This window comes from Taudactylus pleione, unplaced genomic scaffold (assembly GCF_031769625.1).
Source record: "Taudactylus pleione unplaced genomic scaffold, aTauple2 ptg001351l, whole genome shotgun sequence".
NCBI classification, from domain to species: domain Eukaryota; kingdom Metazoa; phylum Chordata; class Amphibia; order Anura; family Myobatrachidae; genus Taudactylus; species Taudactylus pleione.
Window position 1 is genome coordinate 1733925 of NW_028285751.1, and position 134154 is coordinate 1868078.

A 134154-nucleotide genomic window follows, 5' to 3' on the forward strand; every position below is an offset into this window, starting at 1 on the left:
GCATGGTGGAGAGCGGTACAGTAATGAGGGTCTGCAGGCAACATAGATGCATGGTGGAGAGCGGTACAATAATGAGGGTCTGCAGGCAGCAGTGACACATCGTGGAGGATCCTTGCAGGTTTCGGGCTGCATTTCAGCAAATGAAGTCAGGATTTAGTCAGGATTAATGGTGTCCTCAATGCTGAGAAATACAGGCAGGTACTTATCCATCATATAATACCATCAGGGAGGCGTCTGATTGGCTCCAAATTTATTCTGCAGCAGCACAACAGCCCCAAACATACAGCCAATGTCAGTAAGAGCTATCCTCAGTGTAAGGAAGAACAAGGAGTCCTGGAAGTGACGATATGGTCCCTACAGAGCCCTGATCTCGCCATCATCAGGTCTGTCTGGGATTACATGGAGACAGGAGGATGTGAGCCAGCTACATATACAGAAGATCATTGGTTAGTTGATGCTGTATTGAAGGCAAAGGGTGGTCACATTTCTTTTCTGTCCATTCACTTTGCATTTTGTTAATCGATATAAATAAACACCTCTATTATTAAAGCGTCCTCACTTTGCAGCATGGTTCCTCATAATGTGTTGCAGTGTGTGTACCCGGTATCTCTGCTATGGAAGCATATAATGGTTTCCTTCTGTTACAGGGAGTCCATGTTACCCTGCGCAGGTTTATGGGCGAGACCGAAGGTTTTGGAGGAAGTATCTCCACCTGGATTTTAACAAGATTATAAATCTGTGTAAGGAGGAAATAATTCGCCTGAAATAATTCCTGGATAGCGCGAGGAGGAGAGCACATGACTGGTCCGCGCCTGGGAGGAAGAATCATGGCGGCGGCGGCAGCGTGGGAAGCAGTATTACAAGAAATCAGTACATTTACATTGTTAAAGATTGTGAGATAACACTACATTGTTTTATACACAATATAGAAAATAAACTTTGTTTCAAATAAAAAGAAAGTTATTGTATTAAGAGCATTTTACTTTTCTTATATAAAACCCACCCCCTAGCTCGCACCATTTGTGCAGGGGCTCAATCCTAATTCTTATCTTCATTAATACGGTCCCATGAAATACGCGTGACTCTACAGTATATTGAAAACTCAAAAAAAGGCACAATTTAATGTATTCAATATATAAAGGCTCAAACAGACCAAAGGAAAAAAAATGGGGGGGACACAAGTCGCTGACTGAGGGAGATCACCGGAAACCGTGCAGGGAGAGGATCAAGAGTGTGAGGTGCCCTGCTCGTAAACGCTGACATCCTACGGGGCCTGTACCCTAATAATAATACAATCAACCTGTAATTTAAAAGAAAAGTTTTAATAATGACATTGAAAAAAAATATTTCAATAATACATCAATTTTTGGATAATTTAACTTCCCAAAAGTAAAAAGAAATTATTTCAGTTAAGACTTTGCTGTAAGCTATGATCACTTGTCTATGGAATGTTCTACAGAAAGTTCTCTGGAATAACTGTGTGCGGCTTATAAACCTTTCTCCCATGCGCATTGCCATTGTTGAAGCGTTTAGTGAAAAGCGAGGAACAGTGGCATAACTAGGGTTAGGGTGTTTTCTGGTGTGAGGGTATACTGTCTGGGTGTTTTCTGGTGTGAGGGTATACTGTCTGGGTGTTTTCTGGTGTGTGGGTATACTGTCTGGGTGTTTTCTGGTGTGTGGGTATACTGTCTGGGTGTTTTCTGGTGTGTGGGTATACTGTCTGGGTGTTTTCTGGTGTGAGGGTATACTGTCTGGGTGTTTTCTGGTGTGAGGGTATACTGTCTGGGTGTTTTCTGGTGTGTGGGTATACTGTCTGGGTGTTTTCTGGTGTGTGGGTATACTGTCTGGGTGTTTTCTGGTGTGTGGGTATACTGTCTGGGTGTTTTCTGGTGTGTGGGTATACTGTCTGGGTGTTTTCTGGTGTGTGGGTATACTGTCTGGGTGTTTTCTGGTGTGAGGGTATACTGTCTGGGTGTTTTCTGGTGTGTGGGTATACTGTCTGGGTGTTTTCTGGTGTGTGGGTATACTGTCTGGGTGTTTTCTGGTGTGTGGGTATACTGTCTGGGTGTTTTCTGGTGTGTGGGTATACTGTCTGGGTGTTTTCTGGTGTGAGGGTATACTGTCTGGGTGTTTTCTGGTGTGTGGGTATACTGTCTGGGTGTTTTCTGGTGTGGGTATACTGTCTGGGTGTTTTCTGGTGTGTGGGTATACTGTCTGGGTGTTTTCTGGTGTGAGGGTATACTGTCTGGGTGTTTTATGGTGTGAGGGTATACTGTCTGGGTGTTTTCTGGTGTGTGGGTATACTGTCTGGGTGTTTTCTGGTGTGAGGGTATACTGTCTGGGTGTTTTCTGGTGTGAGGGTATACTGTCTGGGTGTTTTCTGGTGTGAGGGTATACTGTCTGGGTGTTTTCTGGTGTGTGGGTATACTGTCTGGGTGTTTTCTGGTGTGTGGGTATACTGTCTGGGTGTTTTCTGGTGTGTGGGTATACTGTCTGGGTGTTTTCTGGTGTGAGGGTATACTGTCTGGGTGTTTTCTGGTGTGAGGGTATACTGTCTGGGTGTTTTCTGGTGTGTGGGTATACTGTCTGGGTGTTTTCTGGTGTGAGGGTATACTGTCTGGGTGTTTTCTGGTGTGTGGGTATACTGTCTGGGTGTTTTCTGGTGTGAGGGTATACTGTCTGGGTGTTTTCAGGTGTGTGGGTATACTGTCTGGGTGTTTTCTGGTGTGTGGGTATACTGTCTGGGTGTTTTCTGGTGTGTGGGTATACTGTCTGGGTGTTTTCTGGTGTGAGGGTATACTGTCTGGGTGTTTTCTGGTGTGAGGGTATACTGTCTGGGTGTTTTCTGGTGTGTGGGTATACTGTCTGGGTGTTTTCTGGTGTGTGGGTATACTGTCTGGGTGTTTTCTGGTGTGTGGGTATACTGTCTGGGTGTTTTCTGGTGTGAGGGTATACTGTCTGGGTGTTTTCTGGTGTGAGGGTATACTGTCTGGGTGTTTTCTGGTGTGTGGGTATACTGTCTGGGTGTTTTCTGGTGTGTGGGTATACTGTCTGTGTGTTTTCTGGTGTGAGGGTATACTGTCTGGGTGTTTTCTGGTGTGTGGGTATACTGTCTGGGTGTTTTCTGGTGTGAGGGTATACTGTCTGGGTGTTTTCTGGTGTGAGGGTATACTGTCTGGGTGTTTTCTGGTGTGTGGGTATACTGTCTGGGTGTTTTCTGGTGTGTGGGTATACTGTCTGTGTGTTTTCTGGTGTGAGGGTATACTGTCTGGGTGTTTTCTGGTGTGTGGGTATACTGTCTGGGTGTTTTCTGGTGTGAGGGTATACTGTCTGGGTGTTTTCAGGTGTGTGGGTATACTGTCTGGGTGTTTTCTGGTGTGTGGGTATACTGTCTGGGTGTTTTCTGGTGTGTGGGTATACTGTCTGGGTGTTTTCTGGTGTGAGGGTATACTGTCTGGGTGTTTTCTGGTGTGAGGGTATACTGTCTGGGTGTTTTCTGGTGTGTGGGTATACTGTCTGGGTGTTTTCTGGTGTGTGGGTATACTGTCTGGGTGTTTTCTGGTGTGTGGGTATATTGTCAGGAAAAACGCAATCTGGGTGAAAATCTTTGTTTCATTATTAATTTTCCTATTGGCAGAAAAAAATCTCTGACACCTCAACAAAAGTCTATTATAAGAAGATTCTTCATCATTTACATCTTTCTATGACTGATTTGTTATTTTAGTAAGAATCAGATTTTAATAATTGGATGTTATATATTTGATTGTTTTCTATAAACTGTGATTTTTAAAATTAAGAATTGAGAATAGAATAGGTCTATGTATATAAATATATAATATGCAATACTGGGTAAAAGTTTTAGGCAAAGTAAGAATGCTTTCAAAAATAGAAATGCACAAAAAAATGCAAAGTGAATGAACAGAAGATAAATGAAATCCGCATTTGGTGTGACCACTCTTTGCCTTCAGTTAATAGTTATTTTTGGCTTCAGGATGATTTTTATTAATATCTTACACCAACAAGTTGTCACAGCTACCCTCTGTAAGGACATTCTAGACATTATTGGTGTTGGCGCTCAGCACAAAAGTTCTAGACTGGGTTTAGCTGGGGAACTTCTGCCTCTACCAGTGCCACACACACCTTGGGCTCATTTCTCTATTACCGATCTATCTAGCTCTGATGGTTTCACTACTAGTTGGGTAGTAGATAGATATTGTAAAATTGCACATTTCATTCTGCATTGTGGTCTTCCATCCACTTCAGTTCTTGCACAGTTGTTTATCAAAGAGATTTTCAGACTACATGGATGTCCTGAGGATATCGTGTCAGATAGAGGTGTGCAATTCGTGGCCAAATTCTGGCTTTCATTATGTCAAAGTCTTCAAGACGAGCTCAATTTCTCATCTGCATACCACCCACAGTCTAATGGGCGGACAGAATAAATCAGGACCTAGAGACCTTTCTGCAAATATTTATTGCTTCTTCACAGGATGACTGGGTCCAATTGCTACCTTGGGCTGAATTCGCCCATCATCAACACTATCATTAATCTTCATCTTCTGTTTTACACATTTTGGTCTGCATCCCAGAGTGCCATTATTTACACCACTTCCAGCAGATACAATTCCTGCCTCATGACAATTTTTGTTCCATTTTGCGGATAACTGGCGTCGTGTGATAGAGGGTTTGCTCAAGTGTTACAAGATACAAACTAAGAGGCACAGAGTCATTCCCAGCATGAAAGTTGGCGACAGGGTCTGGTTATCTACACATAACCTCTGTCTAAGAGTACCCACTATGACGTTTGCACCTCGACTCATGGGTCCATTTCCCATCATTCAAGCCATCAATTCTGTTTCCTACAAACTACATTTACCTGCATGCCTCAAAATACCAAATTCATTTCATGTCTGTCTACTCAAGCCTTTGATTCTAAATTGATTTTAATCTCTAAGATCGAATTCTCCTGCGGTTCAGACGGAACAAGGTGAAGAGTATAAGGTAAAAGAGATTGTTGATTCTTGTTTCTGGAAAAATAACCTTACTATTTGGTGAACTGGAAAGGATACAGACAGAGGAAAGGTCTTGAATTAAAGCTTCTGACGCTCATGCACCAGATCTCATCAAGTTTCACCTCAGATATCCTGCTAAGACCCGTCCTATGTGTCCGGTGACCACTCATGAAAGGGGGGGGGGGTACTGTCTTGCATCGGGGTCTTAGCATCAGACATTCTTTCATTTCAGTCTCAAGACATCACAGGGACATCTCCATGTGATGATTGCTGCACCTGTTGTGGTCACTTGGTCTGCTAGGCCAATGGTTTGAGACCACTCCCTATTTAAACTAGCTCCATGTGTTCAAACCACTGCCTGAACAATGAGTCTCATTGAATCCAGCAAGTTACCATCCTTCTCTGAATATCGCTCAGCACCACAGCGTTCACACTGATCTGCCGAGTTCCATCTGCCGCTGGATTCCTATTTTGTCAGCGCTGCAGCTTCCACGCTGTACACATATCTAATACTCACCTACCGCTGTTTGTAGTTCCGCCAGCGTTACAGTGTCCACGCTGCTCACCATCTTGGAAACATCCACCACAGTGCTCCGTTACCTGCCAGGCCTGCAGTTCCCAAACTGCATACAAGTCAGCCTTACTATCTGTGACCAGATGACCTCACTTCTCTACCCGATCACTGATTCGGCTTGATCCCCACTGGATTTTGGGGTATCAGGGATTCCTGATTACCGTCAGTACCCACCTGTTGCTGACTCCGCCCACTGCACTGTGGGTGTGTAATGTTGCTGCCACCACCAGATCCTTCCACCGGCCCTGGAACCGCTTGTTGCTGCGTATGCGTCGAGGAGCTGCGGCCACACCTCCTGATTGGTGTCGGCTGATACCCACTGATCCCTCGCAGTGGACCAGGCTCTGCACAGTAGGTGGTAGAGGGATGGAGCTTGTAGACACTGGGCTCAATCTAGAACAGCTGGAGAACGGAATAGCGTTTGGCTCAATTCTGCTGTTGAAGGATTCTTCCCATCAGCTATAAGGGGGTCAGCATACAGGTGTTAAATAGCCGTACAATCCTTGATGTTCAAAAAGACATGCACACAACCAGGCTCACAGACATGATTTTATGCCACTCCAATACATATAATTCTGCCCTGTGGGTTTCACCCAATCAAATTAAGTGCATGTGCCTTGCATGCCCAAGGCATGCTCACCTTTAACACTGCCCCCTATGGACAGTGGGGAGTGGTCACTCCCTGTGCCTGAGCCCACCCGCAGGGCTCAGCGACGCCCCAACTCCGTCACGTCTGGAATTAACAAATTGTTCCCTTCAAAACGTACTTCCAGGAATCTGCTAAGGGGCCAAGCCTGCTACCTCTGGCCTGAATCTGAGCTCCAGAGGTGGGCAAGCCGGGTCCCCGGGCAGGGTTTCCTGGCCACAGAGGGGAAGTTCTTTTGGAGCTCCCTGAAAATAATTAGCTGGCTGCATTGGCCAGCTCCCCATGCATCTCCTCATAGCACTCTCAGGCATGAGGCTGCATAGGAGGACAGCCTGTTTCTCTGGAAGTTGCTGGGTGATCCAGCAACCCACACAGAGCCCTGGATCCCCTGGGACTTCCAGGGAAACAATGGTAAGTGCAATTTTACTTTTAAAAATATAGTTATGATAGACTTACCTAGATAACTGCTTTTCTTCGAGGTCCACAGGGATACCATGGGAATATTATGGTTGGAAGACCAGGCACCAAACAGTTAAAGCTTTAGCTCCCAGAATGCCCCAGGTCCTCCTCCATATATACCCCACCCCTGCCCATAGGACTTCAGTTTAGCTAACAAGCCTAAAGGCAGGAGAAGGAAGAACAACAGAAACTGAACTGAGTGGATATAACCCTCCATCTAGGAAGGATGTATGGGAAGAGGAAACATAGCAGGCTGTAATCACTGTGGGTAATGCAAAGTGGGAGGCAGTGTGGGGGCTGATAAGCGGCACACTAACTGCATCATTACCTGAGATCAGGAGGACATTCATGGTGACCCCTGAACAGGTGCTGGCGAGGTGGACTGTTGTGGTGTATAACAATCAGCACACAGTCCATCCTGTATGAAATCCTGAGAGGCCTACTGCACAGGATTTACAGGAAACCAGCACAGGGACAACAATCTCATGTTTACCCTTGTCCTGAGACACGGGGAATACTTGCAAGTAACCTACAACCAGTGTAGGGTTAAACATGCACTGTTACTCTTTTCACATATAAAAATAAATGTGATGTACTCTCTAACTCCTATACACCAGGTAGTTGGGGGTTAGGGAAAACAAAAACTTTTCAGCAGAGTTAGCATAAGTCATATAAAATGCATAAAATAAATTAGCAAAAAGCCATTAAAATCAACTACCTAAACAGATATTTTGGTAGGATCTACATGCATATAAATATCACGTAAGTATATTTGTAAGCATTGCACTTATATCCCATTTATAAGTCGGCACCGAATCAACTTGTACAAACACAAAAGTTGTTAGGATTCCAGTGCTATATACCTTGTTCCTAGGAGAAAGGTATACTCAGAGAGAGCCCAAATCTCCCCTCAGCAGACATTTTCACGATCAACTGAAGCTGAGCGTCTCCAACTAATTAGGAGAGAGGGGGGATGATAGCTCAGTCTTCACAAGTAAATGTGAAGTACAATTTAACCCATCATGGTAGTTGAGGGTCAAATGGAGCAATAGCAGTGATAAATAAAACCTGCTTCCCTTTACGCTTAGCATATATAGGTAACAATGCAATGTGACAAGATGGCTACAACAGGTAACCTGGATTGGTATGGTGGCACTTTATAACTGTCAACACACAGTTTATTTCCTTTATGTCCTGTGAGGACACACAAGCCTTACATGATTTACATGAAACCAGCACAGGTGGCTCCCCCTCTGCTTTATCTTTTGACATACTCAAAGTAAAAGCAAAATCGCAAAGTTATGTGAAGTACTTTTGAAATAAATTACTGTGATTGTTATAATTGCCAGATTGAAATAAAAAACTAGTATCTGTCAGCAGCTAGAAAATAGTCACATACAATACTCATGTAATATAATTACAATTGGCTCTAAATTACAATTGGCTCGGGAGCGGGGTATATATGGAGGAGGACCCAGGGTATTCTGGGAGCTGAAGCTTTAACTGTTTGGTGCCTGGTCTTCCAACCATAATATCCCTATAGATCCTGAAGAAGAAATATACATTTAAAATACATACATTGAATATATTAATTTAAACATTTTATTTAACATTGTATTTCCTATGTGTGTTTGTGTTTTTATGCACTGTGCCAGCCCTGCAGTGCCGAGCTCCCAGTCCCCAGCATAGGGCACTCAGCTCAGATGCCGTTCCCAGTCCCCCAGAGTTACTGGCTCCCATCACATTGCTGCAGCCTCCGGAGCTCCCGTTACATTGCTGCAGCCTCCGGAGCTCCCGTTACATTGCTGCAGCCTCCGGAGCTCCCGTTACATTGCTGCAGCCTCCGGAGCTCCCATTACATTGCTGCAGCCTCCGGAGCTCCCATTACATTGCTGCAGCCTCCGGAGCTCCCATTACATTGCTGCAGCCTCCGGAGCTCCCATTACATTGCTGCAGCCTCCGGAGCTCCCGTTACATTGCTGCGGCCTCCGGAGCTCCCATCACATTGCTGCAGCCTCCGGAGCTCCCGTCACATTGCTGCAGCCTCCGGAGCTCCCATTACATTGCTGCAGCTCCCATTACATTGCTGCAGCCTCTGGAGCTCCCATTACATTGCTGCAGCCTCTGGAGCTCCCATTACATTGCTGCAGCCTCCGGAGCTCCCATTACATTGCTGCAGCTCCCATTACATTGCTGCAGCTCCCATTTGCTGCAGCCTCCGGAGCTCCCGTTACATTGCTGCAGCCTCCGGAGGTCCCGTTACAGTATACTTGCAGGCTGGAGAGCGATGGTGTGGCTATTTACCTGTGAACTGTATACATCCCTGGTCTATACCATCATATCGCTGGGACATTGCTTGTTCTACTCTATGCTTAGTAGTTAGCAGTATATACTATATACCTGTATAGATGTTATAGGTATCCCTGCACTGTGTGATCAGCGGTTATACAGGTATATAGTATATACTGCTATATAGTATATACTACTATACTACACTGCACTGTGTATGGTGACTTGGGCTGGGTCAAAGAAGGATGCTGGTACCAGGGCTGTAGGTCAGTGTGAGGTATATACAGTCTGTGCACTGTGTGATCAGTGTTATACAGGTATATAGTATATACTGCTATGTGGTATAGGTATCCCTGCACTGTGTATGGTGACTTGGGCTGGGTCAGAGAAGGATGCTGGTACCAGGACTGTAGGTCAGTGTGAGGTATATACAGTCTGTGCACTGTGTGATCAGTGGTTATACAGGTATATGGTATATACTGCTATATAGTATATACTACTATACTACACTGCACTGTGTATGGTGACTTGGGCTGGGTCAGAGAAGGATGCTGGTACCAGGACTGTAGGTCAGTGTGATGTATATACAGTCTATGCACTGTGTGATCAGTGTTATACAGGTATATAGTATATACTGCTATGTGGTATACAGGTTGTGTGAGGTGTTCAGAGACTGTATTACTTTTCCTAACATTCAGTTTCTGAGTTCTGCACTGGTTCCAGGTCTTGCATCAGAGCGGTGCCTGGGTTAAAGTTTTCTCAAGTTGTATCTTGGATACATAGGACTCTAGGCCTGATTCAGACCCGTTCGCGAGCGCTGAGCTCTCGCAAGCGGGTCGATGTTGCCCAAGTGCGCATGCGCGAGACCCGAATAACGACGGCGTGCTGTCGATGGTGAGTGACAGCACGCCCCCTTTGGTGGGCGTGCCGGGGGCGTGGCTGCCCAGATGGAGGCGTTCCCATGGGAACGCCTACCGTCTGGGTCCGGCCCCACTGACATCACTAGTGTCACTAGTGATGTCAGTGGGAGTGCTTTTGGCTCTGATAGAGCCAAAAGCACTCCAAGGCTTGCGGCCAACGAGACCCTACCACAAGGGTCTCGTCGCAAGCCTGATGGTCGCGATGGTCTTGACCATCGCGACCATCTTTTTGGCCGTTCGCATGAGCTGTGGGTGGTGACCCACAGCTATGCGAGCGGCCAGGAGGCCGCTCCAATATGAGGTAGGACGGCCCTGATTCAGAGCGAGCGCTCTTGTCAGAGTGTCAGACCAGGAATCAGAGCCGGAGTTCCTATATCCACCAGTACTATGCTATTCTGAGTTCCTATATCCACCAGTACTGTGCTATTCTGAGTTCCTATATCCACCAGTACTATGCTATTCTGAGTTCCTATATCCACCAGTACTATGCTATTCTGAGTTCCTATATCCACCAGTACTGTGCTATTCTGAGTTCCTATATCCACCAGTACTGTGCTATTCTGAGTTCCTAGATCCACCAGTACTGTGCTATTCTGAGTTCCTAGATCCACCAGTACTGTGCTATTCTGAGTTCCTAGATCCACCAGTACTGTGCTATTCTGAGTTCCTAGATCCACCAGTACTGTGCTATTCTGAGTTCCTAGATCCACCAGTACTGTGCTATTCTGAGTTCCTATATCCACCAGTACTGTGCTATTCTGAGTTCCTAGATCCACCAGTACTGTGCTATTCTGAGTTCCTAGATCCACCAGTACTGTGCTATTCTGAGTTCCTAGATCCACCAGTACTGTGCTATTCTGAGTTCCTAGATCCACCAGTACTGTGCTATTCTGAGTTCCTAGATCCACCAGTACTGTGCTATTCTGAGTTCCTAGATCCACCAGTACTGTGCTATTCTGAGTTCCTAGATCCACCAGTACTGTGCTATTCTGAGTTCTGGGGTCACCCTAGTGGTTGGAGCATATCCCTGGTCTGGTTATCTCCATGGTCACTAGACGAGGAGTTACCTGGGTAATCACCTCTGTTCCAGTTTAATATCAATTGCACATCACTAGTCTGTGGTTCCTACGCTTGTAATAGTGTTTAGCCTCCTGTTTGCTCATGAACTAGAGCTGGACCAAACTCTTATTTCACAAGCACGTCGGCCAGACCCGGGGTCCCCAACCAGATCTACAAAATAATCAGACTGTGACAAATCTGCTGTGGGCTACAGTCCCATCAGATATAAATATTTGCTCATAGGTTTGGATACGGCTGTTTTATCTTATTAGAAGAAAACAAGATCTAAAAATCCTATTATTGTTCCAAAATGTAAAGAATTTTGTGTAATGAAACAATTATACTCATCCTTTTTGACTAATTTGTTTAAGCATCTGCATGTGAAACGTGGATTGTTAGAGAATAGCTGCAGTGACATTGAATGAGCCCGTCATAGAATTCACAAATGTCGCTTCATAAAAAAAACAAAGGATTACTTTTTAAAAAACATTTTTTTATTAAATAGGATTTTCTCTTTTTCATGGAGTAATTTTAGTAAATAGCATTGTGAACATTTTTGTGCATCACTTTGACATGGGAGAGGAGCGATGGGATTAGCCCTGATTATCAGCCTACGCTGTGTGACTGAGCGCTGTAATGCGCAGGTGCGAGGAGATTTAGGTAGCACACAGCTCACCCATATAATCATTTTAGAATCTGTGTTTTTTAAGAAAGGAAATAAAATGTTCTTTATTCCCAACAAATATGATTCCATTGTAACATCTTTGCACAGACTGTGGTTATAATTACTGTCATAGTTCACAAATTATCAGTTTTAAAAAATACATTTATAAACTTCCATAAAAGAAATACATTTCCGTGAATGATCTGTTACATGAAACCATGATACAATACATAGAATAACTATAAGAAAACCAAACACTTTATGAAGGTCATTAACATAAATCTGAGAAGCCACAGTTCCATCTACAATCTTAGGAACATCAATCGAACTTACTTTGTGCTTAAACCTATATCAGTGAAATACATGGAGAATGGTATTATTGATGCACGATCTGTTCTGGCCATTTACATGACTGTTCCTCATCCACCACCTATTAATGCAAAGATCTGGTCATTGTAACATTCGCTTCTTCATTAAAACCTGGATTTTATTTCTGTAAGGGAATGTAGAAAGTGACCCTCACCCCTAATGATTATATAAACGTCTTTTATAGCTATGAATAAAATGAGGGCATTAGCGAGAGATCCAGAAACACTATGTAGATATGCCTCACATGGCGCAGACGGTGCGTTACAGTGTAACGCCGGGTACACGCTATGTGGATATGCCTCACATGGCGCAGACGGTGCGTTACAGTGTAACGCCGGGTACACGCTATGTGGATATGCCTCACATGGCGCAGACGGTGCGTTACAGTGTAACGCCGGGTACACGCTATGTGGATATGCCTCACATGGCGCAGACGGTGCGTTACAGTGTAACGCCGGGTACACGCTATGTGGATATGCCTCACATGGCGCAGACGGTGCGTTACAGTGTAACGCCGGGTACACGCTATGTGGATATGCCTCACATGGCGCAGACGGTGCGTTACAGTGTAACGCCGGGTACACGCTATGTGGATATGCCTCACATGGCGCAGACGGTGCGTTACAGTGTAACGCCGGGTACACGCTATGTGGATATGCCTCACATGGCGCAGACGGTCCGTTACAGTGTAACGCCGGGTACACGCTATGTGGATATGCCTCACATGGCGCAGACGGTGCGTTACAGTGTAACGCCGGGTACACGCTATGTGGATATGCCTCACATGGCGCAGACGGTGCGTTACAGTGTAACGTCGGGTACACGCAATGTGGATATGCCTCACATGGCGCATACGGTGCGTTACAGTGTAACGTCGGGTACACGCTACGTAGATATGCCTCACATGGCGCATACGGTGCGTTACAGTGTAACGCCGGGTACACAATATGAGATATATTGTGTTGGTGTGTCGGCTCGTGTGTACACAATATTTCTGTGAATGTCATTGGTCACAGATACACGGCGTCAGTCGTGCAGTACATGGGATATATATCATGCGCATCTGCAGCGGTGTACGGGCAACTAACCGACCCTTACACTGGCTGCAAGAACCGCCGACAATTAAATGCATTCCCAGTTGTGATGTCTGGCCACACATATCGAGCAGCCAATTGGTGGGTATGCTTCCCAAATCGGTCACTCGGTCTGCGTGCCGGACAGCCGCTGGGTTGTGTACCCAGCATAATACAGAGCAGCCCCCTGTCCTATCCTACTGCATGCAGGAGAACATTACCCAGAATTACTGTCCCCTCACTTCATCATGTGAGGACCAGAACCACGTATCCTGTACTGATGATCTGTACGCTTGTGTCGGAGTCCAGCAGGTGGGGCTGTCATGTGCCATTATCCAGCAGTCTAGGAGGTTATCGAATTCATCTATGTTACTACCGTCTTTATCAAGTTAAATCATTTATTAGAAAGCACTAAGACTTACTGGTCTCTATATGCATCACTTGTCTCTACAAAACCATTGGCTCCTCTTTCCAAACTGTGATGGACGTTTTGATGTATGAGGAGTCTGCTCAGGTCTGGGAAGTCTTTGTCACACTGGAGACATGAAAAGCTTTGCCGTCTATGGTAGCGATGGCCTCTTTGATGTCTAAACAAGTTAGAACTCTGAGTGAAGGTTTTTCCGCACTCACACACATACGGTCTCTCTCGAGTGTGCACTCTATGATGCATAATAAGGTGAGATCTACATTTAAAGCTCTTCTCACATCTCAGACACTCAAAGGGTTTCTTCGCAGACTTGCCCAAATGTGTTTTACCTGCTTCGCTGAGATTCATTATTTTTAAAGTTTGCTCAGTGTTAATGCTCCGTCGCGATACCAAGTGGGTCTTTGTCACTTCTTTTGGTTTAGTGCTGGTGTGTGAAGGATTTTTTGTTGCGTTGGAGGACGTTACTGGTTTCCCACCTGTCGTGCACAAGGTCTGGGCTGTGTGTTGTGTGCAGGAATTCTCAGTGTCCACAGCACAAATTTGTGACTGGCGATTGGTGGGTGAACCTTCCTGCTTGATCTGAATAATGGGCAAGTTTTCTACTGAAACAGAGAAAATCATAAAGAACTGACGGTTTCTGGCTGATAAAAATAACTAAGAAACTTTCATTATTTCTGAAATTGGGATTTTCTGACAATCGGCACAAATTGCAGAACTGTACCTGTCAGCTAAAAGCTTATATTGAGAATATTCAAAGTCAGCATGACCCCTAACTAGACATGAGACCATCTCCTGACGCGCTCTTTGCTATATAACTTACACAATCATAGCGGCTACAAAACATTTCTTTTTTTTTTTCATATGAATGTTTAGCCCTCATAGGGGTGAGTGATTGTGCCTCCAAGGTAACATGTTGCCTACAAATATAAATGAAGGTTATAATCTGTGTATGCTGTAGACATCTTTTTTTTTTTTTTCTCTCATTTTTAATTCTTAATGTTAGTGCAATAAACAGGAAGAATTCAGAGATATAACAAGGAAATGAATAAGTGTTAGCACTGTCCCGAGTGTGGTGACTACTTTGTATCATGGATTAACTCGTAACCATAGGTAAATACTGGTTATAATCTGTAATAAAAGCCTTTACATATCAATATGTAACTATATCTATTTATATATATATATATATATATATATATATATATATATACACACACACACATAATGCCTAACACAGTATTAAAGTTTCACTACTTAGAATATGCCTGATCAGATCAGCTTAATATATTACAGCGATGAAATGAAAATGTTTTGTGTGTAGACATATAGATAATGGTCTGCAGGAAGAGGAAGCCAGTAATACATAGCTATGGCCATATATAGGGGGAACCATTCACAGAACGTGGAACTACAGATACATACACAGACCACACAGGGCCTGAGTGATACCACCCCCCAAATGGCCTGAACATGTCAGACAGCGTTCCAGAAAAGGGGGGGGGGGGGGTGTCTCATTTTCTCAGCGTATTGAAGCTTTAGCTGTATGAAAACACTGAAGGTCCCGCAAAGGGATCCAAAGCCGCTTCCTCTGACACAGCTGCGGATCACATACGCCGGCAGGAAGCGTCTAGTTACACAAGACCTCTCCTGCGGCATTAGCTATTATTGCACAGCGTACATCTCTGTATCAGGCCCACAATTCGCTATTTATGTTGTGAATAGAACGCAGATCTACAACAACCACCAATCTTAAACTGCCATAATACATTGATTTGCATCTATAGGTCTACAGCCATGGCCGAACGTATTGAGAATGACACAAGTATTGGTGGTCACTGCTGCTTCAGTGTTTATGATGGCAATTTGCATATACTCCAGAACGTCATGGAGACTGATCAGATGAATTGCAATTAATTCCAGTCTCCCTCTTTGCCATGACAATTAACTTAATCCCAAAAACAACATTTCCACTGCATTTCATCCCTGCCACAAAAGGACCAGCTGCCATTATGTCAGTGATTCTCTCGTTAGCACAGGTGAGAGTGTTGACGAGGACAAGGCTGGAGATCACTCTGTCATGCTGATTTAGAGTAACAGACTGAGGGGTCTATTTACTAAGCAGTGTTAGGAGACAGGAGTTGATTGGCTGGCACCTTATCACAGACTTATCACTTTTCACTCTGTCTCCTAACACTGCTTAGTAAATAGACCCCTAAAAGCTTTAAAAGGAGGGTGGAGCTTGAAATCATTGTTCTTCCTCTGTTAGCCATGGTTACCTGCAAGGAAACACGTGCAGTCATCATTGCTTTGCAGAAAAAAGGCTTCACAGGCAAGGATATTGCTGTTAGTAAGATTGCACCTAAATCTACCATTTATCGGATCATCAAGAACTTCAAGGAGAGAGGTTCAGTAGTTGTGAAGAAGGCTTCAGGGCACGCAAGAACGTCCAGCAAGCGCCAGGGCCGTCTCCTAAAGTTGATTCAGCTGCAGGATTGGGGCACCACCAGTGCAGAGCTTGCTCAGGAATGGCAGCAGGCAGGTGTGAGTGCATCTTCACGCACAGTGAGGCGAAGACATTTGGAGGATGGCCAAGGAAGGCAGCAAAGAAGCCACCTCTTTTCAGGAAAAACCTCAGGGACAGACTGATATTCTGCAAAAGATACAGGGATTGGACTGCTGAGGACTGAGGTAAAGTTATTTTCTCTGATGAATCCCCTTTCAGATTGTTTGGGGCATCTGGAAAAACGCTTGTCCGGAGAAGGAAAGGTGAGCGCTACCATCAGTCCTGTGTCATGCCAACAGTAATGCATCCTGAGACCATTCATGTGTGGGGTTGCTTCTCAGGCAAAATTGTAAGTGATCCCACTCCCTTGCCTAAGAACACAGCCATGAATAAAGAATGGGACCAAAGCATCCTCCAAGAGCAACTTCTCCCAACCATCCAAGAACAGTTTGGTGAGGAACAATGCCTTTTCCAGCATGATAGTTATCACTTGTGCCTTATGGCAAGGTGCTCCAAGTGGCTCGGGGAACAAAACATCAACATTTTGGGGCCATGGCCAGGAAACTCCCCAGACCTTAATCCCATTGAGAACTTGTGGTCAATCCTCAAGAGGCGGGGGACAAACAAAACCCCACAAATTCTGACAAACTCCAAACATTGATTAGTCAAGTATGTGGCCCAGAAGTTGATTGACAACATGCCAGGGTGAATTGCAGAGGTCTTGAAAAAGAAGGGTCAACACTGCAAATATTGACTCTTTGCATAAACCTAATGTAATTGTCAATAAAATCCTTTGACACCTATGAAATGCTGTAATGTTACCTCAGTATACCATAGTAACATCTGACAAAAAGGTCTAAAAACACTGAGGCAGTAAACTTTGTGAAAACCAATACTTGTGTCATTCTCAAAACTTTTGGCCATGGCTGTACATTTTAAGAGGTATTCCAGGGAATATTATTATATACAATATTTGTAAAGGTATTCAGAACTTTTTTGTTTTCCAGTTGCTCCAGATGTAGACATTTTAATCATGGAGGGTTAATTTTAGGCATTATTTAAATTTTTTGTGTCTGTACAAAAGGTAAAATCTATACAGATTATGATTAGTTTCTATCCACATAAAATTTCAATATGTGCGAGTATATCAGCTGCTATAAATAGGGATTAAACTACAAAAATATGGGGGCCGGTGGGCTGACAAACTTGGAAATGGCAAACTCCTTTCAGAAATTACTACTTCTAATAACAAAATGTCCCATGCAAAATGTTTTATAGGTGCATCTAAAAATACAACATTAGATGTTCTGTGACTTAAGTCTACGATTCACTGGTCCCATTTATACAGGAACCCCTCGTCACAAGCCTCTAGCATTTCTGCTCTTCCCTCCGAGCAGTTGTGAGTCTTCTGATGAGAGAGCAGCCTGGACAATTCTGGAAATTGTCTGTCACACGAGCTGCATGAGTAGGTTTCCTCCCCGAGGTGCAGTCTATGGTGTCGCAGTAGAGAAGAGTTGACCTTGAAGCTTTTGCCACACTGATTACAGGTGAAGGGCCGTTCTTCTGTGTGTGTTTTCTGGTGGATGTGAAGGTAAGAGCTCTGCGTAAAACTCTTTCCACATTTGTTACATATATATGGTTTCTCACCCACATGAACCCTCTGATGTCTAACCAGTGTAGAGTTTACACGAAAACTTTTCCCACAGTCAGTACATGCATAAGGTCTTTCTCCTGTGTGTGTCCGCTGATGAATGATCAGGTATGAGCTCTGAGTGAAGGTTTTCCCACACTCTGTGCAGACATAGGGCCTCTCACCACGATGGCCTCTTTGATGCCTAAACAGATTAGAACTCTGAGTGAAAGTTTTCCCACACTCACACACATAAGGTCTCTCTCGAGTGTGCACTCTCTGATGCATAATAAGGTGAGATCTACAGTTAAAGCTCTTCTCACATCTCAGACACTCAAAGGGTTTCTTTGAAGAAAGTTTCTTTGCAGTCTTGCCCATATATGTTTTATCTTTATCATTGGCACTTACTGGTTTTAACGACTGTTCTGTGTTAATGTTCTCTCGAGCTGTCACCTTAGTCTTTGCTACTTCATTCCGTTTAGTGCTGGTGTGTGAAGAGTTTTTGGTTGCATTAATGGACTTTACTGGTTTTCCACGTTTCGTGCACAAGGTCTGGGCTGTGTGTTCTGTGCAGGAATTCTCAGTGTCCACAGCACAAATTTGTGATTGGAGATTGGAAGGTGAACTTTCCTGCTTGATCTGAATAATGGGCAAGTTTTCTACTGAAACAGAAAATCATAAACAAACAACTGAAGGATCACTAGTTGCTGAAAAATATATATAATACCATAAATTAGTTTTTTCCCTTTCCTTCTTGAAAAGAGCATTTTTTTTTTTTTTTTTTACTTGCGTTAAACTCTTATTTTGAGTCACACTGGGAATACTTCGGGGTATAGATGTGCTTGAGGAGTGCAGACACTTTCTAAAAACACTTGTCCGTAATGCTGCCCTCCTATACCCTATGTTTGCCGGAGCCTTCAGTTATGCTTATCCAAGCTATATACCATATGAAAGAGAGCAAACAACACAAAAGATTAACAGAAGAACCTTCTCCTAAAACATCCATCAAGATTGTAAAGGGAGGGATTCCCATTGTCATCCAATGCACTAAATAAGGAGAGAGTTATGGTAAAACTTACCTTCATTAACGCTCTCTTCCATAGGATCCACAGGGGAGACATTGTGGTGTAGGTGGGATGTGGAGGACCGGACACCAATAGCAAAGCTTTAAAATCCCAGGATGCTCCGGTCCTTCCCGCTATACCCCGCTCACAGCCTGAGGGCACATCAGTTTTGTTAACAAGCCCAAGGCAGGAGCAGGACAGGAGAGAAGGAAGACTGGTACACTGAGGAATCACACTCTCACACAGAGAAGGAAACAAGTGACCAGGAGAAGAACCCATAGAAGCCAGGTGCGTCAGGTCAGGTGCCCTGTAGACCCTATGGACTTCGAAGAAAGACGGTTAACAAGGGTAAGTTTTACCATAACTCTCATTTTCTTCGTCAGGGTCCATAGGGCTCCACAGGAAAACAATGGGGATGTCCCAAAGCAGTTGTTCAAGGGCGGGAATGCTCCTGAGCTGATAGGAGACCCTACGTCCGAAGGAAGCATCCTGAGAGGCAAATGTATCAAAGGCATAAAACCTAAGAAAGGTGTGGACAGAAAACCACGTGGCTGCCTTGCATAGCTGTTCAGCAGAGGTGCCACGTCGGACTGCCCACGAGGGACCCACAGAGCGAGTAGAATAAGCAGTTATTGAAGCTGGTACAGGAAGGCCCGTCTGAGTGTAAGCATGTGAGTCATGCGAAGCCATCTGGCCAAAGTCTGTCTGTTAGCTGACCCTCTTCGTATTATATGGATTCCATAAAAAGGGATGGAGTCCAATTTCCTGATGGAACAAGTACGGTCCACGTAGATCTTCAGAGCACGGACAACATCTAAAGAAGCCTCAACTGCCGAGCGATCTGATTGAAAGGCCTAAACCACAATTTCCTAATTAAGTTGGAAACGAGAAACCACCTGGAAGCCCAGGCGCGGTCTAAGAACAGCCCTGTCCAGATGAAATATTAAAAAGGGGGGAGCGACATGAGTGCCCCTAAAAAAAAAAGAAGTCGTCCCTTGTTTAAATGGGACATCTGTAGCCACCAGGCTAGGGACAGGCAAACCTCCGGGGAGATACCCATCGTCTAAGATCTGAGCAGATGAGGCAGCCCGTTCCACCTGGAGAGAATCAGGTGTTGTAGGGGCCTGGAATGAAACTGAGCGAACTCCACCATGTCGAGGGTGGACACCATGGATCCCAGGGTCTGCATTGCAGAGTGAATTGAGAATCGTGACTGTGTAGTAGTCAGCGCACCCAATGCTGTAATACCGAGACTTTGTCTGCTGTTAGGAAGATTCTCTGAACCTGAGAGTCCAGGAGGGCTCCCAGATCTACCATTCTTTGAGAAGGTGTCAAGGAAGACTTTTTTTCAGTTGATCAGCCAACAGTGTGTTTGTAGAAAGGCAATGGTTACCTGTATATGGTGGTGAAGAATCTCTGATGAGCTTGCTAAAAGCAAGAGATCGTCCAAGTATGGGAGCAGCCTGATCCCTTAATGACGAAGATAGGCTGTCATGATCTTGGTAAAGACCCGAGGAGCCATTGAAAGGCCAAAAGGCAGAGCCTGAAATTGGTAATGTTGCTGTAGTATAGCAAACTGGAGATATTGTTGATGAGAATGCACTATACATACATGTAGGTAGGCGTCCTGAATGTCCAGAGACACCATAAAGTGCCCAGGCTCCATAGCCAGGACAATAGAGCAGAGGGTTTCCATACTAAACCTGGGCATCGATAAACTTGTTCTGAGACTTGAGGTTGAGGATAGGCCTATGAGACCTGTTGGGATTTGGAACTAAGAAAAGGGTAGAATAGTAGCCCTTCCCTCGTCGTGAGGAGGGGACCAGAATTTTTACTCCTGACAGCAGTAAGGACTGAATGGCCTTTTGAAGCACCAGGGCCTTCCTTGGGTCCGATGGAGGTCCTGTGCAAAAGAACTGCTGGAGGGGGGTGGGGGTCGAGGGCATATCCACAGGAGACCACGTTTTGAACCCAGGCATCTGATGTGGTCTGATGCCAGAAATGGGTAAATTTAAGAAGTCGGCCTCCCACCCTGGGAGCTCCCAGGGAGAGGCCTGCCCCATCAGACTGAAGGCTTGTCCTCAGATTTGGTAGGTGGAGTCTAGTAGCCCAGGTCTGTTTGGTCCTAGGCTTGGAGGCCTTAGTTGATGTCTGATGCCTTGGAAAGGATTGACCTTTAGCTTTTCCTTGAGGACGAAAGGATGACATCCGAGGCTTCGCAGAGGGCAGGAATGCAGTCTTGGAAGCTGCCAAGGTAGTCACAATTTTGTCCAAATCTGGGCCAAACAGTATATCCCCAGAATAAGGCAGAGACTTCAATGCCTTTTTAGAGTCCAACTCTGCCTTCCATGAGCAGAGCCAAACAATACAGCGGGTTACTATAGAAGTGCGTCACTCAAATAGGAGGCTGCATCTCTAATGTGAGATATGTAGGACAGCTGTTCCCTCGAAGCATCAGAGGGAAAGGTCTCTTCTAGGGCCTCTGCCCAACTCTCAATGGCTTTTGCCACCCAGGCCTTAGGCCTGGCAGGACGAGTAATACCTCCTGTAAGAGAATATATAGATTTCAGGCAAGCTTAAATCCTTCTATCCATAGTTCTCTTTAAGGAGGTTGCAGTATGGATAGGTAAGGTAGAGTTCTTAGCCAGACGTGTAACGTGGGAATCCACTGCTGGGGGAACTTTCCATTTAGTGCAATCAGCAGCTGGAGGAGGGTAAAAGGAACCTAAACATTTAGGCAGCTGAAACCTTGTACTGGGCATATTCCATGCGTCACTCATATGATCAGATAGCTGGTCTGAGTGAGGAAACTCTGGTAAAACGACTTTTTCCTCAAAAAAGTGTCTGTTTTCCCTTAGGAGCGGGTTTGGTCTCTTCTATTTGCAGAATAGATTTTACAGCTCTTACAAGTGCAGGTATATTCAACTTAGAGGGGGCTCCTCATCTCCCGGGGGTGAGTCAGAGTGAGAGAGGTCTGTGTCTTCTGCCTCCCCAGATGATACATCAGACTCTGATAGCTGGGAGGACTGGGAAGATAACACAGCACGCTTAGTAGGTTACTGGGTAAGGGTCTCTCCTTTTGCAGCATTTGTTGAGAGGCTGTAGGAGGTATCCGCCAGACTCTGTACTGAGGTAGACTATACCCATGGGGGAGGCAAAGGATTGCAGGGAGTACCTGCTGTGGCCATCCCATAGGGGGAGCTACCACGGGGACTGATAGGTGGTACGCAATTTTTACCAGCACCTGTGAAAAAGTAGCCCAGGGTGGGTCTTGAAGAGAGGACACCAGGGGTGATGGGCCCGGGGCAGTATAACAAGATGCACAAAGACCATCCTGGATGAGGTCCCCTGGGGCTAAGCCTGCTGAGCAGGACTTACAGGACACCAGAGTGGGAGCATCAGGCTGCTGGTTATTCTTTCCTCTGCCAGACATAGCTGCAAGAATAATGTAACAATCTGACACAATGTAGTGCGCAACAGCGATATATAGTATGCGATAGCCCTCACAAATATAGGGAGATGTGAGGTACAATGACCTTGGTATGTCAGGGTTATAGTAGAATAAAGGGAAAGGTATAAGCGGACAGTAATAGGAAAACAGACAGCAGCACTAGCACAAGTCACATACACTGCAGGGTATACAGTATAACTGCATTTGTATGTGACTTGTGCTAGTGTTGCTGTCTGTGTAGAGTATATAATATAACTACAGTGGGCACTAACATCAACTACACAGAGCGCAGTGGCTGGCAGGATATAGCGCTGTATAACCTGGCCCATGGGAGAGGTATACAGGGAGACTGGACCCAGCGTTCCTGGAGACATGTTGCAGAAAATGGCTGCCACGCATCTCAGAGGGGGCCGAGGGTGAGGGAGGAGCAGCTCAGGGCACAGCAAGACCGCAGTGGAATGGCGTCCTGAGCTGGGGGAGGGGCCGCAGGGAAAGCGCCTTATTCCCTGTGCTGACATTAACCCTCGGGTCCCCTGGCTATGAATTGCCCTGCGTCAGTGCTTGTAATTCCATGGTGGTCTAGTGGAGTCCTGGGCGAACCGGTGTCCACATCAGCGCCTCCGGTCTGTCTCCTGAGACCTGAGGGAAGACTGCACATAGACGCGGGGATCCGCCTTACCTGTCCCCTTTAGTCCCGGCTGCAGTCTGGGGTCGGGGGAGCATCACTAGCTAAGTCCCCCTCGGGAGTACCTAGCCGAGGGCTGGTGTCACGGTGCCGCGGAGGGGTGATGGCGCAGATGTACAAAGGACTGTCTCACGCTGCTGCTCAGTTAGAATAAATGAAAATAAAGGTAAATGATAAAAATAAGCTGGGGCAGCCCCTCTGTATAACGGTGATCCAGCTCCTGCCAGACACCAACCAAACTGAGGTGCCCTCAAGCTGTGGGCGGGGTATAGGGGGAAGGACCAGAGCATCCTGGGAATGAAAAGCTTTGCTGTTGGTGTCCGGTCCTCCAAGTCCCACCTGCACCCCAATGTCTCCCCTGTGGACCCTGAAGAAGAAAAAAGGATTTATATAAAATTTCTAAATATTCTCTTTACTTATTTGCCTGTTGGGGGCACTGGGAACATGCTGAGGACATCCTGAAGCTGACTCTAAGGATGGGTTTACGCAGTGATAAGCTCTTTCCTTCCAAAACTCGCATCCCTGGATGCAGACACATGAAACCAATAGAATCTGGTGAACAGACAACCAGGTGGAAGCCCTACACAGCTTCTCAATGAAGGCTCCAAGCTGCATCATCCAGGAGACGCTCAATGATCTGTTCGAAGTTTCAACTCCGAATTCAGAACTTCCTTTAAGAACAGTAGGAACCTGGATTACTGAACGGACAAGTAAAAAAAAAAAAACTGTCACTCACCACACACTATGGTAAGTTTCTCTCTGAGGGCGAGATGTACTAACGGAATAATGTGACCAAAACTCAGTTTGACTGCATTTCCCATATGCACAAAGCTAGCTGGCATTGCCTAATACAGCGGTTTTCAACTAGTGTACCGTGGGCAGTTGTGAGGCGTGCAGCAGCGCCGTCAGGAACGGCGGTCAAGGCCACCGGTCACATTGCAGATCTGTGAACCGGGCAGCGCTGCCGCTGAGCTCCTCTGGGAGACTCAGGTGCGCCCGGGCTGTGACCTGCATGGATGCGGCGGCATAACATCACAGGTCACGCACACTGCAATTTCAGCCCGCCCGCCATACCCGATCCGCAAGCCCGCTCAGTCACTGTCTTACCTACCCACCATGCCCGCTCCGCAGGACAGACAGACTGCTCTCCTGCATGCTTGCACGCTCTCGCGCTGCCGACCGCTCTGCACTAACAGGTATGTGGATTATATTTTCTGTGAGGTCAGACAAGGTTTTCATTTATTTGTGTGAATGTGTTTTTGATTTATTCTTTGGGCCCAATCTATGTGATTGTTTTTCCTGAGGAGCAATGTGTGGTTTTTTTTTTTTTGTTGTTTCTGTGGGGGCCAAGGTATGTGCCTTTTATTCCTGTGGAGACCAGTGTAGAGTGTTTCATTCCTGTGGAGGCCAGTGTAGAGCGTTTCATTCCTGTGGAGGCCAGTGTAGAGTGTTTCATTCCTGTGGAGACCAGTGTAGAGCGTTTTATTCCTGTGGAGGCCAGTGTAGAGCGTTTCATTCCTGTGGAGACCAGTGTAGAGCGTTTCATTCCTGTGGAGACCAGTGTAGAGCGTTTTATTCCTGTGGAGGCCAGTGTAGAGCGTTTTATTCCTGTGGAGGCCAGTGTAGAGTGTTTCATTCCTGTGGAGGCCAGTGTAGAGTGTTTTATTCCTGTGGAGGCCAGTGTAGAGTGTTTTATTCCTGTGGAGGCCAGTGTAGTGTGTTTTATTCCTGTGGAGGCCAGTGTAGAGTGTTTTATTCCTGTGGAGGCCAGTGTAGTGTGTGTGTTTTTTTCATGGGTCGCGCACGCTGGATGTGTGCCTTGGCAATTTTTAAATCTTGCGTAGTGTGCCTCGCATTGAAAAAGGTTGAAAATCACTGGCCTAATAGAAGCCTATGGGCTTCTCTCCACATACTTCAGGATCCCTCCCAGGGTTCCACGCGGCTCGCACATGCGCAGAAAGAATCTCGGGCCACCTAAAAGTCCTATGATCGCTGTAGGTGACAGGATGTGTCGCATCCACAATGCGATGCTTGATACATCCTGCCCAGAAAGGGATTTCCTGGCCCTAAACACAGTCTAAATCAAATCCTCAGACAAACTCTTTCCTGTTTAGATCGCTGTTCAAGTCAACCACGGTTAAGCCATGTTGAGAATGCCTGTACCACGCTCATTGTGGCCAATCCCGCACTACCAGGATGACTGGAATGCCCTCCCCCTTTTAAAAAAAAAAATTCCTAAAATTAACAACATATGAAAAAGACAAAACATAGGAAATGACAGAAATAGCCAATTTAAAGACACACAATCTAGCGAAGCAGCGGAGACACCCACGTAGTCCAACATAAAGAGATCAGCCAGAGCTGGGGGGTAAGATATCTGGAGGATTGCCAGAGGGCCCAGGGCCTATCACATTTGAGAGGATATGGTCTGTACATAAATCGCTCATGAGAGATTGCTACATTAACCAGGAAAAGGGGAGAGCATTTATAGCCATCCAAGTCCAGGCAATACAGACTGTAGCTAATACTAAGATTATTAACATACAGTTGTAAATAGGATTTCAAAGAATCAGCTATACCGAGACCAAAAAGACAAATACGAGGGTCAAACTGAGGTATCCTGATCCCATTCTCCCACTAACTCGGGACCAAAATGAAGAGACTTGGGGACAAGTCCAAAGCAGATGCCAGAAACCAGCACAAAAAGCTCCACAACCATCCAAAACCATTAAGCATGATGGGGGTCCAATAAACCCAATGAAGAAGAGGAAATCGGTATGAAATACTGACCGATTTCTCATACAGAAGCCCGAAGGGAGGACATCCCAACATAGGCTCGTAAGTATACTAACCCACCCTCCCCCCCCCCCAATCCTCCCTAACCCTAAGTCCCGCCTGGGGATGCCTAAACCTAAATTAACTGCATCCTGAAAAGGTACACTTGAATCTGCTATCATCTGGCAAATGCCGTGGCCACGCGAGGGGAGCCCAACAAAAAAAAAAACCCAGTCTTTACGTGAAAGAGTACCCAAGTTCACTTCCCACTGAAATCTAAGGGAGCCCAGCCCCCAGCCCGATTGCAAAAGACAGAACGGGGGGACTCTCCCCCACCGTGTAGAGGGCATGCCTGAGCTGCAAGTACCTAAAGAACATGTGAGATTAGAGGCAGAAAATGAAGGGACAGCTAAGAAAAGAATTGTGGAATCCCGTTCTGATATAAATACCCCACAGGATCCACCCTGTTAGGCATACAGAAAGATTTCCCTTTGAGAGTACAAAGGGGTTAATTCGGACCCGGATGCTAAGCTGCGCTCTCTCGCTGCCAAAAGGCGATGGGTACACAAATGCCGCGATCGCACTGTCTGGTGTAAGGACGCCCTCTATGTTTTAGAGAGCGACGGCAGAGTGAGCGCAAAGACGCCCATTTTTCTTTCCTAACACACGTCATCTCCAGGTACTGTATGATTAATCAGAACCATTGAGAACCATCGGAGCTGCACGCACTGCTTGAGGTAGACCCTACTCCACTGCAAGCTGAAATACAACCAAGTGACGTGTACAATGACGCTTCCATGCTAATTATGCACACCCATAAAACTCAGTTTTGACGCCCAGACACGCCTGCGTTCACAGCACCACTCCCGTTCACAAGCACCTTCCCCTGTTACCATCCACAAACGGCGCTGTCACTCAAAGTAGCGCTTAGTCTTTGTGTTAAGAGCGCACGATTCCCGATCGCAGTTATTAGTGCGCGCACTGCGATGCTTGCGCAGATGGGCGACAATCGCTCATAGCGTGCGTCCGTGGCTTAGCCTTCGGGTCTGAATCGGGTCCTAAGTTCTCAGAGCTGCCCCATAGTGGAGAGTAGGGGTCAACTGTAGATTCCACTAGAATCTTGGCTGCTGTCATCCAAACTCTACGTGCCTCTATCAGGAGAGGGGGATATTTTAAGCCCACCCGCACAAGTAGAGCCAAAAGTGCATCCCCCTGCTCCTGAGGATGAACTCAATCTTGAAGGTGCACAAACTGAGCACCTAGACAATAAAGTTGCATGTCAGGCAATGCCAGGCCTTCTTCCTCCTAGCCCGATACAGCGTTCTAGAGGCGGAAAACCACTGGAGAAAATAAATAAATGAGAAGTACTGACATTGCGTATATATGAAATGCACTCAGATGCCTGATCCTGGCAAAATAACTTCTGCACCTAGTAATTCAATCGCAACGCCAACGTGTTGGCATTTGGCTGACCACACAGTTCAAATAGTTGAATAAATAATTCTGGATGAAGCAGCCATTCCTCAGGATGAAGATCCAAATCTGCTTGGAAGTTGTCTTCGCCAGGAATGAACACTGCTGGGATCGCTGGAATGTTTTGCTCACCCACTACAAAATCCACGAGGCGTTGGACTGGATTCTTACATTATTTTTTTTTTTGCACAAGAGATTATGTTCTTTTACCAAAACATAAAGCAACACCCTTAATGCCAGGACCCTGAGTAGAGTATGGGCTCCACCCTCAACAAGTGACTGACATATAACCTGAAAGGAGACAAAATGGGGAGACTTGTATCACTACAAAATTAATTTGACTTGGAAGTCCCTCAAAAAAAACTGTATACTGGACAACCTTCCCAGAATCCTCAAGCAAAATATATAAATGTCTGTTTGGGAGACAACGAGGACTCTACAGACCCGTCACAAGACTCAATGCATATGCCCTGAATTGGAAATCTTGTTCTGAACTGCAAACGGAAAAGGCTCTGCTATACCATGTAAGAACATGGAAATCTGCATCTTTGGGGCTATATTTACAAAGTGGCAGTTTTGTAATCCACCTCTTCTATTGAATCTGTCCACCCTGAGCTGGGTGTTCAAGGACTTGAAGTTCAGAATGAGACAAAAATACCCATCTGGTTTCTGTACCAATAAGTGTTTGGAGTAAAACCCCAACATTTTGTCTATTCACATTAAAAGTGACAACCCCCAAGGGCAACAAAGACTGAATGACTCTGCACACCCCCCCCCCCCCTCCCCTTCAGGATGCCCTTCACTCTTCAATTTGCAACATCTTTAAAGGACAGAATATCAAAGATGGGAATGGTGAAGGGCTTGAAACGCCTGAAAAGACATCCACAAGGAGAGCAGATTCCCAAGATGTTATATTCTCATTAGGAAGAGGATAACTCAATAAAAAACTGAAGGACCTGAAATTTTCAGTCTGGCCTCACTAATCTACGAAAGCATACAGGAAGGAAACAAAACCAGATATTTCAGTGTGCTTAAACCAAGAAGCGTCTGGTACCTCAGAAATTCAAATGTCCTAGATGTCCAGCATCTGACACACTGCCCTAAGACTTCTGTTTCCTGTCAAAGGTCTCATATTCAAACTGTGAAGAAATGGCCAAGTGAATCAGGCACCACTTTGCCCTCCTGATGGGATGAAGTGCCAGAACCTGGTAGAGAGGACATACAAAGACTTTTGCAAGGAGTCAATCAACCCTTGCACTGATGAGGAAAAACATCTAACCCAAGCCAGCCTCTCCAGAGAGACTGCCACAGAACCTATAAGCTCATGGCCAACCAAACATTGGGGACTAAAGACAGACTAGGAAGCCCTATCCCCACCCCGCTGATTTAAGGGAGTCCACCATCTATGATGCAGTGCCCCTAGGCACAGGCTACATTTGACCACCTGACTGACAGGATTCGCAAATGACAGCAGCACTTTATTTTCCCTCTTGCAATTTTGCATGCCAGAAGGGGAAAGGTAACTCTTGATAGTAGTATCCCTCCAAGCCTTTGCTCTCTCATCTAATATGACAGGAAAGCAAACAGTCACAGGTCAACAAAAGAACATGCAAGACAACGTACAGAGCTCTGTAAATCTGAGAGAGCTAACATTCAGAAAAACCACCCCTCAAACAGGTACCTCACAGTTGATGGTACAGAATGGGAGCACTGGACTCCAAAAACTGTATGCAGAAGCCCAACAGAAACGGCAGCAGTGTAGGACTGTCAGGAAGTAGGTGTATGAGGAAAAAATGTGTTATCACCCAGGGTCCAGTTATACAATGGCTGTTATACTTTGTCCCTAGTAGTTAAGTGATGTCTACTGCAGACAGTAAGAACCTCAGTCCCTAGCACCCGGCTCTGGAGCCCACCAAGACACTAAAGATAGACCTCTCCCAGAATGTGGTACCTTCTGGTGCATGGTGGGCAGTCGGTGCACAGGAGTTCAGGTCACTGTCTCCTCAGGAGTGATCCACTCTTCCAGAGGATTCTGCATCAAGAGCTCAACAGCAGTGAAACCCTTTTGGAAGCTCCAATGCCACTGTGCAGAGCTTCAATGCTGCAATGTACTGCTGGAGTCCAAAGCAAATGAAACCATCCTCAGTGAGGGAATTAGGGACGACTTTTTCCATTGACCAACCACCCGTGTGTTTGTAGACAAGCAACTGTTAGTTGCAGGTGGTGGTGAAGCACTTCTGGAGAACTTGCCAACAAGAGGAGGCCGTCCAGATATGGTAGAAGTCGGATACCCCGACTCCGCAGGTCAGCTGCCATGACAGCCATAATTTTGGTAAATACCCTTGGAGCCGTGGATAGGACATAGGGCGCCGCCTGAAACTGAAAGTGCTGTTGCAGCATAGCAAACCGCAGATAACACTAGTGAGAAGGCGTTATGGGAACATGAAGGTATGCATACTGAATGTCCAGCGATACCATGTAATCCCCAGGTTCCATAGCCAGTATGATGGATCATAAGGTTTCCATCCTGAACCTGGGCAACATGAGGAACTTGTTCATAGCTTTGAGGTTGAGGATAGGCCGATGAGACCCATTCGGTTTCTGAACCAGAAAGAAAGTAGAATAGTAACCAGTCCCTCGTTGAGATAGCTGAACTGGTACAATTACCCCTGCCTGCAGCAAGGACTGTTGGTTTTGTCTGAAGGAGGGCCTGTGCAGAAAAGCCGGTGGGCAGGCCATCGAAGGAATGAGTGGGCGTACCCCTTAAAGACCACTTCTCTTACCCAAGCATCTTTGGCGGTTTGACACCAGCACTAGGCGAACTGAAGAAGTCGACCTCCCACTCTGGGGTCCCCAGAGGGAGGTCCGGCCCGTCAGGTTGCGAGTTTATCCTCCTGTTTGAGGTCGAGCGTCTTGTGCTCCATGGTTGTTTCTTAGGCCGGGCAGTCTTCTTGGCAGCGGACTGCCTAGAGAAGGACTGTCCTTTTGGATTTTCCTTGGGTACGAAAGGAGGAGCTTCGAGACTTTGCAGGAGCAGATGCTGAGGGCAGAAATGCAGATTTGGATTTGGCCAACGTGCCAACAATCTTGTCCAGGTCTGGACCAAACAAAATCTCCCCGTTATAGGGTAAGGCCTCCAGGCCTTTCTTAGAATCGGCATCCGCGCTCCAATAGCGTAGCCATAGGGGACGGCGAGCAGACACGGCCGCACCAGAGACTCTAGATGCCAGTAGACTAGTATCCAGAGCGGCCTCACCGGTATATGCAGCCGCATCCGTAATATGGCCGACCAGTGACACCTGATTCTCTGGAATTTCCAAGGAGTCCTCAAGTGTATCAGCCCAACTCTCTATAGCCTTAGCTAACCAGGAGATGGCCACGGACGGTTGGGCAACAGCTCCTGAAAGTATATAAACTTTAAGCAAGTGTCCACCTTCCTATCTTTAAGGAAGAAATGCAAGGCATAGGCAACTTTTGCACTTTTAATTGTGTAACGTGTGAATCCACCGCAGGGGGCGATTACCACTTGAGCCTCAGGAAACGGGTAACATGAGGTCAAACGTTTCTGAGGTTGATACCTCTTACCAGGCCTCAGCCATGTGATCCACCAGCTGTTCTGATAGAAGGAATACTGCCGAAGACACCTTTATTTGTATTTAGGGGCTGGTTCATCATCCTCTATTTACAATGCAGACCTGACGCATCAAGGCAGGCATATTAATTCTGGACTTTGGCCTCCGCCTCTTGCTGAGAGGAGTCGGGGTTAGAGGCATCAGCCACCTCTCCGTCATCAGATGACATCTCAGACAATGACAGCTGTGTGGATTGAGATGACAGAACAGGACGCTTAGCTGGTCGTACAGGTTTCTCACTCTGTAACATGGTCTGAATGGCCATAGAGGTCGTAGCCAGACTCTGTACTGAGGTAGAGAACACATCCACCCATGGTGGAGGACCCCCCTGTAACAATCTCACTGTGGGAATGACCGCCTGCTGTGGTACAGGAGGGGTCTGCACAATCAGTGGAAGTACCTGTGATTGAGGGATGAGCTGTTATGGTACCCCCAGAGGAGGAACCACAGTCGGGACCGCCAGACGGTCCACGTTAGAGGCCAGCATCTGAGAAAAAAACACCCAAGGGGGCTCCTGTACTGATGTCGGGGGGTTCGGGGCATATGACGAGTTATAACATCTCATACATGACCCATCCCGAACCGCATCCTACTCAAAACCGCAGTACATAGTCTGCCAGTTTGCGACAAAAGTACAGGCATGTGTCCATTACCCCTGTCAGACATGTATGCAGGGTAAATGGCGCACAATAGCGCACTGTGTACAAAGCAACCACTAGTATGTATGGATACTAACAGGGAGCAATATACTGGTCCTGTCTTATGCAAGCTGCAGGAATCTATTGCCAAAATATGGCACAGTGCAGCACACAACAGTATGCAACAGACTTCACAAATATTAACTATATATGTAAGGTCAAAGAACCACCCTAACTACACCTGTAGTAGGGCAGATAGTAAAAGAAAGGGATCGATATAAACTGACAGTTGGGGGAAAAAAAAGACACAGACAGTCAGCGCTAGCATACGTCACATACAATTAATATATTATTATTATATATATATACACACACACACACACACTGCAAATTGGCACTACTTTCAACTGCCTAGATTCAGTGTCTGGGAAGGCTATAGTGCTGCATACCCCAACCCAAGGGAGAGGTATGCAGGGGAACTGGACCATGCGCTGGCCTGAGAGATCTGCGAGTGCACCATCCAAGAAAATGGCCGCCGGAGACCTCAGAGGGGGCGTGGCCACAGGAGGAAACAGCTCAGCAAAGCCAGACCGCAGTGGAAAGGCGTGCTGAACAGAGGAGCCGCTAAAACCGGGAAGCCGTCTCGCATGGCTGACGATTAACCCCTGGGATGCTGTTTCCCACACTAATAATGTCCCTGTGGAGCGCAGGGTATGGAGGCCTGCATCCACACTCATACCTCCGGTCTCAGGGGATAGACCGGAGGTGCTGACTGCCAATACATCTTACCTGTCCCCATACGTCCGGCTGTAGTCAGGGCTATCCCATGGGGCCCGGCTAGCACAGACCCAGGGTGCCCACAGAGATCCCCAGATCAGTACTGGCGTCGCGGCAACAACAGGGTGACGGAGTGGACAGTCTGTTGCTGCGCGCTCTGAAGATAGTAAAAACAAAACTATAAAATCATAAAATAAAAGTAACTCCCCCTGCATTAACAGTGACCCAGCTCCAGCCGGGCACCACCTAAAACTGAGATGGCTCGGGGGCGGGGTATAGGGAGAGTGGACCCAGTGCATCCTGGGAGCTAAAGCTTTAACTACGTGGTGCCCAGATTGGTTCCCATCACCTACACCCCAAGGTCTCCCTGTGGAGCCTATGGACCCTGCAGAAAAAAGGAAGTTATTTCTCTCAATGACCTCCACAAGCCAATCACCCTCTGGCATGACTGTGGGTATCCAGTCCGACTTGTCGACATTCATAATATCGACAAGGTCATTAGGTCGACAATCAATATGTAGACATGCATTTAGGTTGATATGGATAAAATATCAACACGTGCAGAGTGTAGAAATGTTTTTTTGGTTGATTTTTTGGCTAATATAACCTAAAAATCATCAGACATTTTTAGTGTTGACAAGCTAAATGTTGACATTCTAAACGTGGCAATATTTGAACCATGTCGACATAAATGCAGACTTAATTACCACGTCGACATTAACTGTTGACATTCAGAATGTCGACTAGTCATACCACACCCAGTCTGTACTAGTCCAGTAATTATTTCGGTCCGTGCCAGGAAACGGAGCATGAGAAATAATCACACAACCTAATTTCCCTCAGAACCACCAGGAAAGTCATTGTACCCTGGACATGCCCTCTACCTACACAACAGGTCTGGTTTTGGCTACTCCCTACCCCCCCCTCCACTGGACATTCTCCACATTCGGCACTCTGTGGCCTCTGCTCTGCCGCCACTACCAATGCCCCTCTGTACAAATCCTCATAGCTTCCTCAGATTTTTGGCTCAACACAGCACCGTTCTCCTGTGCTAATCCAGCCTGTGATTTTGGCCTTGTCGTCCTGGATGCCAATCCACCATCATGGCTGCCTCTGCTCCAGATATAATGCCTACTGATGATATTGACCTGCTCTCCTCATTAGTATCCACATTCATCTGTGACCTGCTTCAACTTCCACTCTCCTCCCCATCCTAGTACCTGCATCATCTATTTCACTTCTCACTGTTGCTCCCTGGCCTCCCCTGGTTCCACCACTGTCTTGCTGGACAGCTGTTGCTCTTTTTCGTCAACCTACTTTACGTCCTGAATTCTACCCTCCCTGCTTCCTCTGCACTTTTACACAAAGATGATGTGGTCATATCCTTCTCTGGACCTGAACTTCCCCACTGCCTTTCCAGCCATAACCTGGACTAAGTCCCGATTTTACCATAACCTGGGCAATGTCCCTACTGAAACCAGATTCTAGACTTTGTCCCTTCTTTAAACTTCGACTACTTCCATTTTTCTACCACCTCGAACTTCTCTCACTGGGATCTGCCTCTTGCTACTTGTGGTAATCTCCTATGTTTAATCTCACAATGTTCCCTGATTATTCTAGCTGTATTTCCCTGATTATCTCAACTGTATCCCGATTTTTTTATTTGGATATACAGGTTGAGTCTCCCATATCCAAAACGCTTGGAACCAGGGGTATTTTGGATATCGTATTTTCCGTATTTTGGAATATGTGCATACCATAATGAGCTATCTTGGGAATGGGACAGAAATCTAAACACAGAATGCATTTATCTTTCCTATACACCTTATACACACAGCTGGCATGTAACTTTATACTATATTTTTTAATATTTTGTGCATCAAACAATGTTTGTGCATATACATGAAATTCATTTATGTTTCATATACACCTTATACACATAATCACAGGTAAATATATACAATATTTTTATAATTTTGTGGCTTAAACAAAATTTGTGTAGATTCAACCATCAGAAAGCAAAGGTTTCATTATCTCAGTCATGCTAAAAACATTCCGTATTTCAGAATATTTGGATATGGGAGTCTCAACCTGTACCAGTTTTTACTAACTGTCATTTGCTTAAATGTAACTGGTTTTCCCTGTTCTAATCAACTGTAATTTACCTGCCAATAAAACTGGTCACTGATTTTAATATTCTATTTGATGATCACATGGATTTTGTGGCTTATAGATTTCTCTCCTTCCCTTCCAGCTCTCACGCCAGTGGCCATAATTTCTGACAATTTCATCAAATGACCCTTTAAACCCTCTCTCCATCACCTCATCCCACTCTCTCACTTCCTTCAACAACTTTCTTAAGACTACCCTCACTTGGGGCAAACTTGATACCCTGGACCACAACTCTTTTTCTTCTTTGCTGGACTCTCTCATGGCGGTGTCTCTCTATAACTTCACTTAACTTCTGCTCTGGAATCTGTTGCCCCAGCTAGTGGTCTAGCTCTCAGACAGTCCCGTCCTCACCCTGGCACTCCAGACTTACCTGCAACCTCATCAAAATATTCCTGAACCGCAGAATGGCATTGGAGAAATCCAGCTCACTCTCCGACTTCCCTCATTTCAATTAATGCTCTCCTCTCTCTCAAAACAATCTCACTTCGAATTCCTTATCTCTTCTCAATCCTCCAACCGTAAAGGCCTCTTTGCCACCTATAATTCCCTCATTTCCTGTAATTCTCCCCTTTCATAACCCCCAATTTTGCTATTTATTTTTCTTCTAAAATTGCAACTATGAGGAAATTTCCTCCAGTAATCCTTCTCTGCCTCCCCTATCCACCATGTAATGGACAACCTACCCTTTCTTCTGTCTCTCTCGCTATTTGCAACTAAATCCATTCTCTCCTGTAGTCATCTACCCCATTCCCTTGCATCTAGTCTGCACTCTCTCTTTCTTAAACACTTGCTCCCACGTCTTTAACTTTTCTCTACCCGCTGGTACTGTCTCCTTCTCCTTCCACTCTAGGGGGTAAATTTACTAAGATGGGAGTTCTATTTAAGAAGTGATGTTGCCCATAGCAACCAATCAGATTCTACTTCTCATTTATCTAGCACCTTCTAGAAGATAATACCTGGAATCTGATTGGTTGCTATGGGCAACATCACTTTTTAATATAAGTCCCATCTTAGTAAATTTACCCCTAGATCTTTACTCCCTCTCAAACTCTCTCTCTTCTCCAGTTTGTTTCCCAAATCTTGATAGCAACTTGTTTTCCCACTGCCCTTCATCTCACTCTGGTTGTCCTCTCTACCGCCATTCCCGTATGAATTATATTCTCAGTACTGCTGTTTGCCTCGTCTTCCGATTACTCCATTATCATTCAGAGTTCACTTCCCTTAAAGAATCCAGTTTAAGCTCTCCATCCTCACCTTCAGAGCACTCACTCCACACCCTCCTACATCTCCATCCTCACCTTCAGGGCACTCACTCCACGCCCTCCTACATCGCCATCCTCACCTTCAAAGCACTCACTCCACGCCCTCCTACATCTCCATCCTCACCTTCAGAGCACTCACTCCATGCCCTCCTACATCTCCATCCTCACCTTCAAAGCACTCACTCCACACCCTCCTACATCTCCATCCTCACCTTCAGAGCACTTACTCCACGCCCTCCTACATCTCCATCCTCACCTTCAGAGCACTCACTCCACACCCTCCTACATCTCCATCCTCACTCCCTATCTGCACTTCAGCTGTGGCTTGAGTCTTCCTCACTATTACTGAAGATATAAGTGTACACAGAAATAGATGCATGTCCCTGGAAGCCATGTGGACTGCGGTTTCCATTTCATTAATAGGATTACTAACATATCGCATCCTTCCTCGCTTACTTACGTCTAGTCAGAGCTATCTCCAGGGTCTCAATACACAGTCACACTCTTATTTGGCACATACTGTTTGCAGCAGAGTCAGATAGTGCTTAACTGGAAATCTTCTAGGCCACTGTCACTTATCCATAAAAACAGGAGATATGGTAAGAACTTACCTTTGTTATCTCTGTTTCTACGAAGTCCATAGGGTCCACAGGGTTGACCTTGGGGTATAGGTTGGGAACCAAATCCGGGCACCACGCAGTTAAAGCTTTTAGCTCCCAGGATGCACTTGGGTCCACTCTCCCTATAACCCCACCCCCAAGCCAGAGGCTCCTCAGTTTGTAAGTAGCCAAAGGCCGGAGGAGGAGAGAAAAAGAGAGAAGGAAGACTGGAACACACAAGAAACCATACTCACAGAAATGGGAGACGGAAAACCGGTGACCAGCCACTCAGCCCATATGAAGCCAGGTGCGTCAGGGCGGGCGCCCTGTGGACCCTATGGACTTCGTAGAAACAGAGATAACAAAGGTAAGTTCTTACCATATCTCCTGTTTTCTACTTCAGGGTCCATAGGGTTGACCTTGGGGATGTCCCAAAGCAGTTCAACCAAGGGTGGGGACGCTCCTGTGCTGAGAGGAGAATCCGCCGCCAAAAAGGAAGCATCCTGAGAGGCAAAGGAAACCAATGCCTAGAACCTTAAAAAGGTGCGGCCAGAAGACCACGTGGTCACCTAGTAAGGCAAAACAGCCAAGGCGCCACAGCGAGCCACTCACGAGGGTTACATGGCCCGAGAAAAAACAAGCATCAACAACAGAAAGGCCTACCCATGGGTAGGCCCCTGAAGAAGACATACGAGGCCATCCAGCCAACATTTGGCTATAGGCCGGCCATCCTTTCCTGTTAAAACCAGAAATCTCAGAGCACCAATAAGGAGTTCGAACCTAAAAATCACTAAGAAGAAACACAGGGTGAGAGCAACTCACACCCTGACATGATGTCCTCCAGAAAAGGGAGCCACATGAGAACGCTCCCAATTCCGACACTGACCTGGTTGATATAAACACCCTGAGAGAAAGAGAGAGAGCCAAAGCAATAGACCATGTAATGGCTATCACAACCAGCGGTTCCATTGACTGTCCCCGGAGGGAACGAAGAACCACTACTAACTCCCAAGGAGTCCCTAGGGAGGACAAATGGAGGCATAATCCAGAAAACACACCAAAGGATGAACTGGATACCAGAGTGGAGCAATTCCATATCTTAGTCATACTGACAGTGTAGAGATCCGCACTGTCAGGAAGGCCAGGCCGAGGGTGAAACCCAAGCCAGCCGGAAGGAATGCCAGAATATCTGGAAATCCTGGACACCGGAGGATCGTATCGACAGGTATAATACCATAAGAATTATGGCTGCCACAGTTTGTGGTAGGTCCCAGCAAAAGCTGATCCATGTGCTCTAATCATTCCAACGATGACAAAGCCAGGGAAGCCGTAAGAGCACTGTAGGGACGCAGTCAAAGACAAACGACCCAGGTCCAAGGCAAACCCCAGGACCCTGAGACAACAGGTCTGGACAGTGAAGCATCAGGAATGGAGCATCTATGGAGAGACTCCGAAAAACCAAGTACCCCTGACATCTGGGGCAATCAGGAGCCACCAGCAGGAAAGCATCTCCGTTTCGATTGAAACACTTCCCACGAGGAAGAAGGGAGACCGGAGAACACAGGTACGCAAATTGGAAGGACCACTTCACCGACAAAGAGTCAGTGAATGTTGCTTCAGAATCCCCAGAGTTGGAGTGTAACACCATAGTGTGATAGAGTCAGAAGGCCATGAGGGTCACCTCAGGAGGGCCCCCCCTGCTCACCAGGAGATGAAACCTCTCTTAGGGAAGAGACTAGTCCCCGGGATGCACGTCGTGACGGCTGAGGACTCCCGCTTCCCAACGGAGAGCACCTGAAATGAACGCTGTCAAGATGGTCGGGAGGAGACCCTCGGACAATGTCCGAATGTATGACATACCTGACATTGCCACCCAACAAACAGTATTGCTAAAAAGGAAGCCACTGTTCTGACCCTGTCGGACTGAACTTTTTCAGGGTCACCGGGAAACAAGGGCTATGCCAGAGTGAAGGCCCAAGACAGGCTAAAGTTCCAACAAGTTAATTGACAGGGTGGAATCGACAGACATCCAACTGCACTGAAATGGATGCGAACCAGACACTGTCCTTAGCAAAGAATACCCTGGACGAGATGGCCATAGTCACCCGAAAAGGGACAGACTTTCCTCCGGGGAGAGCATCATCGTTTGAACAGTGATCAGACAGAAAAAACTTGTTCCATCTGGAGATAAGCCAATTATGGAAAGGCCTGGAATGGAACTGAGCCCATTCAACCCTTCCAAAGGCAGACACTGAATAGTGGACCATGCCTCCCAGAGTGTAAAGACATATGTCGACTGCGTAGACATCCATGTACTCCTAATGGAAGAGTGGAGATACCGTCTTACGCCAGAAGAATTCTCAGATTCTGAGAATCCAGCAGGGCTCCTAGGTGAAGAATACCCAGAGAGGGATGCAGGGAGGACTTTTTCCCCATTGATTAAACGTCTGCACCCTGAAGAAGCCACAGTCAACCTGACCCGGCTGTAAAGTACCCCGGTGATCCTGCTAAGAGCAGGAGCCCATCCAGGTACAGGAGCATTGGGATATACTGAGCAGAAGAACTGTCAGAAAATCCAAAACGCTGGTAAACCCCTGTGGGGCTGAGAACAGTCCCAACAGGCAGAGCCCGAAAAATTGTAAGTGCTGTGGTACAGCAAACCTCAGTCCATGCTGAGGCAAGGTCTCTGCAAGTACCCGTAGGCACGCGTCCTGTATATCCAGTGATACCATAAAGTCCCCAGGTTCCAAACATAGTATGATGGAGCATAGGGATTGCCTCCTGAGCCCAGGTAGCTTTAGGAACTGGTTCAGGGAATTGAGACAGAGAATAGGCCAAAGAGGACCATTCAGCCACCGCACCACGAAAGAAAGCAGAACAACCAGTCCCTCGCTGAGAAAGTGGGGATGGCCCAATTATCTCCGCTTACCGCAACAACTGTATAGGTTTCTGGATTTGTAAGGCCCTGTTTGGGTCCGAATAAGGGCCTGCGTACCATCACATGGAAATAGGCCGCCTGAGCAAAGAGAGGGCGTACCCTCCTACCCACGTAGCCGCGGCAACTTGACACTAGTACCGGGCAAACTGAGAAAATTGCCATCTCCCAGTGGTAGGCCTGTCTCGCCAGGCTGAAGATATCTCCGTAGGTTCAGAAGCAGGATCGGCTGGCAGTCCAGGCCTGCCCGGTACTGGATATGTCGGCCCTTGTAAAGGCAGACAGTCTATGAAAAAACAGACCTTTAGGCTGACCCAGAGGACAAAAAGACTTAATAGACTTAGTCTGAGGCCCTGTAGTGGGCATAGCTGAAGGCGATAAATGTGTACTGCCACTGTCAAGGTCAGGACCCAACAAGATCTACCCTATAGATGGTATCTGCACCTCCGTAATACCCTATGGCTGCGCTCTGGGAATGCAGAGTACAGTCGCAGCCGGAACTCTGAAAGTTAGGAGGCTGGTATCCAATATAGGCATGTCCACCTATGACAACTGCATATATTACGTGAGCGACCAAATACATTTGAACCCCAGACGTGTTGGAGGGGAAAAAACATTACAAATGCATCAGCTCAGTATGCAATAGTATTAACCAACCATGCTATAGCCATGGTAGGATGGGTAACAACCCCTGAAAGCGAGTATACGGATTTCAGGCAGAGTTACCACCTATGGATCCGAAGAATCCGACCACGCAGGCATGGGATGCGTAGTAACGCCGGTAATCCGACGAGTAACACGCCCATCCACCCCAGGAGGGGCTCGTGATGACCCCTAGGGAATTTGGGACAGGAGGCCAAACACTGTTGTAATACCTTGTATCTGGCAACAGCCAGAGTCCCGCCATGCGATCCACCCGCTAGTCAGCAACAGGGACCCAGAAGGCACGTAAGACTGAGGGTGTATGATACAAGTGCAGGTCAACATTCACTCTAACCAGAATGGACCTGCTACCAGCCCCAAAGCAGGGATAATAATACCTGAAATAGGCTTCCCCCCGTGTAAGAGGGAAAGAGCCCAAAACAGTATCCAGTTCACGGCAGACCCAACTGGGAAGTAACCACAGGGTGTCAACCACGCCAATTTGCGTTTCGTAGAAAAGGACATCCACCCACGGTGGCTGTTGTGGTAATCCCTGCAAGGGGAATGATAAACTATTGTGGCACCAGGGGGAATTCATATTCTGCAAAAAACCCCTGCAGGGAGCGGTAGTCTGTGTCACAGGGGAAGAGTGCAAGAAACTGCAAGATACCCTGAGATGAAAAAGGGCAGTATGGTGAAGTAACCCCAAGTGAGGTACAACAATAGGGCCCGCCCGGCGATCCGCAATTGAGAGGATCCCGAGAAAACAAACCGCCCAAGGGGGTCGTGAAAGTGACCGGCACCCGATGACGCCACATAAAGAACCCTTTAAGAGTTAAATCCTCCACACTAACATCTGCAGCACATGGCTTGCAGGATAGTAAAAATGGGTGCAGTATAACGCTCTATCTCCTGGTCAGACATATCTGACCAAGCATTGCGATCAAGCAGCGCTATACTGGTCCTGACTGATACTAAAAATTAGCTGCAGGGACCCATTTTCAGCGTATGCAACACACAGATTCACTCAAAATATGGCAACGTGCAGCACACAACAGTATGTGACAAACCTCACAAATATTAACAAGTATATAAATGTGAGGTCTCAGAACCACCCCAAGTACAGCTGTATTAGGGCAGATAAAGAAAAGGGATAGATATACACTGACAGGTGAGAATAAAGTACAGTCAGCACTAGCATAAGTCACATACAATGCAGAGATATATATATATATATAAATAAACATGTCATATAATATACTGCACTATTACACTGCATGCAACTTACCCAGATTCAGTGTCTGGGAAGGCTACAGCGCTGTGTACACTGACCTGATGGTGAGGTACGCAGGGGGACTGGGCTCACTGCCATCTCAGGAGATCTGCTGCACCACAGAGAAAATGGCCGCTGGAGACCTCAGAAGAAGCGTGGCCCGCGGAGGAAGCAGCTCAGCGACGCCAGACTATGGATACTGAAAGGCGCGCTGAGCTGAGGGGAGGAGCCGCTGTAACAGGGAAGGCTGCCTCCCCTGGCTGGCTATTAACCCCCGGGACGCCGGCTCCCTGCACCGAACACTAAGTCCCTGGTGGTCTAGTGGACACACGGGGTATGGGGGGGCCCGCCGCCACTGCCGGCGCCTCCGGTCTGTTCCCAGAGACCGCAGGCACAGGACTGCATTTCAAATGCGCGGATCACCACTGCACTAAACGGTGACCCGACTCCGGCCGGGCACCAACTTAAACTGAGGTGCCTCTGGCTTGGGGGTGGAGTTATAGGGAGAGTGGACCCAGTGCATCCTGGGAGCTAAAAGCTTTAACTGCGTGGTGCCCGGATTTGGTTCCCAACCTATACCCCAAGGTCATCCCTGTGGACCCCCTATGGACCCTGAAGTAGAAAGACGCAGTTTGTTCACCTACAGGGTGGACTATACAAGCATTATTGATAATAGGGCTAATAACTTCCTACATCTGGTTATCATAGTGCTTTTACCTTGATTGTTTGCTTCACTCAGACCTATTCAACTACTGCATGTTGTTCATGTTAAATTATATTAATGGATGTGTTAATCCTTGTAACCCCCTTCCCCCCTAATGTCCTTCTGTCCCTTCCTTCCTTTTGAATTGCTTGATTTTTTTTAAGTTTGCTAAAATAACAATAATAATAATAATAAACGGTGTCACAAGGCTGCCATGGACATGTAGGTAGCTCCTAGGCCATTCATGTAGCCCCAGCTCTGCTGATCCTTCGGATGCTGCACTCGGTCACACATAGAGGAGCAGATCTAGACCCCATTGGCCCAGACATTCCTGGTATACAGATCAGCCTTAGCATCTTCTCCTTTGGGCTCCTCTTTCGACATGGTCTGGCAGAAATGGCTTAAACATAGATCTACAAGCCATGATTCATAGGGGGGACAGCTTTGCTGACACTACTGATTACAGCCTGCTGCAACCACTATAATGCACATGTCCATTATAGTGTTTGGAAATCCCAACTGCCTTAACGAATGGAGTTTTATGACCAAAGTGTTTCTCATCTCTGGTCTTCTTCCTTCACTGCGGAGCCACATGACTTTGAGTTCCCTAAGTAAACTTTTTGTTTTTTGTTTGTTTCCCGGAGCGATCCATGTTCTCCTTTTTCTCCTGGACCGGCTTCTGAAGTTCCTCTAATGTGCTCCATTTGCAACCATTCATACTATTCTTGTTTTCTCACCTGGGAGGTGACGTTGTTTCGAACAGGAAGGTGTCTCCATTAATTTCGATACTTAGTCATCCATGAAAACAAGATGGTTTTTCATACAGTCCCATCACTACAGACTAAGGCAGTCACATCCTTGTATTGTTGAAAATGAAGTATCAATTCACTCATTGGATATAGTGTCTGTTTGGACACCCAATAAGGGCTATGGGAAAAATTGTGATACCACTTAGTCAATCTCGTTTAAAAATGACTACTGCAGTGTGACGATTCTGTGGCGGTATATGGCTCCCCCATGAGTGCTTTCCGCATTGGCAACCAGGGTGCTCTGTACTACTTGCAGTACATCATGGGGTGTTCCTAGATCAGGTTTGTAAAAAACCCACCTCACCCTTCATTCAAATTATTGATAGTAACTTCCACAACTACTGAGAACCACTTTGGCAGAAAGGTCCTCCATATAGCCGTCGTTCCTTCCTTCTTCATCCTGTGTCTTTGCCTCCACTGCTAATGTACTTACTGTTAAATTCCTTTCTTCAATGATAAAGGTTAAATAGACCAACCTACCCAATGTAGGGTAGTTCCTGTTTACGTCTGCTTTTTCTCATATCCTTGCTGGTTAGATGTAAATTGAGAGGCCTCCTAACGTTCTGATCCATAAGCCACTCTGTGTCTTCCTACAGAAGTGTTTCTTGACTCCAGGGGGTAAATTTACTAAAGTGAGAGTTTTTAGAAGTGGAGACGTTGCCCATAGCAACCAATCAGATTCTAGCTATTATCTCCTAGAAGGTGCTAGTTAAATGTTAAGTACAATCTGATTGGTTGCTATGGGCAACATTTCCACTTTTAAAAACTCTCACTTTAGTAAATATACCCCCTGGTCTCACACGCCTCATGTTCTAGGTTTTGCACGCCTGTAATTTCATCAGGAGACCATTTTACTCATCAGAATGTAGATGTTCTACTAGCTGCCAGGAAGCTTCCTCTAAACAAGCAGAGCAACACATGGGAATATTGTGCCCTTGGATACACCTCTCACCGATTGGAATATTCTGTCTTTATTAATGAAAGGCTACACACTGTCATCTGCGCTAAGGAAGCCTCTGAACATGACCCCAACATACAGGATAAGGTTTTCTATTCTATATATTGCTCACCTGGGAAGTCAGTAGAGGAGTTACTTCGATAGGTCTCTGTGAAGCTGCTCATCACTGCATTCTGGCAAGTGTTTGTGGTATCTGTGAATGTAGTCATGTAGAGATCCCGGCAGGAGTCTGTGAATGTCCTTGGGAAGGGATTGTGATTAGCTGTGGGATGTCCCAAGTACACACCTGTGTTTGTACTTGTATGATTAGAGGAATCACTGAAGGCAGAAAGGCTGCTACTCTTTAGGGGGTCTAAGAAGGTATGTTGGTAGGAATCTGAGGGGGGACTCTTGGAAGCATCCATCTGAGAATCAGCATAAGGGTTTAGGGTGACATTGTGGTCTGCATTTGCCAAGACGTCTGTAGGGTTTTCCTCTATCGGAGTCCCAGGCACAGCCTCTTCTCGCTCACTTCCCAGTGGATTCTCTGTTTTCACATTAAAAGATCCTGGTGAGCAGAAGAAACACAAGTTACTTTCTTGTACCATGTCATAACCACTCACAGGTTACAGAGTAAAGTATGCCAGTCACAGGTTACAGAGTAAAGTATGCCAGTCACAGGCTACAGAGTAAAGTATGCCAGTCACAGGTTACAGAGTAAAGTATGCCAGTCACAGGTTACAGAGTAAAGTATGCCAGTCAGAGGTTACAGAGTAAAGTATGCCAGTCACAGGTTACAGAGTAAAGTATGCCACTCACAGGTTACAGAGTAAAGTATGCCACTCACAGGCTACAGAGTAAAGTATGCCAGTCACAGGTTACAGAGTAAAGTATGCCAGTCACAGGCTACAGAGTAAAGTATGCCAGTCACAGGCTACAGAGTAAAGTATGCCAGTCACAGGTTACAGAGTAAAGTATGCCAGTCAGAGGTTACAGAGTAAAGTATGCCAGTCACAGGTTACAGAGTAAAGTATGCCAGTCACAGGTTACAGAGTAAAGTATGCCAGTCACAGGTTACAGAGTAAAGTATGCCACTCACAGGTTACAGAGTAAAGTATGCCAGTCACAGGCTACAGAGTAAAGTATGCCAGTCACAGGTTACAGAGTAAAGTATGCCAGTCACAGGTTACAGAGTAAAGTATGCCAGTCACAGGCTACAGAGTAAAGTATGCCAGTCACAGGTTACAGAGTAAAGTATGCCAGTCACAGGTTACAGAGTAAAGTATGCCAGTCACAGGCTACAGAGTAAAGTATGCCAGTCACAGGTTACAGAGTAAAGTATGCCAGTCACAGGCTACAGAGTAAAGTATGCCAGTCACAGGCTACAGAGTAAAGTATGCCAGTCACAGGTTACAGAGTAAAGTATGCCAGTCACAGGTTACAGAGTAAAGTATGCCAGTCACAGGTTACAGAGTAAAGTATGCCAGTCACAGGCTACAGAGTAAAGTATGCCAGTCACAGGCTACAGAGTAAAGTATGCCAGTCACAGGTTACAGAGTAAAGTATGCCAGTCACAGGTTACAGAGTAAAGTATGCCAGTCACAGGCTACAGAGTAAAGTATGCCAGTCACAGGTTACAGAGTAAAGTATGCCAGTCACAGGCTACAGAGTAAAGTATGCCAGTCACAGGTTACAGAGTAAAGTATGCCAGTCACAGGCTACAGAGTAAAGTATGCCAGTCAGAGGAGGAAACCAGATCATCCAGCAAAACCCTTATAAAACCCCAACCAGTAAATTGTAGTTTAAGGACATGAAAATATCAATCTAACTGCCCACATTGTGCAACAATAGAAAATAAACTACAGAGCTGTACAATATGGTAAATCTAATACTAACTGTTAAAGACACAGTCACAGATGCCAGACTATCAATTCAATGTGCAGACAGCTGTAAATCTGATTATTAACAAGAAGCTCCCTCCAACATTAGGCAAAGTGGACTTCGGTTAATGCTATATACGGGTAGCATAGACAGAAGACAGGTGCTCTCCCTATACCTAATGTAGTCAGCAGCTATTCACATGCTCACATTTTATAACAACCGGCAATAAACAGAATGAAATATTTCATCTGGCTCATGGAATTGGGAGGGGAGATCGCTGACATCACCACAAGTCTAGAACTGGCCACATAACAGGCCCATCAAGAACTATTGTTCACAGATCTCGCCATTCAGCAACTACTAGCTATTGTCTGACGCCAGTTTGTGTAGTCAAAATAAGACCTGAAAACACCAGAGTGATAGCAGTAATGTGCTGACCACAATGGCCAATAATGAGCCTCTCTACTGCAAGGGATGAGACAAATTGTCCAATACGGACTGCGCTGTGTAATGGCATCTCAGCCGCCACTGCAGAAACTATGGTTTCATATCCTGCACCAAAGAGAATACAAAGTTATTTTTTTTATTTTTATATACAAATCATATATGATTGTGCAATATGCCAATTATGTAGCATTTCTGCGTACTAATAATTTGTACCTAAAACTGCTATTTTTTGGTTCCATGAATATTATGAATTGGAGCCTTTGGTGAAATGTTGCAGCTGAACTAAATTACCAGTTTGATTTTGGTTTTTTTTTTACATAAAATCATTTACAAGGACAGTGTAACAATATATACAGGGTGAGCCTCCCATATCCAGAATGCTTGGGACCAGGGTATTTTGGATATCGGAATATTTACATAAAATAATGAAATAACTTGGGAATGGGCCCCAAATCAAATCACAGAATACATTTATGTGTTATATACACCATACAAACAGCATGCAGTTAATTTTATACAATATTTTCAATAATTTTGTGGCTCAAACAACGTTTGTGTACAGTGTACCATCAAAAAACAAAGATTTCACTATCTCAGTCATGCTAAAAATATTCCGTATTTTGGAATATTTGGATATGGGAGACTCAACCTGTACAAATCACAGTGAAGCAGTGATGGTTTGTTATATCTTCCTGCAGTGTCATACATTCTAAGACAATTTCCCTTATGTATAACTATATCTGACCAAACAGTTTTTCTCAGACATCCAATTGGGGGAAAGTTAATTACCAGGGTGCAGAAGTGCAGTACATAAACTTGGGCACTCCAATCCTAATGTAAAGGCTCAGACGCCTCCATCTCTATAACCCCAGTGGCTGCCTGGGAGTACAGTGTTTATTAGAAGTGCACATCCAAGCTGGACCTATTCTTTAAGATAATTTGACTTTATTAGTTGATGTCTGGAAGCATTTTCTCTCACCGATTGGCGGCAGCTGCGTGATGCTTGGTGTGGGCAATGTAGGTACCGTGGACAGGACCTCCTTTATACTTGGTCACTCTCTTTTGGGCCTACTTTATAATATAGGTCACTGTGTGAGTAAAAGGTTGATTATATTGGTTGAAGCTGAGATAATTATCAGGACAGTTCCAGAACACTGTATAGCTCTCCATCTAGGGGAATAAGGTACAGTCTAGTCCAGTGGTTCTTCAACTCGGTCCCCAGGACCCCACACAGGTCCCATTTCCCAGCAGCAGGTGCACAGGTGAACTCATTACTCACTGACACATTTTAAAAGATCTACAGGTGGAGTTACTTATGTCACTTGTGATTCTGTGAGACCTGGAAAACATGCACTGTATGTGGGTCCTGAGGACCGAGTTTGATAATCTGTGGTCTAGTCACATACGATCTTGGTTATAACCTGATAAAATGTGTCTAAGGATAATTTCATTTTTTTTATGTTGGGTCATTACTGTAACCTGTTTTCTGACATTCAGTCTTTGGATCCTGTGGGGAACCCTATTACAGTCCCAGAAGTGTAGTAGAGATTAGGGGGGTTTTCAGTTCTCTTCTGGTCCTGAAAGTGGATGGACCTAAAATCCCTGCTGCAGGTTCAGGCTCAGAGTGGAGACCTTTATTTCATCTTCTTGGAAATAGACAAGTTCAGGAGGTCCAAGTATGACAGAGACGCATAATTACAGGACCCAATCTGTGATGGATATCAGCGTCTCTTCAGTCTTTGCCCTCATTCACTTGGGCATTATGATCAAGGCGAGCTCCAGGCCTTGCTGCAATTCTTCGCCCCCCCTGAGTCGGCTCAGACTCTCTCACAATTGGCTCATCGGCTGCAAGGACCTCTCTGACTCTTTCCCAGAGGATGATCTTCCGTGCGTTCTATTTGGCATCTGTCATTCGAAGGTGTTATTAGCCGAGAACAAAATCCTCTCTACTGGGACTGGTGATGGTTCTTGGTGTCTGTTCTTCTTTGACTGCCTGTCCTGGGTAACGTACTCCCCTCCCTGAGACAGTGTAGTCTGCATAATCCCATTTCAGGGTATTCCAGATTGAGTTACTTTTACATTAGAATAAGTATTACCATCTCCTGAAAAGCCAAATTTTCAAACTGCCCTCAGGTACATCTCACACAATGCTGGTGGCTGTGGGGGTGACCACTTTAGCGGGGTCATCAGATCTTCATCTGCAGCTGGAAGATAATGACCTTGAAGACTGGAGGTCTGTTGCTCTTCGGTGCAGTTATGTAGTCGATGGAATATAGGTGAAGCAGTAACTGGGAGCAGTTTTCAAAAGACTTTATACGTAACTGTTAATATTTATTATTATTAATACGTATTTAGTGCCAGCATATTCCATTGTGCTTTACAATTAGGAACAAACATTAATAAAACAATAGTGGCCAGATTGCAGAGGGTCTGGAGGGCTGTATAATCCTGTCACTCAGGAATGCTGGCCAAGGGTCAGCAAGATTTGAAAGTGAAGAAAGAGATTAAGTAGATTTATGTCTTGGTTAAATCCTTTTCTTTGAATTCCACAGGGGACACAAGGACAACTCTGGGTATAGGCTGGCAGTAGAGTCTGTGTCCCCTGTGGCAATGATAGAGAAATATGCAAAGTTATGTATGGACTGCATAGAGGGAATGTAATTGGGTAGAATAAACTTATGAATCTGGAATCCGATAAACTTGCCTAAAGAGGTGAATATTTCAGGGAACACTTGAAGGTTTGGAGACTAGAGGAAAGTCTTATTGTGCATGAGACTGGGTGCAGCCCGAAAAAAGTCCTGTAACCATGAATGGGAGCAAGTAATGAGTGCGGATGAGAGACGCAGATCTTGCGCAGAGGGGGTGAGCTGGGACATATGTTGGGTTAATAAAAGAGTTGGTGTAGTTTTGTTAACAGCTTTATGTGTAAGTAAAAGTATTTTATATTGAATTTGGTAGAATACTGGTAACCAATAGAGGGACTGACAAAGCGGAGCAGCAGACAATGAACGTTTAGCGAGCAAGATCAGCCTCACAGCTGCATTTAGAATAGATAGTCACCTTACTGGTCTTACCAAAAACAGACTTTTACCACTACTATTACAATAATCAATTATCAATGAGGGAGATGAGTGCATGGATTAGAGTTTTTGCAGTGTCTTGTATAAGATATTGTGCTGTGTGTTGTTATCAATACTAATAGAGACGTCAGGTTGGTAACTACAATTGGCCGGTGGAATTATTATTAATTTTGTTTTGGAAAGATTAAGTTTGAGGTGATTTGATGGCATCAAAGATGAAATGGCAGAAAGACATTCAGTGACACGGACCAATACAGATGGTGACAAATCTGGAGAGGAGGGGTAGATTTGGGTATCGGCACACAGATGGTGACATATCAGGAGAGGAGGGGTAGATTTGGGTATCGGCACACAGATGGTGACAAATCTGGAGAGGAGGGGTAGATTTGGGTATCATCAGCATAAAGATGGTGACAAATCTGGAGCGGAGGAGTAGATTTGGGTATCAGCATACAGATGGTGACAAATCTGGAGCGGAGGAGTAGATTTGGGTATCAGCATACAGATGGTGACAAATCTGGAGCGGAGGGATAGATTTGGGTATCAATATATACATGGTGACATATCTGGAGCGGAGGGATAGATTTGGGTATCATCAGCATACAGATGGTGACAAATCTGGAGAGGAGGGGTAGATTTGGGTATCAGCATACAGATGGTGACAAATCTGGAGAGGAGGGGTAGATTTGGGTATCATCACACAGATGGTGACATATCTGGAGAGGAGGGGTAGATTTGGGTATCAGCAGCATACAGATGGTGACAAATCTGGAGAGGAGGGGTACATTTGGGTATCAGTATATACATGGTGACAAATCTGGAGAGGAGGGGTACATTTGGGGATCAGTATATACATGGTGACAAATCTGGAGCGGAGGGGTAGATTTGGGTATCAGTATATACATGGTGACAAATCTGGAGAGGAGGGGTAGATTTGGGTATCAGCATACAGATGGTGACAAATCTGGAGCGGAGGGGTAGATTTGGGTATCGGCACACAGATGGTGACAAATCTGGAGGGGAGGGGTAGATTTGGGTATCGGCACACAGATGGTGACATATCTGGAGCGGAGGGGTAGATTTGGGTATCGGCACACAGATGGTGACATATCTGGAGCGGAGGGGTAGATTTGGGTATCGGCATACAGATGGTGACATATCTGGAGCGGAGGGGTAGATTTGGGTATCGGCATACAGATGGTAACAAATCTGGAGCGGAGGGGTAGATTTGGGTATCGGCATACAGATGGTGACAAATCTGGAGAGGAGGGGTAGATTTGGGTATCAGCATACAGATGGTGACAAATCTGGAGAGGAGGGGTAGATTTGGGTATCATCACACAGATGGTGACATATCTGGAGAGGAGGGGTAGATTTGGGTATCAGCAGCATACAGATGGTGACAAATCTGGAGAGGAGGGGTACATTTGGGTATCAGTATATACATGGTGACAAATCTGGAGAGGAGGGGTACATTTGGGGATCAGTATATACATGGTGACAAATCTGGAGCGGAGGGGTAGATTTGGGTATCAGTATATACATGGTGACAAATCTGGAGAGGAGGGGTAGATTTGGGTATCAGCATACAGATGGTGACAAATCTGGAGCGGAGGGGTAGATTTGGGTATCGGCACACAGATGGTGACAAATCTGGAGGGGAGGGGTAGATTTGGGTATCGGCACACAGATGGTGACATATCTGGAGCGGAGGGGTAGATTTGGGTATCGGCACACAGATGGTGACATATCTGGAGCGGAGGGGTAGATTTGGGTATCGGCATACAGATGGTGACAAATCTGGAGCGGAGGGGTAGATTTGGGTATCGGCATACAGATGGTGACAAATCTGGAGCGGAGGGGTAGATTTGGGTATCGGCACACAGATGGTGACAAATCTGGAGGGGAGGGGTAGATTTGGGTATCGGCACACAGATGGTGACATATCTGGAGCGGAGGGGTAGATTTGGGTATCGCACACAGATCGTGACATATCTGGAGCGGAGGGGTAGATTTGGGTATCGGCACACAGATGATACTGAATGAGCTGATAAGTTTGTAGTAGCATGTCTATGAGTGATTCAGCGAAACACAAAGCTTCTCAACTTCAATTACGCCCAAAGACTCTCCAAGACCTCGCACAGCATTGAGGGTACCCCCCCCCCCCCTTTTATTTCTACCCACTGGAGTCCCAAATACTGGAATTTCCATCTTATTCACACCAGCTGTCGCTCATCATTAATCCGCCTTGGCTCCAGCTCCACACGACCATCCGCCATTCCTGATAGTGACCACAAGCTGCAGATAGGAGTCAGCGTTTACTTGTGGGCCCCGCCCAGGAACTATACGGTTCTTAACTGTGTACACAATTTAATGTTTAATGAGATTGTATTGCAATATTATTTTATATTTTAAATATTATATTTTAAACCGAAAAATGGTGATGCGCTAATCAAAAGGGTAATGTTCCCAATATGGCAGAAACAGAAATTCACCACAAAATCTGTTTAAATTAATACATTTTATATGATAAATACGTATACATCAATATCTAAAAACTAAACTTTATAAAGCTTCTCATTAAATATATATAACACTGCTGCCAGAATTTTGCAGAGTAAGAATATGATATGGACAGCCTCAAACACGGAGAGAAAAATATTAATTACAATCAGTAACAGATTGTTTATCTCACCACACAATATAACGTATTACGGAGTCCCGATAATTATGTGCTGGATGGATGAATAAGTCCTCCTATTACGCACATCTTAGGGTTAAAACTGTGTGTGCTAAGGAGGCCTTATGGATATTTAAGTTACAAACTTTACACTCTTTAGGTTTAAATGACAATATCAATTTGTTAATCTTCATTTGTTGTTGGTGTGAGGTACATCATTAGGCTGCCTGTATGTAATCTATACATTTCTCAGTGGGTATTATATACATTTGTTGTTGGTGTGAGGTACATCATTAGGCTGCCTGTATGTAATCTATACATTTCTCAGTGGGTATTATATATATTTGTTGTTGGTGTGAGGTACATCATTAGGCTGCCTGTATGTAATCTATACATTTCTCAGTGGGTATTATATACATTTGTTGTTGGTGTGAGGTACATCATTAGGCTGCCTGTATGTAATCTATACATTTCTCAGTGGGTATTATATACATTTGTTGTTGGTGTGAGGTACATCATTAGGCTGCCTGTATGTAATCTATACATTTCTCAGTGGGTATTATATACATTTGTTGTTGGTGTGAGGTACATCATTAGGCTGCCTGTATGTAATCTATACATTTCTCAGTGGGTATTATATACATTTGTTGTTGGTGTGAGGTACATCATTAGGCTGCCTGTATGTAATCTATACATTTCTCAGTGGGTATTATATACATTTGTTGTTGGTGTGAGGTACATCATTAGGCTGCCTGTATGTAATCTATACATTTCTCAGTGGGTATTATATACATTTGTTGTTGGTGTGAGGTACATCATTAGGCTGCCTGTATGTAATCTATACATTTCTCAGTGGGTATTATATACATTTGTAGTTGGTGTGAGGTACATCATTAGGCTGCCTGTATGTAATCTATACATTTCTCAGTGGGTATTATATACATTTGTAGTTGGTGTGAGGTACATCATTAGGCTGCCTGTATGTAATCTATACATTTCTCAGTGGGTATTATATACATTTGTTGTTGGTGTGAGGTACATCATTAGGCTGCCTGTATGTAATCTATACATTTCTCAGTGGGTATTATATACATTTGTTGTTGGTGTGAGGTACATCATTAGGCTGCCTGTATGTAATCTATACATTTCTCAGTGGGTATTATATACATTTGTTGTTGGTGTGAGGTACATCATTAGGCTGCCTGTATGTAATCTATACATTTCTCAGTGGGTATTATATATATTTGTTAGGTTGGGTGTATTATCGTTGTCTGTCTCTTGTTTGCTTTACGCTTATACAGTGATCCGAGGGCCTGATTCAGAGCCGGACGCTATTTGCGGATGGTCTTTCTGAAAAATGGGCCGGATATTTAAATAGAGCGCTCGCTCTTTGCGGTCTGTTGACGCCTCTATGTCTGAACGAGCGAACGAAACATGCGCTCACTATTTTGTAAAGACGCCCCCTGGCCGCTCGCATCATACATCATCTCCGCTATTTATTAGATTAATCGAGTACATCGAATGGCGTATGAACTGCTCGCTATTCTTGTGGTAGCATTTTCCTACCGCAATCATGCGAGCAGTTCAGGCTAAAAGACAACCAAGTGACGTGGTCGATGACTCTGCTTTGTTAATTATGCACACCCTTAAAACGCCCGTTTTGACCGTTTGGGACGCCTGCGTTCTGATCTCCACTCCCCGTTTTCAAGCACCTTCCCCTGTTATCACCCACAAACGCCTCATCCTGTCACTCAAATTAGCAGGCATTCGCTATTTTGCGAGCATACGATATCCGACCGCACTGACTAGTTGGCACATGCGCATTACAACCCATACGCAGATGTGCGAACATCGCTCGGAGCGGCTCTGAATCAGGCCCTGAGTTCGAATCCAATATTATTTATATTGATGGTAGTGGGCTATTGAGTAGTAAGCAGAAATAGGGCAGTATAGTCTCTCTTCCTTTTATGTATTGTGTTCTATAGTTTAAGACAATATTGTCAACTTTTTATTCACTAATATATCCACTAATTGATCCTGAAGAGCTTTATTATGGATTTTAGAATTTAGTATAGTTTATCCTCCTTGTGATGGAGCAGTGGCAGTTACATCACCTCCCATATAAGGAGACCACAGGTCAATCCCGTTGTTTTTGGGAATTACATTTTTTTTAAATATTTTTTGTATATATAAAAAAAAGATTTTTCAAATCTTCTAAGTTATGTTTTCTGTATTTATATAATATTTTCAGGATACCATGTGATTTTTCTTTTATATATATTTTATCCATTTCTTATGAATATTTGAATACTTATCCATGGATGTAGAGGTTTATAAGCAACGTTAGATACTTGTGAGATATGTGTGCTTGATTTATTGTTACAGGTGTTGTGAATAATTAGGCAATACCTCAATTTAGTTGAAGGAGGTCAGGTATATAAATCAGCTCTTAGTGAGCAGAAGATTCTCTTTAGTTTCGCTCCTTTAATGGGAGTTTTATCAGAGATACAGTATACCTGCCCAGTGCTGACACACTGCAGTGGCATTGCCTTGTTTTCTGGAATCTGTAGCAGTTGCTGCTGTTCTGTATTATACTGAGAATTGAGCCCTGAAAGAACGTTATTGGTCTCCTGTTACAGCTGTTATAGAGACCACGAGCTCCTCTTACCAGCGGTGAGTGACATCATAAAGCCATTCGGAGATTGGAGCCGGAATCCCTTATAAGTGCTGGTCCTGCTTTTGGTCTACCCGGAGGATCATCAGTGACGTCCGGCCTGGGGGGCTGTAGATGTCAGACGCTCCATTTAACAAGAGGAACATTCATATAGGTTCCAATTATCTGAAGGTTCAAACACTTACACCAAACAACTAGGAGTAAAAACCGTAATAGGAGGACTTATTCATCCATCCAGCACATAATTATCGGGACTCCGTAATACGTTATATTGTGTGGTGAGATAAACAATCTGTTACTGATTGTAATTAATATTTTTCTCTCCGTGTTTGAGGCTGTCCATATCATATATATTTTTAGAGTAAGAATAACACTGCTGCCAGAATTTTGCAATGAGAAGCTTTATAAAGTTTAGTTTTTAGATATTGATGTATACGTATTTATAATATAAAATGTATTAAATTTAAACAGATGGTGTGGTGAATTTCTGTTTCTGCCATAATGGGAACATTTTGATTAGCGCATCACCATTTTTCAGTTTAAATTATTGTTGTTGATGTGAGCCCTCACAAGTTCTCTGGGTGTATTAATAATTTAACTACTATTATTAGCGCCAGGTATTGGGGGATAGTGGTTAGTTTAAATGTTATAATTACATAGACATTGTAAAGGTAAAATATATGTTCAATATACACCCCCCATTTATAGTCGTATTATAGAGGAGAACCTATACACAACTCCTTTATATATATATATATATATATATATATATATATATATATACACACACATACACATACACACACGCACGCACGCACGCACGCACGCACGCCATCCTGTATTTCCGTTTCTTTGTTCTAACGCTGCTCAGTTGACTATCACTTTTAGACCTACAGCCACTCTTATGTGACTTCAAAATGCATTAATTTCCATGTACTAATGTTTGTCACCATATTCATAATGATGTTTATAATTAATGAGTATAGGTGATTAAAAATAGCTACTAATAGGAGAAAATATAGGGGGGGGGGGGGCATAGCATAGGGCGTTTGTTACCGCGCTCTCTCCAGCCCCAATATCCTGATCGATATCCTGTGGCCACCTTCAGACTCTCACCTGCTGTGTCCTGGCCTGCCGAGATCTTCCCTGCTCTCCTGGGGGTTGTGTTGTTCTCTCCGCACCCACCGCTACAGTAAATCTCAGGTGGTGCATCTGGCGGCCTCCTGACTCCTACGGCAGAGCCTGCTTTCTCTGGCATTGCAACTCTGCTGGGCTTTGGGCTCTGACACCTCCACTGCCTCCGCGTGTGTAGTGTGGATGGACTACCCCTGCATTTCTGTCTGGTCTTCCTCCGTCTCTGGGACCCTCTTTAGTGGCTGGGAGAGGCGGCATCTTGCAGCCCCAGAGCATCATCTGGCCACCATCGTGCCTGCACATCATCATAGTACTGGAACCTCCATATTGATCTTTATAGTCAATAACTGCAGTAGTGACTACTATACATTGTCTTTTGTATACTGATACTTTGTAATTGTTTTTAATTTGTTATGCTTAGGTCTCATTGGTTGTCTATAACAGGTGTCAACTTGTAGTGAGTAGTAATAAAATGAGAAATATGGTAAGAACTTACCTTTGTTATCTCTCTTTTTTCGAAGTCCATAGGGTCCACAGGGTTGACCTTGGGGTATAGCTGGATCTGGATCCACGGGCACAACACAGTTAAAGCTTTAGCTGCTCCCAGGATGCACTGGATCCATCCTCCTCTATACCCCGAGCCACAGGCACCTCAGTTGGTAAGTAGCCAAGGCCACAGGAGGAAAAACAGAGAGACGGAAGACTGAAACACACAAGAACCATACTCACAGAAAGGGAGACGGAAAAGCGGTGACCAGCAACACAGCCAATATGAAGCCAGCTGCGTCAGGGCGGGCGCCCTGTGGACCCTATGGACGTCGAAGAAAGAGAGATAACAAAGGTAAGTTCTTACCATAGCTCTCATTTTCTTCTTTAGGGTCCATAGGGGGGTCCACAGGGTTGACCTTGGGGATGTCCCAAAGCAGTCCAAATAATGGCAGGGACGCTCTTGTGCTGAAAGGAGAATCCGGTGCCCAAAGGAAGCATCCTCAAGAGGCAAAGGTGCCAAAAGAACCTCAGAAAAGGTCTGGATGGAAGACCACGAGGCCGCCTTACACAGCTGAACAGCCGAGGCGCCACGGCTAGCTGCTCACGAGGGGCCCACAGACCGAGTAGAATGAGCCTTAACCGAGGCTGGAACAGGGAAACCCTCCTGTGTATAAGCCTCACAAATAACTAAACGAAGCCAACAGGCCGAAGTTTGTTTGTTAGCAGGCCAACCCCTCTTGTGAAAACCAAAGAGGACGAACAAGGAATCAGACTTCGAATGGAACTAGTCCAGTCCACATAAACTTTGAGAACACGGACCACATCCAATGAAGCCTCACCAGCCGAGAGATCATTCGACTGAAAGGCCGGAACAACAATTTCCTGATTAATGTGGAACTTAGAAACCACTTTAGGTAGAAAACACGGACGAGTGTGAAGCACAGCCCTGTCCTGGGGAAATATCAGAAATGGAGGACGACAGGAAAGCGCCCCCAATTCTGACACCCTCCTGGCCGAAGCAATCGCCAGGAGAAAAATAGTCTCAACAGTCAACCACTTGAGTTCCACCAACTCTAGCAGTTCGAATGGAGGGCCCAAAGCACAACCGCCAAATCCCACGGAGCCACTGGGGGAACAAAGGGAAGCTGAATCCTAACAACACCTTGGAAAAAGGTGCGGACATCTGGTAGTGGAGCTATCCTTCGCTGGAACCACACAGATAGGCTTACGCCTAGCTTCTTTGAAAATTCATGTGTCTGCACTAAGTCCAAACCGGAATGAAGGAACACCAAAAATCCAAGAAACACGAAACACTTGAGGATCGTAGTTTCTCGTCTCACACCACTGAAAATAAGTATGCCACACTCTGGAAATCCTGGCAGGTTTGCGCGCATGCAGCATCGGGCTGATGACAGAGCTAGAAAAACCCCGGGACCTTAAGATGGATGTCTCAAGAGCCACGCCATCAAAAACAGATGACCCAGATCCGGGTAAAGGCAGGGACCCTGAGAAAACAGGTCCGGACGTTGAGGCAGAAGATCTGAGTACCAAAGACGTCTGGGCCAAACTGGGGCCACCAGCAGAAGCGTGCCGCCATCCTGTTTAAATTTCCGAAGAACCCGAGGCAGTAGGGATATCGAAGGGAATAGATACGTCAGCTGGAAGGTCCATCTCAACCACAGAGCGTCCACCAGGCTTGAGTCGGCATCTCTTGTTCTGAACCCATACACGGGCATCTTGTGATTGTGACGAGATGCCATGAGGTCCACCTCCGGCAGGCCCCACTTGTCCACGAGTAGTTGAAACACCTCTAGGTGAAGCAACCATTCCCCGGGATGCACGTTGTGACGGCTGAGAAAGTCCACCTCCCAACTGAGGACTCCTGGAATGAACACTGCCGAGATGGCTGGAAGGTGGCACTCTGCCCAAGACAGGATGCGTAACACCTCTGTCATTGCTGCTCGACTGCAAATGCCCCCTTGATGGTTGATGTACGCCACCGTGGTGGCATTGTCGGATTGAACCTGCACGGCTTTTCCTTGAAGAGCGTGACCTGACAACTGGAAGACCCTGTACACAGCCTGAAGTTCCAGAATGTTGATCAGGAGAATTGCTTCTTCCGCTGACCAACGGCCCTGAAGTGAAAGTGGACCTGTCACTGCACCCGAACCCCGGAGACTGGCATCTGTTGTGAGAAGAACCCAGTCCAAGATCCAAAAGGGGTGACCCCTGGTGAGATGAGATGTCTGTAGCCACAAAGCTAGAGACAGAAGCTGGTGTTGTCTCCGAAGGTGCGCCTGAGTCCTCATCCGGTGTGGTAACCCATTCCATTTGGATAGAATCAGCCCCTGCAAGAGCCTGGAATGGAATTGGGCATACTCCACCATGTCAAACGCTGACATCATGGACCCAAGAACCCTCATTGCCGAGTGAACAGACACCCGGCAACTTTTCAGGCAACTGCGCACCCGCAGTTGTAGGGAGGAAATCTTTTCTGGGGTCAGAAAGATCCTTTGCTGATGAGAATCCAAAAGGGCTCCCAAATTAACTATCCTTTGATAAATTGGAAAAAGTCCTCCCTGATTCCGTCACAGCCACCTGTGCGCTTGCAGATAAGCAATCGTCAGGTGTAAATGTTGTAGAAGTACCTCCGGAGAGCCTGCCAGCAATAGGAGGTCGCAGAGATACGGCAGAAGCCGTACACCCTGGCTCCGTAAATGGGCAGCCACGACAGCCATAATTTTGGTGAATACCCCTGGAGCTGTGGAGAGGCCAAAGGGCAGTGCCAGAAACTGGAAGTGGTGCTGTCGTATAGCAAACCAGCAGATACCGCTGGTGTGAAGGCGCTATAGGAACATGGAGGTAGGCGTCCTGGATGTCCAGGGAGACCATGTAATCCCCAGGCTTCATAACCAGAATGATGGAATGCAAAGTTTTCATCCTGAATTTGGGCACTCTGAGGAACTTGTTTAGTGACTTTAGACTGAGGATAGGCTGATGAGACCCATTGGGTTTCTGAACCAGAAACAGGAGTAGAGTAGCAACCCGCCCCGCGTTGAGAAAGCGGAGCGAGAACAATGACCCCTGTTTTCAGCAAGGACTCCATGGCTCCCTGAATCTGCCAGGCCTTGGTCTCGTCCGGAGGAGGACTCGTGCAGAAGAACTGGTGGGGAGGTCTGTGACGGAAGAGAGGGCATACCCCCGAGAGACCACTTCTCGTACCCAAGCATCTGTGGTGGTGTTGCACCAGCACTGAGCAAATTGAAGAAGTCGGCCTCCCAATCTGGGATCCCCCAGAGGGAGGCCTGTCCCATCAGGCGGAAGGTTTATCCTCCGGCTTGGAAGTAGGGCGTCTAGCGCTCCAAGCTTGCTTCTTAGGTTTAAGGACGGCCTTGGTTGCCGACTGCCTCGGGAAGGACTGACCCTTGGACTTTCCTTGTGAACGAAAGGACCGAAATGCAGAGGTCCTAGCGAGCTGCCGATGGTAGAAAACCTGCATCCAAAGCCGCCTCACCAATATAGGAAGCGGCCTCTCATCTGTCCCACTAAAGCTCTCTGAACCTCAGGAGCCTCCTCAGGAAAGGTATCTTGCAGCACATTGGCCCACCTCTCAATGGCCTTAGCCACCCAGGAGATAGCCATGGACGGACGGGCTACAGCCCCTGATAGAGAATAGATTGCTTTCAAACAAGTCTCCACTTTCCTGTCCGTGGGGTCCTTTAGGGATGAAATGGACGGCACAGGCAAGGTAGCACTCTTGATTGTGCGAGTAACATGAGAATCCATCGCAGGAGGAGTTTACCACTTTTTGCAATGACTAACAGGAAATGGATAACTAGACGCTAAACGTTTCTGCGGCTGGAACCTCTTACTAGGTGACTGCCAGGCCAGCCATATGATCAGTCAGCTGGTTAGAGGAAAAACTGCTGAAGTCACTTTTGCCTGTTTGAAATTGGGTATTTGGATTTAGGATTTGGATATCAAGAATGGATCGCACCGCCATTACCAATGCCGACACATTAATAGAAGATTTAGTTTCTACATCCCAGAGAGGGGAATCCAAGTTAGAGTCCTCAGGCAATTCCCCATCATCCGAGGACGCATCAGAGTCTGACACCTGCACAGACTGGGATGACGTAACCGGGCGTTTACCTTGTGAGGCTTGTCACTCCGTAGCATAGTTTGAAAGGCTGAAGATGAAGCCGCCAAACTCTGGACTGAACTGGAGAACACATCCACCCAAGGGGGTTGACCCGCCTGAGAGAGTCCCTGAACGGGAATGACAGACTGGTGAGTCACCGGAGGAGACTGAAATATATATATATGTAAGTCCATATATGGACTAAGTCTGAGGCCCAGGGGAAGACTGCAATAATTGCGGTATACCCTGCGACGGGAGGATGGCTGGTTGGGGTACCCTCATATGGGGGAGAACAGCTGGGACCACGAGGTGATCCGCGATGGAGGCCAGCACCTGAGAAAACACCGCCCAAGGAGGGTCCTGTACAGTAGTTGGGGGGTTGGAAGGACCAGGTAACTGATGGCACCTCACACACAGCCCACCCTGTAATAAATCCTCCTTATTGACCCCAGCGACGCAGCGCCTGCAGGAGAACAGAGTGGGAGCAGCAGAGCGCTCAACTTCCTCGTCAGACATGGCTGACTATATTAAGATGTATGGATGTATATATATATAACACACACACACACACACACACACACACACACACACACACACACACACACACACACACACACACACACACACACACACACACACACACACACACACACACACACACACACACACACACACACACACACACACAAAACTCAGGTCCACAGATATGGCACTGGGTAGCACGCAACTATATGTGACAGACCTCACAAATACTTGAATTTATATAAGTGAGATCACACACCTGTCAGGACAGTAGGAGGAGAGGGATAGGTATAGACTGACAGTATTTAGAAATAAAGCACAGACAGTCAGCGCTAGCAAAAGTCACATACAATGCTGAAAGTTAATACTCACTGCACCTTGTCACTACAATCACCCTGCCCAGAGTCAGTGTCTGGGAGGGCTATAGTGCTGTGTACACTGTCCTAGCAGGGGAGAGGTATACAGGGGAGGCTGCCCAGAGTCAGTGTCTGGGAGGGCTATAGCGCTGTGTACACTGTCCTAGCAGGGGAGAGGTACACAGGGGACGCTGCCCAGAGTTAGTGTCTGGGAGGCTATAGCGCTGTATACACTGTCCTAGCAGGGGAGAGGTACAAAGGGGGACCGATCCACGCGATGCCTGACAGATCTGAGCTGCCTGTGAGAAGATGGCCGCCGGAGAACTCAGAGGGGGAGTGGCCGAAGGAGGAGAGCAGCTCAGCGACGCCAGACCCGAACGGAAAGGTGCGCTGAGCTGAGGGGAGGAGCTGCTAAACAGGGAAAGCTGCCTCCCCTGGCCGGCTATTAACCCCCGGGATGCCGGCTCCCGCTTGCCGCATGTAATGCCTGGTGGTCTAGCGGACGCACGGGGTATGCCTCAGGAGAGGGGGGGCCGCCGCCACTGCCAGCGACTCCAGTCTGTCCCCAGAGACCGGAGGCAAGAGACTGCATACACCAGCAAGCGGTGACCCATGTCTTACCTGTTCCCCCGTTGATCCGGCAGCAGTCTAGGGATCCCACAGAGCCCGGCTAGCACAGACTCTGGGGTCCCGCCGCGATACCCAGATCCGTACTGGCGTCGCGGCGCCGGCAGGGTGTAGGAGCGGCAGCTTGGACATCCGATGGACAGACCGACGCTACCGCTCAGAAGAGTTTTAAAAATAAAAGAAAAATGAAAAACTCAGAAAATAAAATGAAGCTTAGGGGCTGCTAATCAGCCCCCCTGCATAAACGGTGACCCGACTCAGGCCGGGTACTAACTTAAACAGGTGTCTGTGGCTCGGAGGCGGGGTATAGAGGAGGATGGACCTAGTGCATCCTGGGAGCTAAAGCTTTAACTGTGTGGTGCCTGTGGATCCAGATCCAGCTCTACCCCAAGGTCAACCCTGTGGACCCCCTATGGACCCTGAAGAAGAAATACTTTCTACTATCATGTCCTTTATTTTGATAATATCTTATATGTGGCTATTTGTAATCACCTATTCCCATTAGTGTAACAGAATTACTTGTTTAGGAGCTGCACTTATTAGTATATCCAATTAGTTGTGATAATCTTGCGTCATGAATTGGTTTTGTTCAATTGCTAATCATTTATTTGCTCCAACACTGACTAAGCAGCGCCCAGGGTTCACTTTTTCCCACCAGTTTAATTCGACTTACCAGTGATCGCAAAATACACGCTGTAGCACGTTTTACACGTTAAAACTGAGCAGGTCCTATAGGACGCACTGTGTGTGCTAAGTGCAGCCAATTGCCGATGTATTCTCAACCAATAGCCGTCGGCGGATTCTCCTCAACCAATCGCTGCTGGCAGCATCTGATCCAATTGCCACCTGACATCACCTCCCTCCCTCCATGCCAGCCAGCACGTTCTCCAGAGAGACAGAAGATCAGGGACAGCAGATGGGACTTGGGTCCGGATTTGCTGGGGGGGGGCTCTGGGCGTATACAGGGGATGTGCTCCCAGGATACCGAGCTCTGACGGCCAGTGACAGAGAGGAGACCTCAAGCTCAAACTGGTCAGTCACTTAAAGCCTACGGTCAACATTGTGCAGAATCCCCCCTTAACTCTGCCTGTGTAACTGTGTGCATCCCTCCCCTCACTCTGCCTGTGTAACTGTGTGCATCCCTCCCCTAACTCTGTGTAACTGTGTGCATCCCTCCCCTCACTCTGCCTGTGTAACTGTGTGCATCCCTCCCCTCACTCTGCCTGTGTAACTGTGTGCATCCCTCCCCTCACTCTGCCTGTGTAACTGTGTGCATCCCTCCCCTCACTCTGCCTGTGTGCATCCCTCCCCTCACTCTGCCTGTGTGCATCCCTCCCCTAACTCTGCCTGTAACTGTGTGCATCCCTCCCCTAACTCTGCCTGTAACTGTGTGCATCCCTCCCCTAACTCTGCCTGTAACTGTGTGCATCCCTCCCCTAACTCTGCCTGTAACTGTGTGCATCCCTCCCCTAACTCTGTGTAACTGTGTGCATCCCTCCCCTCTCTCTGCCTGTGTGCATCCCTCCCCTAACTCTGCCTGTAACTGTGTGCATCCCTCCCCTAACTCTGCCTGTAACTGTGTGCATCCCTCCCCTAACTCTGTGTAACTGTGTGCATCCCTCCCCTCTCTCTGCCTGTGTAACTGTGTGCATCCCTCCCCTAACTCTGCCTGTGTAACTGTGTGCATCCCTCCCCTAACTCTGCCTGTGTAACTGTGTGCATCCCTCCCCTCTCTCTGCCTGTGTGCATCCCTCCCCTAACTCTGCCTGTGTGCATCCCTCCCCTAACTCTGCCTGTAACTGTGTGCATCCCTCCCCTAACTCTGCCTGTAACTGTGTGCATCCCTCCCCTAACTCTGCCTGTAACTGTGTGCATCCCTCCCCTAACTCTGCCTGTAACTGTGTGCATCCCTCCCCTAACTCTGTGTAACTGTGTGCATCCCTCCCCTAACTCTGTGTAACTGTGTGCATCCCTCCCCTCACTCTGCCTGTGTGCATCCCTCCCCTCACTCTGCCTGTGTGCATCCCTCCCCTCACTCTGCCTGTGTGCATCCCTCCCCTCACTCTGCCTGTGTGCATCCCTCCCCTCACTCTGCCTGTGTGCATCCCTCCCCTCACTCTGCCTGTGTGCATCCCTCCCCTCACTCGGGCTGTGTGCATCCCTCCCCTCACTCGGGCTGTGTAACTGTGTGCATCCCTCCCCTCACTCGGGCTGTGTAACTGTGTGCATCCCTCCCCTCACTCGGGCTGTGTAACTGTGTGCATCCCTCCCCTCACTCGGCGTAACTGTGTGCATCCCTCCCCTCACTCGGCGTAACTGTGTGCATCCCTCCCCTCACTCGGCGTAACTGTGTGCATCCCTCCCCTCACTCGGCGTAACTGTGTGCATCCCTCCCCTCACTCGGCGTAACTGTGTGCATCCCTCCCCTCACTCGGCGTAACTGTGTGCATCCCTCCCCTCACTCGGCTTAACTGTGTGCATCCCTCCCCTCACTCGGCGTAACTGTGTGCATCCCTCCCCTCACTCGGCGTAACTGTGTGCATCCCTCCCCTCACTCGGCGTAACTGTGTGCATCCCTCCCCTCACTCGGCGTAACTGTGTGCATCCCTCCCCTCACTCGGCGTAACTGTGTGCATCCCTCCCCTCACTCGGCGTAACTGTGTGCATCCCTCCCCTCACTCGGCGTAACTGTGTGCATCCCTCCCCTCACTCGGCGTAACTGTGTGCATCCCTCCCCTCACTCGGCGTAACTGTGTGCATCCCTCCCCTCACTCGGCGTAACTGTGTGCATCCCTCCCCTCACTCGGCGTAACTGTGTGCATCCCTCCCCTCACTCTGCCTGTGTAACTCCTCTCTCCCTTCTCTCTCTTCGTTCCCTTGGTTCTGTACCTCGGGGCTGTAAACTCTCGGACAGGGAAAGTTCCTGTGCTGCAACTCCATTCCCATGGTATTCCAGTGTCCCCCAAGCGACTGAGAGAATAGGATACAATATAGCATGTACTGTAATTGTATAGTACTAACATCCAATTTAATTTTATTATCCATTTTTGATATACAACTGGAAATAATTTTTTGATACGGAGTAAAACTTATATAGTTTTAATTTTTTGTCATTGTGTGTTGGGCACTTATTATATTGTCTTAATACATAGAATAAATCATCAAATTTACCAATATTTGACTGATTAACACTTAACCCTAGTACAGAAATACAAAATATGTATGGTTAAATGTATAGTCCCAATAGATTATGGTAGCTTTCTTTTTTGAAGTTTTATTGCAAATATACTAAGATAAAGGAGCCGCATGCAGAAGTCTTTAGAGTAGCCATATGTATAATCGTAGGCTTGGGACCAAGAGGGAACCCCATAGATAGGGCAGGTAAGAAGGTCTAAGAAGCTTATGTTCCAAGTTTTATAAATATGGGATTTATTTAGTTCCACAAACTTAGCTTAGGTTTCACTGAAGTGTGAGCCACCATTAGAAACACATTAAACTGAATGAGTCACTTAATTATCTTCTAACACTGTACATGACTGTGGGATTCCCAAGGAGGGCAGCTAAACTATTATGGTCACTGCAGATGTAATAATTACCCAGGGACTGGAGGGTGTGATCATTTTCCGTCATCAGGTCACTATACAGCTCCCGCTGCTCTTTTTCCACATGTACCCATTCTTCAGCAGAGAAAGGAACTATATTGTCAGGTGGCAGAGGGCCCTGAAACACAAAATGAGATCAGTGTCCCACAATCATAGGGAGAAACAGAAGAATAAGGTTATAGCAGCTATTTGCATCTCATAGAGTAGAGAGCAGACTGTTCGCTGTGAGATCACAAACCTGGATGGCACAAAGTTACCTGCAAATCAAAATCCAGCAATTTGCTTTCTATATTGTAAGCCGCACTTATGTTCTTAGGTGTGGGGATAGAAAAATTAAGAGTTATGGTAAGAACGTACCTTTGTTAACTCTGTTTCATCGAAGTCCATAGGGTGCACAGGGACTACCATGGGGTGTAGTCGGTTGGAGAGAGCCGTGCACTAAACAGTTATAGCTTTAGCTCCCAAAATGCTCCGGCCCTCCTCCTCAAATACCCCAGCCAGCCAGTTTTGTAAGCAAACCCAAGGCAGGAGTAGGAGAGAGGAGAAGGAAGAACATTACTCTCAAGAAACACTCTCACAAAAGATAGAGGGAATCAGTGACCGGGAGAAAAACACCCAATGAAGCCAGGTGTGTCAGGGTGGGCACCCTGTGGACTTCGAAGAAATAGAGTTAACTACCGAGGTCGCAGAGGCTTTAGAAGCAAGGAGTCCAATATCCAACGCAGCTTCTTCCAAATAAGAAGCCACCTCCCTAATATGGAAAATGAAGGCCAGTTGCTCCCTGGTAGCGCCTGATGAGATGCTGTCTTCACGTTCATTTGTCCATCCTTCAATAGCCTTAGCGACCCAGGTTGCGGCCCCAGCCGGCCTAGTAATAGCACCAGTAAGAGTAAACAGACTTAAGACAAGTCTCTCGTTTTCTATCTGTAGTATCCAGTAGCGGCTCCAGGCACGGGTAAGCCAGTCCGTCGCGCTACTGTTTCCGGAGGGCGCAGGAAACGCCCACCTCCCTCCCAGTGCTATAGTTCATATTTAAGCTCAGGTGGAGGGAGTGGAGGAGGGAAGGGGCGGAAACACAGGACGGTGCTGGGCGCAGCACAGCCTAGCGCCGGCCCTGGTAGCATCCTTAAGGGAGGATGCGGATGGTATAGGCAATGTAAAGCTCTTCACTAAACATGCCACATGAGAATCCACCATAGGAGGGACTTCCCATTTAGTACACTCATCAGGTGGGAGAGGATAAAAAGACGATAATTTTCTTGGAATCTGGAACCGTTTGTTAGGAATATTCCATGTTTCCCCCATAAGCTCAGTAAGCTGATTGAGGGAACTCAGCCTTAACCACCTGTTGTTATTTAAACACTGGGGCTTTAGGCTTAGGAGTGGGTTCCTCATCCTCTATATTCAAGATTGGTTAAACTGCCCTTACCAGAGAAGGAACATCTAGTATCGAATGACAGTCCTAGTCACCCGAGAGGGACCCTGGAGGAGAACCCTGTGCATCTTGATGAGTGTTTGAAGCTTGATGTATATGATTCTTCCAACCAAGCATTTCCAAACTCTGCATCTGTAACCTACTATTATTGATCTGTTTTAAACGGATGTGAATCCTTTATGACTTGCTAGCAATAGTCCATACCTGTGTTTTGATGGGGGATCACTGAAGCTTAGTTTATAGTGTCATACTGTCTGTTTACTTAAACTCACAGTGCAATGTATATCCATTGATCAATCTGCATTTCAAGCAGAAGACCAATTGGTTCAGATGTAGGCCAGTGTCTTAATCAACTATACTATTTAAGTAACAATCAGTCTTAAAGGCAGCTTTGTGAGTTTCCAGCTTGATGTAGTTATGCACAAAGTGTAGTTATAACGAAGTGTGATTTCTGAACAGTTAGAAAACAGTTGAACAAACATTGAAAACATCTAAAACCAGGTAATTACAATATAATTTTTTTTAAAGTTGTTTGTGTATTATATATCTTTTAATGTTTTGTAAAAACAATGTATCGAAAACTTCTTTTTATTATATCTCACACCATGGATTCATCTCTAAAGCTGGCCACAGATCTAAAGATTATCTGTCCAACCAGCCAACTAGCTGATTGGTTGGAATGAAAATCTGGTAATGTATGATAGTAACTGATGATCAGCAATTTGCTCCCAAACGCTGGAAAATGGACCAAAACTGTTGTTTGTTAAATGTTTGATCTAAACAATTTGTTCAAACTTGTCTGACGTCATTTTCATATGTTTTCTGGCATTTAGGAGCAAATTGCTGATCATCAGTTACTCCCATACATTACCAGATTTTCATTCCAACCAATCAGCTAGTTGGCTGGTTGGACAGATAATCTTTAGATCTGTGGCAGCTCATCCTTCTGTACATATTGCTTCCTCATTAATCTTCTCTCCTCTTACAAACACATATGAGCTTTTACCTTATCTATACACACTGACAATAACATCCACAACCTGTCGTCATAAAAATCTTTCATACAAATCCCACAAATATATTTCTCCTGCTGCTTCTATTAGCTGGTGACATATCACCAAATCTAGGCCCCATCACATGCCACACCAACAACGAACTATAAATCCAGCTAACCTCATAAACATCACATGCCTCCCTTCACCCTCCAAGTCACTAACATGTGCCTTATGGAATGCACGCTGTCTGCAATAAGCTAACATCCATCCATAACCTCTTTATTTCAACTAACCTCAACCTTCTGGCAAGAACAGAAACATGGCTTACACAATCACACTGTCTCCCCTGCTGCACTTTCACTTGGTAACCTACACTTCCCAGTTTTGTTCTATTTGTGTTTCCAATTGTAAAGCGCAATGGAATTTGCTGCGCTATATAAGAAACTTAATAAAATAAATCATCTGCCTCCTCAGATATGTGTCAGAATTTGAATGCTGGGTAGACTGAAATAATACAGGCCGCCTATGTGGTTTGGTGGCTAACAGTCTGTCCGCCTGTAACATATCTTGCTGAAAGACGGCAGACGTATGAGCCATAGCCTGAGCTGGGTGGGCATAAGCATCCATCCAGGAAGGATGTATGGGGCGTACCAACCTAGCAGGCTGTAACTGCTGTGGGTAACCCACAGTGGGAGGAAGCGTGGGGGCTGATAAGCTATCCACTAACTTACCGGTACTGGTAAGGAAAGCTGGTGAGGGGGTACATGACAATTAGCACACTGACCATCCTGCACAATATCCTGAGAGGACAAGGCTGCTGCACCATTACTGGTAAGGTAAGCTGGTGAGGGGGTACATGACAATTAGCACACTGACCGTCCTGCACAATATCCTGAGAGGACAAGCCTGCTGCACCGGTACTGGTAAGGTAAGCTGGAGAGGAGGTACATGACAATTAGCACACTGCCCATCCTGCACAATATCCTGAGAGGACAAGCCTGCTGCACCGGTACTGGTAAGGTAAGCTGGAGAGGAGGTACATGACAATTAGCACACTGCCCATCCTGCACAATATCCTGAGAGGACACGGCTGCTGCACCAGTACTGGTAAGGTAAGCTGGTGAGGGGGTACATGACAATTAGCACACTGACCATCCTGCACAATATCCTGAGAGGACACGGCTGCTGCACCAGTACTGGTAAGGAAAGCTGGTGAGGAGGTACATGACAATTAGCACACTGACCATCCTGCACAATATCCTGAGAGGACACGGCTGCTGCACCAGTACTGATAAGGTAAGCTGGTGAGGAGGTACATGACAATTAGCACACTGACCATCCTGCACAATATCCTGAGAGGACAAGGCTGCTGCACCGGTACTGATAAGGAAAGCTGGTGAGGAGGTACATGACAATTAGCACACTGACCATCCTGCACAATATCCTGAGAGGACCAGGCTGCTGCACCAGTACTGGTAAGGTAAGCTGGTGAGGGGGTACATGACAATTAGCACACTGACCGTCCTGCACAATATCCTGAGAGGACAAGGCTGCTGCACCAGTACTGGTAATGTAAGCTGGAGAGGAGGTACATGACAATTAGCACACTGACCATCCTGCACAATATCCTGAGAGGACAAGCCTGCTGCACCGGTACTGGTAAGGTAAGCTGGTGAGGGGGTACATGACAATTAGCACACTGACCATCCTGCACAATATCCTGAGAGGACAAGCCTGCTGCACCAGTACTGGTAAGGTAAGCTGGAGAGGAGGTACATGACAATTAGCACACTGACCATCCTGCACAATATCCTGAGAGGACAAGCCTGCTGCACCAGTACTGATAAGGAAAGCTGGTGAGGAGGTACATGACAATTAGCACACTGACCATCCTGCACAATATCCTGAGAGGACCAGGCTGCTGCACCAGTACTGGTAAGGTAAGCTGGTGAGGGGGTACATGACAATGACTGGTAATGTAAGCTGGAGAGGAGGTACATGACAATTAGCACACTGACCATCCTGCACAATATCCTGAGAGGACAAGCCTGCTGAACAGGTTATGCATGTAACCAGCACAGGGGCCGCAGCCTCCTGTATACCCTTGCCTTTTGAAGACATAGTAATACCAGTACACAGCACACAATAAAGTGTATAGCTAATAATGCAATGTGACACCCTTCACAAATACAAGTCAATGTGTACAATGAACCCGAATACACCTGGTAGTGATGGGTTAAAGAGAGAGCAGCAGGGAAAGATATAACTGACAGTCAGAAAATTAAAGGCAGTATATCACCACAGTAGAGCTAGCACAAGTCACATACAATGCAAATAAATACAACATATAAATATACTTTCAATGGGCACTGAATCAACTATTGAAGCAACACTAGGTTGGTAGGATGCGAGTGCTGTATAACCTGGCTCCAGGGAGAGGTATACATGGAGACAGGACCCGATCTCCTGAGAGCTACAGCTTCAAAAAAGCCCTGATTACAGGCCCTGAGCGTCTCATTAGGGAGGAGGGTGAGGGGAGGAGCAGCTCAGATGTGGGAAGACTCAACTAAGACATCACACTCTGAGCTGGGGGAGGGGCTGTCAGGGGAGAGCTTACTTCCCCAGGTCTACTGGCTTAATAAAGGCCCCAGACACTAGATTTTACTGCCCTGGTGCTATAGTGGGGGTGTGGGTTATCCGGACACCCCACAACAGCGTCCTGCGGCTGGTCTCCACAGTCGGAGATAAGGACTGCATTCAGACACGACTCCCCGCAAGCGGGGGAATAGCCTTACCGGACATTCCCGTTATCTGGCTGCAGTCCAGGGTCTCCCAGGGAAGTGCTAGCCAAGGTCCACTGGTGCCCGCCGTAATCACAGATGTTGCGGCACCGACAGGGGTAGTAGGAGCAGTCACGCATGCGTCCATTAGGACGCTCAGCGCGACTTACTCAGAAGCAAAGTAAAAACTTTAAAAACATAAAATAAAAGCTTGGGGCTGTCTAACACAGCTCCACTGTTCTCAAAGGTGCGACTGCTTCTGCCAGCACCAAACGAAAAAACTGGCTGCCTGTGGCTGGGGGTGGGGGTATATGTGGAGGAGGGCCGATGCATCCTGGGAGCTAAAGCACAGAACTGCTGCAACAGAAAATGTTCAGCTTTCCAGGCTTTTTAGTCTGCCCGGCACTTCCCCTATGACACGGTGAGCAGACAAGCACCGCTCTTCCATCCTAAGCATGCTTATTTGAAACAGGTCATGACAAAGGGCCTGATTCAGTATGGATCGCAACTGCGATTGCAATAGCGATTACGCATGCAATCTCTCTGCGAAGATATGCTAATCCACTGCGATTGCTATGCAGCCACAGCACAACAACAAGAGATATGGTAAGAACTTACCTTTGTTATCTCTGTTTCTACGAAGTCCATAGGGTCCACAGGGTTGACCTTGGGGTATAGCTGGATCTGGATCCATGGGCACCACGCAGTTAAAGCTTTAGCTGCTCCCAGGATGCACTTGGGTCCGTCCTCCTCTATACCCCGCCCCCGGCCACAGCACCTCAGTTGGTAAGCAGCCAAGGCCGGAGGAGGAGACTAAACAGAGAGAAGGAAGACTGGAACACACAAGAAACCATACTCACAGAAATGGGAGACGGAAAACCGGTGACCAGTCACACAGCCCATTTGAAGCCAGGTGCGTCAGGGCGGGCGCCCTGTGGACCCTATGGACTTCGTAGAAACAGAGATAACAAAGGTAAGTTCTTACCATATCTCTTGTTTTCTACTTCAGGGTCCATAGGGGGTCCACAGGGTTGACCTTGGGGATGTCCCAAAGCAGTACAACTAAGGGCGGGGACGCTCCTGTGCTGAAAGGAGTACCCGGCGCCCAAAGGATGCATCCTGAGAGGCAAAGGTGTCAAATGCATAGAACCTCAAAAACGTTTGAATTGAAGACCAAGTGGCCGCCTTACACAGCTGAACAGCAGAAGCGCCACGTCTAGCAGCCCAAGAGGGACCCACAGAACGAGTGGAATGAGCCTTAACAGAAGCTGGCACAGGTAAGCCCTCCTGTGCATAAGCCTCACAAATAACGGAACGAAGCCAACGGGCTAACGTTTGTTTGTTGGCAGGCCAACCCCTCTTGTGAAAACCAAAAAGAGGATAAACAAGGAATCAGACTTCCTAACCGGAGCCGTCCGGTCTACATAAATTCTAAGCGCCCGGACCACATCTAACGAAGTCTCACCAGCTGAAAGATCAGGGGACTGAAAAGCTGGCACAAGTTCCTGATTAATATAGAACTTCGAGACCACTTTGGGCAAAAACTCAGGACGAGTGCGGAGCACTGCTCTGTCCTGGTGAAAAATCAGGAAAGGAGGGCGACAGGAAAGCGCCCCCAATTCAGACACCCTCCTGGCCGAAGCAATTGCCAGGAGAAAAACCGTCTTAAATGTCAGCCACTTGAGCTCCACCGCCTCAAGAGGCTCAAACGGAGGACCCTGCAGGACCCGTAGCACCACCGCCAAGTCCCAAGGAGCCACAGGAGGCACAAAGGGAGGCTGGATCCTGAGAACACCTTGGAAAAAGGTGTGAACATCTGGTAGTATTGCAATCCGCCGTTGAAACCACACGGACAAGGCGGACACATGAACCTTCAGAGATGCAAGGCGTAAGCCGAGATCCAATCCTGACTGAAGAAATTCCAAGATCCTAGAAACTCGGAACACCTGAGGATCATAATGTCTGGACTCACACCACTGAAAGTAAGTGTGCCACACTCTGTGATAAATCCGTGCTGAAGCAGGCTTGCGTGCCCTGAGCATGGTACCAATAACCGAACTGGAGAAGCACCGAGACCTCAAGACGGCTGTCTCAAGAGCCACGCCGTCAAAGACAGCCGACCCAGATCCGGGTAAAGGCAGGGCCCCTGAGACAACAGGTCCCGACGCTGAGGAAGAAGGTACGGAGCGTCGATGGAGAGACACCTCAGATCGGAGTACCAAGGACGTCTGGGCCACGCCGGAGCTACCAGCACGAGCATGCCACCGTCCTGCTTGAATTTCCGCAGAACCCGAGGAAGCAGGGATATCGGAGGAAACAGATACGCCAGGTGAAACGTCCATTTCACCGACAGCGCGTCCACCAGACTTGCACCTGCGTCTCTTGTCCTTGACCCGTAAACGGGCAACTTGTGATTGTGACGGGAGGCCATCAAGTCCAGCTCCGGCAGTCCCCACCTGTCCACGAGTAGCTGAAACACCTCTGGGTGAAGCGACCATTCCCCGGGATGCACGTCGTGACGGCTGAGGAAGTCCGCCTCCCAATTGAGGACTCCGGGGATGAAGACCGCCGAGATCGCTGGAATGTGACCCTCCGCCCAAGTCAGGATACGAGACACCTCCGACATCGCTGCCTGACTGCGAGTTCCGCCTTGGTGGTTGATATACGCCACCGTGGTGGCGTTGTCGGACTGCACCTGTACCGCCCTTCCGTGAAGAGCGGGGCCGGACGACTGCAGGGCCCTGTATACTGCCCGCAGTTCCAGGATGTTGATGGGGAGAAGTGCTTCTTCCGCTGACCAACGACCCTGAAGCGACAAAGAGCCGGTCACTGCCCCCCAACCCCGGAGACTGGCATCCGTCGTGAGCAGGACCCAGTCCGGGATCCAAAATGGGCGCCCCTCGACCAGATGAGCTGTCTGAAGCCACCAAGCCAAAGATTGCCGAACGTCCGGAGACAACACCAGCACCTGAGAGCGGATCCGGTGAGGTAACCAGTTCCATTCTGATAGAATCAGCCCCTGCAGGGGCCGGGAATGGAACTGGGCAAATTCCACCATGTCGAATGTCGACAACATGGACCCCAGAACTCTCATAGCCGAATGGACCGACAGGCGGCAACGGCTCAGGCAACTGCGTATCCGCAGCTGTAGGGAGGCGACCTTCTCCGGAGTCAGGAAGATCCTTTGCTGACGCGAATCCAGCAGGGCTCCCAAATGAACCATCCGCTGTGATGGAATCAGGGAGGACTTTTTCCAATTTATCAACCACCCGTGTGCTTGCAGGCAAGCGATCGTCAGGTGGAGATGTTGAAGCAGTACCTCCGGGGAGCTCGCCAGCAACAGGAGGTCGTCCAGATACGGCAGCAGCCGTACATTCTGGTTCCGAAGATGTGCGGCCATGACCGCCATAATCTTCGTGAACACCCTCGGTGCCGTGGAGAGACCAAAGGGTAGCGCCCGGAACTGATAGTGGTGTTGAAGGATAGTGAACCTCAGATACCGCTGGTGTGAAGATGCTATCGGAACATGGAGGTAGGCGTCCTGGATGTCCAGGGACACCATGTAATCCCCCGGTTCCATCGCCAGAATGATGGAACGTAACGGTTCCATCCTGAACTTGGGAACTCTGAGGAATTTGTTCAGAGACTTCAAGTTGAGGATAGGGCGATGAGAACCATTGGGTTTCTGCACCAGAAACAGAGACGAATAATACCCCGTCCCTCGTTGTGATAGAGGAACGGGAACAATGACCCCTGCTTTCAGCAAGGACTCTATAGCCTCCTGAACCTGTAACGCCTTGGTCTTGTTCTGAGAAGGACTTGTGCAGAAAAACTGGTGGGGTGGTCTGTGCCGAAAAGACAGGGCGTACCCCTGGGAGACCACTTCTCGAACCCAGGCATCCGTGGTGGTATTGTGCCAGCACTGGGCAAATAGAAGTCGGCCTCCCACTCTGAGGTCCCCCAGAGGGAGGCCCGTCCCATCAGGCCGCAGGTTTATCTTCCTGCTTGGAAGAAGGGCGCCGAGCACTCCAGGCTTGCTTCTTGGGTTTAGAGGCCGTCTTACTCGCAGACTGTCTCGGGAAGGACTGACCTTTCGCCTTACCCTGAACCCGAAAGGAACGAAAAGCCGAACTCCGAACCTTAGCAGGCAGTGCCGCCGAAGGGAGGAAGGCCGACTTGGATTTAGCCAGGGTGTCCACTATTTTGTCCAAGTCCGGACCAAATAGTAATTCCCCATTGAAAGGTAAGGCCTCCAGACCTTTCTTTGAATCAGAGTCCGCTCTCCAGGACCGCAACCATAAGGATCGGCGGGCAGACACCGCTGCAGCCGATACCCGCGAGGTCAGCAGACTAGCATCTAAAGAAGCTTCTCCAATGTAAGAAGCAGCGTCCCTCATTTGTCCCAACAACGCCCGCTGGACATCCGGAGCGTCGTCCGGGAAGGTATCTTCCAATGCATTGGCCCACCCCTCAATGGCCTTGGCCACCCAGGAGATGGCAATGGACGGTCGGGCCACCGCCCCGGAGAAGGAGTAAATAGACTTTAAGCAAGTCTCAACTTTCCTGTCCGTGGGATCCTTCAGCGAGGATATCGACGGTAATGGTAAGGTGGCGCCCCGAGTTAAACGGGTGACATGGGAATCCACCGCCGGTGGAGTTTCCCATTTTTTACAATGTGCCTCAGGGAAGGGGTAATTAGAAGCCAACCGCTTCTGAGGAAGGAATCTCTTACTGGGTGCCTGCCAAGCTACCGCCATATGATCCGTCAACTGATCCGACAGGGGAAACACCGCAGAAGCCACCTTAGTTTTTTTGAAACTAGGAAACTTCGACTTAGGAACCGGTGCCTCATCCTCTATAAGAAGAATAGCTCGCACCGCCCTAACTAGTGCTCGCACAATAATGGACGACTTGGTATCCATTTCCTGGACCGAGGCGTCCGAGTCAGTGTCATCAGGGACCTCCCCATCATCTGAGGAACCCTCTGAGTCCGATACCTGAGCAGCCCGTGTCATGAGTGGGCGTTTTGAAATCCTAGAAGGCATGTCAGTCTTCAACATTGACTGAAAAGCAGAGGAAGCGGCCGCCAAATTTTGCACGGAGTTGGAGAGCACATCCACCCATGGTGGAGGAGTCGCCATAGGGGCCTGAAAAGGTACCACAGGCTGCTGCGGCACAGGGGAAGCCTGTATATACATAGGCAACCCCGCATAGGGACCTACTGATTGAGACCCAGGAGGACTCCGCAATAACTGCGGGACACCCGGGGAATGGGGGATGGTCGGCTGGGGCAACGCCCTAGTAGGGAGAGCAGTCGGGACCGACAGACGGTCCGCAATAGACACCAGCACTTGAGAAAACATCGCCCACGGTGGTTCCTGCGCCAGAGAAGGTCTGGATGGGCCAGGAGCCACCTGGCACCGACTACACAGGCCATCCTGTGACAAATCCTCCCTATCTACTCCTGCAGAACAGCGTCCGCAGGAGGCCAACACCGGAGCCACTGAGCGCTCAACCTCCTCGTCTGACATGACAGAATATATTATATTGTCAAAAAATATATCTGGCAACAGGACAGAAGAAAACGCACTCACCGGTGTGCTAAACAACAGCCCACAATACGGCACTGTGTAGCACACAACTGTATGTGACGGACCTCACAAATACGTGATCTATATAAGTGAGGTCAGTAGAAACGCCCCTCCCCCACACACCTGTAGGGCTTGTAGGAGAAGTAAAGGGATAGGTATAAGCTGACAGTAAGCGGAAAATTAGCACAGACAGGCAGCACTAGCAAAAGTCACATACCATGCAGAAGATATACTCACTGCACCTTTACACTACAATCAACCTGCCCAGATTCAGTGTCTGGGAGGGCTATAGCGCTGTGTACGCTTTCCTTAATCAGGGGAGAGGTACACAGGGGGACCGGTCCGCGTGCTCCCTGAAGATCTGCGCTGCCACTATGAGAAAATGGCCGCTGGAGACCTCAGAGGAGGAGTGGCCGAGGAATCTGCAGCTCAGCGACGCCAGACTCCGTGCTGAAAGGCGCGCTGAGCTGAGGGGAGGAGCCGCTGACAGGGAAGGCTTCCTCCCCTGGCTAGCATATTAACCCCAGGGCTTGCCGGCATCCCGCTTGCCATATATCCCTGGTGGTCTAGTGGTCCCACGGGTTATTCCTCCTCAGAGGGGGAGCCCGCCGCCACCGCTAGCTGCCCCCGGTCTGTCCCCTAGGACCGGGGGCAAAGGACTGCATTTGCAGGCAAAACCCACGAGCCGCCGCTAATCGGCGACTCGCGGCTTACCTTGTCCCCGGCGACTCCGGCAGCAGTCCAGGGAGGGACCCAGAGTCCGGCTAGTATGGACTCTGGCCTCCGGCCGCGATCCCCAGTGCAGTACTGGCGTCGCGGCGCCAGCGGGGAAGGAGAGCGGCAGCGTGGGCGTCTGCATAGACAGCCCGTCGCTGCCACACTGGAGCCTCTGTTGTAAAATAAAAATCTAACAGGCTCTTTTTTTTTTTTTTTAAATAAAAATAGAAAGCTTTTGGGGGCTGCTCCTGCAGTCCCCCTGCGCAGGTGACCCGACTCCGGCCGGGCACCAACTCAAACTGAGGTGCTGTGGCCGGGGGCGGGGTATAGAGGAGGACGGACCCAAGTGCATCCTGGGAGCAGCTAAAGCTTTAACTGCGTGGTGCCCATGGATCCAGATCCAGCTATACCCCAAGGTCAACCCTGTGGACCCCCTATGGACCCTGAAGTAGAAATAAGGACGCCCACTTTACCTTACACACATCCGTAATTCTTAGGAAGACTGCAAAACCATTGCTAGCATCGTACAAAAGTATGGACCGTGAACCAAGTGGCTGCACTGCAAAGCTGAGAGGCGAAGCACCTCTGCGAGCAGCTCAAGAGGTACCAACCTAGCCAGTGAAATGTGACGAAATGGGAATAAGCAATGACCAACCACTGGCCACATATGGCTAGAGTTTGCTTAGAAACAGACCAGACTCGTCTGACAGCATCAGAGCACAAATAGGGAATTTGTGCAGTCGCCGTAAAAGCAACATACATCTGGAGAGCTCGAACCACATCAAGTAATGGGAAGTAATATCATGGGCCGATAACACAGGAACCACAATAGTTTCATTTATGTGGAAGGAGGCTTTGCGCGAAGCTCAGCTCTATTATCATGGATGATGAGATATGGGAAGCAACACGATAAAGCCCAAAGCTCTGACATCCTCCTAGCTGAAGCCAGAGCCAAAAGTAGAAAAGTCTTCCAGGGAGGTCCACCTCCCCCAGGGGTTTAAGCTCAGCTGACTGGAGGAACATCAATACTAGATTGAGATCCCAAAGTGCAGTAGAAGACACAAAAGGTGGCTGGACTCACAGTATGTTCTGGCGATACTCTGAAGATCAACTACTCATGTGGAACATGTAGGACCTAAATAATAAAATAATAACATAAAACAAGTTTCCAACCCAGGACAAACCCCTTTCACACTGCGGCACCACACCGTTCACACCGGGCCCAGGTCTGCAGTGACCCGGGTCTTCTGGCGTTGCAGTGGACGCTTGGAGATTAAGTAATATCCAAGTGCCACTGAAGCCAGCTAATCAGCTACCACGTGGCACGACCCGACGCATCGTGACCCGGAACGCGCTGTCTACAATACAGGGTGACACGGGAACGACCCGTGCCCAACCCAGCAAGCTAGCCATGTTGGATCCCCGGGTTGATCCGTTTACTCTGACAATAATCCAGGGTTGATGCGCGTTCATGTGAACTTACCCTTGTTATCTCTCTTTCTTCGAAGTCCATAGGGTTGACCTTGGGGTATAACTGGATCTGGATCCACGGGCACAACGCAGTTAAAACTTTAGCTCCCTGGATGCACTGGGTCCATCCTCCTCTATACCCCACCCCCGAGCCACAGGCACCTCAGTTGGTAAGTAGCCAAGGCCAGAGGAGGAACAACAGAGAGAAGGAAGACTGGAACACACAAGAACCATACTCACAGAAAGGGAGACGGAAAACCGGTGACCAGCACCACAGCACATATGAAGCCAGGTGCGTAAGGGCGGGTGCCCTGTGGACCCTATGGGACTACAAAGAAAGAGAGATAACAAGGGTAAGTTCTTACCATATCTCATTTTCTTCTTCAGGGTCCATAGGGGGGTCCACAGGGTTGACCTTGGGGATGTCCCAAAGCAATCCAATTCAGGGCAGGGACGCTACTGCGCTGAGAGGAGAATCCGGCGCCCAAAGGAAGCATCCTGAGAGGCGAAGGTGTCAAACACATAGAACCTCAGAAAGGTCTGGATGGAAGACCACGTGGCCGCCTTACACAGCTGAACAGCCGAGGCGCCACGGCGAGCTGCCCACAAGGGGCCCACAGACAGAGTAGAATGAGCCTTAACAGAGGCTGGAACAGGCAGGCCCGCCTGTGTATAAGTCTCCGAAATAGCAAAATCTAGCCAAAGTTTGTTTGTTGACTGGCCATACCCTCTTGTGAAATCCAAAGACGACGAATAAGGAATCTGACTTCCGAAGGGAACTAGTCCGGTCCACATAATTTTTGAGAGCACGGACCTCATCCAAGGAGGCCTCACCATCCGAGAGGTCAGGTGACTGAAAGGCCAGCACAACAATTTCCTGATTAATGTGGAATTTAGAAATCACCTTAGGTAGAAAACCTGGACGAGTGTGAAGCAACGCCCTGTCCTGGTGAAATATCAGAAAGGGAGGACGACAGGACAGCTCCCCAAAGTCTGACACCCTCCTGGCCGAAGTAATCTCCAGGAGAAAAAGTCTTAGTAGTCAACCACTTGAGGTCCACCAACTCCAGTGGTTCGAATGGAACCGCCAAATCCCAAGGAGCCACTGGAGGAACAAAGGGAGGCTGAATTCTGAGAGCACCCTGGAAAAAGGAGCATATATCTGGTAGCGGAGCTATCCTTCGCTGAAACCACACCGATAGTGCAGAAACATGGACTTTGAAGGAGGCCAGACGTAGGCTGAGGTCCAGACCAGACTGAAAGAACGCCGGAATCCTAGAAACACAAAACACTTGAGGATCGTAATTTCTCATGCCACACCACTGAAAATAGGTATGCCACACTGTGGTAAATCCTGGCTGTGGCCAGCTTGTGTGCCCGCAGCATCGTGCTGATGACCGACCTAGAGAAGTCCTTGGACCTTTAGATGGATGTCTCAAGAGCCGCGCCGTCAAAGACAGACGACCCAGATCCGGGTAAAGGACCCTGAGACAACAGGTCCGGACGTTGAGGCAGCAGGAACGGAGTGTCGATGGAGAGACTCCGAAGAGGAGTACCAAGGACGTCTGGGCCAAGCCGGAGCCACCAGCAGAATCGTACCGCCGCCCTGCTTGAATTTCAAAAGAACTTGAAGAAGCAAGGATTTCGGAGGGAATAGATATGCAAACTGGAAGGTCCACCTCACCAACAGAGCGTCCACCAAGCTTGCTTCGGCATCTCTTGTTCTGGAACTGTACACTGGCAACTTGTAATTGTGACGGGAGGCCATGAGGTCCACCTCCGGCAGGCCCCATTTGTCCACAAGGAGTTGAAACACCTCTTGATGAAAAGACCATTCCCCCGGATGCACGTCGTGACGGCTGAGAAAGTTCGCCTCCTGGAATGAACACTGCCAAGATGGCTGGAAGGTGGCAGTCCGCCCAAGGCAGAATGCGTGACACCTCCGTCATCGCTGCTCGACTGCGAGTGCCCCCTTGATGGTTGATGTACACCATCATGGTGGCGTTGTCGGACTGAACCTGCACGGCTCTTCCCTGAAGAACGTGATTTGAGAACTGGAAGGCCCTGTACACGGCCCGAAGTTCCAGAATGTTTATCAGGAGAATTGCTTCTTCCGCTGTCTAACGGCCCTGAAGTGAGAGTGGACCTGTCACTGTACCCCAACCCTGTAGACTGGTGTCTGTTGTGAGAAGAACCCAGTCCGGGATCCAAAAGGGTTGACCCCTGGTGAGATGAATTGTCTGAAGCCACCAAGACAGAGACAGGCGCACCTCCGGACACAACACTAGCATCTGAGTCCTGATCCGGTGTGGTAACCCGTTCCATTTGGATAGAATTAGCCCCTGCAGTGGCCTGGAATGGAACTGGGCATATTCCACCATGTCGAACGCGGACACCATGGACCCTAGAACCCGCATTGCCGAGTGAATAGACACCTGGCAACTGTTCAGGCAACTGTGCATCCGCAGTTGTAGGGACGAGATATTTTCCGGGGTTAGAAAGATCCTCTGCTGATGAGAATCCAGAAGGGCTTCCAAATGAATCATCCTCTGTGAGGGAATTAGGGAGGACTTTTTCCAATTTATCAGCCACCCGTGCGCTTGTAGACAAGCGATCATCAGGTGTAGATGTGGTAGAAGTACCTCCGAAGAGCTCGCCAGCAACAGGAGGTCGTCGAGATACGGCAGAAGTCGTATACCTTGGCTCCGTCGATGGGCAGCCATGACAGCCATAATTTTGGTGAATACCCTTGGAGCTGTAGAGAGGCCAAAGGGCAGTGCCTGAAGCTGGAAGTGGTGCTGCCATATAGCAAACCACAGATACCGCTGGTGTGAAGGCACTATGGGACCATGAAGGAAGGCATCTTGGATGTCCAGGGAGACCATGTAATCCCCAGGTTCCATAGCCAGACTGATGGAATGCAAAGTTTCCATCCTGAATTTGGCCACTCTGAGGAACTTGTTTAGCGACTTTAGATTGAGGATAGGCCGATGAGACCCATTGGGTTTCTAAACCAGAAACATAGTAGAGTAGTAACCTGTCCAGCGTTGAGAAAGCGGAACGGGAACAATGACAAAAACTGGTGGGGAGATCTGTGACAAAAGGATAGGGCGTACCCCTGAGAGACCACTTCTCGGACCCAAGCATCCGTGGTGGTATTGCACCAGCTCTGGGCGAATTGAAGAAGTCGGCCTCCCACTCTGGGATCCCCTAGAGGGAGGCCCGTCCCATCAGACGGAAGGGTTAATCCTCCAGCTTGGAAGTAGGCGTCTAGCACTCCAAGCTTGTTCCTTAGGTTTAGGGGCGGCCTTGGCCGCCGATTGCCTCGGGAAGGACTGACCTTTGGACTTCCCCTGAGAACGAAAGGACAGAAATGCAGAGGTCCTAGCCTTTGCAGGCACAGCTGCTGATGGCAGAAAAGCTGACTTAGACTTTGCCAGGGTGTCTACAATTTTGTCTAGGTCTGGGCCAAACAATATCTCTCCACTGAAGGGCAAGGCCTCCAGGCCCTTCTTGGAATCAGCATCCGCCCTCCACGAGCGTAACCACAGACACAGCTGCGACCGAGACTCTGGAAGTCAGTAGACTGGCATCCAAAGCCGCCTCACAAATATAAGCGGTGTCTCCTCTCATCTGTCCCATTAAAGCTCTCATAACCTCAGGAGCTTCTTCAAGAAAGGTATCCTCCAGCACATTGGCCCAGCTCTCAATGGCCTTAGCCACCCAGGAGATAGCCATGGAGGGACGGCCCACAGCCCCTGAGAGAGAATAGATTGATTTCAAGCAAGTTTCCACCTTCATGTCCGTGGAATCCTTTAGGGAAGAATTGGAAGGCACAGGCACTGTAGCACTCTTGATTAATCAAGTAACGTGAGAATCCACCGCAGGCGGAGATTCCCACTTCTTGCAATGACCTGCAGGAAACGGATAACTAGAAGCTAAACGTTTTTGCGGCTGAAACCTCTTACTAGGCGACTGCCAGGCCTCTGCCATGTGATCTGTCAACTGGTGAGAGAGAGGAAAAACTGATGAATTCACTTTTGCCGGTTTGAAATTCGGCTATTTGGATTTAGGGGCTTGGGACATCATCCTTTATATCATTGAATGGATCGAAGCGCCCTTTCTAATGCTGGCACATTAATAGAAGATTTAGGTTCCACTTCCAAGACAGGGGAATCCGAGTCAGAGCCCTCAGGCATATCCCCATCATCCGAGGACGCATCTGTGTCTGACAGTTGTGTAGACTGGGAAGGCATAACATGGCGTTTAGATGCCTTCTGAGGCTTGTCACTCCGTAGCATAGTCTGAAAGGCCGAAGATGAGGCCGCCAAACTCTGGACTGAACTGGAGAACACATCCACCCAAGGTGGCTGACCAGCTTGCGGAAGTCCCTGGAAGGGAATGACAGACTGTTGAGTCACCGGAGGAGACTGCATATAGAGCGGTAACCCCTGATAGGGAGCAACAGTCTGAGGCCTAGGAGTAGACTGCAATAATTGCAGGATACCCTGAGAGGGGAGGATGGCTTTTTGGGGTAGTCCCATATGGGGGAGAACGGCTGGGACCGCAAGGCGATCTGCGAAGGAGGCCAGCAACTGAGAAAACACCGCCCAAGGAGGGTCCTGTCCCATAGTTGGGGGGTTGGAGGGACCAGGCAACTGCTAGCACCTCACACATACCCCATCTTGAGAGCAATCTTCCTTTCCAACCCCTGCAGCGCAGCGCGTGCAGGAGAGCAGAATGGGAGCAGCGCAGCGCGTGCAGGAGAGCAGAGCGGGAGCAGCGCAGCGCGTGCAGGGGAGCAGCGCAGCGCGTGCAGGGGAGCAGCGCAGCGCGTGCAGGGGAGCAGCGCAGCGCGTGCAGGGGAGCAGCGCGTGCAGGGGAGCAGCGCGTGCAGGGGAGCAGCGCGTGCAGGGGAGCAGCGCGTGCAGGGGAGCAGCGCGTGCAGGGGAGCAGCGCAACGCGTGCAGGGGAGCAGCGCAACGCGTGCAGGGGAGCAGCGCAACGCGTGCAGGGGAGCAGCGCAACGCGTGCAGGGGAGCAGCGCAACGCGTGCAGGGGAGCAGCGCAACGCGTGCAGGGGAGCAGCGCAACGCGTGCAGGGGAGCAGAATGGGAGCAGCGCAGCGCGTGCAGGAGAGCAGAATGGGAGCAGCGCAGCGCGTGCAGGAGAGCAGAATGGGAGCAGCGCAGCGCGTGCAGGAGAGCAGAGTGGGAGCAGCGCAGCGCGTGCAGGAGAGCAGAGTGGGAGCAGCGCAGCGCGTGCAGGAGAGCAGAATGGGAGCAGCGCAGCGCGTGCAGGAGAGCAGAATGGGAGCAGCGCAGCGCGTGCAGGAGAGCAGAATGGGAGCAGCAGAGCGCTCAATTTCCTTATCAGACATGGCTGACTAAATTAAAATATTTTAAATATATTGGGAAGCCCAGTAGCGCACAACTGTTGAACCCACAAGCATGCAACACACAGGTCCACAGATATGGTACCGTGTAGCACGCAACTGTATGTGACAGATCTCACAAATACTTGAATTTATATAAGTGAGATCCCACACACCTGTCAGGACAGTAGGAGGAGAGGGATAGGTATAGACTGACAGTATTTAGAAATAAAGCACAGACAGTCAGCGCTAGCAAAAGTCACATACAATGCTGAAAGTTAATACTCACTGCACCTTGTCACTACAATCACCCTGCCCAGAGTCAGTGTCTGGGAGGGCTATAGTGCTGTGTACACTGTCCTAGCAGGGGAGAGGTACACAGGGGACGCTGCCCAGAGTCAGTGTCTGGGAGGGCTATAGCGCTGTGTACACTGTCCTAGCAGGGGAGAGGTACACAGGGGACGCTGCCCAGAGTCAGTGTCTGGGAGGGCTATAGTGCTGTGTACACTGTCCTAGCAGGGGAGAGGTACACAGGGGACGTTGCCCAGAGTCAGTGTCTGGGAGGGCTATAGTGCTGTGTACACTGTCCTAGCAGGGGAGAGGTACACAGGGGACGTTGCCCAGAGTCAGTGTCTGGGAGGGCTATAGTGCTGTGTACACTGTCCTAGCAGGGGAGAGGTACACAGGGGACGCTGCCCAGAGTCAGTGTCTGGGAGGGCTATAGTGCTGTGTACACTGTCCTAGCAGGGGAGAGGTACACAGGGGACGTTGCCCAGAGTCAGTGTCTGGGAGGGCTATAGTGCTGTGTACACTGTCCTAGCAGGGGAGAGGTACACAGGGGACGTTGCCCAGAGTCAGTGTCTGGGAGGGCTATAGTGCTGTGTACACTGTCCTAGCAGGGGAGAGGTACACAGGGGGACCAGTCCACTCACGCGCCTGGGAGATCTGCGCTGCAACCTATAGACAAAGATGGCCGCCGGAGACCTCAGGAGGAGTGGCCATAGAAGGAGAGCAGCTCAGCGACGCCAGACCCGAGCGGAAAGGGGCGCTGAGGAGAGGAGCCGCTAAAGAGGGAAGGCTGCCTCCCCTGGCTGGCTATTAACCCCCGGGATGCCACTTCCGGCAAAGTTCCCTGGTGGTCTAGTGGACACGCGGGGTATGGGGGAGGCTTGCCGCCACTGCCAGCGTCTCCAGTCTCCAGAGACCGGAGGCAATAGACTGCATAAACACGGCAGCAGTCCGGCAGCAGTCCTGGGAGCCCGCAGAGCCAGTCTAGCACAGACTCTGGGGTCCAGCCATGATCCCCAGATCTGTACTGGCACCGCGGCGCCGGCGAGATGAAGGAGCGCCAGCTTGGGCGTCCGATGCTGCCGCTCTGACGAGTTTAAAAGTAAAAAAAAAAAAAAAAACTAAAAAAAACCTCAGAAAATAAAAAGAAGCTTAGGGGCTGCTAATCAGCCCCCCTGCGCTAACAGGGACCCGACTCCGGCCGGGCACCGACTTAAACTGAGGTGCCTGTGGCTCGGGGCGGGGTATAGAGGAGGATGGACCCAGTGTATCCTGGGAGCCCGTGGATCCAAATCCAGCTATACCCCAAGGTCAACCCTGTGGACCCCCTATGGACCCTGAAAAAGATGGGACAGGAGGAATCAGATACATCAGTGTAACTCAGTAATAGATGGGAGGAATCAGATACATCGGTGTAACTCAGTAATAGATGGGAGGAATCAGATACATCGGTGTAACTCAGTAATAGATGGGACGGGGGAATCAGATACATCAGTGTAACTCAGTAATAGATGGGAGGAATCAGATACATCGGTGTAACTCAGTAATAGATGGGACGGGGGAATCAGATACATCGGTGTAACTCAGTAATAGATGGGAGGAATCAGATACATCGGTGTAACTCAGTAATAGATGGGAGGAATCAGATACATCGGTGTAACTCAGTAATAGATGGGAGGAATCAGATACATCGGTGTAACTCAGTAATAGATGGGAGGAATCAGATACATCGGTGTAACTCAGTAATAGATGGGACGGGGGAATCAGATACATCGGTGTAACTCAGTAATAGATGGGACGGGGGAATCAGATACATCGGTGTAACTCAGTAATAGATGAGACGGGGGAATCGCATACCTCATTCACTAGGTGAAGGATCCCTAGAACTAGCTTCATGATTTGTTCCATCAGATGTTTCTTTTCATTAATTTGTCTATCAAGCGGCAGACACATCGCACTGTCCCCTGCTGTCACCATTTCATCCTGGAAGGAGACATGACATCCAAACCATTACCAGTGTACAAGACATCTACATCCACATAGCACATTAATACAATATAATGATCCCATGTACGCTGGGCCTGCTTCAGACACGCTCGCAAGTGCTTGAGCGCTCGCGAGTGGGTCGATGGTGTGCTCTGCGCACACGCGCAGTGGCCGCACTGCGCGTGCGCAAGCCCAGGAGCGAGAGAGAAATTCTCTCGCTCCGTGGCTCTCAACAAAAGGGGCGGCTGTCGATGTTGATCGACAGCTCGCCCCGTTTTGTAGGCGTGGCGGAGGGGGTGGCTTCACAAACGGAGGCGTTCCCATGCGAACGCCTGCCGTTTGTGGGCGGCCCCACTGACATCACAAGTGATGTCAGTGGGAGAGCTTCTGGCTCTACTAGAGCCAGAAGCTCTCTGGGGCTTGCGGACACGAGACCCTACCACAAGGGTCTCGTCGCAGGCCAAGACCATCGCGACCATCATCCTGGCCGCTTGCAATAGCTGGGGGTGGTCACCCACAGCTATGCGAGCGGCCAGGAGGCCGCACAAAAAAAAACAAATAAACGCCCTGATTCAGAGCGAGCGTCCGGCTCTGAATCAGGTCCTTTGTGCGGCAGAGGAAAGTAACCTTTATTGTATGTAGGGGCCACTATATCAACCTTCAATGTTACATACACAAGAATGAAACTGATCACAACCAGCAGCATCAAAATAATACGTCATCAATGTGAAAATAAAACAATGTTGCAGACAACTTGTAGTATGTGTGACAGTGCACATTGATAAATAGTTTCAAAGAGAACAAACAACCTCTCTAAATATAAAATTAATGATAACTGAAACATGATACGAGGAATCCCAGAGTATGCCAATAGGGAAACATTTCTCCAAAGATGCAGAAACAAAACCTAGAAACATTTACAATGACAGTGAGAGCATGACAGGATCTTTGCCAAAACGTATGGAAAAAATGTCCTGAAAAGCAGAACGTCCTGTTGGAGACAAATGAGGATCACAGGTTTAGATATGTACCATTCACTGTACAGACTACACTATATAATAACAGTTATGGTAGACTTACCTTTGATAACGCTTTCCTTCGAGGTCCATAGAGTTCACAGGTATACTATGGGAATAATGTGGTTGGAGCGATCGAGGCACCAAACAGTTAAGCTTTCAGCTTCCAGGATGCCTCAGGTCCTCCTCCACATATACACCGCCTGGACCCGTACCTGGGGACCTTGTGGTTGTGACGGTATGCCATGAGGTCTATGTCCGGTAGGCCCCATTTGTTCACTAGGAGTTGAAAAAACCCCGGGTGGAGAGACCACTCTCCGGTGTGTATGTCCTGACTACTGAGGATGTCCGTTTCCCAATTGAGGACTCCCGAGATGAATATTGCAGAGACAGCCAGAAGAGAACGTTCTGCCCAAACCAGAATGTTTGTCACTTCCCTCGTGGCTGCATGACTTTGTGTGACTCCCTGATGGTTGAGATATGCTACTGTGGTCGCGTTGTCGGACTGGATCTGGACCGGCCTGCCCTGAAGCAGGTCATGTGTCATGATGACTGCTTTGTATACTGCTCGAAGCTACAGAATGTTTATGGGCAGATGACTTCCCTGATTTCTCCATATTCCCTGAAACGTATGATAACCGGTCACTGACCCCCATCCGTGAAGACTCCCGTCCGTGGTGAGAAGCACCCAAGTTGGGATACAGAATGGGTGACCTTTGTCTAGACGATCCTTTTGTAGCCAACACGAGAGAGAGAGACGAACATCTGGAGTGAGAATGATCCTCTGGAACCTCATTAGATGATACTGTCCGTTCCACCGGGAGAGAATCAATTTTTGAAGAGACCTGGAGTGGAACTGAGCATATTCCACCATGTCGAAGGTGGATACCATTGACCCCAGGATCTGCATCGCCGATAGAATGATAGAGTAGCAGTTTGCGTACTCTCAATGATAAAGCCGCAATCTTGTCCTCTGGTAGAAACACTCTTTGTACCCGAGAATCCAAAAATTCTCCCAGATGTATCATCTGCTGTGTTGGAGAAAAGAGAGGATTTCTTTCAATTGATGATCCAGCCATGCTTTTGTAGGCAGGCTATGGTCAGTTGAAGATGGTGTTCTAAAACAACTGGAGTTTGCGCCAATATCAGAAGATCGTCCAGATTTGGTAGTATTCTGATTCCCTGATGCCTGAAGTAGGCCTTCATGACTGCCATTATCTTGGTAAATACCCGGGGGGACGTTGATAGGCCAAAGGGCAGTGCCTGAAATTGGTAATGATGTTATAGGACAGCAAACCGTAGAAATTGTTGGTGGGATGGCGTAATAGGCACATGCAGATAAGCATTCAGAATGTCCAGGGAAACCATAAAATCCCCAGGCTCCATTGCCAAAATAATTGAGCAGAGAGTTTCGATACGGAACTTGGGTACATGGATAAACCTGTTGAGGGTTTTTTAGATTCAGAATAGGGCGATGACCCATTTGGTTTGTGAACCAAAAATAGATTGGAATAATAATCCCTTCCTTGTTGCAACACAGGTACCGGGATTATTACCCCATGCCTGCAGCAGGGAGTGAATGGCCTCCTGAAGGGCCAAGGTCTTAACCACACCTGATGGAGGATCTGTGCAAAAAAACTTTTGGGGAGGATGCCTCCGGAAAGTGATGGCAAACCCCTGAGAGACTACTTCTCGGACCCAGGCATCTGTATTGTTTGATGCCAGTAATCCGCAAACTGAAGAAGTCGACCTCCCACACTGGGATCCCACAGGAGGAGGCCCGTCCCACCAAGCCGAGGGTTTGTCGTCCAGTTTAGAAGCTAGATGTCTGGCCGGCCCAGACCTCCTAGTTTGTCGCCTGGATGTCCTGCGAAAACTAGACGGCTTGGAGGAAGATTGTTCCTTTGCTCGTCCCTGAGGACGAAAAAGAAAACTGCCTAGGTTTTATTGTACCCGTAGATGGCAGACGACCAGAGTAGCTAATGTCTTATCTAACTCTGCTCCAAAAAGTATATATCCATAGAAAGGTAAGGATTCCAGAGCCTGTATCAGCTTTCCAGGATCTTAACCAAAGGGCCCTGCGCGCCACTACTGACGCTGCTGATGCTTTAGAATCTAAAATTCCAGCATCTACTGCAGCTCCTCCCAGATAGGAGGCCGCTTCCCGTATGTGGGAGATAGTCATCATCTGTTCTCTGGTAGCATCTGGTAGAGAGTCTTCCAATGCCCCTGTCCATTCTTCAACAGCTTTGGCTACGCAGGCTCCAGCTATAGCTGGACGAGTAAACAGCTCCCGATTATGAAAATATTGCCTTAAGACAGGTTACAATTTTCCTATCTGTAGAATCCTTAAGAGAAGATGCTGACGGAATAGGCAACGTAGCAATTCTGAATAAGTGCGTCACGTGAGCATCCACAGTAGGAGGTACCTCCCACTTTGTACATACGGTAGTGGCCAAAATTGCGGACCTGTTTATTGTGTTGAATTCAGCATTAAATTTCATTTGATATATGAATCATTGCACTGTGTGAAGTGAAACAGTATTTATAAGCATTCAAAGTTGAAAAACATTAACATTTCAAAATGTGTCCGCAATTTTGGCCACTAGAGTACAGAAGCTGGGAAAAGATACAACAATGTTAATCTTTTATTCACATAAAACAGTTTATCTGGGTTACCCCATGCCTCTTCCATAAGCTCAGTGAGCTGCTTGGATTTAGGAAACTCCGTTTTGGCAACCTTCCGGTGTTTAAACACTGGAGCCTCCCTATACCCGCCCCCAAGCCAGAGGCACCTCAGTTGGTAAGTAGCCAAAGGACGCGGAGGAGGATAAGAGAGAAGGAAGACTGGTACACACAAGAATCACGGGAGACGGGTAACCGGTGACCAGAAATATAGCCCATATGAAGAAGAGGAGGTAGGATATCTGCGCACTGAGAATGGGTATGGTTGGCGAGCTGCAGTAAGTGGTACCGCTGACACTGTAAATAGGCAAATGGATAAATAAATATACGTACTGCGCTCAGCTTAACCTTAATCTAGGCTAGGAAGATGGTCTCGTGTGGACTGATATATAAACCGTGAGAATCAGTATGATTATGAAACAACGAGGGGTTTTAATGCAAAAAACGGGCGGGCATATACAATTCATATGTATACATCACAAAACGTACAAAAACAAATAAATTAATAAGGAAGGTGATAATATATATCACTATTTGTAACAAAGACAAATAGATGGGTAGATAAGTGATAAACATTAATCAGATACAATGATCAATAAAGATGGGCATGCATAGGAGATCATGAATGAGATATACTGCTGTTTGTACAGATGGTTCAATATCAGAGCTCAGAATGTGTCCAAAGTCATGTAGTTGGACAGATTGGTCTTTAGGAATGGGGTTGTAGCGGCGTCCCGCTTGTAATATGGTATAGTCTAATGTAGCGCTAGATGAGGTGCCCGGGTGAAACTTCCTGAGGAAGGGAGTACGGAGAGATCGGCAGCCAGGGGGTTAACTCTGACCGACTGCCGCTGACTCCCGTGCAGGTGCCTGGGAACACCTGCACGGGAGTCAGCGGTGACTTTGGACACATTCTGAGCTCTGATATTGAACCATCTGTACAAACAGCAGTATATCTCATTCATGATCTCCTATGCATGCCCATCTTTATTGATCATTGTATCTGATTAATGTTTATCACTTATCTACCCATCTATTTGTCTTTGTTACAAATAGTGATATATATTATCACCTTCCTTATTAATTTATTTGTTTTTGTACGTTTTGTGATGTATACATATGAATTGTATATGCCCGCCCGTTTTTTGCATTAAAACCCCTCGTTGTTTCATAATCATACTGATTCTCACGGTTTATATATCAGTCCACACGAGACCATCTTCCTAGCCTAGATTAAGGTTAAGCTGAGCGCAGTACGTATATTTATTTATCCATAGCCCATATGAAGCCAGGTGCCCTGTGAGCCCTATGGACTTCGAAGAAAGAGAGTTAACAAAGGTAATTTCTTACCATACGCTCATTTTCTTCTTCAGGGTCCATAGGCTCCACAGGGAGACCTTGGGGATGTCACAAAGCAGTCCTTTTAAGGGTGGGGACGCTCCTGTGCCGAGAGGAGAATCCGGCGCCCGAAGGAAGCAATCCTGAGGGGCAAAGGTATCAAATGCATAGAACCTTAGAAAGGTCTGAATGGAAGACCACGTGGCCGCCTTACAAAGCTGAACAGCCAAGGCGCCACTGCGAGCCGCCCACGAGGGGCTCACAGACTGAGTAGAATGAGCAGTAAGAGAAGCCGGAACAGGCAGGCCTACCTGTCTGTAAGCCTCTGAGATAGTCATACAAAGCCATCTGGCCAGTGTTTGTTTATTGGCTGGCCATCCCTTTTCGTGAAATCCATAGAGCACAAACAAGGAGCCCGATTTCCGAAGGGAACTGGTACGGTCCACATAAATCCTGAGAGCGCAGACAACATGCAACGAGGCCTTACCAGCCGAGAGGTCTGGTGACTGAAAGGCCGGTACTATAATTTCCTGATTTATATGGAAATGAGAAACCACCTTAGGAAGAAACTCAGGACGAGCCCTGTCCTAGAGAAATATCAGAAAGGGGGGAAGACAGGAGAGCGCCCCCAATTCTGACACCCTCCTGGCAGATGCAATAGCCAGAAGAAAAAGAGTTCGCTGTGAACCACTTGACTTCTACAGAATCCAGGGGTTCAAATGGAGGACCCTGGAGGGCACAAAGAACTACTGACAAATCCCACGGAGCCACTAGAGCACAGGTTCTCAAACTCGGTCCTCGGGACCCCAAACAGTGCGTGTTTTGCAGGTCTCCTGACAGAATCACAAGTGAAATTAGCTCCACCTGTGGATCTTTTAAAATGTGTCAGTGAGTAATGAATACACCTGTGCACCTGCTGGGTGACCTGGACAACATGACCTGTGTGGGGTCCTGAGGACCGAGTTTGAGAACCACTGCACTAGAGGGACAAAGGGAGGTTGAATCCGGAGGACACCCTGGAGGACGGTGTGGACATCAGGTAGTGGAGCTAAAATGGAACCAAATGGATAGAGCAGAGACATGCACTTTCAGTGAAGTCAGGGGAAGTCCAAGGTCCAATCCAGCTTGAAGGAAGGCCAGGACTCTGGAAATCCTAAACACTTGAGGATCATAGCTTCTGGTACGACGCCATTGGAAATATGTATACCAGACTCTGTGGCAGATAGGAGCAGAGGCTGGCTTACGCGCTCTGAGCATAGTGTTAACTACAGAGCTAGAGAATCCTTTTGACCTCAGGAGGGATGTCTCAAAAGCCACGCTGTCAAAGACAGAAGACCCAGGCCCAGGTAAAGGCAAGGACCTTGAGACAACAGGTCGGGACGCTGAGACAGCAAGAACGGGGTGTCGATGGAGAGACTCCGAAGATCTGAGTACCAATGGCGTCTGGGCCAAGCTGGAGGGAATAGGTACGTAGACTGGAAGGTCCACTTCACTGGTGAATCTACAAAGGTTGCCTCTGCATCTCATGTTCTGAACCCGTACACTAGCAGTTTATGATTGTGTCAGGAGGCCATGAGGTCCACCCCTGATAGGCCCCATCAGTTCACTAGGAGTTGAAACACCTCTTGGGAAGCGACCATTCCCCGGGATGCACATCGTGACGGCTGAGGAAGTCTGCTTCCCAATTGAGAACTCCCGGAATGAACACCGCAGATGGCCAGGAGGTGACCCTCGACCCATGTCAGAATGCGTGACACTTCTGACATTGCTGCTCGTCTACGAGTGCCTCCTTGATGGCCGATGTAAGCCACTTTTGTGGCATTGTCGGACTGAACCTGTACAGGTTTTCGTGAAGTATGTGTTGGGCCAGGTTGAGGGCCCTGTAGACAACTGGAAATTTAAATATGCTGATTGGCAGGGTTGATTCGACCGATGTCCAATGGTCCTGAAAGGAGCACGGACCGTCACTGCGCCCCAATCCAGGAGACTGGCGTCCGTTGTTAGGATTACCCAGTCCAGGAACCAAAAAGCGGCGACCCTTGGTTAGATGAGATGTCTGTAGCCACCAAGATAGAGGCAGACACACCTCTGGAGAGAACACCATCATCTGAGCTTTGATCCGATGGTGGGAACCCGTTCCACCTTGAGAGGATCAGCCTTTGCATAGGCCTGGAATGGAACTGCGCATATTACACCATACTGAAGGCGGACACCATGGATCCCAGAACCTGCATTGCTGAGTGGATCGACACTCAGCAACTGTGGAGACATCTGCGCTCTCGTAGTTGAAGTGTAGAGATCTTGTCTGACGTCAGAAATATTCTCTGATCCTGAGAATCCAGCAGGGCTCCCAGATGAATCATTCTCTGTTAGGGATTCAGGGAGGACTTTTTCCAGTTGATTAACCATCCTTGTTTGTGCAGGAAAGCAATGGTTAACTACAGACGGCGGTGAAGCACTTCTGGGGATCCTGCTAGGAGCAGGAGGTCGTTCAGGTGTGGAAACAGTCGGACACCCTGACCACGCAGGTGGGCCGCCCTGATAGTCATAATTTTGGTAAACACCCGTGGAGCTGTGGAAAGTCCAAAGGGCAGAGCCTGAAATTGGAAGTGTTGGCGTAGTACAGCAAACCTGAGATATCACTGATGTGAGGCGCTATAGGTACCTGTAGGTACGCATCCTGAATATCCAGAGATAGTATAAAGTCCCAGGCTCCATAGCTAGGATGAGTTACCATCCTGAATTTTGGCACCCTTAGGAATTTGTTCAAGGAGTTGAGGTTGAAAATAGGCCGATGAGACCCATTCGGCTTCTGAACCAGAAAGAGTAGAGTAATAACCACCAGTCCCTCACAGAGATAGTGGGACTGGCACAATTACCCCTGCTTGCAGCAAGGACTGCATGGCTTTCTGGATTTGTAAGGCATTGTCCGGATCTGAATGAGGGCCTGTGTAGAAAAACTGGTGGGGAGACCGTCTGAGAAATGAGAGGGGGTACCCATTTGAGACCCAAGTATCTGTGGTGTATTGACACCAGTACTGAGCGAACTGAAGAAGTCAGCCTCCCACTCTGGGATATCCCAGTGGGAGGCCCGTCCCGTCAGGCTGAGGGTTTATCCTCAGACTTCTAAGCAGGGCGTCTAGTGTTCCAGGTCCGCTTGGTCCTGGGCTTGGCGGCTCTAGTGGAAGCAGACTGCCTAGGAAAGGACTGACCTTTAGGCTTTCCGAGGCCTAGTAGAAGTAGTTACAATCTTCTCAAAGTCTGTGCCCAACAAGATCTCCCCATTGTAGGGTAACCCTTCTAGGCCTTTATGGGAATCCACATCAGCCTTCCATGAGCGTAGCCACAGGGTACGGCAGGCAGACACAGCCGCGGCCGAGACTCTGGAGGTTAAGAGACTGGCATCTAATGTTGCTTTTCCAAAATAGGAAGCTGCATCTCGAATGTGAGCAATAAAAGACATCTGATCCCTAGAAGCATCTGAGGGTAAAGAGCCTTCAAGTGCGTCAGCCCAGCTCTCGATAGCTTTAGCAACCCATGCAATAGCCATGGTTGGATGGGCAACAGTCCCTGAAAAAGAGTATATCGATTTCAGGCAAGCTTCTACTTTCCTATCCGTAGGATCCTTCAAGGAAGTAACTGTAGGAATAGGCAACGTAGCGCTTTTAATTAAACACGTAACATGTGAATCCACTGCAGGGGGTGTTTCCCATTTTGCACAATGAGCCACAGGAAAAAAGTAACATGAGGTCAGTATGAAACCTCTTGCCAGGCGATTTCCAGGCTGCAGCCATGAGTTCAGCTAGATGATCCCATAGAGGGAATTCTGCTGAAGCTACTTTCCTGTCGTTTAAACAGAGGGTGCTTGGATTTAGGGGCTAACTCATCATCTATTAATAAGATGGATCTGACAGCTCGCACCAAGGCAGGAATATTCATTTATGACCTACTCTCATCCCACTCTGGAGGGGAGTCAGGGTTAGAGAGAGCAGCATCTGTGCGTGGACTGTGGCAATAACACAGGACGTGTAAAGGATTTACTGGGTAGAGGTTTCCCACCTTGCAACATGGTTTGAAAGGCATTAGATGTAGCCATCAGATGCTGTACGGAGTTAGAGTACGTCTACCCATGGTGGGGGTACAGGAGGTACCTGTATGGCCTGAACCTGATGTGACAACCCCAAAGGGGGGCATTATAGCCTGTGTGATAATCCTTTCGGGGGAATTAAAGCCGGATCAGCTAGGCGGTCTGCAATAGTGGCCAGTACCTGAGCAAAGGAGCCCAGGTTATATATAGCCCTTATTAAATCCTCCTCACTTAAGCCTGCAGCCAACAACTTGCCTGATAGCAGTACGGGGGCAGATGCCTGATAGCAGTATGGGGGCAGATGCCTGATAGCAGTATGGGGGCAGATGCCTGATAATATTCCTGCCTTTGCTAGACATAGCTGCAGAGTAAATGGCACACAATATGGCACTGGGTATAATGCAACCACCGTGTATGTAGGATACTAGTAGGAAGCAATATACTGGTCCTGTCTTATGCCTGGGTAAGCTGCAGGAGCACGCAGCCCAAATATGGCACAGTGCAACGAATGTATGTGACAAAACCTCACAAATACTTAGTTCTATAAATGTGAGGCACAGGAAAACCCCAGAATACACCTGTATGTTATTCCAGGAGTATAATAATACTTAGTTCTATAAATGTGAGGCACAGGAAAACCCCTGAATACACCTGTATGTTATTCCAGGAGTATAATAATACTTAGTTCTATAAATGTGAGGCACAGGAAAACCCCTGAATACACCTGTATGTTATTCCAGGAGTATAATAATACTTAGTTCTATAAATGTGAGGCACAGGAAAACCCCTGAATACACCTGTATGTTATTCCAGGAGTATAATAATACTTAGTTCTATAAATGTGAGGCACAGGAAAACCCCTGAATACACCTGTATGTTATTCCAGGAGTATAATAATACTTCGTTCTATACATGTGAGGCACAGGAAAACCCCTGAATACACCTGTATGTTATTCCAGGAGTATAATAATACTTAGTTCTATACATGTGAGGCACAGGAAAACCCCTGAATACACCTGTATGTTATTCCAGGAGTATAATAATACTTAGTTCTATACATGTGAGGCACAGGAAAACCCCTGAATACACCTGTATGTTATTCCAGGAGTATAATAATACTTAGTTCTATACATGTGAGGCACAGGAAAACCCCTGAATACACCTGTATGTTATTCCAGGAGTATAATAATACTTAGTTCTATACATGTGAGGCACAGGAAAACCCCTGAATACACCTGTATGTTATTCCAGGAGTATAATAATACTTAGTTCTATACATGTGAGGCACAGGAAAACCCCTGAATACACCTGTATGTTATTCCAGGAGTATAATAATACTATTTGTTTGTCATATACAGCACAAGTGATGCCAACGAAAAGACAGTACAGCAACATACCATAAGTAAAACAGGCAGCAAATTACACTAAACTACACACTAAATTACCATTTCGAACAAACTGTTTAACATACGCACCGCTGCCGGGAAGAAACTATTGTGCAAGCGCTTTGTGAGAGTGCGCAAGGCTCTAAAACGCCTATTTGATGGCAATTTCTCAAAAAGAACATGATTAGGATGGCTGGAATCAGCAAAGATAGAACTAGTTTTCTTCCAGAGCCTTTTCCTGTGTGCGCGGTCGCACCACTCCAATGATTCTACTAGCCGTTCCAACCACCCTATTCAACGCCCTCCGTTCAGTTCCAGTACCAAGCAACAATACCATAGGTTAAGACACTTTCCACGATGCTACGGTAGAAATTTAACAGCGTCCCCCTACTCACACACGCAGATTGCACAAACGGCACAAAAAGAACAAACGTTGGTGCGCCTTCTTAACCAAGAAGGCTGAATTTAGGGACCATGACAAATTGTTTGAGACACAGAACCACAACAACTTTAGGGAGGGTACTACCTCAATGAACAAACCACCTAGGCACACAGGGTCCTTATAGGAGAACCACGTTTCCTAAGGTCAATAATCATTTCTTTCGTTTTCGTCGTATTAAGGAGACAATTTGCACTGCTCCACTCAAACATTCTATCCTCCTCAGCTCTATAGGAGAGTTCATGCTCGTTGGTTATTAGACCAACGATAGGGATATCGTCCGCAAATTTAACTATCTTAAAAGATCGAGACTGGTACACACAATCATGGGTGAACAATGAATACAGAGCAGGGCTCAAAACACACCCCTGCGGGACTCCGACATTCAACACCAACTCCTCGGAGCTAGTTATCCCCAACTTGACCACCTGGGGTCTGTCAGATAAGAAACTTAGCAACCATCTACAGGTAAACCCATTTAAACCTAAGAGCTTGGTAATCAAAACACATCAATACATCTAAAAAACATATACAAAATTCGACCATATCTCACACAAGACACTGCAAAAACTCTAATTCATGCACTCATTATTTCCCGCATTGACTATTGCAATAGTCTCCTTACTGGTCTTCCCAAAAACAGGCTATCGCCATTACAATCCATTATGAATGCAGCTGCGAGGCTTATCTTCCTTGCCAAACGTTCATCGTCTGCTGCCCTGCTCTGTCAGTCCCTCCATTGGTTGCCAGTTTTCCACCGTATTCAATACAAAATACTGTTACTTACACATAAGTCCATTAACCGAATTACACCAACATACATCTCTTCACTCATCTCAAAATATCTCCCAACCCGACCTCTCCGCTCAGCACAAGATCTGCGTCTCTCATCCCCGCGCATTACTTGCTCCCATTTACGGTTACAGGACTTTCTTCGGGCTGCACCCACTCTATGGAATGAACTACCTCACACAATAAGACTTACCTCTACTCTTCAATCCTTCAAGCGTTCCCTGAAAACTCACCTCTTCAGACAAGCTTATCAGATTCCAGAACTGACCACATAACCTTCATAGTTTCCATATCTAATTACATCCCCTCTCACAGTCCACACATAACCTCACATATTGTCTTTCTCTCACATACTCCTGACATTTGGCCGACATTCCTGTGTGACTGGATCATGCAGCCAACCAAGGAACTCTGCATTCTGGCCGGACCAAATTGCAATATATATAGCACCTATCCTTGTGTATCAATGCCTATTTCCCTACAGATTGTAAGCTTGCAAGCAGGGCCCTCTTACCTCCTATGTCTGTCAGTTATTACCCTGTTTTGTTCTATCAATGTTTCTAATTGTAAAGCGCAACGGAATATGCTGTGCTATATAAGAAACTGGTAATAAAAATAAATAAATAAAACACTAGGTACGATAGTGTTAAATGCTGAGCTAAAATCTACACATAAAATCCTTGCATAGGTATCCCTAGTTTCTAGGTGGGCTTACACCTGGTGCAGAACAGTTAGGATTACATCCTCCGCTGAACGATTCGCCCTAAAAGCAAACTGCCACGGGTCAAACCCTGCCACAAAGTGAGATTTTACATGATTCAATACCAGCCTTTCAAAACTTTTCATCAGAAGCGATGTTAAGGCTATGGGGCGGTAATCACTGAAACATTTCGGGGGTCCATTTTTAGGAATCGGGACAATTGTAGTGCGTTTTAGACATTTAGGAACAAAACAAGTAGACAGAGAAAGATTAAAAATAACCATAAAAATCCCGGGCTAACTGATCACTACATTCCCTTAGGACTTTACCCAGGATGCCATCCGGACCCGCCGCCTTCCTGGGGTCTACAGCACGCAGACATTGACAGACGGCCGGCTCATGCAACACAAAGGACGACTCCCCTACCCTTTCATCCAATACTGGAACATCAACGTTACTACAACCGTCAAATCGAGAATAAAACCCATTTAAATCCTCTGCTAAAGAGCTATCCCCACTCCCAATCTGTGAAGCCTTAGCGTTATAGTCAGTGAGACATTGCCACAAGCTCCTGGGGTAATATTTTCTTCCATCTTAGCCGCATAGGCCGCTTTAGCCCGCTTAATACCCCTACGGAGATCTGTCCTAGCAGCACAATACCCGACCTTATCCCCAGACCTAAAATACCCATCTCGTGCCCTTAAAAGGGAACCGACTTCTCCGTGTAACCAGGGTTTTTCATTTGCAAACACCTTAAAACTTTTTTTAATCGTTATACTCTCCACACAGCAACTTATGTAGCCTATAACCATAGGAGTCAGTAGATCCAGATCAACTGAACCATTTACCGTAGATTCCTCTAAAAAAAGATCCCAGTTCGTCCATTCTAAATGATCCCTCGGGTGCTGAACTGCTGTATCAGACCACACATGAGCCGGTCTAGCACGCGCCTTACAATAGGAACTTACATAGGGTCCTAAAAAAGTGACACATGATCAGATTTCCCTATATGGACACAAATGACAGTCTCATAACCAAGTTTAAAGTTTGTATAAACCTGGTCCAGGATATTTCCTCCATGGCACCACAATAATAACAAATCCTCCCTATCCACTCCTGCAGAACAGCGTCCGCAGGAGACCAACACCGGAGCCACTGAGCGCTCAATCTCCTCGTCCGACATGACAAAATATATTATATAAACAAATATATCTGGCAACCGAGCAGAATCCAACGCACTCACCAGTGTGCTGAACAACAGCCCACAATATGGCACCGTGTAGCACACAACTGTATGTGACGGACCTCACAAATACGTGATCTATATAGGTGAGGTCAGTAGAAACACCCTTCCCCAGCACACCTGTAGGGCTTGTAGGAGAAGGAAAGGGATAGGTATAGGCTGACAGTAAGTAGAAAAAAGACACAGACAGGCAGCACTAGCAAAAGTCACATACCATGCAGGAAGATATACTCACTGCACCTTTCCACTACAATCACCCTGCCCAGAGTCAGTGTCTGGGAGGGCTATAGTGCTGTGTACACTGTCCTTAAATCAGGGGAGAGGTACACAGGGGGACCGGTCCGCACGCTCCCTGAGATCTGCGTTGCCACAGAGAAAATGGCCCCCAGAGACCTCAGAGGAGGAGTGGCCGAGTAATCTGCAGCTCAGCGACGCCAGACTACGTGCTGAAAGGCGCGCTGAGCTGAGGGGAGGAGCCGCTAAACAGGGAAGGCTTCCTCCCGTGGCTAGCTATTAACCCCCGGGTTGCCGGCATCCCGCTTGCCGCGTATTATACCCTGGTGGTCTAGTAGTCTCATGGGGTATTCCTCCGATGGAGGGGGAGCCCGCCGCCACTGCGAGCAGCCCCTGGTCTGTCCCCTAGAACAGGGGGCAAAGGACTGCATTTAATAGTAAGACCCGCGAACCGCCACTAATCGGCGACTCGTGGCTTACTTGTCACTCCCCGGCGTCTCCGGCACCAGTCCAGGGAGGTCCCCAGAGTCCGGCTAGTACGGACTCTGGCCTCCCGCCGCGATCCCCAGTGCGATACTGGCGTCGCGGCGCCAGCGGGGAGTAAGAGCGGCAGCGTGGGCGTCTGTACAGACAGCCCTTCGCTGCCACACTGAAGAGCCCCTGTTAAAAAAATCAAAAAACTAACAGGCTCTTTTTCTTTCAATTAAAACGGCCGGGCACCAACTCAAACTGAGGTGTAGCATAAACATACAGGGAATACCTGCAGAGGCTGGGATTGGCACTGTGTAGCATAAACATACAGGCTATACCTGCAGAGGCTGGGATTGGCACTGTGTAGCATAGACATACAGGCTATACCCGCAGAGGCTGGGATTGGCACTGTGTAGCATAGACATACAGGCTATACCTGCAGAGGCTGGGATTGGCACTGTGTAGCATAGACATACAGGCTATACCTGCAGAGGCTGGGATTGGCACTGTGTAACATAAACATACAGGCTATACTTTGAGAGGCTGGGATTGGCACTGTGTAGCATAGACATACAGGCTATACCTGCAGAGGCTGGGATTGGCACTGTGTAGCATAGACATACAGGGTATACCTGCTGAGGCTGGGATTGGCACTGTGTAGCATAGACATACAGGCTATACCTGCAGAGGCTGGGATTGGCACTGTGTAACATAAACATACAGGCTGTACCCGCAGAGGCTGGGATTGGTACTGTGTAACATAAACATACAGGCTGTACCCGCAGAGGCTGGGATTGGCACTGTGTAACAAACATACAGGCTGTACCCGCAGAGGCTGGGATTGGCACTAACTGGATGAAATTACACAAACCCTCATTATAACAGCACAGAGACTGTGTACAAAACAATTGTTGGAATTAGAATAGATGAGAGCTCACTTGAGAGAAAATGCAGACAATTTAAGAAACTTTCTGTTGCTCCTGGCAACCACCCTGACTGGTGCATAATACTCACAGCCATTAACACATCAATTGTAACATAAGGGTCACTATAGAGATAGCTGGATGAATAAAACAAATATAGATAATATGGGGCCAAATGTAATAGGGTGAGAGGTTAGAAAATGTCAGTTTAGCAGTAATTTCTCACATTGGTCGATTTATCTTCAAAATAGGAAACATCTGGATGAGAGTTTTTTGAGTGTAAAACATACAAGTTTCCATGTTATTGGTTATTGGGCGAGTTGGACGGCTACTCTCTCACCCTATTACATATGTCCCTATACCTGAATCAAGTCTTGTACAATATTTCGGCTCTTATGGTTATAATTTTATAATGAAATAGATATTTTAAGAATTTTGTAGAACATAACATTTTAAGAAATACTAAATAAAAGTTACATTTTAATGATAATTCTGTTTGATAAGGAGTGACCCCCAAAAAGTTTCTCTTTCTTTCTCACTATCACAGTAACGGGGTCCCAGACTCCGGCGTGTGAGATTCTTTTTTATGTGAGTAGTCCATTAATTGGAATGTGCAATAGTGAGGTTTCAATATTTAATAACCCTCGCTTTATATGTACAGGGTGAGTCTCCCATATCCAAAATGCTCGGGACCAGGGGTATCTTGGATAACGGAATATTCCGTATTTTGGAATATTTGCAAATCATAATGAAATATCTTGGGAATGGGACCCAAATATACACACAGAATGCATTTATGTGTTATATACACCTTATACCCACAGCCTGCAGGTAAGTTTATACAATATTTATAATAATTTGTGCCTTAGACAAAGTTTGTGTACATTGAACCATCAAATATCAAAGGTTTCATTATCTCAGTCAGGGCAAAAATATTCTGTATTTCGGAATATTTGGATATGGGAGACTCAACCTGTATTTTATTTATTTGTTTAAAAGGATTTATTCTTACAGAAAAACCAAACAGCCACCACAGCTGTGGTCATGGGCTCAATCCTAACTTGCTGTGTGTAGTTTGTATGGTCTCTCATGTTTTGCTACAAGTTCCTCCTACAGTTCAAAAACATACTGGTAGGTTAACTGGCTTTTGACAAAGTAGACCAGAGTGTGTGGTCAGGAATTTAGGGCACAATTCAATTAGGAGCGATATGGGTTCCGTGATCCATTTCTGCAGCAATAATTGCATTTCTTTATGGACACCTATCTGAGCAGGGCAGACGCCTTGGTGCGCCCCTCCCAATGTATCATGTATTTGGATGGGATTAATCTGCAGAATAAAGATGTGTAATTTATCAGGTGATTTTCTCACAAAAAGCAGGAACATGGTGTAAATGATGTGGGACATGTATTATACGTGCTATAGTGATGGGAAATAACTTTTTGAAGCTAAAGATGGGAGTTATAAGTTTTTTTGTTTCCAACATTTTACAAACTTTCTATTTAAACAGAAAAGCAATAACCTTAGAGACATTCTATGTACCCGCTGTACAGACACAGATTTACCCGCTTTCTGGCTGTCATTTCTCCATCATTAAAAGAAATGGTAAAAAGCAGATATTTGGCACATTCTAACAGCGTCCAATACGGTGCTGATGGCCATACGCGGTCTATATACTGTGCTGCCACGTGCTGGGTGCTAAGTGTCGTTTCCCCACTTATTAATGCACTTGTCCCAGGTTATACACTATAGAAATAACGGGAGACATCACCGCAATTCCCACAAACTGCCATTTACAACTGAACTGCGCAAATAGTGGGAGCGCGCTTCCGGAAAAGTATCCAAGATTTACACTATTTTTTATACACGATTTCACAGCGCAGAAATCGCTCATAATGAAACTGAACCACTGATCCCAGAGAGGACTTTCCTCAGAGCAGGACATATACGCTGTATTCTACGCTGTCCATGTTCCATCAGTATAAGAAACGTTTGTTGCTGCTGTTTGTAAATATTCATCTTTCTCGTCCAAATAAAATGGAAATGATTAGGGCACAAGAGTGAGAAGCTGTGGTCTGTGCTACCTTACATACTAACAGCCAATCACATCTACAGAAAAAGAGGCATCATGTAACTCCCACCTCTGTAGTGAGAAGCTGTGGTCTGTACTACCTTACATACTGACAGCCAATCACGTCTATAGAAAAAGAGGCATCATGTAACTCCCACCTCTGTAGTGAGAAGCTGTGGTCTGTACTACCTTACATACTAACAGCCAATCACGTCTATAGAAAAAGAGGCATCATGTAACTCCCACCTCTGTAGTGAGAAGCTGTGGTCTGTACTACCTTACATACTGACAGCCAATCACGTCTATAGAAAAAGAGGCATCATGTAACTCCCACCTCTGTAGTGAGAAGCTGTGGTCTGTACTACCTTACATACTGACAGCCAATCACGTCTATAGAAAAAGAGGCATCATGTAACTCCCACCTCTGTAGTGAGAAGCTGTGGTCTGTACTACCTTACATACTAACAGCCAATCACGTCTATAGAAAAAGAGGCATCATGTAACTCCCACCTCTGTAGTGAGAAGCTGTGGTCTGTACTACCTTACATACTGACAGCCAATCACGTCTATAGAAAAAGAGGCATCATGTAACTCCCACCTCTGTAGTGAGAAGCTGTGGTCTGTGCTACCTTACATACTAACAGCCAATCACATCTACAGAAAAAGAGGCATCATGTAACTCCCACCTCTGTAGTGAGAAGCTGTGGTCTGTACTACCTTACATACTGACAGCCAATCACGTCTATAGAAAAAGAGGCATCATGTAACTCCCACCTCTGTAGTGAGAAGCTGTGGTCTGTACTACCTTACATACTAACAGCCAATCACGTCTATAGAAAAAGAGGCATCATGTAACTCCCACCTCTGTAGTGAGAAGCTGTGGTCTGTACTACCTTACATACTAACAGCCAATCACGTCTATAGAAAAAGAGGCATCATGTAACTCCCACCTCTGTAGTGAGAAGCTGTGGTCTGTTCTACCTTACATACTAACAGCCAATCACGTCTATAGAAAAAGAGGCATCATGTAACTCCCACCTCTGTAGTGAGAAGCTGTGGTCTGTACTACCTTACATAATGACAGCCAATCACGTCTATAGAAAAAGAGGCATCATGTAACTCCCACCTCTGTAGTGAGAAGCTGTGGTCTGTACTACCTTACATACTGACAGCCAATCACGTCTATAGAAAAAGAGGCATCATGTAACTCCCACCTCTGTAGTGAGAAGCTGTGGTCTGTTCTACCTTACATAATGACAGCCAATCACATCTACAGAAAAAGAGGCATCATGTAACTCCCACCTCTGTAGTGAGAAGCTGTGGTCTGTACTACCTTACATACTGACAGCCAATCACGTCTATAGAAAAAGAGGCATCATGTAACTCCCACCTCTGTAGTGAGAAGCTGTGGTCTGTACTACCTTACATACTAACAGCCAATCACGTCTATAGAAAAAGAGGCATCATGTAACTCCCACCTCTGTAGTGAGAAGCTGTGGTCTGTACTACCTTACATACTAACAGCCAATCACGTCTATAGAAAAAGAGGCATCATGTAACTCCCACCTCTGTAGTGAGAAGCTGTGGTCTGTTCTACCTTACATACTAACAGCCAATCACGTCTATAGAAAAAGAGGCATCATGTAACTCCCACCTCTGTAGTGAGAAGCTGTGGTCTGTACTACCTTACATAATGACAGCCAATCACGTCTATAGAAAAAGAGGCATCATGTAACTCCCACCTCTGTAGTGAGAAGCTGTGGTCTGTACTACCTTACATACTGACAGCCAATCACGTCTATAGAAAAAGAGGCATCATGTAACTCCCACCTCTGTAGTGAGAAGCTGTGGTCTGTTCTACCTTACATACTAACAGCAAATCACGTCTATAGAAAAAGAGGCATCATGTAACTGCCACCTCTGTAGTGAGAAGCTGTGGTCTGTACTACCTTACATAATGACAGCCAATCACATCTACAGAAAAAGAGGCATCATGTAACTCCCACCTCTGTAGTGAGAAGATGCAGGATTGCTAGGGCATGTCTGACTACTCTCTGCGACAGCGGCTTAGCAGGGGAGATGTTGCCCTCTGGGTATGGATCTGAATGCAGAGAAAGAGCGGCCATCGAACGATCAGCGTCAGTCTAACCTGAGCAAAACAAGAACAGCAGCTATTAAAAGAACATACATCTATAAAGCAGTACCCACTGTATACCCCACACTATCCTAGCGTTTTAGTACCCTATACTATACCCCTCACTATCCTAGCGTCATAGTACCCTATACTATACCCCACACTATCCTAGCGTCATAGTACCCACTGTATAACCCACACTATCCTAGAGTCATAGTAAGCAGTGTATACCCCACACTATCCTACCGTCATAGTACCCAGTGTATACCCCACACTATCATAGAGTCATAGTACCCAGTGTATACCCCACACTATCCTACCGTCATAGTACCCAGTGTATAACCCACACTATCCTAGCGTCATAGTACCCAGTGTATAACCCACACTATCCTACCGTCATAGTACACAGTGTATAACCCACACTATCCTAGAGTCATAGTACCCAGTGTATACCCTACACTATCCTAGCATCATAGTACCCACTGTATAACCCACACTATCCTACCGTCATAGTACCCAGTGTAGAACCCACACTATCCTAGAGTCATAGTACCCAGTGTATACCCCACACTATCCTAGCGTCATAGTACCCAGTGTATAACCCACACTATCCTAGCGTCATAGTACCCACTGTATACCCAACACTATCCTAGCGTCACAGTACCCTATACTATACCCCACACTATCCTAGCGTCATTGTACCCTATACTATACCCCACTCTATCCTAGCGTCATTGTACCCTATACTATACCCCACTCTATCCTAGCGTCATAGTACCCTATACTATACCCCACACTATCCTAGCGTCATAGTACCCTATACTATACCCCACACTATCCTAGCGTCATAGTACCCTATACTATACCCCACACTATCCTAGCGTCATAGTACCCACAGTATACCCCACACTATCCTAGCGTCATAGTACCCACAGTATACCCCACACTATCCTAGCGTCACAGTACCCTATACTATACCCCACACTATCCTAGCATCATAGTACCCTATACTATACCCCACACTGTCCTAGCGTCATAGTACCCTATACTATACCCCACACTGTCCTAGCGTCATAGTACCCTATACTATACCCCACACTATCTTAGCGTCATAGTACCCTATACTATACCCCACACTATCCTAGCGTCATAGTACCCTATACTATACCCCACACTATCCTAGCGTCATAGTACCCTATAGTATACCCCACACTATCCTAGCATCATAGTACCATATACTATACTAGCGTCATACTAACCTATACTATACCCCACACTATACTAGTGTCATACTACCCTATACTATACCCCACACTATACTAGTGTCATACTACCCTATACTATTCCCCACACTGTAATAGCGTCATAGTACCCTATACTATACCCCACACTATCCTAGCGTCATTGTACCCTATACTATACCCCACTCTATCCTAGCGTCATAGTACCCTATACTATACCCCACACTATCCTACCGTCATAGTACCCTATACTATACCCCACACTATCCTAGCGTCATTGTACACTATACTATACCCCACACTATCCTAGCATCATAGTACCCTATACTATACCCCACTCTATCCCAGCATCATAGTACCCTATACTATACCCCACACTATCCTAGCGTCATAGTACCGTATACTATACCCCACACTATCCTAGCGTCATAGTACCCTATACTATACCCCACACTATCCTAGCGTCATTGTATCCTATACTATACCCAACACTATACTAGCGTCATAGTACCCTATACTATACCCCTCACTGTCCTAGTGTGCTATATGTATGTACCATGGTACAGGCCTCACCAGGGTATAACTGTCACTACACGCACTTCTCTCCCCGGGGACATACATGTATTATTACCCTATACCTGTAATGCTGTACCCCTAACACTCTCCCTGTATCACCCCCTGTACCCTATACTATACCTCTCACTGTCCTAGTGTGCTATATGTATGTACCATGGTACAGGCCTCACCAGGGTATAACTGTCACTACCTGCACCCCACTCCCCGGGGACATACATGTATTATTACCCTATACCTGTAATGCTGTACCCCTAACACTCTCCCTGTATCACCCCCTGTACCCTATACTATACCTCTCACTGTCCTAGTGTGCTATATGTATGTACCATGGTACAGGCCTCACCAGGGTATAACTGTCACTACCCGCACCCCTCTCCCCGGGGACATACATGTATTATTACCCTATACCTGTAATGCTGTACCCCTAACACTCTCCCTGTATCACCCCCTGTACCCCTCACTGTCCTAGTGTGCTATATGTATGTACCATGGTACAGGCCTTACCAGGGTATAACTGTCACTACCCGCACCCCTCTCCCCGGGGACATACATGTATTATTACCCTATACCTGTAATGCTGTACCCCTAACACTCTCCCTGTATCACCCCCTATACCCTATACTATACCTCTCACTGTCCTAGTGTGCTATATTATATGTATGTACCATGGTACAGGCCTCACCAGGGTATAACTGTCACTACACGCACTTCTCTCCCCGGGGACATACATGTATTATTACCCTATACCTGTAATGCTGTACCCCTAACACTCTCCCTGTATCACCCCCTGTACCCTATACTATACCTCTCACTGTCCTAGTGTGCTATATGTATGTACCATGGTACAGGCCTCACCAGGGTATAACTGTCACTACCCGCACCCCTCTCCCCGGGGACATACATGTATTATTACCCTATACCTGTAATGCTGTACCCCTAACACTCTCCCTGTATCACCCCCTGTACCCTATACTATACCCCTCACTGTCCTAGTGTGCTGTATGTATGTACCATGGTACAGGCCTCACCAGGGTATAACTGTCACTACCCGCACCCCTCTCCCCGGGGACATAATGTATTATTACCCTATACCTGTAATGCTGTACCCCTAATACTCTCCCTGTATCACCCCCTGTACCCTATACTATACCCCTCACTGTCCTAGTGTGCTATATGTATGTACCATGGTACAGGCCTTACCAGGGTATAACTGTCACTACCTGCACCCCTCTCCCCGGGGACATACATGTATTATTACCCTATACCTGTAATGCTGTACCCCTAACACTCTCCCTGTATCACCCCCTATACCCTATACTATACCTCTCACTGTCCTAGTGTGCTATATGTATGTACCATGGTACAGGCCTCACCAGGGTATAACTGTCACTACCCGCACCCCTCTCCCCGGGGACATACATGTATTATTACCCTATACCTGTAATGCTGTACCCCTAACACTCTCCCTGTATCACCCCCTGTACCCTATACTATACCCCTCACTGTCCTAGTGTGCTATATGTATGTACCATGGTACAGGCCTCACCAGGGTATAACTGTCACTACCCGCACCTCTCTCCCCGGGGACATAACAAGAGATATGGTAAGAACTTACCTTTGTTATCTCTGTTTCTACGAAGTCCATAGGGTCCACAGGGTTGACCTTGGGGTATAGGTTGGGAACCAAATCCGGGCACCACGCAGTTAAAGCTTTTAGCTCCCAGGATGCACTGGGTCCACTCTCCCTATAACCCCACCCCCAAGCCAGAGGCACCTCAGTTTGTAAGTAGCCAAAGGCCGGAGGAGGAGAGAAAAAGAGAGAGAAAACTGGAACACTCAATAACCATACTCACCGAAATGGGAGACGGAAAACCGGTGACCAGCCACACAGCCCATATGAAGCCAGGTGCGTCAGGGCGGGCGCCCTGTGGACCCTATGGACTTCGTAGAAACAGAGATAACAAAGGTAAGTTCTTACCATATCTCTTGTTTTCTACTTCAGGGTCCATAGGGGGTCCACAGGGTTGACCTTGGGGATGTCCCAAAGCAGTTCAACCAAGGGTGGGGACGCTCCTGTGCTGAGAGGAGAATCCGTCGCCAAAAAGGAAGCATCCTGAGAGGCAAAGGAAACCAATGCCTAGAACCTTAAAAAGGTGTGGACAGAAGACCACGTGGCCACCTAGTAAGGCAAAACAGCCGAGGCGCCACAGCGAGCCGCCACGAGGGTCACATGGCCCGAGAAAAAACAAGCATCAACAACAGGAAGGCCTACCCATGAGTAGGCCCCTGAGGAAGACCTACGAGGCCATCCAAGCCAACATTTGGTTATAGGCCGGCCATCCTTTCCTGTGAAAACCAGAAATCTCAGACCACCAATAAGGAGTCCGATTTCCGTAAGGAACCTGAACGGATCACATAAATCCAAAGAGGCCAGACCACAGTCAATGAGGCCACACCAGCCGAGAGGACTGGGGATAGAATGGCCGTACCATAAGTTCCAGAATAATATGGAACCTGAAAACCACTAAGAAGAAACACAGGGCGAGAGCAACTCCCACCCTGACATGATGCCCTCCAGAAGAGGGAGCCACATGAGAACGCTCCCAATTCAGACACTCTCCTGGTTGATATAAACACCCTGAGAGAAAGAGAGAGCCTAAGCAATAGACCATGTAATGGCTATCACAACCAGCGGTTCCATTGACTGTCCCCGGAGGTAACGAAGAACCACTACTTACTCCCAAGGAGTCCCTAGGGAGGACAAATGGAGGCATAATCAAGAAAACACTCCAAAGGATGAACTGGATACCAGAGTGAAGCAATTCCATATCTTAACCATACTGACAGTGTAGAGATCCGCACTGTCAGGAAGACCAGGCCAAGTGTGAAACCCAAGTCAGCCGGAAGGAATGCCAGAATATCTGGAAATCCTGGACACCGGAGGATTGTATCGACAGGTACAATACCATAAGATTTATGGCTGCCACAGTTTGTGGTAGGTCCCAGCAAAAGCTGATCCATGTGCTCTAATCATTCCAACGATGACAAAGCCAGGGAAGCCGTAAGACCACTGTAAGGACACAGTCAAAGACAAACGACCCAGGTCCAAGGCAAACCAAGGACCCTGAGACAACAGGTCCGGGCAGTGAAGCATCAGGGATGGAGTATCGATGTAGAGCCTCCGAAGATCCAAGTACCCCTGACATCTGGGGCAATCAGGAGCCACCAGCAGGAAAGCATCTCCGTCTCGATTGAAAACACTTCCAAAGACCCCGAGGAAGAAGGGAGACCGGAGAACACAGGTACACAAAGTGGAAGGACCACTTCACCTACAAAGAGTCGCTGAAGTTTGCTTCAGAATCCCCAGAGCTGAACTGTAACACCATAGTGTGATAAAGTCAGAAGGCCATGAGGGTCACCTCAGGGGAGCCCCCCTTGCTCACCAGGAGATGAAACCTCTCTTGGGGAAGAGACTAGTCCCCGGGATGCACGTCGTGACGGCTGAGGACTCCCGCTTCCCAATGGAGAGCTCCTGAAATGAACGCTGCCGAGATGGTCGGGAGGAGACCCTCGGACTATGTCCGAATATGTGACATACCTGTCACTGCCACCCAACGAACAGTGTTGCTAAAAAGGAAGCCACTGTCCTGACCCTGTCGGACTGAACCTTTTCAGGTTCACCGGGAAACAAGAGTTATGCCAGAGTAAGTTAATTGACAGGGTGGAATCGACAGACGTCCAACTGCACTGGAAAGGATTCGATCCAGACACTGTCCCTAGCAAAGAAAACCCTGGACGAGATGGCCATAGCCACCCGGACAGGGACCGACTTGCCTCCGGAGAGAGCATCATCGTTTGAACAGTTATCCGACAGAAAAAAAAACTCATTCCATCTGGAGATGAGCCAATTATGGAAAGGCCTGGAATGGAACTGAGCCCATTCCACCATGCATCCCAGAGTGTAAAGACATCTGTCGACTGCGCAGACAACCATGTACTCCTAATGGAAGAGAGGAGATTCCGTCTTACGCCAGAAGAATTCTCAGATTCTGAGAATCCAGCAGGGATCCTAGATGAAGAATACCCAGAGAGGGATGCAGGGAGGACCTTTTCCCCGTTGATTAAACGTCTGCACCCTGAAGAAGCCACAGTCATCCTGACCTGGCCGTAAAGTACCCCGGTGATCCCGCTAAGAGCAGGAGGCCGTCCAGGTACAGGAGCATTGGGATATACTGAACAGAAGAACTGTCAGAAAATCCAAAACGCTGGTAAACCCCTGTGGGGCTGAGGACAGTCCCAACAGGCAGAGCCCGAAAAATTGTAAGTGTTGCTGTGATACAGCAAACCTCAGCCCATGCTGAGGAAAGGTCTCTGTAAGTACCCGTAGGCACGCGTCCTGTATATCCAGTGATACCCTAAAGTCCCCAGGTTCCAAACATCGTATGATGGAGCATAGGGATTTCCTCCTGAGCCCAGGTAGCTTTAGGAACTGGTTCAGGGAATTGAGACAGAGAATAGGCCAAAGAGGACCATTCAGCCACCGCACCAGAAAGAAAGCAGAACAACCAGTCCCTCACTGAGATAGTGGGGATGGCCTAATTAGCTCCGCTTACCGCAACAACTGCATAGCTTTCTGGATCTGTAAGGCCCTTGTAAAGAGGGCGTACCCTCCTACCCACGTAGCCGCGGCAACTTGACACTAATACCGGGCGAACTGAGAAAATCGGTATCTCCCAGTTGTAGGCCTGTCCCGTCAGACTGAAGAGATATCCGTAGGTTCAGAAGCAGGATCGGCTGGCAGTCCAGGCCTGCTCGGTACTGGATATGTCGGCCCTTGTAGATGCCGACAGTCTACGAAGAAACAGACCTTTAGGCTGACCCAGAGGACAAAAAAGACTTAACAGACTTAGTCTGAGGCCTTGTAGTGGGCATAGCTGAAAGCGGTAAACTTGTCGTTAGTAATACTGCCAATGTTACTACAATCTTGTCAAGGTCAGGACCAAACAATATCAACCCTAAAGATTTTATCTGCACCTCTGCATTCCCAGAGCGCAGCCATAGGGTATTACGGAGGATACAGTCGCAGCCGGAACTCTGAAAGTTAGGAGACTGGTATCCAATATAGGCATTTCCACCTATGACAACAGCATATATTACGTGAGCGACCAAATACATTTGAAACCCCGACGTGTTGGAGGGGAAAAAACGTTACAAATGCATCAACCCAATATGCAATAGTATTAACCAACCATGCTATAGCCATGGTAGGATGGGTAACAACTCCTGAAAGCAAGTATACTGATTTCAGGCAGAGTTACCACCTACGGAACCGAAGAATCCGACCACGCAGGAATGGGAGGCGTAGTAACGTCTGTAATCAGACGAGCAACACGCCCATCCCCCCCAGGAGGGGCTCGTGATGACCCTCAGGGAATTCGGGACAGGAGGCCAAACACTGTTGTAACACCTCCTATCTGGCAACAGCCAGAGTCCCGCTATGCGATCCACCCGCTAGTCAGCAACAGGTAACCCGAAGGCACGCAATACTGAGGGTGTATGATACAGGTGCAGGTCAACATTCACTCTAACCAGAATGGACCTGCTACCAGCCCTAAAGCAGGGATAATAATACCTGAAATAGGCTTCCCCCCGTGTAAGAGGGAAAGAGCCCCGAACAGTACCCAGTTCACGGCAGAGCCAACTGGGAAGTAACCACAGGGCGTCAACCACGCCAATTAGCGTTTCGTAGAAAACGACATCCACCCAGGGTGGCTGTTGTGGTATCCCTGCAAGGGGAATGACAGACTATTGTGGCACCAGGGGGAATTCATATACTGCGAAAAACCCCTGCAGGGAGCGGTAGTCTGTGTCACAGGGGAAGAGAGCAAGAAGCTGCGAGATACCCTGAGATGAAAAGGGCAGTATGGTGAAGTAACCCCAAGTGAGGTACAACAATGGGGCCCGCCCGGCGATCCGCAATTGAGAGGATCCCGAGAAAACAAACCGCCCAAGGGGGTCGTGAAAGAGGCCGGCACCAGATGACGCCACATACAGAACCCTTTATGAGTCAAATCCTCCGCACTAACACCTGCAGCACATGACTTGCAGGATAGTAAAAATGGGTGCAATATAACGCTCTATCTCCTGGTCAGACATATCTGACCAATCTTGGCGGAAATATAAAGCAGCACTATACTGGTCCTGACTGATGCCAAAAATTAGCTGCAGGGACCCATTTTCAGCGTAAGCAACACACAGGTCCATCTAAAATATGGCAACGTGCAGCACGCAACAGTATGTGACAAACCACACAAATATTAACAAGTATATAAATGTGAGGTCTCAGAACCACCCTAAGTACAGCTGTATTAGGGCAGATAAAGAAAAGGGATAGATATACACTGACAGGTGAGAGAATAAAGTACAGTCAGCACTAGCATAAGTCACATACAATGCAGATATATACATATATACATAAACATGTCATGTAATATACTGCACTATTACACTGCATTCAACTGCCCAGATTCAGTGTCTGGGAAGGCTACAGCGCTGTGTACACTGACCTGATGGTGAGGTACGCAGGGGGACTGGACTCACTGCCATCCTGAGAGATTTCTGCTGCACCACAGAGATAAAATGGCCGCTGGAGACCTCAGAGGAAGCGTGGCCCGCGGAGGAAGCAGCTCAGCGACGCCAGACTATGGATACTGAAAGGCGCGCTGAGCTGAGGGGAGGAGCCGCTGTAACAGGGAAGGCTGCCTCCCCTGGCCGGCTATTAACCCCCGGGACGCCGGCTCCCTGCACCGATCGTTAAGTCCCTGGTGGTCTAGTGGACACACGGGGTATGGGGGGCCCGCCGCCACTGCCAGCGCCTCCGGTCTGTCCCCTGAGACCGGAGGCACAGGACTGCATTTGAAATGCGCGGATCACCGCAAGCGGTGATCCGCGACCTTACCTGCTCCCCGTGGATCCGGCAGCAGTCCTGGGCGCCCGCAGAGTCCGGCTAGTACAGACTCTGGGGTCCCGCTGAGATCCCCAGATCTGTACTGGCGTCTCAGCGCCAGCGGGGTGACGGAGCGGCAGCTTAGACGTCCTATGGACAGTCCGACGCTGCCGCTCTGAAGAGTCCAAAGTCCAAAAAAAAAACTTTGTCCCTAAAAAAATAAAATAAGCTTAGGGGCTGCTAATCAGCTCCCCCTGCGCTAACTGTGACCCGACTCCGGCCGGGCACCAACTTAAACTGAGGTGCCTCTGGCTTGGGGGTGGGGTTATAGGGAGAGTGGACCCAGTGCATCCTGGGAGCTAAAAGCTTTAACTGCGTGGTGCCCGGATTTGGTTCCCAACCTATACCCCAAGGTCAACCCTGTGGACCTCCTATGGACCCTGAAGTAGAAACATGTATTATTACCCCATACCTGTAATACTGTACCCCTAATACTCTCCCTGTATCACCCCCTGTACCCTATACTATACCCCTCACTGTCCTAGTGTGCTATATGTATGTACCATGGTACAGGCCTCACCAGGGTACAACTGTCACTACCCGAACCCCTCTCCCCGGGGACATACATGTATTATTACCCTATACCTGTAATGCTGTACCCCTAACACTCTACATGTATCACCCCCTGTACCCTATACTATACCCCTCACTGTCCTAGTGTGCTACATGTATGTACCATGGTACAGGCCTCACCAGGGTATAACTGTCACTACCCGCACCCCTCTCCCCGGGGACATACATGTATTATTACCCTATACCTGTAATGCTGTACCTCTAACACTCTCCCTGTATCACCCCCTGTACCCTATATACTATACCCCTCACTGTCCTAGTGTGCTATATGTATGTACCATGGTACAGGCCTCACCAGGGAATGTGTCACTACCCGCACCCCTCTCCCCGGGGACATACATGTATTATTACCCTATACCTGTAATGCTGTACCCCTAATACTCTCCCTGTATCACCCCCTGTACCCTATACTATACCCCTCACTGTCCTAGTGTGCTATATGTATGTACCATGGTATAGGCCTCACCAGGGTATAACTGTCACTACCCGCACCCCTCTCCCCGGGGACATATATGTATTATTACCCTATACCTGTAATGCTGTACCCCTAACACTCTCCCTGTATCACCCCCTGTACCCTATACTATACCCCTCACAGTCCTAGTGTGCTATATGTATGTACCATGGTACAGGCCTCACCAGGGTATAACTGTCACTACCCGCACCCCTCTCCCCGGGGACATACATGTATTATTACCCTATACCTGTAATGCTGAACACCTAACACTCTCCCTGTATCACCCCATGTACCCTATACTATACCTCTCTCACTGTCCTAGTGTGCTATATGTATGTACCATGGTACAGGCCTCACCAGGGTATAACTGTCACTACCCGCACCCCTCTCCCCGGGGACATATATGTATTATTACCCTATACCTGTAATGCTCTACCCCTAACACTCTCCCTGTATCATCCCCTGTACCCTATATACTATACCCCTCAATGTCCTAGTGTGCTAAATGTATGTACCATGGTACAGGCCTCACCAGGGTATAACTGTCACTACCCGCACCCCTCTCCCCGGGGACATACATGTATTATTACCCTATACCTGTAATACTGTACCCCTAATACTCTCCCTATATCACCCCCTTGTACCCTATACTATACCTCTCACTGTCCTAGTGTGCTATATGTATGTACCATGGTACAGGCCTCACCAGGGTATAACTGTCACTACACGCACTTCTCTCCCCGGAGACATACATGTATTATTACCCTATACCTGTAATGCTGTACCACTAACACTCTCCCTGTATCACCCCCTGTACCCTATACTATACCTCTCACTGTCCTAGTGTGCTGTATGTATGTACCATGGTACAGGCCTCACCAGGGTATAACAGTCACTACCCGCACCCCTCTCCCCGGGGACATATATGTATTATTACCCTATACCTGTAATGCTGTACCACTAACACTCTCCCTGTATCACCCCCTGTACCCTATACTATACCTCTCACTGTCCTAGTGTGCTGTATGTATGTACCATGGTACAGGCCTCACCAGGGTATAACTGTCACTACCCGCACCCCTCTCCCCGGGGACATAATGTATTATTACCCTATACCTGTAATGCTGTACCCCTAATACTCTCCCTGTATCACCCCCTGTACCCTATACTATACCCCTCACTGTCCTAGTGTGCTATATGTATGTACCATGGTACAGGCCTCACCAGGGTATAACTGTCACTACCTGCACCCCTCTCCCCGGGGACATACATGTATTATTACCCTATACCTGTAATGCTGTACCCCTAACACTCTCCCTGTATCACCCCCTGTACCCTATACTATACCTCTCACTGTCCTAGTGTGCTATATGTATGTACCATGGTACAGGCCTCACCAGGGTATAACTGTCACTACCCGCACCCCTCTCCCCGGGGACATACATGTATTATTACCCTATAAATCTAATGCTGTACCCCTAACACTCTCCCTGTATCACCCCCTGTACCCTATACTATACCTCTCACTGTCCTAGTGTGCTATATGTATGTACCATAGTACAGGCCTTACCAGGGTATAACTGTCACTACCCGCACCTCTCTCCCCGGGGACATACATGTATTATTACCCTATACCTGTAATGCTGTACCCCTAACACTCTCCCTGTATCACCCCCTGTACCCTATACTATACCCCTCACTGTCCTAGTGTGCTATATGTATGTACCATGGTACAGGCCTCACCAGGGTATAACTGTCACTACCCGCACCTCTCTCCCCGGGGACATACATGTATTATTACCCTATACCTGAAATGCTGTACCCCTATCACTCTCCCTGTATCACCCCCTGTACCCCTCACTGTCCTAGTGTGCTATATGTATGTACCATGGTACAGGCCTTACCAGGGTATAACTGTCACTACCCGCACCCCTCTCCCCGGGGACATACATGTATTATTACCCTATACCTGTAATGCTGTACCCCTAACACTCTCCCTGTATCACCCCCTGTACCCTATACTATACCTCTCACTGTCCTAGTGTGCTATATGTATGTACCATGGTACAGGCCTCACCAGGGTATAACTGTCACTACCCGCACCCCTCTCCCCGGGGAAATACATGTATTACCCTATACCTGTAATGCTGTACCCCTAATACTCTCCCTGTATCACCCCCTGTACCCTATACTATACCCCTCACTGTCCTAGTGTGCTATATGTATGTACCATGGTACAGGCCTCACCAGGGTATAACTGTCACTACCCGCACCCCTCTCCCCGGGGACATATATGTATTATTACCCTATACCTGTAATGCTGTACCCCTAACACTCTCCCTGTATCACCCCCTGTACCCTATACTATACCCCTCACAGTCCTAGTGTGCTATATGTATGTACCATGGTACAGGCCTCACCAGGGTATAACTGTCACTACCCGCACCCCTCTCCCCGGGGACATACATGTATTATTACCCTATACCTGTAATGCTGAACACCTAACACTCTCCCTGTATCACCCCATGTACCCTATACTATACCTCTCTCACTGTCCTAGTGTGCTATATGTATGTACCATGGTACAGGCCTCACCAGGGTATAACTGTCACTACCCGCACCCCTCTCCCCGGGGACATATATGTATTATTACCCTATACCTATAATGCTCTACCCCTAACACTCTCCCTGTATCATCCCCTGTACCCTATATACTATACCCCTCAATGTCCTAGTGTGCTAAATGTATGTACCATGGTACAGGCCTCACCAGGGTATAACTGTCACTACCAGCACCTCTCTCCCCGGGGACATATATGTATTATTACCCTATACCTGTAATGCTGTACCCCTAATACTCTCCCTGTATCACCCCCTGTACCCTATACTATACCCCTCAATGTCCTAGTGTGCTATATGTATGTACCATGGTACAGGCCTCACCAGGGTATAACTGTCACTACACGCACTTCTCTCCACGGGGACATACATGTATTATTACCCTATACCTGTAATGCTGTACCCCTAACACTCTCTTTGTATCACCCCCTGTACCCTATACTATACCTCTCACTGTCCTAGTGTGCTATATGTATGTACCATGGTACAGGCCTCACCAGGGTATAACTGTCACTACCCGCACCCCTCTCCCCGGGGACATACATGTATTATTACCCTATACCTGTAATGCTGTACCCCTAACACTCTCCCTGTATCACCCCCTGTACCCTATACTATACCTCTCACTGTCCTAGTGTGCTATATGTATGTACCATGGTACAGGCCTCACCAGGGTATAACTGTCACTACCCGCACCCCTCTCCCCGGGGACATACATGTATTATTACCCTATACCTGTAATGCTGTACCCCTAACACTCTCCCTGTATCACCCCCTGTACCCTATACTATACCTCTCACTGTCCTAGTGTGCTATATGTATGTACCATGGTACAGGCCTCACCAGGGTATAACTGTCACTACCCGCACCCCTCTCCCCGGGGACATACATGTATTATTACCCTATACCTGTAATGCTGTACCCCTAACACTCTCCCTGTATCACCCCCTGTACCCTATACTATACCTCTCACTGTCCTAGTGTGCTATATGTATGTACCATGGTACAGGCCTCACCAGGGTATAACTGTCACTACCCGCACCCCTCTCCCCGGGGACATACATGTATTATTACCCTATACCTGTAATGCTGTACCCCTAACACTCTCCCTGTATCACCCCCTGTACCCTATACTATACCTCTCACTGTCCTAGTGTGCTATATGTATGTACCATGGTACAGGCCTCACCAGGGTATAACTGTCACTACCCGCACCCCTCTCCTCGGGGACATACATGTATTATTACCCTATACCTGTAATGCTGTACCCCTAACACTCTCCCTGTATCACCCCCTGTACCCTATACTATACCTCTCACTGTCCTAGTGTGCTATATGTATGTACCATGGTACAGGCCTCACCAGGGTATAACTGTCACTACCCGCACCCCTCTCCCCGGGGAAATACATGTATTACCCTATACCTGTAATGCTGTACCCCTAATACTCTCCCTGTATCACCCCCTGTACCCTATACTATACCCCTCACTGTCCTAGTGTGCTATATGTATGTACCATGGTACAGGCCTCACCAGGGTATAACTGTCACTACCCGCACCCCTCTCCCCGGGGACATATATGTATTATTACCCTATACCTGTAATGCTGTACCCCTAACACTCTCCCTGTATCACCCCCTGTACCCTATACTATACCCCTCACAGTCCTAGTGTGCTATATGTATGTACCATGGTACAGGCCTCACCAGGGTATAACTGTCACTACCCGCACCCCTCTCCCCGGGGACATACATGTATTATTACCCTATACCTGTAATGCTGAACACCTAACACTCTCCCTGTATCACCCCATGTACCCTATACTATACCTCTCTCACTGTCCTAGTGTGCTATATGTATGTACCATGGTACAGGCCTCACCAGGGTATAACTGTCACTACCCGCACCCCTCTCCCCGGGGACATATATGTATTATTACCCTATACCTATAATGCTCTACCCCTAACACTCTCCCTGTATCATCCCCTGTACCCTATATACTATACCCCTCAATGTCCTAGTGTGCTAAATGTATGTACCATGGTACAGGCCTCACCAGGGTATAACTGTCACTACCAGCACCTCTCTCCCCGGGGACATATATGTATTATTACCCTATACCTGTAATGCTGTACCCCTAATACTCTCCCTGTATCACCCCCTGTACCCTATACTATACCCCTCACTGTCCTAGTGTGCTATATGTATGTACCATGGTACAGGCCTCACCAGGGTATAACTGTCACTACACGCACTTCTCTCCACGGGGACATACATGTATTATTACCCTATACCTGTAATGCTGTACCCCTAACACTCTCCTTGTATCACCCCCTGTACCCTATACTATACCTCTCACTGTCCTAGTGTGCTATATGTATGTACCATGGTACAGGCCTCACCAGGGTATAACTGTCACTACCCGCACCCCTCTCCCCGGGGACATACATGTATTATTACCCTATACCTGTAATGCTGTACCCCTAACACTCTCCCTGTATCACCCCCTGTACCCTATACTATACCTCTCACTGTCCTAGTGTGCTATATGTATGTACCATGGTACAGGCCTCACCAGGGTATAACTGTCACTACCCGCACCCCTCTCCCCGGGGACATACATGTATTATTACCCTATACCTGTAATGCTGTACCCCTAACACTCTCCCTGTATCACCCCCTGTACCCTATACTATACCTCTCACTGTCCTAGTGTGCTATATGTATGTACCATGGTACAGGCCTCACCAGGGTATAACTGTCACTACCCGCACCCCTCTCCCCGGGGACATACATGTATTATTACCCTATACCTGTAATGCTGTACCCCTAACACTCTCCCTGTATCACCCCCTGTACCCTATACTATACCTCTCACTGTCCTAGTGTGCTATATGTATGTACCATGGTACAGGCCTCACCAGGGTATAACTGTCACTACCCGCACCCCTCTCCCCGGGGACATACATGTATTATTACCCTATACCTGTAATGCTGTACCCCTAACACTCTCCCTATATCACCCCCTGTACCCTATAGTATACCCCTCACTGTCCTAGTGTGCTATATGTATGTACCATGGTACAGGCCTCACCAGGGTATAACTGTCACTACCCGCACCCCTCTCCCCGGGGACATACATGTATTATTACCCTATACCTGTAATGCTGTACCCCTAACACTCTCCCTGTATCACCCCCTGTACCCTATACTATACCTCTCACTGTCCTAGTGTGCTATATGTATGTACCATGGTACAGGCCTCACCAGGGTATAACTGTCACTACCCGCACCCCTCTCCCCGGGGACATACATGTATTATTACCCTATACCTGTAATGCTGTACCCCTAACACTCTCCCTATATCACCCCCTGTACCCTATAGTATACCCCTCACTGTCCTAGTGTGCTATATGTATGTACCATGGTACAGGCCTCACCAGGGTATAACTGTCACTACCCGCACCCCTCTCCCCGGGGACATACATGTATTATTACCCTATACCTGTAATGCTGTACCCCTAACACTCTCCCTGTATCACCCCCTGTACCCTATACTATACCTCTCACTGTCCTAGTGTGCTATATGTATGTACCATGGTACAGGCCTCACCAGGGTATAACTGTCACTACCCGCACCCCTCTCCCCGGGGACATACATGTATTATTACCCTATACCTGTAATGCTGTACCCCTAACACTCTCCCTGTATCACCCCCTGTAGTAGTGTAGGTTATAGGTGTACAGCAGGGTATATACGTCACAGCACAGGGTATACAAGGCATACACAGTATACAGCACCCCAGTGATCACAGTCCGGGATCTCGTACTTCCGGTCCGGGTGTTCCTTTCTGCAGTCTCCGAGCACCGGAAACAAAAACATCTCGTAATTCCGCCCATGTGACGTCAGGGGCCAATAGTGCGACACTTCTAGTTTTATATAGCAGGTACAGGCGGAGGGTGTGAGAGGAGCTTGTTCATTGGCTGCCTGACTCTCCGTGTTATTGTGGGGTTAATGTTATATATTCCTCTCCCATTGTGTCTTTTCTACACCCTATATACAGCGCTATACTGCTACAGCTTATATATACAGTGCTATACTGCTACACCCTATATACAGCGCTATACTGCTACACCCTATATACAGCGCTATACTACTACACCCTATATACAGCGCTATACTGCTACAGCTTATATATACAGTGCTATACTGCTACACCCTATATACAGCACTATACTGCTACAGCTTATATATACAGTGCTATACTGCTACACCCTATATACAGCGCTATACTGCTACACCCTATATACAGCGCTATACTGCTACAGCTTATATATACAGTGCTATACTGCTACAGCTAATATATACAGTGCTATACTGCTACACCCTATATACAGCGCTATACTGCTACACCCTATATACAGCGCTATACTGCTACAGCTTATATATACAGTGCTATACTGCTACAGCTAATATATACAGTGCTATACTACTACACCCTATATACAGCGCTATACTGCTACAGCTTATATATACAGTGCTATACTGCTACAGCTAATATATACAGTGCTATACTGCTACACCCTATATACAGCGCTATACTGCTACAGCTAATATATACAGCGCTATACTGCTACAGCTAATATATACAGTGCTATACTGCTACAGCTTATATATACAGTGCTATACTGCTACACCCTATATACAGCGCTATACTGCTACACCCTATATGCAGCGCTATACTGCTACACCCTATATACAGCGCTATACTGCTACAGCTAATATATACAGTGCTATACTGCTACACCCTATATACAGCGCTATACTGCTACAGCTTATATATACAGTGCTATACTGCTACACCCTATATACAGCGCTATACTGCTACACCCTATATACAGCGCTATACTGCTACAGCTTATATATACAGTGCTATACTGCTACACCCTATATACAGCGCTATACTGCTACAGCTTATATATACAGTGCTATACTGCTACACCCTATATACAGCGCTATACTGCTACAGCTTATATATACAGCGCTATACTGCTACACCCTATATACAGCGCTATACTGCTACACCCTATATACAGCGCTATACTGCTACACCCTATATACAGCGCTATACTGCTACAGCTAATATATACAGTGCTATACTGCTACACCCTATATACAGCGCTATACTGCTACAGCTTATATATACAGTGCTATACTGCTACAGCTAATATATACAGTGCTATACTGCTACAGCTTATATATACAGTGCTATACTGCTACACCCTATATACAGCGCTATACTGCTACACCCTATATACAGCGCTATACTGCTACAGCTTATATATACAGTGCTATACTGCTACACCCTATATACAGCGCTATACTGCTACAGCTTATATATACAGTGCTATACTGCTACAGCTTATATATACAGCGCTATACTGCTACACCCTATATACAGCGCTATACTGCTACACCCTATATACAGCGCTATACTGCTACAGCTTATATATACAGTGCTATACTGCTACACCCTATATACAGCGCTATACTGCTACAGCTAATATATACAGTGCTATACTGCTACACCCTATATACAGCGCTATACTGCTACAGCTTATATATACAGTGCTATACTGCTACAGCTAATATATACAGTGCTATACTGCTACAGCTTATATATACAGTGCTATACTGCTACACCCTATATACAGCGCTATACTGCTACACCCTATATACAGCGCTATACTGCTACAGCTTATATATACAGTGCTATACTGCTACACCCTATATACAGCGCTATACTGCTACAGCTTATATATACAGTGCTATACTGCTACAGCTTATATATACAGCGCTATACTGCTACACCCTATATACAGCGCTATACTGCTACACCCTATATACAGCGCTATACTGCTACAGCTTATATATACAGTGCTATACTGCTACACCCTATATACAGCGCTATACTGCTACAGCTAATATATACAGTGCTATACTGCTACACCCTATATACAGCGCTATACTGCTACAGCTTATATATACAGTGCTATACTGCTACAGCTAATATATACAGTGCTATACTGCTACAGCTTATATATACAGTGCTATACTGCTACACCCTATATACAGCGCTATACTGCTACACCCTATATACAGCGCTATACTGCTACAGCTTATATATACAGTGCTATACTGCTACACCCTATATACAGCGCTATACTGCTACACCCTATATGCAGCGCTATACTGCTACAGCTTATATATACAGTGCTCTACTGCTACACCCTATATACAGCGCTATACTGCTACACCCTATATACAGCGCTATACTGCTACAGCTTATATATACAGTGCTATACTGCTACACCCTATATACAGCGCTATACTGCTACAGCTTATATATACAGTGCTCTACTGCTACACCCTATATACAGCGCTATACTGCTACACCCTATATACAGCGCTATACTGCTACAGCTTATATATACAGTGCTCTACTGCTACACCCTATATACAGTGCTATACTGCTACAGCTTATATATACAGTGCTATACTGCTACACCCTATATACAGCGCTATACTGCTACACCCTATATACAGCGCTATACTGCTACAGCTTATATATACAGTGCTATACTGCTACAGCTAATATATACAGTGCTATACTGCTACAGCTTATATATACAATGCTATACTGCTACACCCTATATACAGCGCTATACTGCTACACCCTATATACAGCGCTATACTGCTACAGCTTATATATACAGTGCTATACTGCTACACCCTATATACAGCGCTATACTGCTACAGCTTATATATACAGTGCTATACTGCTACAGCTTATATATACAGCGCTATACTGCTACACCCTATATACAGCGCTATACTGCTACACCCTATATACAGCGCTATACTGCTACAGCTTATATATACAGTGCTATACTGCTACACCCTATATACAGCGCTATACTGCTACAGCTAATATATACAGTGCTATACTGCTACACCCTATATACAGCGCTATACTGCTACAGCTTATATATACAGTGCTATACTGCTACAGCTAATATATACAGTGCTATACTGCTACAGCTTATATATACAGTGCTATACTGCTACACCCTATATACAGCGCTATACTGCTACACCCTATATACAGCGCTATACTGCTACAGCTTATATATACAGTGCTATACTGCTACACCCTATATACAGCGCTATACTGCTACAGCTTATATATACAGTGCTATACTGCTACAGCTTATATATACAGCGCTATACTGCTACACCCTATATACAGCGCTATACTGCTACACCCTATATACAGCGCTATACTGCTACAGTTTATATATACAGTGCTATACTGCTACACCCTATATACAGCGCTATACTGCTACAGCTAATATATACAGTGCTATACTGCTACACCCTATATACAGCGCTATACTGCTACAGCTTATATATACAGTGCTATACTGCTACACCCTATATACAGCGCTATACTGCTACACCCTATATACAGCGCTATACTGCTACAGCTTATATATACAGTGCTATACTGCTACACCCTATATACAGCGCTATACTGCTACAGCTTATATATACAGTGCTATACTGTACACCCTATATACAGCGCTATACTGCTACAGCTTATATATACAGTGCTATACTGCTACACCCTATATACAGCGCTATACTGCTACAGCTTATATACAGTGCTATACTGCTACACCCTATATACAGTGCTATACTGCTACAGCTTATATATACAGCGCTATAGTGCTACAGCTTATATATACAGTGCTATACTGCTACAGCTTATATATACAGCGCTATAGTGCTACAGCTTATATATACAGTGCTATACTGCTACACCCTATATACAGCGCTATACTGCTACAGCTTATATATACAGTGCTATACTGCTACAGCTTATATACAGCGCTATACTGCTACAGCTTATATACAGCGCTATACTGTACACCCTATATACAGCGCTATACTGCTACAGCTTATATATACAGTGCTATACTGCTACACCCTATATACAGCGCTATACTGCTACACCTTATATATACAGTGCTATACTGCTACAGCTAATATATACAGTGCTATACTGCTACAGCTTATATATACAGTGCTATACTGCTACACCCTATATACAGCGCTATACTGCTACACCCTATATACAGCGCTATACTGCTACAGCTTATATATACAGTGCTATACTGCTACACCCTATATACAGCGCTATACTGCTACACCCTATATACAGCGCTATACTGCTACAGCTAATATATACAGTGCTATACTGCTACAGCTTATATATACAGTGCTATACTGCTACACCCTATATACAGCGCTATACTGCTACACCCTATATACAGCGCTATACTGCTACAGCTTATATATACAGTGCTATACTGCTACACCCTATATACAGCGCTATACTGCTACAGCTTATATATACAGTGCTATACTGCTACACCCTATATACAGCGCTATACTGCTACAGCTTATATATACAGTGCTATACTGCTACAGCTTATATACAGCGCTATACTGCTACAGCTTATATACAGCGCTATACTGTACACCCTATATACAGCGCTATACTGCTACAGGTTATATATACAGTGCTATACTGCTACACCCTATATACAGCGCTATACTGCTACACCTTATATATACAGTGCTATACTGCTACACCCTATATACAGTGCTATACTGCTACAGCTTATATACAGCGCTATACTGCTACACCCTATATACAGCGCTATACTGCTACACCCCTATATACAGCGCTATACTGCTACAGCTTATATATACAGTGCTATACTGCTACACCCTATATAAAGCGCTATACTGCTACAGCTTATATATACAGTGCTATACTGCTACACCCTATATACAGCGCTATACTGCTACAGCTTATATATACAGTGCTATACTGCTACACCCTATATACAGCGCTATACTGCTACAGCTTATATATACAGTGCTATACTGCTACACCCTATATAAAGCGCTATACTGCTACACCCTATATACAGCGCTATACTGCTACAGCTTATATATACAGTGCTATACTGCTACACCCTATATACAGCGCTATACTGCTACAGCTTATATATACAGTGCTATACTGCTACACCCTATATACAGCGCTATACTGCTACAGCTTATATATACAGTGCTATACTGCTACACCCTATATACAGCGCTATACTGCTACACCCTATATACAGCGCTATACTGCTACAGCTTATATATACAGCGCTATACTGCTACAGCTTATATATACAGTGCTATACTGCTACACCCTATATACAGCGCTATACTGCTACAGCTTATATATACAGTGCTATACTGCTACACCCTATATACAGCGCTATACTGCTACAGCTTATATATACAGTGCTATACTGCTACACCCTATATACAGCGCTATACTGCTACAGCTTATATATACAGTGCTATACTGCTACACCCTATATACAGCGCTATACTGCTACAGCTTATATATACAGCGCTATACTGCTACACCCTATATACAGCGCTATACTGCTACACCCTATATACAGTGCTATACTGCTACACCCTATATACAGCGCTATACTGCTACACCCTATATACAGCGCTATACTGCTACACCATATATATACAGCGCTATACTGCTACACCATATATATACAGCGCTATACTGCTACACCCTATATACAGCGCTATACTGCTACACCTTATATATACAGCGCTATACTGCTACACCATATATACAGCGCTATACTGCTACACCTTATGTACAGTGCTATACTGCTACACCCTATATACAGTTCTATACTGCTACAGCTTATATATACAGCGCTATACTGCTACACCCTATATACAGTGCTATACTGCTACACCTTATATATACAGCGCTATACTGCTACACCCTATATACAGCGCTATACTGCTACACCCTATATAAAGCGCTATACTGCTACACCCTATATACAGCGCTATACTGCTACAGCTTATATATACAGTGCTATACTGCTACACCCTATATACAGCGCTATACTGCTACAGCTTATATATACAGTGCTATACTGCTACACCCTATATACAGCGCTATACTGCTACACCCTATATAAAGCGCTATACTGCTACACCCTATATACAGCGCTATACTGCTACAGCCTATATATACAGCGCTAGACTGCTACACCCTATATACAGCGCTATACTGCTACACCCTATATAAAGCGCTATACTGCTACACCCTATATACAGCGCTATACTGCTACAGCTTATATATACAGTGCTCTACTGCTACACCCTATATACAGCGCTATACTGCTACAGCTTATATATACAGTGCTATACTGCTACACCCTATATACAGCGCTATACTGCTACACCCTATATAAAGCGCTATACTGCTACACCCTATATACAGCGCTATACTGCTACAGCTTATATATACAGTGCTATACTGCTACACCCTATATACAGCGCTATACTGCTACAGCTTATATATACAGTGCTATACTGCTACACCCTATATACAGCGCTATACTGCTACAGCTTATATATACAGTGCTATACTGCTACACCCTATATACAGCGCTATACTGCTACAGCTTATATATACAGTGCTATACTGCTACACCCTATATACAGCGCTATACTGCTACACCCTATATACAGCGCTATACTGCTACAGCTTATATATACAGTGCTATACTGCTACACCCTATATACAGCGCTATACTGCTACAGCTTATATATACAGTGCTATACTGCTACACCCTATATACAGCGCTATACTGCTACACCCTATATAAAGCGCTATACTGCTACACCCTATATACAGCGCTATACTGCTACAGCTTATATATACAGTGCTATACTGCTACACCCTATATACAGCGCTATACTGCTACAGCTTATATATACAGTGCTATACTGCTACACCCTATATACAGCGCTATACTGCTACAGCTTATATATACAGTGCTATACTGCTACACCCTATATACAGCGCTATACTGCTACAGCTTATATATACAGTGCTATACTGCTACACCCTATATACAGCGCTATACTGCTACAGCTTATATATACAGTGCTATACTGCTACACCCTATATACAGCGCTATACTGCTACAGCTTATATATACAGTGCTATACTGCTACACCCTATATACAGCGCTATACTGCTACAGCTTATATATATAGTGCTATACTGCTACACCCTATATACAGCGCTATACTGCTACAGCTTATATATACAGTGCTATACTGCTACACCCTATATACAGCGCTATACTGCTACACCCTATATACAGCACTATACTGCTACATCCTATATACAGTGCTATACTGCTACACCCTATATACAGCGCTATACTGCTACACCCTATATACAGCGCTATACTGCTACACCATATATATACAGCGCTATACTGCTACACCATATATATACAGCGCTATACTGCTACACCCTATATACAGCGCTATACTGCTACACCTTATATATACAGCGCTATACTGCTACACCATATATACAGCACTATACTGCTACACCTTATGTACAGTGCTATACTGCTACACCCTATATACAGCACTATACTGCTACAGCTTATATATACAGTGCTATACTGCTACACCCTATATACAGCGCTATACTGCTACACCCTATATACAGCGCTATACTGCTACACCCTATATACAGCGCTATACTGCTACAGCTTATATATACAGTGCTATATTGCTACACCCTATATACAGCGCTATACTGCTACACCCTATATACAGCGCTATACTGCTACACCCTATATACAGCGCTATACTGCTACAGCTTATATACAGTGCTATACTGCTACACCCTATATACAGCGCTATATTGCTGCAGCTTATATATATAGTGCTATACTGCTACACCCTATATACAGCGCTATACTGCTACAGCTTATATATACAGTGCTATACTGCTACACCCTATATACAGCGCTATACTGCTACAGCTTATATATACAGTGCTATACTGCTACACCCTATATACAGCGCTATACTGCTACAGCTTATATATACAGTGCTATACTGCTACACCCTATATACAGCACTATACTGCTACAGCTTATATATACAGTGCTATACTGCTACACCCCATATACAGCGCTATACTGCTACAGCTTATATATACAGTGCTATACTGCTACACCCTATATACAGCGCTATACTGCTACAGCTTATATATACAGCGCTATACTGCTACACCCTATATACAGCGCTATACTGCTACACCCTATATACAGGGCTATACTGCTACACCCTATATACAGCGCTATACTGCTACACCCTATATACAGCGCTATACTGCTACACCATATATATACAGCGCTATACTGCTACACCATATATATACAGCGCTATACTGCTACACCCTATATACAGCGCTATACTGCTACACCTTATATATACAGCGCTATACTGCTACACCATATATACAGCACTATACTGCTACACCTTATGTACAGTGCTATACTGCTACACCCTATATACAGTTCTATACTGCTACAGCTTATATATACAGCGCTATACTGCTACACCCTATATACAGTGCTATACTGCTACACCTTATATATACAGCGCTATACTGCTACACCCTATATACAGCGCTATGCTGCTACACCCTATATAAAGCGCTATACTGCTACACCCTATATACAGCGCTATACTGCTACAGCTTATATATACAGTGCTATACTGCTACAACCCTATATACAGCGCTATACTGCTACAGCTTATATATACAGTGCTATACTGCTACACCCTATATACAGCGCTATACTGCTACACCCTATATAAAGCGCTATACTGCTACACCCTATATACAGCGCTATACTGCTACAGCTTATATATACAGTGCTATACTGCTACACCCTATATACAGCGCTATACTGCTACACCCTATATAAAGCGCTATACTGCTACACCCCTATATACAGCGCTATACTGCTACAGCTTATATATACAGTGCTATACTGCTACACCCTATATACAGCGCTATACTGCTACAGCTTATATATACAGTGCTATACTGCTACACCCTATATACAGCGCTATACTGCTACAGCTTATATATACAGTGCTATACTGCTACACCCTATATACAGCGCTATACTGCTACAGCTTATATATACAGTGCTATACTGCTACACCCTATATACAGCGCTATACTGCTACAGCTTATATATACAGTGCTATACTGCTACACCCTATATACAGCGCTCTACTGCTACAGCTTATATATACAGTGCTATACTGCTACACCCTATATACAGCGCTATACTGCTACAGCTTATATATACAGTGCTATACTGCTACACCCTATATACAGCGCTATACTGCTACAGCTTATATATACAGCGCTATACTGCTACACCCTATATACAGCGCTATACTGCTACACCCTATATACAGTGCTATACTGCTACACCCTATTTACAGCGCTATACTGCTACAGCTTATATATACAGCGCTATACTGCTACACCATATATATACAGCGCTATACTGCTACACCATATATATACAGCGCTATACTGCTACACCCTATATACAGCGCTATACTGCTACACCTTATATATACAGCGCTATACTGCTACACCATATATACAGCACTATACTGCTACACCTTATGTACAGTGCTATACTGCTACACCCTATATACAGCGCTATACTGCTACAGCTTATATATACAGTGCTATACTGCTACACCCTATATACAGCGCTATACTGCTACACCCTATATACAGCGCTATACTGCTACACCCTATATACAGCGCTATACTGCTACAGCTTATATATACAGTGCTATACTGCTACACCCTATATACAGCGCTATACTGCTACACCCTATATACAGCGCTATACTGCTACACCCAATATACAGCGCTATACTGCTACAGCTTATATATACAGTGCTATACTGCTACACCCTATATACAGCGCTATACTGCTACAGCTTATATATACAGTGCTATACTGCTACACCCTATATACAGCGCTATACTGCTACAGCTTATATATACAGTGCTATACTGCTACACCCTATATACAGCGCTATACTGCTACAGCTTATATATACAGTGCTATACTGCTACACCCTATATACAGCGCTATACTGCTACACCCTATATACAGCGCTATACTGCTACACCCTATATACAGCGCTATACTGCTACAGCTAATATATACAGTGCTATACTGCTACAGCTAATATATACAGTGCTATACTGCTACAGCTAATATATACAGTGCTATACTGCTACAGCTTATATATACAGTGCTATACTGCTACACCCTATATACAGCGCTATACTGCTACACCCTATATACAGCGCTATACTGCTACAGCTTATATATACAGTGCTATACTGCTACACCCTATATACAGCGCTATACTGCTACAGCTTATATATACAGTGCTATACTGCTACAGCTTATATATACAGCGCTATACTGCTACACCCTATATACAGCGCTATACTGCTACAACCCTATATACAGCGCTATACTGCTACAGCTTATATATACAGTGCTATACTGCTACACCCTATATACAGCGCTATACTGCTACAGCTAATATATACAGTGCTATACTGCTACACCCTATATACAGCGCTATACTGCTACAGCTTATATATACAGTGCTATACTGCTACAGCTAATATATACAGTGCTATACTGCTACAGCTTATATATACAGTGCTATACTGCTACACCCTATATACAGCGCTATACTGCTACACCCTATATACAGCGCTATACTGCTACAGCTTATATATACAGTGCTATACTGCTACACCCTATATACAGCGCTATACTGCTACAGCTTATATATACAGTGCTATACTGCTACAGCTTATATATACAGCGCTATACTGCTACACCCTATATACAGCGCTATACTGCTACACCCTATATACAGCGCTATACTGCTACAGCTTATATATACAGTGCTATACTGCTACACCCTATATACAGCGCTATACTGCTACAGCTAATATATACAGTGCTATACTGCTACACCCTATATACAGCGCTATACTGCTACAGCTTATATATACAGTGCTATACTGCTACAGCTAATATATACAGTGCTATACTGCTACAGCTTATATATACAGTGCTATACTGCTACACCCTATATACAGCGCTATACTGCTACACCCTATATACAGCGCTATACTGCTACAGCTTATATATACAGTGCTATACTGCTACAACCCTATATACAGCGCTATACTGCTACACCCTATATACAGCGCTATACTGCTACAGCTTATATATACAGTGCTCTACTGCTACACCCTATATACAGCGCTATACTGCTACACCCTATATACAGCGCTATACTGCTACAGCTTATATATACAGTGCTATACTGCTACACCCTATATACAGCGCTATACTGCTACAGCTTATATATACAGTGCTCTACTGCTACACCCTATATACAGCGCTATACTGCTACACCCTATATACAGCGCTATACTGCTACAGCTTATATATACAGTGCTCTACTGCTACACCCTATATACAGTGCTATACTGCTACAGCTTATATATACAGTGCTATACTGCTACACCCTATATACAGCGCTATACTGCTACACCCTATATACAGCGCTATACTGCTACAGCTTATATATACAGTGCTATACTGCTACAGCTAATATATACAGTGCTATACTGCTACAGCTTATATATACAGTGCTATACTGCTACAGCCCTATATATACAGCGCTATACTGCTACACCCTATATACAGCGCTATACTGCTACAGCTTATATATACAGTGCTATACTGCTACACCCTATATACAGCGCTATACTGCTACAGCTTATATATACAGTGCTATACTGCTACAGCTTATATATACAGCGCTATACTGCTACACCCTATATACAGCGCTATACTGCTACACCCTATATACAGCGCTATACTGCTACAGCTTATATATACAGTGCTATACTGCTACACCCTATATACAGCGCTATACTGCTACAGCTTAATATATACAGTGCTATACTGCTACACCCTTATACAGCGCTATACTGCTACAGCTTATATATACAGTGCTATACTGCTACAGCTAATATATACAGTGCTATACTGCTACAGCTTATATATACAGTGCTATACTGCTACACCCTATATACAGCGCTATACTGCTACACCTATATACAGCGCTATACTGCTACAGCTTATATATACAGTGCTATACTGCTACACCCTATATACAGCGCTATACTGCTACAGCTTATATATACAGTGCTATACTGCTACAGCTTATTATATACAGCGCTATACTGCTACACCCTATATACAGCGCTATACTGCTACACCCTATATACAGCGCTATACTGCTACAGTTTATATATA

At 46.8% G+C, this 134154-nt stretch overlaps 2 protein-coding genes across 6 annotated transcripts in view; one reads left to right on the forward strand and one right to left on the reverse strand.

Annotated features, from left to right (window-relative positions):
• Positions 1-930, forward strand: part of RECQL4 (RecQ like helicase 4) — a 324140-nt gene extending 323210 nt beyond the window's left edge. Inside the window, exon 25 of the mRNA XM_088463386.1 lies at positions 652-930. Within this exon, the coding sequence (XP_088319512.1) occupies positions 652-769 (118 nt within the window). The 3' untranslated portion in view covers positions 770-930. The remainder of the gene's footprint in view (positions 1-651) is intronic.
• A 13079-nt stretch (positions 931-14009) lies between these two features.
• LOC148443030 (uncharacterized) lies at positions 14010-121611 on the reverse strand. Of its 5 annotated transcripts, none has more exons than XM_088463379.1 (6): positions 121539-121611; positions 105110-105252; positions 85593-85718; positions 65080-65203; positions 43586-44020; positions 14010-18287 (listed from the first exon to the last, which is right to left on the reverse strand). In XM_088463379.1, exons 2-6 carry the CDS (start codon positions 105227-105229, stop codon positions 17323-17325), a joined length of 1770 nt encoding a protein of 589 aa, XP_088319505.1. In that variant the 5' UTR covers positions 105230-105252; positions 121539-121611; the 3' UTR covers positions 14010-17322. The 5 variants fall into 5 exon arrangements, with proteins under 5 accessions (XP_088319505.1, XP_088319504.1, XP_088319506.1 ...); XM_088463378.1 differs by having other exon boundaries at positions 121510-121592; XM_088463380.1 differs by having other exon boundaries at positions 14010-18284; positions 121496-121572.
• Between the last annotated feature and the right edge of the window lie 12543 nt (positions 121612-134154).

Bases quoted from the DNA above. Each gene is read 5' to 3' on its own strand.
- LOC148443030 (XM_088463379.1), bottom strand. From the start codon at position 105,229: ATGGCCGCTCTTTCTCTGCATTCAGATCCATACCCAGAGGGCAACATC. The intron at 85,719-105,109 runs GTGGGAGTTACA...GTCTCCTTCCAG, and splicing joins TGCATCTTCTCACTACAGAG to GATGAAATGGTGACAGCAGG. The intron at 65,204-85,592 runs GTATGCGATTCC...TTTGTGTTTCAG, and splicing joins TCCTTCACCTAGTGAATGAG to GGCCCTCTGCCACCTGACAA.